Raw genomic sequence first — 144179 nt, forward strand, 5'->3', positions numbered from 1 at the left:
GTCTTCTTTTATATAAATACTATGACTATGGTTGATTTCAAGCTATCAACATGATATTTACTGAATGCCAACTTTAAGAGAGATGGTCACAGTCAGCTCTGGAAAGCTGGTTACAAAATCTGGTTCCAGCTCACGCTCAGAAAGATGACCATACAAAAGGAAAGATAAGATATTGACAAAAATAGACCCTGCCAAAACCTCACAAGGCAGTATATAATGTATATAAGAGAGTTGTGGAAAACAGTTTAAACATTTCAAAATGGAAACGCTTGAACTCTTGGTCTGACATGGTAACTTTGAAACAGTGAAGAGTATCCTACTATTCTTTGCTTTAATTACTTTTTCTCTTCTAATTTCTAGCATGTTGCTGACTTGCCACAACTTAGGGTTGTTGTTTTTTTTCTTTTTCACTTGGACAATCTTTTCACTTTAAAATTGCTTTTTCCCATGAAGTAGCTTTTTTTATTTTTATTTCCATTTAACCATAGAGAGTTATAAATTGGCACTTTACTGTTTGTCAATAAGAGCTCTATAAGCCAGTCCGCTGCTAGGAAAGATATGGGACTGAGGTCTGAGATTGATTTTAGTTAGTATTTATTTAGAATGACCACCGAGAACATTTCTTGACAAAAAGCACATTTCAAACCCTTAAGAAAAAGTGAAAAACTTCATCTTTCCTGCCTAAAGGTAGCTGCCGATTTTCAAAACGCATCAGCATTGTAACTCTATGGTTTTCCTATTTTCTGTGGCAGAAGAGGAGCCATAATATTTATCCTGTCTAACATGCCCCATTGTGATCCATCTGCTTTCCTGCCTATATCTCTTTCAAAAATCTCTGTAGAATTTACTGCTACCTTGGAGTCACATTGAATTATACATAAGAACATTTCTCCTCTACACGTCTGCTCTAAGTGGTGAAATGCAAAAAAAAAAAAAAAAAAAAGTTTTCTGCAGTATATATGTAATTTAATATTTGGCCAATTTTATTTTAAATCTTCTAAATATTTTTATTGGATGCACTTAAATATGGGGCATTGTTTGAGTTCTTTTTCATGGCTTCTTTGATTGCTACTATTTTAAATAAATATTTGTGCAACTCAAACTCAAAAGAACAGAAACAAACTTTTTTCTACATTGCAATCTGTTCTGGCTTGAAAAACATGCAATATATTTTTAAATTTGGTGCCTGCCACTATACATTATCAGAGATGAATGTGCATAACCAAGTTTTCATGTTCTACTTAGTATGCTAATAATTCAGGTTGGCTGTTTTATCATCACTTTAACTTGTCTAGGCCACCAAAGATCAATGAGAACTTGAAATTAACTGCAGGTAGCTATTCAAAAAGCATATTGTTGCAGATGTAAAAAAGTGCGTGTGGTTATGAAAAAGAAAAGTCAATTCCATTGTATTATATCATGCATACATCCCTTAAAATTGCTTCATCAATATATAATGTGTGGCAGAAATAAGTAAAATAAACAAGAAGCATTCTCCTTTTCTCTATTTTCTGTCATTTCATATTAGTTTTAATGAAAATACTTCAATTCAGTACATCCTGTGGAGACTAGGAAAAATATTTCCCTATAGGTTTTGTTGTTCAGTGGTTATTAAACAGACACTGCATAGCTGCATTTTTTTCTAAGACATTGATTTCACTATTATTATACTTCAGTAAAGTGGGATTTATAGAGCCATATTTTCATCTGTATAATTCCAGGAAGAGGAAAGCTTGATGAAAGATTTATGTATTTATTGAGAATGACTAAGGAGATATTTTGTAGTTTGTTAAGAAAAATCGTATATTAATAAAATAAAATACTGTTTATTTCCGAGATGCCAATGAAGGTGGAAAACATTACAGAGTATAATATCTTAATCTTTTAAAAATATTTTGTTACATTTCTTATATAAATCAGAACAGTTTGTTACTTGATCGTATTTTATCTATTTGAGATTTTAAAAAGTATAAAATCAACAATCAAATTTAAGTGCCATGTAAATTTAGAATTGTACCAAAAAGTAAGTAACAATAAATGAATATAGAGCGCAAGTGCAAACAAATATTATAATAGAGCAGTGTGAAAGAGAAATGCATTTGATTTGAATATAAGAAAGAGCCAAAAAGGCAATATCTGGCACCTACTCCACAAATGCCTAGAGCCATACTTTCCAAAGTCTCCATTACTGAACTTGGTAGCTTATATATCACTAGTAATAGCAATAATCATTTAATTTGTGAAAAATACTAGATGCTTAGTAAATGAAGAATATATAATGGGTTTTATCTCTTAACAATCAAGTAAAGCCTTTGTAATAATCAAGAGGAAGAACATAATTTAAACAATCTTTAGACCAAATTAATAAAATGCTCAGAAATGTTATAGGGAAATTAACTGACTTCAAACTTCAGTTATCTTTAAACTGTTTTAGAAGCAAGTAAATATAAATAGACAAGCAAAAATATTATCCCAAATCCTTTATGGAATTATATGGGTTAAAGGAAGACAAAAATAAACATAAGAGTAGAAAGTTCTGGTTCTATTCTTTAAGCTAAGAACATTTCCTTCAACCCTAACCCTTGTTCTTTCAGAAGAAATTGGAGTACTTTACAGATTGAACAAATGTTCAAATTTTAGGACACTATTTACTACTGGAAGTAGTCTCTGTACATTAAAAGGTCGTGTGTGTGTGCATGTGTGTGTGTGTGTGTGTGTATGTGTGTGCGTTATATACAGAGTCTCTCTTTGTAGATAGGCCCTAATGTGCTTCTCACAACTTTGGATGTCAGCCTATTCATTTACCCAAATAAGGGCTAGCTTCCAAGAACAGGATTTGAGATCATGTGTCATCACCACTTAGACAAAGAGGTCAAATTGTGTTCTCCAACCAATATTTACCAGAACTTTGATAGAAGGATATTAGAAAATAGATAGTAACAAAGCAGCGCTTCATTCCTTTTTTGTTATAGCTCCCTTAACAAATTTACAGATGTGAAAGCATTCACACCATAGGTTTAAGGCATCCTTAGATCAACTAGCCAGCACCCGAAATTACAGCAAAATTTTTCCTTTTCTACTTCAGGCATTAATTTATAAATGTGTCAGCAAAGACAGCTTATTCATTAGCACATACATGCCTCAAGATTCAGTTATACCAAAGGGTCACCAGGGACTAGATTTCAGAAAATTGTCCAAGAGTAAGGAGGTATTTACTTCCTCATCTTATCATCTCTGAAATTTTACATTGAAAGCAGATGCCGATTGAATTGCTGAAACCCGACACCTCATTAAGATGAAAATAAGGACAAGTGTGAATAGTGAGTGGTAGAATAGTGACCTAGCTGTTGGAATTCAGTTGATAACTTGTTAGCATCTCATCTTGAAGCCCAAAGCCCTGGTGATGTTTAACATTTTGGGTAGCCTAAAAATCATTTGTGGCTAATGTTACACATGAAAACAAAATGTGTGGGTAAAATGCATCTCATGTATTCATTTTCAGGAAAGCAATAGAAAAGGATAGAGTCACATATGGCATAGTCACATATGGTAGATGGTTACCACTTTGATTCTGCCTCCTGTGAAAACATATGCAACTGATTGACACAACAGAGTGTACACAAGGGGTGGCCAAGAGGAAAACAGGGATCACGCGTATGTAAATAGCATTGCACATTAGCAGCTGCAGGGTTGGGATATTGGCTCCCATGGCCAGACTAAGGTACATAGATTTCTGACTTTCTGTCTGCCAGAGGTCAGGAGAGATACAAAGCAAACAAGTCAGTCCTGTTTTGGCAGGTGAGACCAGAGATATAAATAAAAAATAGTCAATGAGCTTCTGAAGGGAAAATGGTCTTTAACTTTCTTAGAATTATGCAGAATAAAACGAACAGTTTATTAGAGTCTCATAACTCAACATTTTATTAGATTTGTACTAAATTATTTCACTGTGATAAGAACAGAATATACATACAGCACCTAGATGCTATATACACTAGTCCTCCCTTATTTGGGGGGAATATGTTCCAAGACCCCCGGTGGATGCCTGAAACTTCAGATAGTATTGAACCCTACATATTCTATGTTTTTTTCTATATATACATATGGTGAAGTTTAATTTATAAATTAGATACAGTAAGAGATCAACCATGATAACAAAAGATGACAATTGTAACAATATTTGAGCATCACTACTCTTGTGCTTTGGGATGATTATTAGGTAAAATAATGATCACACTGACACTGAGATACTGCCATGATCTATCTGAAGAATGAGATGGCTCATAAATGACTAACAGGTGAGTAGGGTATGCAGCATGGATACACTAGACAAAGGGATGATTCATGTCCCCAGCGAGGCAGAGCAAGACAGTAGGAGATTTCCTCAAGCTACTCAGAGCAGTGCACAATCTAAAACTTTTACATTGCTTATTTCTGGAATTTTCCATTTAATATTTTTGGACTGCTGTTGACCACTGGTAACAGAGACTGTAGAAAGCAAAACCTGTGAGAAGGGGGAACTATTGTACACATAGAAAACGTGAGCTATTGAGGAGAAATATTTAGAATTTATTAGTAATCAAAACTAAAAAATAGTTTTTCCTCCATTTTCATTCTGAAAGTTTTTTGAATTGTACTAACAGTTTCAACTTTTTCTTTACAAGCTAGTAAACAATGGAGTCAATATATGTTTTCTATTGGCAAAAAAAAAAACACCAAAAACCAAAAATTGACATACCAGGTAGAATACAATGACTGCAAGTAATATTTTTACCATTTTGAGATTTATTTTTAGTCTAATTTACTTTAAACATGACAGCCATCCATTTCTATTCCTTATGTCTTAACTTCATCTGCATTAATATAATCTTCATTATTATCCATAAAATCAGAAAAGAGTAATGAAGTCAGTATATCGTATATTGTAGCATAGTGATGTCACTGTCTTTATGTATTTTTTTAGTGGAGTATTATTTATACGTAGAATACAGTCTTATACAAAACCTGAATACATGAACGTGTAAAAATGAGGCTTTTTAAATAGAGCAAGTCCAGAAATACATGTGCTCATTCTACCTGTCTCCATGAAACTATTGGTTGGAAAATTACATACTGCTATCTTAGAAAGATTGGAAGTCACAGATACTAGTACGCTCTCAGCCACTGAAAAATATGTCGCGCTCTGTGTAACCTCAGTCTCCTCATCAGTAAACTGGTGCTAGAGGTTGGAGGAGGGAAATTTATCAAGAAAAGCAAATCAGATGATTTGAAGAAAGCCTGTTGTAAAACTATTTAAGTATTATTTTTATTATTGCACATAAAAGTTGTGAACAACAACAAAAAATGCTTCGCTCATTTTGTGACACTGATGAGTCCTTAGAATGTAGCATAGACACGTGCACACGTGTATTTATTGCAACACTATTCACAATAGCAAAGACTTGGAACCAACCCAAATGCCCATCAATGATAGACTGGTTAAAGGAAATGTGGCCATATAAACCATGGAATATTATGCAGCCATGAAAAAGGATGAGTTCATGTCCTTTGCAGGGACATGGATGAAGCTGGAAACCATCATTCTCAGCAAACTAACTCAGGAACAGAAAACCAAACACTGCATGTTCTCACTTCTAAGTGGGAGATGAACAATGAAAACACATGGACACAGGGAGGGGAACATCTCACACAGGGGCCTGTTGTGGAGGATAGCATTGGGAGAAATACCTAATGTAGATGACAGGTTGATGGGTGCAGCCAACCACCATGGCACTTGTATATCTATGTAACAAACCTGCATTTTCTGCACATGTATCCCAGAACTTAAAGTATAATTAAAAAATAATAACAATAATAAAATATTTAAATGGCAAAAAAAGAAAAAAAAAGAATGTGGCATAGAAAGAAAATATCAGCTGGGTCAGAATAGTTCCCTCTATCTAATATAGATTTTATAGGACTTGTCCATACGGAGGTAGAGAGTGTCATTGCCCTATTAATTATTCATGAATGTGTTTGTCACAGGCTACCCTGAGAATCATAAAAACATTAAAAACAATTATGTAGAGACAGATAGTTTTAGAGTGAAATGGTATGCTGACTAAAACCAAGTATAAGGACTCTTTCTCTGTTTCGTCAGTGAATTGTTTCCTCAAAGAAAATACGGGAAAACTGTTAAACATTTTACGTAGTTATATTGTCCTAATAATAAGATAAAAACTAAAAGTTTTGGCTATTATAATTGATATTGCCTTAAATGTTTATTCCTGTAGATGAGGAAGAGTTTCATTGTGAATAAGTTTTCCAGTGTCATGTGTCACGTATAACAAACATATTTAGTAAGGAGACGTGATACACCCACATAGCACAAATTGATATAATGTGTATCAGGTGTTTGTGAGGGAATGAAATATAGTTCAAGCATTCAACTTTATCATAAGTGAATCTTCTGAAAAAATATATCAGAGACTTGTATAATGATTGCTAAAACAAATGATACAACAATGTGTCCCATATTGATGAAAACATAGTATTCTTGGCTCACATTCTCTGCCCGATCTCATTTGTATATGAAGCAGGTTGAATTTTTTTATCCTCAACAAGGAGTTGTTGTGAGTGGTTAGGAAGTAACTACCTTAAGATAATTTGATTTCTGGGTTTCACATCAATTGGGTATGGTACTTTTCACTTTCTTTACTCTTGCACTTTTGGTGGCATTAGGGATGTCTAAAAAATGTTCTGTGTCAACCTCATAATAATGTTTTCTCATAATTTATGAAATTGACTCTTTTGGAGCCCACTTATTCTATCTTGTCCTTATTGTATTCACAATTCCTGCTGAAAATGCATACCACAGTAACTGTCATCTTTCCCTGAATCTTAGGAATATGCCACATAATCATGTGAGCATTGTGGAATCAGGAGATATTCAATTGTAATAAATTTAAACTTCATTTCCATGAATACTGACTGACATTAGTTGTTTGGGATGTTAACTCTGTATCCTTAAATTTATGAGAAAAATATCGGTACAACTCCTGGCAGGCCAAACAAGGGTTGGTAGATGTAAACAGGTAAGCAAATATTCTGGAGAAGGTATTATCTGATTTTGCTGACCTTGTTAGAAAACACTTGCTTACTTTATGCAATGAGCAACATATTATATTTCTTCTTTTATTTTTCTGTCAGAGGTGGCTGACATACTTTCACTGTCGAGCATCTTTTCTTGGCCATTATTAAAGTCGTATTTTCTTTGGCCAAAAGATGTGCGTGCTGAACTTTACAAAAAAAATGCGATAACCTTTATGAAATCACCCAAGCCTTAATGGTGACACCAATCATGCTACTCATTGTCAGTATTCTCATTGTGCTGTATTAGAAAAAAAAAAATGGCAGATGAGGTTGACCAGAAGTATACTTCCACTAAGGCTATGCTTTATCAAGTGTTTTGGTCTTTAGGAATAAGTTTGTTAAGACAAAGTTATTGGCCCCACGAACAATTATGAAGACAGCACATTTCGATTAGTTCCCTCTGTTTATTTTGCTTGAAGATAGAATAGCAGCATCTTTATACATAATGAGGAAAGCAGAGTAATTGATCAGTATCTTCAGATATGAAGTAGCAGTCATTTTACTTCAAACTGTGTGTCAGTTAATTTTTACTGTGTGACAAACTATTCCAAAACTCAGTATTATGATATGAAAACAGTTTATTTGCTTACAATTCTGTGGATCAGCAACTTTGGCTTGGCTTAACTGGTTTGGCTTATCTGTGTCGCATGCAGTGTTGGCTGGGTTTGCTTTCACATTTGTGATCAGCTAGCAACTGAAAATAGTAATAGGTTTTTCTATTGCTTTTATGTCTGATGGTGCAGTGGTTGTTACCAGTGATAACGGAGTTAAGTAGGCATATCCCACTCATCATCTGGCAGGCTAATCCAAGCTTGCTCACGTTGTTGTAGTCACAGTATTTTCATGTGCAGTCAAAAGAGGGCAGTTCCCAATGTATAAGCACTGATTGAGCTTCTTTTTGCATCACACCTGATAATGTCTCATTGGCCAAAGCGAGTCACATGGTCAAATCCTGATTCATAGGGTGGAGAAATTAACTCTATGAGATGGAGTTACTTCTCCATCTCATGGAGCATACTTCAAGTCACAGGAGCAGCTCCAAGTTACATTACACAAAGGCATTCATATAGGGAAGTGAAAAATTAGTGACTATTTTTGCAGAGGATCACCACTCAAGTTCTGGATTATGAACTACAGTGATGAGTCAGACTGTGGATTTGGATCCTAGTGTCAGCATGTACTACGTATTTTAATTTGGACAAGTTCCTAAACCTCTCTGTGCTGAAATTCCCTCATATATTAAAAGATATAATGTTATAGGATCTTCTCATAGAGAAGATTAAATGAGTTGCTTCTTGTGGTTGTTTGAAGGGTGCTTGTGCATAGTAAAAGCTCGGTAAATGGTAGTTATTATTCTCTTAGCAATACAAATAACTAATATGTGTTATCTTTCAAGTCTGGGATGCACATTCCCATCCACATAATCTCTTCCTTTCTATATCCACACATTGCTTTTTCTTATCTGCATCTGGGATCTTGCCCATCACCCCTTTATTTTTCATATTCAGGTTTATTTTGTTAATAGCCAACTGTAGTCTTCACCAAGTGTTAAACATGGAGTTTTTTTAAAAAAGGAGACCCTATATTTAAGACCCTGGTCGACCTTTTTGTCGTTTGAGCCCGCCAAACCTGTTTCTAACTCAGGGCCTTCAAACTTGTTCTTCTCTGTCTGGAGCACTTTTACCCTGTTCTCCTGATGGTTGGTGCCATCTCATTATTCAGACAGCATTTCAAATATCATTTCCTCACAGAGGACTTCTCTGCTCGCCGTACCTAAAAGAGTCTCTCCTCATGAATTACATTACCTCACTGTCGCATGACCAGTTTTATATACTACATTGCACACCTTACTCTCTAAAACGTTTATTGTCATCTTCTCCCACTTGAACGTAAGCTCCATTCGTACAAGAATCATCAGTGTAGGTATCTCTAACCCCCACAAGAATGCCCTGTCTGTAATAGGTTTTCAATACATATTTGACAAACTTATTGAAAGCACACCGTATTCCTATGTGCCCTAAAGTCTCTGACATTATACACCCTGAGTGGGTTCTTGGTAAATGTCTGTTTAATAAAGGAGGCAAAATTTATTCAGTTTGTCAGTTTATTGGCATATTATGGAGGTCACTACTTACATAGGGGATTTTTAAATTAAAAAACAAAGAGCTAAAACATCAAGCTAGAAATGATATTAAGGACCAAAGGAAACTTGTATAGTACAGAACAAAAGTAATGGATGTGCTTGAAAGCAATAATTCAGTTAGGTCTCTATTATCTGTGCTAATGAAGAGGAGCAATGAAGCAGATGATCCATAACAACAGATAATGAAAAACTATTTGCATTTAGCTCTGGGATGCATTATTCAGAGTCCCTAACTTGTAAACAGGTTCTGTTCTAAAGGTCATTTGTAAATAGGTTATTTTGGACTCAGACTACATTTCCTAGAAAATAATATAGCTGATTTATAGTACTAAAAATATTTAGGAACTAAAGAGCAGCTAGAACACCATTATACCATTTTAGTAAGAAAAAAGCCTTTCAGTTTCCAAGTAGATAAGTCTGGAAGCTGTTCTCACTAGCCACAGGTCTGCTTTCCCCCATCCATCTCGAAGAAGCAAAAACTTCTCTTCTGCTTCCACTACTTTCAGCTCCAAATTAAAGTCTCTGGTAACTATACACCAAAGACGGTTGTGGTAGGTGGTGGGGGTAGATTCTGGGATAGTATACTGGGGCTCTATAGTAAAGGTCTGCAGGTAGTAGACAGACATTATCAGAGCTGCTCCAGTAGCTTTGTGAAGACTCTTTTGGAATGGGAACCCATGGGAGGTAGACAGACCCCTTTAAGTCAGGTGTCTGACATGAGGAGATAAAAAGATCTGTGACAACTAGCTTGATACTGCTCAATGCATCAAATTTCAGATCAATTCTAGAAGGTGTAGCCATAAGAATAGGAGATAATAAAGTTGGAATTTTGTGAAAAGGTAGCATACAAAGTGACAGACAATGATATTTTAGCAATATAACCATACGTGAAAATAAGTCTGAAATTACATGCATTATTACACTGTGTATAAAGTTATTGTTATTTTTTTTTTCTTGAGACAGAGTCTCCCTCTGTCGCCCAGGTTCGAGTGCAGTGGCACGATTTCAGCTCACTGCAACCTCCACCTCTTGAGTTCAAGTGATTCTCCTGCCTCGGCCTCTGGAGTAGCTGGGCCTACAGACGTGCAGCACCACACCCAGGGAATTTTTGCATTTTTTAGTAGAGATAGGGTTTTGCCATGTTGGCCAGGTTGGTGTCGAACTTCTGACTTCAAGTGATCCACCCACCTTGGCCTCCCAAAGTGCTGGGATGACAGGCGTGAGCCACTGTTCCTGGCTGACAACTATGTATAAAGTTAAATACAACTAAAATAACTAAAACTTTTAGGATATATAGATGGAATAAAATTATATAAAAGAAATCAAAGGAATGACAGATCTGCAGATCACTGTGACAGCTATCAGGGTTGGAGGAGAATGGAATTTGAGGACCATATGGTTAAGTGCAGATTTTTGTCAAAGACCTAATTTAGTCCTGGATGCTTTTTTCTATCCTCATAATACTTATTCCCTTATAGACATTCTCTTATTTTATTTTTATATTCTTTAGCTCTCCTCTATAGTGTACATCTCTAAACACATTGTTTTTATTTTCCAGATTTATTATGATGCTCCAAGCACAGACAATTAATTTTAAGTGTAGTGGCAAGAATAGGTGTCATTGATTAGGTGATATTTGGTCAAAGTTTGAAAAAGGTTAAATAATTAGTCATGATCATATATGAAGAAAGAGCATCCTAGGAAGTAGGAACAGCTATCGCCAAGGTCCCAAGGTGGAGCTTTCCTGAATTTTTTAAGGAAAGGCAAGGAAGCCAGTGTGGCTTGAGTGAAGTCTGCAAAGGAGTGAGTACTAGGAGATCAAGATAGAGAAAAAACAAAGAAGCCAGAGCATCTGAGACCTTGCAGGCCATTGTAAAGCTTTGTCTTTTACTGTGTGCACAACGTGTGTGTGTGTGTGAATGTGTAGGTATGTGAGACAATCAAGGTTTTGAGCAGATGAGTGTTATGATGTAACTTACGTAGTAAAAGACTTACTCTGGACATTGTGTTAAGGAGAGACAGTGTTGGGGTGAGAGGCAAAGCTGGAAGTAGCCCAAGTAGAATCCATTAGGAATCTGTTATAAAATTTGAGAAATAAAGATGGGCTGGAAAGCGGTAGTAGTGATGGAGGTGTTGAAAAGTGGCCAAATTCTGTAGGATGTGAGAAAAATAGAAGAATCGCAATGTTGGTAAGGTTTTTGGCCTCAGCAACTGGAAGACTGGAGATGCCATCTACTGAGATGGGGAAGACTATGAGAGGCATAAATTTTTAGAGAGACAATCAGGAGTTCTGTTCGAACACACTAAATTTAAGATTTTTATCACATATTAAATAAAATTTAAGTTGGGTAACATAATATGTGAGGCTGGATTTCAAGAGAGAAAGAAACCTAGGCCAAAGAAATAAAATTGAGATTTTTTTGGCATTTTGGATAATATTTACAGTGTTGGGCTTGGATGAGATCATCATATGTTATCAACCATTGTGTAAATTATCATTGGAAATTGAAAAACCAAATTTAGCTTTTATATTCATTCTTCAGGTTTGAGAAAATCTTTTCAAAATGAATTTTATTTCCAATAACCCTTTTCTACTATCTCCCATTATACCTACTTCATTCGGGTTTGTTTTTCGTTTATATTGTTTATTTATTTGTTCCTATGAGGTATATTACTTCTCAAATCTAAGTTTCATTGCCTATGGCCTTTTGAATGCTGTCAGTGATTCACCCTGGTAAAATAAAACTTTATATTTAGAACACAGTCCTGTTATCTGTTATTTTATTGTCTAATTCAAATTCTTTCTTCACTGGGAAGTGAATTGCTTCATCTCTATTTAGAGTTGTAATTTGAACTCTAGAAAGAAACAAATCCTTCAAAGCCATTAGGAGGTTGACACATAATCTTACCAGTAAAGGGAAAGGCTGCACAGCCAATTGACTGTCTTCTATTTACTTAGTTTATCGACACTGTGTTAGTCTCAGAAAACTTGCATATCATTTTAAGAGGAGGCTTTGTTTCCTTAATCTTATATCCTACACAAGATTCCCAGGGTAGTAAACACTGTGTAGTACCCCTAGATGGAGAATTTTAAAAAATAAAACAAGATATTGTTCTAACAAACATTCGAATTTCTAGTAGGTAAATATCTGTTAAGGTTTATTTTTTTAATCACATATGTGAATTTTCTAAAGATCCCTTCTGCTGAATAATATTATTTTTATATTCATCACTTTCTTTAACCACGTGCTCAAATTTCTTTCACCAATAATGCTGCTCCTTGACCAGTTTTACTCCTAGAGTATTTTACATGTATTTAGGATATTTTTCAGTGTACTTTTTAATATTGATGACAATATCAGATCTTTGATCTGCTAATACATCTTGATACATATGCTTTTGAACTTATTTGTAAAATTGATGTCAGTGTATTAGAGTTTATAATGGGAATTGGCTCATATCATTATGAGGCTGCAAAGTCTCACTATCTGTTGTCTGCAAGGGGGAGAATCAGGAGAGTGGGTGGTGTATTTTGGGAGGTGATGATGGTGTAAGTGAGTCCAAAGGTCCAATAACCAGGAGTGCTGATGCTATGCCCTAGGGCAGGAAAAGATAGATGTCCTAGCTCAAACAGAGAGTATTCAACCTTACTCTACCTTCTTGTTCTATTTGGGCCCTCAATATGTTGAATGAGACCCTCCACATTGTTGAGGGCAATCTCCTTGACTCAGTCAAATGATTCAAACTCTAATCTCTTCCTGAAACACTCTCACAGGAACATCTGAAGGTAATGTTTTGCTGCCTTTCTGGACATCCCTTAACACAGTTAAGTTGACAAATAAAATTAACCCTCACAGTTGGTAAATAATTTTTAAAGAAATTTGCCTAGAATTAAAAGTACATTGTTAGGGTGTGTTTGTTATCCACATATTTAAAAAATAGTCACTGTAATACTAAAGGATGTACCATTGATTTTATTGTTATCAGATCACTACATAATAAAAATTGACTACTTAGACTGTAATCATTTCTGCTTAGCTTTTCGAAATGTGGATTCCATATTCATTTCTTTATTTCATTGTGCCTTCTATATTTCCTTCAAAGCAATGAATTTAAAACAACTGAGTTGCTACTATTGCCATGTATTGGAAATTTGCAGAAAAGTCGAGGATGAAATTCGGAAGAAATGAATGCACAGATACAACTGGGGAAGATTTAGCCTTATAGACGTGGTTTTAGTAGTAGTGTTGTAGATAGACTCTGAGTCTATAGATTGCAATTTTTAATTTATTTTCTATGTCACCTTGAGCAAGTACCTCACCTCTCCCCTCTTGGAGTCTTTTTAATAGATGTAGATTTTAGATATGAATATATAAGTATACGTATGTTAAGAAGTGAATATATATATATACATATGATAGGAAGTTAAAATGCACAGTTGAATATAGTAAGGTCTGGTTAGACAGAAGAGTACAAGTGGGAAAGCCAGTGTTAAATGTAGAGTTAGACATGTTGAACTTAGTGGAGACAGCTGTGAGGGCACATTGGCAGATGATGACTATCTTGGTCCATTCTCACACTGCTAATAAAGACATACCTGAGACTGGATAATTTATAAAAGAAAGAAGTTTAATTGACTCAGTTCAGCAGGGCTGAGGAGGCCTCAGGAAACTTACAATCATAGCAGAAGGGGAAGTAAACACATCCTTCTTCACATGGTGGCAGGAAGGAGAAGTGCCAAGTGAAAGAAGAAAAGCCCCTTATAAAACCATCATATCTCCTGAGAACTCACTCACTATCACGAGAACAGCATGAGTGTAACTGTCCCCATGATTCAATTACCTCCCACCAGGTCCCTCCCATGACACATGGGGATTATGGGAACTATAATTCGAGATGAGATTTGGGTGGGGACACAGCCAAACCATATCAGTGACCCTAACTGATTTCCATTCTGATCTAGGTGTTTTAGATAAGAACTGCCAGCAGGAAGTCAAGCATATTGGAAAGTGGTCATCCTAAGCCAAGACTCTTGCAGAAGAACAGAAGGCCAAAGTCTTGAATGGACAGTGCAATTTTGACCTCCCAGATGTTTTTAATAATGATTTGCTACACACTTGACTCTGAACATAATGATGAGAACACACTATCCAAGCTACTGGAGCAGGCTATGAGTTATCCTGAAGATGTAGTTTTGTTTTGGTGCTCTTTAGTACTCGATAGTCAACAAGCCCAAGACATGTCTCATCTTAGTGTTGTTGTTGACACTCATTCAGAGATCAGGTTTTAAGGAAAGACCTCATTAGCCTTTTGTGGGAGAGACTTTGGGCTAATTATAGCATAATACTCTATTTTTAGAAAATCTCTCTTTGAAAGTTTCTGTCTGCAGTACCAGATTTTGCCATATTTGTGTACTTACTTTTCCTCTTTTCAAATGTTTAAGTTACATAATTCTACCTGGCATATAAAATATATGTAATTTACAAAATGGATGTAGTAGTTTATATTATCAAAAAATGATATGATTCTTAGCTCAAAAAATGTCTTCTGCACTTTTGCGTCTCTCTGCCTGTATCATTCTTCTCCAGATATTTTCAATACTGGTATTTTATCAGGCAATTTCTTGAAGATTCCCTTCTTCAAGGCCTCCATTGAACACCTATTTAAAATTGCAACATCCAGCCCCCCGAAACTCCCCAATTATGTGATTTATTGCCATTCTCGACTTATTTTATCTCTGTATAACTTATCACCATCAAATATAATATGTTAATTTGTTTTGTTGTCTATCCTTTACCTTACAGAAATGAAAGTTCCATGAGGCTATTTTATGTGGTTCTTTGACTGTTATAGCCTCAGGACCTAGAATAGTGCCTAACGGGCAGTAGTCACTTAAAATAAATGTGGTAGGCGACCAAAATATGTGTGCAAACAACCTATATAAGACCTTTCATTGACCCATAGAGCTACTTCCAATGTGGTCCAGGTGCCAGAAGCATCAGCATCACTTAGGAACTTTGCTTGTTTTCCTAATACAGCCTTGTTTGGATATATAATTGTTCATATACCAAACAATTCATTAAAGTGTATGATTAAATGATCCAGAGTTGTACAACTATCACCATCATTTTAGAATATGCTTGTCACTCCCCAAAAAACCCATACCCATTAAGTCACCTCTACTTTTCCTCAACTTTTTTAGTTCTAGGCAACCACCAATCTACTTTCTGTCTCTATGGATATTTCATATAAATGGAATCATACAACATGTGGTCCTTTCTTGTGGCTTCTTTCACCTAGCATAATGTTTTTGAGTTTTGTCCTTGTTTTAGCATGGATTAGTAAATCACTCCTTTTCACTGTGAGATAATTGCCCATTGTATGGCTACACCACATTTTATTTATCCATTCATCAATTGATGAAAATATGAATTGTTTCCACTTTTTTGTCTATTATGAATAATGCTACATTCATGTATACATTTTTGTATGGACACCTACATATATTCAATATCTTTGAAAGCACTTAATCGCAAAATTTTTATTCAGTTTCTCAAGTATCATTTGACATTACTATTTTTACTAGCTTTATTGAGGTATGATTGACAAAATTATATACATGTAAGGTGAATTATGTGATGTTTTGATATGCATATACATTGTGAAGTGATGACCACAAGCTAACATCCATCACCTCAACTAGTTACCATTTGTGTGTGTTTGTGTGTGTGTGTTTAGTGAGAACATTTGAGATTTGCTCTCAGCAAATTTCAAGGCTACATTATTAGTAACCATCATCATCATGCTGTATATTGGATTTCCAGAATATATTCATCTTGCAATTAAAATTTTGTACCCTGTGACCAACATCCCTCCTTTTCCTCCACTTTTCAGCCCCTGGTAACTACCATTCTACTCTCTGTTACTGTGAATTCAACTTTTTTTTTCAGATTCCACATATAAGTGAGATTATGCAGTATTTGTCTTTTTCTGTTTGGCTTATGTTACTTGGCATAATGTCTGCCAGGTTTATTCATGTTATCACAAGTGGCAGAATTTTTTTATCTGTTCATCTCTCTGTGGACACTTAGATTAATTCCTTCTCTTGGCTACTGTGAATAGTGCTGCAATGAACATGAGAGTGTAGATATCCTTTTGAGATGCTGACTTCATTTCCTCTGGATATGTACCCAGAAGTGGGGTTAATAGTTCAAATTGCAGTTCTATCTGTAATTTTTTGAGGAACTTTCACACTGTTTCCCATAATAACCATACCAATTTACATTTCCACTAATAGTAATGCAGACTTAACAGTCCAATCCAGGAGGTACTGAATCAGAGGCTGCATTTTAACAAAACCCTAGGGTGAGTTGCTCATTAAAGTTTTGGAAAGCAGGTATGGAGTAGGTACTCAATGAATGTTTCCCAAACCTAAATGCTGTATACTAACAGCTGTGGGCTAGCAAAATGTACATAATTATGGTCTTTTAAAATTAATGCAGTTTAGATTAATGAACAAAGAGAACCAATAACAGAAGGGAGCACTGGGCTTTAAATGTTTAATGTTCTAGTGTGTATCATTTTGATTCTCCTGGAATTCCGCATTCAGGTTTAATCATTTGTTAGGCATAATCTTGTGATGGAAACACTAAAGGAGATATGAAGAGGAAAGGACATTTTAATAAAAAATATCAGATGTTATTTTCCATAATTAGTGGAGATAATCACTCATTAGTCAGTCAATAAACTTAACAGGAAGTATTTTTTAAATAATTAAGATGATTAAATACAGGATTAAAAAGTTGTGAGAGTGAATGCTGTATGTTTTTATTGTTTCAACTCTTAGTGTTTTTTCAGTTATTTCTAAATCCTGTAAATGTAAAAGTACAACAATAGAGGCACTTTTAGAAAGTAAATGTTTTTTTCTGTCTTACTTGGACTGGTACCTATTATTTTCTACTTTGGGCTGGTACCTTGAAACACTGAAGGCAGTGAAAAATGGGAATAATTATAGTACCAAAAATGTTTTGAATGAATAAACACATCATTATATCAATCAATCAATATGAGGCCTTAGATACTAAGGTGAGAGCATTGAATATTATGATTAGCATTAAGTCTTCCTGGGAAATAAGACCATGGTGAGTTTTCAACCTAAATCGTCCTAGGAAATGAGGAGTAGCTACCCTGTAGGCTAGAGGGAGAAACTGCCAATGAGAAAGTGGGTACAACAGAGAAAACCTCTTTCCGGTTGTACACATGCTGGCCTCTCTCTCTACATCCAAGAATACTCTGAATATTGCTTAAAGGACCATAAATACTTTAAAAACTGAGCCATATATAAGCCTACTCCTATATATTTTCATATTAAAAAATTTACGTGTGTACATTTTCATTTTCTTTTTTCCTCATAGTATTTTAAGAACATTTCATGAACTTGAAAAAATACAAATATGATTTTGTAAATGAACATCATGTTAATTTATGTTAAATTCAATGCTGATTTAATTTCAGTTATAAAATGGGCTAGAATGAAAAAGAACAAATGAATTAGTAAAGTCTAGGGCCTCTTTTTACTTGTGTCATTGGGGCTAATTTTCATGTTCTATCTTTGTGTTATTCTTAAGTTAAATAGGTCTTTCCCTTAAAAAATGTCTAGTTTGTATAAATGACACAGTTACACAAATGATCCATGTATCTACCGTAAGAGGGTAGGAATGTGCAAGAAATAAATTACACAGTGTGTACACAAATCTAGAATTTTCTGATCTTTCTGGTGAGAAAACTGTTGATTAAATGACTTTTTACTAGTTCATAATAAATGTAATTTTCCAAAATAAGAAATCTGAGCTAAATTTTTGCTGTGATAAAATTATGATCACCTATAAGAATAAATAATTACTCTTTTCACAAATATTTTACTCATTTGCAGTTGTCACTTTTTACATTAAATGATTTGTTGATGCCTTTTTTTCTCTATTACTCTGGGGCATATTTCTGGAAGAAGGATATTAAATATGGACATGGCCAAATTTTGCAGCTAAGACATTCTGCATTTTGTAATTTCCATATGCTGTATCCAAACAGTCCAGAGGTTTTCTTCCAGTAACATAGCTACTCTCATAGTAGACCTCATTGTGTCTTGTTTTTTTAAAAAATTTAAACAATAGAAGTAACATTACTTATGTTTTGGTAGAACTGAATTTTCAACATTTAAGTGTGTTTTCTCCATGACAAACTGTTACATTTCTTAATTAAATATTAAAAAGTAGTTGGAAATAATCAGCGAAGTTACTACTACGGAGATGACATTTCAGAAAACCTGTATATCCCACTCTGTTGCTGCTACTTGCTCTCCCTTTACCCTTATCAGAGAAACTCTAAAGTTGATAGTGAACGCTTTCGTTTTTCTACCCACAATTACTTTCCCCACTTTTTCCTTACTAAATAAACCTCTGTTTCATTGAGATATTGCCACTTCCTGTATGACTATGTACAGGGTAGGTTTATCCCAACCACAGACTCAGTATTTGAGTCCTAATTGACCTCAGCCAATCATTAAAGATCCCACCTTCATTGCCATTGATTGATTTGGGTATAGTTGAAATGCAGTTGTTGCCACTGAAATGTGATTATGTCTGCTGGGAGATTTCTGATAAAGATTTCCTCCCCTTTTAGAAAGATACAAAGGAAGAGACAATCTCTATTTCCCAAGAATAGGCATCCAATATCAATTCTCTCCCCCAACCCCCAGGATTATGGAATTATCCTTCCTTGGAAAACCAGAACAGAACATGAATCACCAAAGAATCGGTATTTTCTGTGGACTTCATAGGGCCAGTTTTCAACTGTAGCACTGGGAGTAGCATGGAGCAGAGCTTCACACATTCCTTAGAGCTCAGTACTCTTCCCACTGATATTTGAAAGTCTGATCCTCTTCCTAGTATTCTATCAGAACAGCTCATGCAAAGGAGCAGTCTGAAGACAGACATGGAAAGCTTTCTGTCAAGATAGTAAGTGGGTACTTATGTGATTCCTTGGAAGGAAAAAGAAAAAGAGAGACCTGAGTATATTTGCATCCCAAGTGTGCAGGGCAAGCCATCTTGTTACACCTATCATCTATTTCAGGTCAAACCTGATCCTCTTATCTTGAGAATATTAACATCTTTTAAGCTGGAAGGCAGTGTGGGATAGTAGAAAGAGCATGGATTTCAAAGCAAGACAGATTTGGAACTGGCTCCCAGCTCTCCCATTTAAAAGATCATTGACCTGGCGTATGCTTTATCTCTGAGCCTCGGTTTCTACATTTATGAAAAGGAGAGAGCAATACTTAACGTATCAAATTGTTAGGATTAAGAGATAATTTATAAAGTGACTGGCACCTCAATTGACATATAGGAAGTGGTTAACAAATGCTAGTTATTATAATATGTTAAACCTAGTGATGTCTCTGTAAAATCAGCTGTAAAGAGAGAGATTTCTATGCTGTTATTTATTGTCAAGGAGGATTTTTAACCAAATTTTCTTAGTGACCGATGTGTTTCACCATCGAATAATTCACATAGTAAATATCCCATATTTAATAAATTTTAAAACAAAAAATAGCAATAATAACTACCATAATAAAAACACATAATCCATTACTCATTTGGAGATCTAAAGAATCCAGAGAAATGGGGAAGGAGACAGAGCACATTACTAAACCATGTGAACAATTTGGATGGAGAACTGAAAAAAAAGCCTCTCTCTTCCTTGCCTGAGTCTCTGGATGGTGTAGACATTTACTACAAGAGTCAATCTGAGATTGCCCCATATTTGTGGGGGTTCTAATGCTCTTCGTTTGGTTCCACTCAGCTCTCTAGTATGCTTTAAAGTGGAAATGAGCACCAACTTTCAGTGGCTGCTTTCATTTAAGGGAATCAGCACTGTATCTGCAGAAATTCTTCCGGGAGGATGGTTTTGTGTTTGGGCCCACTGTTGATGCAAACGTGTCTCTATTTACATGATATGCTGATCATTTCAGTTGGAAGTTGCTAGTTAGAGAAGATGTACTATCACTTTCTTCCTGGAACAGCCTTTCCCTCACAGTTTACCTAATTAACTCACTTATCCTTCAGGCTTAGTTCAAACATCACTTTCTCTAGGAAGACTTCCATGACCTCCAGATTAGATTAGGTCTCATAGCACATTTTCATAGCTTTCTGAACCCTACAGCATTTATCCCACTATGTAATTTTGTGTATGTGCCATTGTTTATTTAAGATATATGTTTCCTACTTGAGGGAAAGATGTGCGAGGGCCAGGGCAGGGTCTGTTTGTATATCACCTCAACTGAACGGCCAAGTACCATGCCTAGAAGAGAGTGGGTACTGAATACATATTTTAAATTAATGAAGTAAAGAGGTAATGTTAAAAAAAAAACCTGAATAAAATGAATGAATCAATGAATATCATAATTCAATTCACAGAATAGCCAAATCCAGGAGCACCCCTTTATGTGAGCATAACGGTCAAAACCTGGAGCCTATGAGGTTAAATCCTGGCCCCATAACTTGCCAGCTGAGTGTCAAGAGGCAAACTATTCAATCTCTTAGTGTCTCATTTTCCTTATCTAAACAAGGGAGATAATGATATTGCTTCCGCCCAGGGTTGGTGTGAGAATTAAAAGAGTGTGTGGCACATAAAAAGCACTAAATACATGCACACCATACATACCACCCCTCTTTCTCTCATGTGGAATTCTCAGTGCCAGTGCATTCAATCACTGGTATTTAAATGCACTTATCCTTGGTTTGCATTAGTGTAAATACTTTATGTAATCTGTTACATATGAGCACAAAGCTTAGAACTGCTACAGAACTCTTGCAAACATGAAGGAAATTGGCTAGAGCCGGAAGCACAGGTGAAAAGGCCCAGAAGCACAGGTGAAAAGGATGAAACAAACCTGGAACTTAAATGACAAAATTGGGTCAGTGACTTAACCAACTCTGGATTTATTATCTTTTGCAACTTCTTGACACGTGATGTGATAAATGTTCCCACATACAAGCCACTTGGTATTAGAACTTCTGTAACATTAAGTGAGAAGCTTTCTATATGATATGATTAGACCAATCTAGTCATCTACTTTCTGATAATATCCAAGTAGTTGAAATCTTGTGGAGATAATCTTAACTTCTAAAGTGGTTATCACCTAATTTGTTGGATCTAATCCCTTTTGGACTCTGTGCTTCTTTGCAATCTTTTTAGGTTTTCCTGGTTCTCCTTCTTCTGGCCTCCTACCTGGTTGTTGTAATTGTCTGTAATTATCTGCTTACTTAAGATTCCTGAGTCTCCTACATTAGAACATAGGCTACCTGAGAGCAGAGACCACACTGCTTTGTTTCTTACTTGATATCCAAGTAATAGCAACACACCAACAATACCAAAAGGCACGCTATATGAATGAATAGGTTCAGTCTATAAATCAGAAAAAATCCACAGCCTACATTTATGGATAATTAAACTCATTCAGTTAGGGTAAAATTACGGAGGATAAGTTTCTTATCAGGTCCTATCCAGACTCCATAACATGTAATTTATGGACTTAAAAAATGATTTTTTAAAGAATGGTTTAAAGATACAGTAAAGCTTGAAGAAGTAAGTTATAATTTTGAGAGGAATAATTGCCCTATTCCTTATTCTCTAGATAATGAGAGTGCCCATCTCATGTAGTTATGGTGAGGATTAGGCAGAATTGTACAAGTAAAGCACTTACAGGTACAGTAAGCACTCAAGTTTGGTTAGCACTAATTATTACCATGTATAGTTAAATATATATTAGATTACCTTTACTTAATTCAATAATACCACAAGGAAGTTAGCCTTATTTCTTTTTTCTTCTTCTTCTTCTTCTTTTTTTTTTTTTTGAGATGGAATTTTGCTCTTGTTGCCCAGGCTGGAGTGCAATGGTACGATCTCGGCTCACTGCAACCTCTGCCTCCCGGGTTCAATCGATTCTCCTGCCTCCGCCTCCCTAGTAGCTGGGATTACAGGCATGCACCACCACATCCGGTTAATTTTGTATTTTTAGTAGAGACTGGGTTTCTCCATGTTGGTCAGGCTGGTCTCATACTCCCAACCTCTGGTAATCCACTCGCCTTAGCCTCTCAAAGTGCTGGGATTACAGGTGTGAGCCACTATGCCCGGCCGCAGTTAGCCTTATTTCTATGGTACTGGTGAGAAAATTGAGGCTCAGAAAAATCAGCAACTGGCTCAAGGATGCAATCAAAGTTACTAGTGCAATAAATATCATGCAACTCTAAAGTGGCTTCTGATTCTACCATGCCACTCTGGATAAACAAGCTATAGCCAATATGATACAGATAGTACAAGTGCTACTTCATCTCTAATGAAGTAAATGTCTCCTGAAAATTGAAAATTGAATGAGTGAAACTATAGGTTACCCAGACAAAGTGTATGTAACAAAGGTAAAGATATACATTTTCAAGGAATTAAAACAATCCTGGAAGTTGGCAAAATGTTTTATTACTCTTCTCCTCTTATTGGATTATCTTGACTTAAGCTTACAGCTATTTCTTAGAGACATACCACCAACTTAATAATTTACTGGGAGCTGTTGTAATTTACATGTCAGTGTCTCTAATTTAAACAGCAGTGATATGTACCTTTTTATGCATGAAGATAAGCTCTTCGTTCTTAGCTGGGAGTTTGTGTCAGCAATCGTTTAGATTGCTCAAATATAAGATTTGCTGATGTGAGAAAATTCCAAGCTGGTTAATTGCATCAAATGTTTAAGTGAAAAGTATCTTCTTTACAACCCTCAACTATCATCAAGGAGGGGGCTAAGTACAATCTGAACTCTCTTTTTGCAATTCTGTAGTGACAAAACTGCTGACCTGGTTGTTCTTTCATCAGCTCATGCTGAACCCAAAATGAAGAAAATAAAATACAAATTTTGAATCTTTATGTAAACATCCAGATGACATATTCTGCAAGTAAGGCAGTTTTGAATAATAAAAGCTTTTGTACAGAATTTTACATTTTGTCATGTACAAAAGCTTACTTCAAACATTATGCAAAAGGAGATTGAATGTTCTTTCCCAGATGTAGCACATTGTTTTGGATGACCCAGCCCTGAAATCTGCTATGATTAGTAAATAGAAAATGACTTTTTATTACTTTTCTAGTTTTTTTCCCAGGAACACAAGTCTACAAATGTAGTTATTAATTATTATGCTCTCTTTATATTTTCTCTGACCACCCTAAAATAAGATACTGAAGTATTTTCCTCCATAAATGAGAAAAGGAAACTAATGAATCCATTTAAAGTAGTAGTCATAGGCTTTAGAAAACATCAGAACTTATACATTACATGAAATTCAATTATCCCTCCTTCAAACAGAAGATAAACACCATTGAATTTAAATTCCTTCTAGAGCCCTTCTTCTGTAACCCAAAACTTAACACTTCTCTCATTCTTGAAGTTAGTAATATTAAGACTATCTCTTTCACAAGCTAAATATGCTCTCTGTTTTTGGGTGTCACTCTCAATTTTTTTGAAACAATACATTTTTCTGTCTTACTTTAATTCATCCCTTCTCATCCATTTCTCATGCATTACCTTCTAGCATTCATATCTATCCCTTCCCCACTGAAATCGATCTCACTAAGTCACTGATGTTCCCAAGTTTTTAATACAAGTTTCTGTCTTTGGCTTTCAGCCTAATTTTTAAAATATTACTACCAATAGAATTGTCTCCTGGATTTCCTCAATATCTTTGCTATTTCTTATCTTTCAATTCATTAAAAAACACATTGATTAAATGGCTACTCTAGTAGTCATTCGTCTAGACACAAAAGACAAATAGAGTAAAGAATGGCCCTAACAGTTTGGATATGTGTCCCTGCTCAAATCTCATGTTGAATTGTAATCCCCAATGTGGGAGGTATGGCCCCATGGGAGATGTTTGGATCATGGGGGTGGATCCCTCATGGCTTGGTGCTTTCTTCAGGATAGTGACTGAGTTCTGGAGAGATCTGGTTGTTTTAAAGGGTGTGGCATCTCTCCCACCTCCCCTCTCTTTCTCACTTGTTCCTGCTTTTGCCATCTGACATCCTTGCTCTCTCTTTGCATTCAGTCATGACTGTAAGCTTCCTGAGACCTCCCTAGAAGCTAAGCAGATGCCAGCACCATTCTTCCTGTAAAGCCTGCAGAACCATAAGCCAATTAAGCTTCTTTTCTTTAAATTACCCAGCCTCAGGTATTTCTTTATAGTAATGCAAGAACAGCCTAACATAGGCCCCAACTATTTTGGCATGCAAGCATAAATTTTACAATAAATACTTACAATATAATGTCATAGTGTTATAAAGGCAGTATGTACATGGGTCAGTGGGGGTAAGAAATAATCAGCCTCTGATTTTTTATTGGAAAAGTTTCTCCTCATGATTTATTCACTTGCACATCTTCAATATATACTCATATTAAAAAGCTTACTAATTTTTTTGTCTTCTGCTTGGAACACCCTCTTGACCAAAAAATGCATATTTATAACTAGTATTTAATACTATCACTTGAATATGTTGTAATCATCTTAAAACGAACATGGAATTCCTGATTTTTTAAAAAAATAAATAAATTAAGAAGGAAAAAAGTCTTCTACTGTATAAAAATCAATTCTACAAGAAATGTTAAATTTAATGGAGAAACATTTCCATTAACATAAAGAACCAAAGATATGGCCAGGTGCAGTGGCTCACGCCTGTAATCCCAGCACTTTGGGAGACTAAGGTGGGAAGATCACAAGGTCAGGAGATCAAGACCATCCTGGCCAACATGGTGAAACCCCATCACTACTAAAAATACAAAAAATTTGCCAGATGTGGTGGCACTTGCCTGTAGTCCCAGCTGCTGGGGAGGCTGAGGCAGGAGAATGGCGTGAACCTGGAAGGCGGAGCTCGTAGTGAGCAGAGATCATGCCACTGCACTCCAGCCTGGGCTATAGAGCGAAAAAAAACAAGAGCAATTGGTCAATTACCAATTCAAGACCAACATATAAACATTTGAGCTCTCATATCCCAAAAATGTCCTGAAAGATTGTAACAAAACAAAAAAACCCAATAAGATGTCAAAGAACAATCCTGAAAAAAAGAGAACACTCATGCTAATATTATTTTTCAATTTTATTTAGCATGTAAAATAATACACAAGTTGTTTTATAGAAATACACTGTATTCTTGGAATATAATACTCAATATTGTAACAATGTCAGCTCTCTGTAAATTAAGCTATAAATTAAATGAAATGATAATTAACATCCTAATTGAGACCTGGCACAATGGTTCATGCCTGTAATCCCAACACTTTAGGAGGCCAAGGCAGCAGGATCACTTGAGGCCAGGAGTTTGAGACCTGAGCAACATAGCAAGACCTTATCTCTGCAAAAAACAAAATAAAATAAAAAATTAGCTGGGCATGGTGGTGCACACTTGTAGTGCTAACTACTCACGAGGCTAAGGTGGAAAAATTGAGTACAGTGAGCTAGGATTGAACCACTGCACTCCATCCTGGATGATAGAGTGAGACCTTGTCTCTAGAAAATTCATTAATTAATACTAATTGAATTTTAAAAATTATGACAATAAAATGAATCTAAGGTTTTGTATTGGAAGACAAATACAATTGAATAGCCAATATTTAAAAAATTATAAATGGTATATTCATCCAAGTATAAAAATATATAATTATTTACCAATCTAAACATTGTGATATTGACATGACAATACAGATACAAGTAAATAAAAATGGAAGGTCCAGAAAAGAGCCAGTGTTAACACAGAGGGAGAGAGAAAGCCCTTAGAATGGAATTTTGAATCAATGAATAAATTATAAAATATTTAGTAAGTAATGTTTTAACAATTGTCTACTGATTTGAGAGAAAAAATAGATTAATTTGGATATCACACCACAAATAAAAACTTTAGATGGATATGAAGTAGAGTATCAAAAATAACAGCAAAATCAAATTTAGTAGAAGATTTTTCTTTTTAATATGATGTGAATGAGGAAAGATTTTTGGAAGACAGAATAAAATGCAAAATAATAAATAATAGTTTAAGAAAATTTAGGGCCGGGGGCGGTGCCTCACGCCTGTAATCCCAACATTTTGGGAGGCCGAGGTGGGTTGATCATCTGAGGTAAGGAGTTCGAGATCAGCCTGGCCAAGATGGTGAAACCCCATCTCTACTAAATATACAAAAAATTAGTCAGGCGTGGTGGCGTGCACCTGTAATCCCAGCTGCTCAGGGGGCTGAGGCAGGAGAATTGCTTGAACCCGGGAGGCAGAGATTGCAGTGAGCCAAGATCACACCAATGTACTCCAGCCTGAGCGACAGAGAGAAACTCCATCTAAAAAAAAAAGAAAAGAAAAGAAAAGAAAATTTAGAATTTGTATAGATTAAGATACCACAAACAAAGTTAAAAAATTAGTGACAAATAGCCATAAGGTACATATAAGCATGTGTTTAATAATACATGAAGACCTGCTCTAAGCCACTGTGAAAATAGAAAACAAAACATGAAATCAGTGGCATAAAATAATAAAGATGTGAGTGGGTAATTCAGCTAAAAAGAAAACTAACAACAAAACTCGTGGAAATGGTCAATGAATATTCAAAAAGATACCCAAACTCACTGGTAATTCAAGAAATTAAAACCACAAAAATTAGGCAAGAAAAAGAAATAAAAGGCATCCAGGTAAGAAAGAAGTTAAATTGCAGAAGACATGAGTTTATATATATAGAAAACCCTGAAGACTCAACCAAAAAGTATCAGAACTGATAAACAAGTTTAGTAAAGTTGCAGGATATAAATTCAACATACAAAAACAAGTTGTATTTCTATACACTAAAGATGAACTGTCAAAAAATAAATTAATAAAGCAATCTCACTTGTAGTAGCATCAAAAAGAACAAAATACTTAAAAATAAGTTTAACCAAGGGAGTAAAAGATCTGTACACTAAACACTATAAAACACTGATGAAAGAAATTAAAGAAGGCTCAAATCAATGTAAAGATACTCTGTGTTCATGGATTGGAAAAACTTACTGTTGTTAAAATGGCCATATTACTCAAAGTGATCAACAAATTCAATATACTCCCTATAAAAACTCCAATGGCATTTTTCACATAAATAGAAAAAACAATCCTAAAATTGGTATAAAACCATAAAACACTCCAAAAAGCTAAATAAATCTTGAGAAAGAACAAAGCTGAAGGCGTCACACTTTCTGACTCCAAGCTATATTAAAAAGCCATAGTAATCAAAACACTGGTACTGGCACTAAAAAAAAAAAAAAAAAAAAAAAAAAAAAACAGGCATATAGACCAATGGAACAGAATAGAGAGATCAGAAATAAATGCATACATATATGGTATACTATTGTGTGACAAGGGCATCAATAATATACAATGGGGAGAGTCGCTTCAATAAATAGTGTTCGGAAAAATGAATACCCACATGTAGAAGAATGAAATTGAACCTCCATTTTACACCATGCACAAAAATTAACTCAACATGGATTAAAGACTTAAATGTAAGACCTGAAACTGTAAAACTCTTAAAGAAAAAACAGAAAAAAACTGCCTTGAAATTGGTGTTGGCAATGATTTTTTAAATATGACACCAAAAACACAGACAACAAAAGTAAAATTAAACAAATAGGACTGTATAAAACTAAGAAGCTTCTGTATGCAAAGGAAACAATACAAAAAACCAGCCTACTGAATGGGAGAAATGCAAACCATATATCTGATAAGAGGTTACTGTCCTAAATATATAAGGAACTCATACAACTCAATAGCAAAAAATCAAAAACAAAAACAACCATGAATACTGCAATTAAAAATGGGCAAAGGATCTGAAAAAAACATTTTTCTAAAGTAGACATACAAATGGCTATCAGGTACTTGAAAAGGTGCAAATACTGCAAAATGCTAAAAAATGAACATACATATATAAACATATATATATCACACTGAATTTCAGTGAAATAGAAAAAAGCTAAAGGTTGATCAAAAAGAAAATGGCTACATAAATGATTCTGTCTAGCCGAGTATAAAAAACAAAACAAAGCAAAAGGGACCTTTTTACATAGAGATGTGCAATAATTTCCATACATTTAGTTGAACTGTCTAACTGTGATATTCATGGAAAGCAAACCCTGAAGCAAAAATTACATGCTACTGTGCTATTAGAGAGTGCAATTCCAGCAAAGTAGGAAGGACCAACACCAGGATGCAGGGTGGCACTTGGTGTCCATCCCCAATAATTGCTTGATCTCCAAGGACGGTATTCCCAGAGAAACAACAACTTGTCAGAATATGATGGCTCATTCTGGGAAAGAAGGCAGAAGATTTTAGTCATGAGCTCTCATCTCCCATATCTCAAATATTTGCCTCACAAGTGTCAGTCCCACTGCACTCCTGTGGTATGCGTGTGGACACCTAGAGAGATCTGCTTCAATGACAGCTTTAACAAGGATGCCAAGAGCCAAGGGGTGAGAGCTGTGGAGCAGGCAGGAGACAGCTGCTACTGGGTTGTACCTGCATGGAGTTGGTGGTCATCCACACATTGCTGGTTGCCTCAGTAAAGTCTCAGTCAGGAGATCACAAGACAATGGCCTAAGGGAAAAAGTGAGACTGAGAGGACCGTAGGGGGAAATAAGATTAATGTAATATGTATGCTGGGGGTCACTTAACTTTCAGATGCATGGTCACAGAACTTTTAACAGTGCTTACTTCTGAGGAGATTAGATTTAAAAGGAGAAAGTAAAATACATTTTGTTTTATATTCTTGTCAAATGACTTTGGAAGATGTTTATATACTATTTCAACACAGTTATATTTTTAAAAGAATAATGTATACAGTTTTGCATACTCAGATGCCTAACTGCAGGAACAATTAGGCCAGCTCTAATTATAAATTTGGTTTATCTAAAACTTAATTTGCCATATCACCCACCACTCTGTTTTCTAGGTTACTAGCATCGTCATAGATCCAACAACCAAAAATAAAAATCTTAGTGAAATTCTAAGTTCTCCTCTCTCTGTCCCTCAATCCACATGTAGCCAATAACCGTGAACGTTGAACTTCAACCAAACACATGATGGGTCAAAGCAGATATTTGCAAAGTCATGTAGATGAGCCAGACCAGTTTCCAGTTGCAGCAGGCTGTCATTGAATCATATGTGTTTACATATCTAAAGAAATAATGAGTCATGCAGAAAGCAGTGGCACAGGTCAAGAAACATTCATAGGTTTATTTACCTTTCTGCCTTACTTTCTCCATCTGTAAAATAAAGGTCAATAGTAGTATCTGCCCTATAGAAACCACAGTAACAGAGGTTAATAGTGCCAGTGCATTGCCTACAGTGTTCAGGAGAAAATCTATCTCGACAAGCACTTAATGTCAGGTGTATTGAATTACAGCTGCAACAACTATTACCATTACAACCCTGATCATGGATTCTTACTAAGATCCAGGCATTTTTCCAATTGCTTTACACATATCATAAACACTCTTAAGCATCACAAGAATCCAGTATGTTAGCAATATTTTCATTTTACAGATAGGAGAAGTGATTCCCTGAGATACTATGTAACTTGGTCAAGGACAAGCAGTGACTAAGTGGTGAAGCCAAAGTTCAATTCTCATTGAGTCAGGCTTCAAACTCTGCTCTTCAATGGTCATGGCTGCTCCAGTCGAATTATTGTAGTATGACTGAGTAGCAATAATCTCTATGCCAAATTGCCTCGATATGGACTAATGATGTTGAATTTTCAAGCACAGAGAGCTAAAGAGCCACATCCTCAAACCTGTTGATCCCTCAAAAGTGTTCGCACTACACTGTGGTGTGGGGCATAGCAGGTGCTCTCATGTGTACAATAGCATCTTGTTTTTACCTCTTGCAAAAATGTTCACTTTAACGATACAAAACTAGTGGTTAAGAACATGGGCTTTGGAGTCAGCTCCCTGTAATCAAATCCTGTCTTCATCATTTATACCGTTTGTATGACCTTGGGGAAGTTCCTTTACTACTTTGTGCCTCAGTTTTCATAATTGTCAATAGAGCCCATTGTATGTATATACATAAACTAGATAATGAGCTCCTCGAAAGCAAGGACATAATGCTTATTGTGCTCTGTACTTCCAGAACTCAAGACAATTGCTAGAATATACTAGGTCCATCATAAATACCGGTGGGCTATTGAGTAAATGAAATGGAATAGGCTGTTTCTCTCATTCTATCCAAACTACTTATACTTTAGAATCAGCTCAAGTTTTCCTCCTGATTATTCCAACTTTCATCACTAGATTGCTTCGCCATCTGGTCTTCATTTATACACAGTCATGCAATTCTACATTTTCAAATGATTGGAGGTAGGTAATTCATAAGGCTTTCTTCAGAACTATGTGCAATCTATACTATAAAAGTCAGTCTTAATTTAGTGCTAGCTGATTTGACCACTCTATCTGGTCAGTTCCACTCCCTTCCACTCCAACTCAGGTTAAATGTTCATTTCTCAGGAAAGGTTTCAATACCCACAGACTAGTGTGCAGTCCATATGTTGCCTTCTCATAGCATGCTGTGCTTATTACAATTGTCATTAAATAACAATTTGTATAATTGTTTGTTTAACGTTCATCTCATCTCATCTCCTGCATTGTGGGCTTCCTGAGAGCAGGGGAATTGTATGCCTTACTATTTTCTGTATCCCCAGAGTCAAGTACAGAATCTGTACTTGGGGATGCACAATATATCATCCGTGAATATATTCTCCTAGGCAATGCTTTGGCAAATGACAACTTTCAAGTTTTGGGTTTTTTGTTTGTTTGTTTGTTTTTTCCTCAGAATCTTCAGTGTAGGAGAAGTCTGGATTGGTTATAACCTTTAAGAACTCTGTGTTATCACTACACATTATTTTAAAACAAGTCTTCCAATAAAGAAAAGCATACTCCGAAAAATATGGCTTCTCCCTTGGGAAAGTCTGGGTGGCCATTTAGACCAGCAATAAAATGATGCACATGGTAATCTAAAATCTTGATATATTTCGTAGAAAACTCAATATTTTTTCTAGACTGCTAGATAGAGCTTCAGCAATTAACACATAAAGAATATTAAGTCATAATTTCTTTCATAATCACAAGAATAATGTTGTCTTCTTTATACACTATTTTTAAATTGAGCATTTAATCAGTTGCATAGGAAGGTTTATGCAGGAACAATGCATGGGCAACTCTGTTTGTCTATCCATCTATCTATGGAGCTGTTGAGCAATCTATCTAAATTCTATTACAAAGAATGGTTGGGGAAAAGATTCATAAATAGACTTAAGATTAGTTTAATTCACTCAATTCATTCATCAATTTATAAATGGTCTATTATTACATGAACAGTAATTCAATTGCATCGGCAGTTTGGTTTAGCATTTAGAAACTGAATATTCCAACCAAAGTATATCTACAGTTTTCAAAATCAAGTATCAAAATGATTTTAAAAGATAATCAATATAATGAATAAATAAAGCTTAACTGGAGGAAAAGTTTCCCAGACATCCATTAATCTCAGAAAAATAACAGAAATGGCGCATTAAATGTACATAATCAAGTTCCACAAAGAAAAATGAAGAGAGGACTAAAATGTTTCCATTAAAGACTTTCTTTCAATGACTATTTTAGGCCAAATAACAAATTGTTATTCTGAGATATGGCTATCTTGATTTAGAAATAAAATCAATCATCTCTATCTATTGATAACAGGGTTGACATACTGAATTTTCTCATCGTGTTTGTCTTATTTTTACATATGGTAATTACAAATTAATACTAATAAAATAGTACTATGCATAACATCCTGTCTCATCTTCTGTTTGTAAACTGAAACACTGCTTTTTCTCTCATTAAAATTTGAGTATGTCATTTCCTTTGAACACATGTGCCTCCTTTCTGCCTAGGCTTCACAGGACTAAAAATACTCCAGGGCCCAGAATATTAAAGGAATTTAGTAGACCAGTGATCTTATTTTATTTATTTATTTTTTTGAGACAGGGTCTCACTCTGTCACCTAGGCTGAAGTGCAGTGGCAGGATCTTGGCACACTACAGCCTTTGTCTCCCAGGCTCAAGCAATTCTCCTGCCTCAGCCTCCTGAGTAGCTAGGATCACAGGCACCCGCCACCATGACCAGCTAATTTTTGTATTTTTTACTAGAGATGGGATTTCACCATGTTGGCCAGGCTGATCTCGAACTCTTGACCTCAAGTGATCCACCTTCCTTCGTCTCCCAAAGTGCTGGGATTACAGGTTTGAGCCATTGCATTCGGCCTGATCTGATTTTTTTAAAAAATGAATTATTATGGGAAATGCTTCTGAGAGGAAAAAAATATAACAACTCAGACTGGAGGAAGAATAGACTAGTTAATTCTTAAAATGATTGTAGTGAACAAAAGAAAATAGGAGCCAGGTGTTTAGTTGATATGACACCAAGTAGATCTCTTTTGTGATCCTGGTTACTTCATACAGCTCCATTGTATGATCTAGTTTCATAATTTCTGGAAAACTGTGCTGGAAGATAGGGATGACTGGGGAGATCTGGGAGAGAATGGGGTTAATGGAGGACACTCACACCATCTCTGGCCATTTAGTCACTGGTCAGCCAAACACATGAAACAGAATCTTTTTTAGTCATTAAAAGCTGAGATGAGCTATTGGCTATCCGGGCAATCTAGAACTGCCCTTATTACTCGCTTATAGACTTCATAAGAAGTAGTAACACACCTAATCCAAGTGCTGGAGTGGTCAGGAGACAACTGCATCACTGCATTTTATCTTTGGCTGTGTCCTCACCCAAATCTCATCTTGAATTGTAGCTCCCATAATTCCCATGTGTTGTGGGAGGGATCCGTGGCAGAGACCCCCCCCCCTTACTATGCTCATGGTGGTGAATAAATCTCATGAGATCTGATGATTTTAAAGGGGTTTCCCTTTCACTTGACTCTCATTCTCTCTTGTCCGCTGCCGTGTGAGACATGCCTTTCTCCTTCCACCATGATTGTGAGGCCTCCCCAGCCACATGGAACTGTAAGTTCATTAAACCTCTTTTTCTTTATAAATTACCCAGTCTCAGGTATGTCTTTATCAGCAGCATGAAAATGAACTAATACACCCTCCCATTATTGTCTTGGCTGGAACTAAGGTAATTCCTTTGATGACTAAGGCTCAATACATGGTAGGCACACCGTTGCATCTGTTCAAAAGGCATATCCTGGACTTTTTATTAGTTGTATTAAACAGGTATGAGGAAAATTTTAGCGACTTTGTAATATATTATTCTCATGTGTTTACTGGCTATTTTCTCTATTTGCTTTGTGTGTTACCTATTTTCTTCCTACATCAGATATTCAATTTGATCATATATGTCTTAATTTTGATTTTTAATAACCTCTATCTTAATGTTAGTGGATTATGTTAAATTTACATTTTATCAATATTTCATTGTTTTTATTTATTCAGTTTTGTGCATTAAAAAGCAGTAGCATTCAAAGTTCACAGATTCTTTTTATTTAATGCAACAAAGACCACTTATTGACCATCACTTGTCATGAGTTTGGTTTTATAAGGAACACAGTAAACATAAATTCTATGATTTTCAGGAAATCTTTCACTCTGAGATTGAAACATGTTCCATGAAAACGAGAAACAGATGTGCAATTGAAATATAAAACTAAATAAATTTAGAACTGCAATTTAAATCCCTTTATAAACCCAGATCAATATATAGAATATATATATTTTTAAATTTTACATTGGTTTTTTCTTTGCTCTTTTCTCTTGAATGCTGTTACATTTTTGCTCAATTAACTGAAATTATACATAATATTTTAAATTACTTAATTGCAATAAATCTCCTCCTACACAGTCTTAATTGGTACAGGCTAAATGGAGAAAGTAATATGGCTTTTTTTATTCATGCTCACCAAAACATTTCCTTGGTATTTGCAGCTTTGACCACAGATGACTTTTTGATGCTGGGCTTTTTGTTTGATTATCAAGACGATAAGCCTCCTACACAAAAATATGTGTTAGATCAAAAAAGGTGATGGGTAAGACTATGAGGCACTGATGATTTCTTTCTGGACTTGTAAGGCCTCAACCTCAAAGACAGAACTCAGCAGTATTAGAGGGGAAGCAGTATAGGGCAGTGTTCATCCTGGATCAGCCCAAATTAGATGTCCAAAAGGAAGCCATCTATGCAGAACCTAAAGCTGTAGGAAAGTGAGCCTGCTAAGTCAGTTCATATGAATGAAGAGAATGACCAGGATATGTTGACAAGCAAAGACAAAGGAACTAGATGGGTAGAAAGTTAAAGAGGAAGAATATAAGGAAAATGGATGGATGATGAATATGATACTTGTGTTGCTAAAAATGATTTTACAACCAAGAGAGTATTGAAAGATAAGCCAGGCAGAGTGTGTGCTTGCAAGAAGTTTGGGGAAGCAATAGCATCAACTGACCTCAGTAACATTACAAGAATTTTCACAGGTAAAGATAAAAGGGTTTCTGACTGAGGGAACAGCAGGATCAAATTTGTGGATGCCTAGATGTGCCTAATCTCTTCATAAAATACAAAAAGTCTAAACTACCAAAGTCTAAAGGGGAAAGAGACTAGCAAAAACTCATGTTGAGAAGGATCCTGAATTCCATTCTGCAGGCCAGTTTCTGTCTGCAACCTGGAATCATCTAAAATTACTGGAAGAATCAAGTGGACATCACTGATACTTATTTTAGGAAATAAGCTTTGGAAACTGCACAAAGAGTAAATGGGGGAGGTGAGAATCTGGGTGCAGAATCATAGTAAGACTATACTGCAGTAGACAAGAGAGAAGCTAAGTGCCAGTGGCAAACAAAATGGAAAAGGAACAGTAAATATGATGATGATAATAGTAATAAGTACTTATTATTATTCAGTTATTTAATAATGACTTAAATAGCATTGAATAATGTGCCAGGCTTTACCACAGAAACTTTAGATGTATTAACTCTTTGAGAAATCATAATAGCTCTATGTTTTAGGTACTATTATTATTCCCATTAATACATAAAAAATTGTGGGACAATGAAGGTAAGTAATTTGTCCAATTTCACACAGCTGTTTAGAAATGAGGAACAGAAGATGCAGCAGGTACGATAAGTATAGGGAGAATATTCTTTACATGTTTCTTGTATTCCCACATGTTTTAGAACAGAGATACTTATTCCCTTTGTCCCTATCTTTCAAAAATGTTTGCATCTTCTATCTCCTTAGAGACAGAGATAGCGTCTCCTGTCAGGGCAAAGACTTGGTGCTTTTGGTTGCATCCTTATAAAAGATTTGGGTTTCCTAAGATCAGAATTCTTTGACTGTGAAACAAACTCACTGTGTGTCCAGCATCCACCTGAGTTTTCTCTGCACCACTCCAATGTGACTGAGGAGTCAAAGGAAACTGGTGTGAACATGAAGCTCGTGCTGCCTGCTGTGCCATGAGTAGCAAAGTTCTTTGTATCTGATCCTGGAGTCCTGTGTCTTCTGCAGAATCTGCGAAATTGTAGCCAGCTAACCTGTTAGCTTGTAAGATGATAAAATCTCAGATCCTTCACAATTCTCTATGATATGGTGATTTACTTCTTGACTACAGGGATGAAAAATATAAGAAATTGTGACTAACACTGACATTTTCTTCCAGGGTTCTTTAGAGGTATCCTCCAACAACAATGGTAGTAAATATTCAAATAGGAACATGTTTGTGGAGAAGACAAATATTTTTGTACATGTTTAGTTTGGGGTGCTATTGATATATCTTTGAAAATAATGTCAATGAACTAGATATGTTCTGAAAAATATGAGGGGTATCACATCTAGAAGTATGTATTTGTTAAAATATATGCATAGAAATAAAAGATAAAGTCACAAAAATGTCTAAGGTAATTATTAAGTAGAACTTAGAGAGAAATGATAGCTAAGGACAGAACTTTTAAAAAGGGGGCATCAATTGAAGCATGGGCAGATGAGGACAATTTAAAGCGGAAAATATTAGGGAAACAGAGGCAGACCCCAGAGAGTACAGTGATCTAGAGGTCAAGAGAGAAGAGCATTTAACACGGAAAGATAAGATACTCAGGTCAAATAAGGTATAAAGACAGAGGAGGACTTGGATAGAAGAGAAAATTGGCAATGGTGTTCTCTCTTTTATTGGGTGCTATCCATTCAGGGATTATGAATGTTGCAGACAGATTGTCTTCAAGGTGTATCTTGGTTGAAATAAACAGCACCAAGGATTAAAGCAACAGTATTGAACTTCCTGGTACAGATTAAGAGTATACTTTTAGTGAATCCAGAAGGGTAATAGTCTGAATTCCAGACAGATTGCAGGCACCTGAAAAAAAAATATCTGCAGGTTAGAGCTCCAAACATATTGTATTCTTAGATGATACTACTATTTCCACTGAGCCTTGCAGAAAATAAGATTCAAGGAAAATATTTGATTATTTCTACATATACTGAACGAGCAACTATTATTTCTCAGACCATTACAGGTCCTTAGAATGCAAAACTGAATAAGACATCATTCCCTCAAGTTGATGTAAACCACCATTCATCATGCAATGGAAAGTGATATATTACTGACGAAAACAGGATACTGTGAAATCATAGGGAAAAGGATCTAACTTTTGGAAATCTGAATAGAATACTCCAGGTAGTCAATGCTTGCATTAGATCCTTGCTTCCAGGATGAATATGGCAAGTAAAGCATTTCAAGCAACAACTGCAACTCATGAAAGTGCCACAAGTTATGAGAGAACTAACATTCAGAAAATTAAATTAGTTCATCAAAGTTGGAACTTTCATTGAAAGTGTGAGAAACGACAAAGGTAAAACTTGATGGCTGGTTGCACCAAAACATGGCAGATCCAGCCTGTTGTGTTTGAAATCAGAAATTTATTCAGTAGGTTCTGAGAAACCACTGAATTTTTTAAAATAAGGAATAAAGTAAGATTTCTATTTTAGAAAGATTGTTCTGACAGTAACTTGGGAAGGGAGTAAGAAAAAATGACAGAAAAGAATTAAGGTGATTGTTATCTAATTGAGTGATAATAAAAGGCAAAACTAGGCCGGGTGCAGTGGCTCATGCCTTTAATCCCAGCACTTTGGGAGACCGAGGCGGGTGGATCACGAGGTCAGGAGTTTGAGACCAGCCTGGGCAGCATGGTGAAACTCCGTCTCTGCTGAAAACACAAAAATTAGCCAGGCGTGGTGGTGTGTGCCTGTAATCCTAGCTACTTAGGAGGCTGAGGCAGGAGAATCGCTTGAACCAACCCGGGAGGCGGAGGTTGCAGTGAGGCGAGACTGCACCACTGCACTCCAGCCTGGGCAACAGAGCGAGACTCCGTCTCAAAAAAAGAAACGAAACTAAGCAGCAGCAGTGGAGATGGACGGGTTTGGGAGGGTTTCAGTAGTTAGTCCCCACAGGATGTGCAACTGATGGAATATAGTCAAGAAGTTGTTTCCACGGAGGGAAAGATCTAACTGTTGGCTTGTCAAGTTAAAGAAATGTCTTTTTAGTTCTATTTAACCAACGTTTTTTAAAAAATAAGGAATGGATGTTGAAATTTACAAAATCCATTTCCAATTTACAAGTGGTTTGATGGGTTTTCTTCTTGATTTTAGAGATGTGATTAATTGCATTAATAAAGGAACTAAATATGAATTATACCTAGCATTACTGGAATTGGCCTCACATACTCATGGCTAACTTTAATTTGTCACATACTCATTGTCAGAACCATCATTTAAGCTAAGCATCTTTAATGAGACCTGTAATGTAACGTTTCCCTCACATATTATAGAGATTTATGTTCTTGAAAATTTGTCAATTTCATATAAAAATGTTATTTATTTTTCAAGTATGTTTAAAAATGTTTTAAGAATCTGCATTTTATTACTATATTAAAGAATGATATAAAATAGCATGAAGAAATTTATATATTCAAATGTTACACACTGAATTAGCAAAACCAATTTCTAACTGACTGTAAAAGGATAGAATATTCAGTAATGTCTTTGTTATATTGTCCTTTATTATTTCTAAATATTTTGACTACTGTAGTTTTCCAACTCTCAGAAAACATTATATATGTGCCTATACACACACACACACATAAAGTGACATATATATACACCAATATGCATGTGTGTGTGCATGTGTGTATTTATATAATATACAGAGTGACAGATATACATACACCTATATGTATCATGCATGTGTGTGTCTATATGCATAATATATACAAAGAGTGACATCTATGTGTGTGAATATACATACATCTATGTGTTTGAATGTGTATATATATATATAGTAGAGAGGTAGAGAATGCTGTCAGACTTCTTCCTTAAACAACATAAAGAGAATGTGGATAGACACAGGTTTGCCTATTTGAATTTGAAAAGCTAAGAAGTTTGAAAAGTTACAATACAAAGTAGCGAACTTTGTCCATTTCTGACTAGTTATAAAAATTTTCAAGGGCCTTTACTCATTACAAATTTGTTGAATCTTCTTCACATGTAGAAATTTTGACTTGACAACAGGGGTTGAATACAAAACTATTGCTCTAAATAAATTGGAAAGAAAATCAGCTGTCTACAGGATTTGGGACACCATCACGATGCTCATTCCTAAAGTGGCCATTCACAAAATGACTTTGGCAGAAAACAGAATCTTTTAGAAAACAGCTTCGGGAAGTTATTTAATTTGAAGGAAAATAATCGCCTCTCAATCTGCAATTGCACCGTGATACAAGAAGGAATGCCGGTTAAGACAGCAGCACATCTCTGAAAAGCTCAGATTTTGTTTCAACCTTTGAAAATGAAATTATGTGTCATGCTGAAGTTTTATATTCATCAATTACTTCACTAATTCCAAGCCTGTGGTCTGCTTCGGAATACACATAGAGCACAGCATAATCTCCACTGGGCAGTTTCACATGATGTTCTTGTGGCTTAAAGTACAAAAGATCATTCAGATGGAAAATCCCCAATGGATTGTCTTATCATTCAGAACACAGACTCCATTCAAGCAATGAAATAGGTTTCAAATTCATTTCTTAGCATTTCCAGGCGTACTTCCATTGCAATATTATACAATTTTTGTCTAGTTTTTCTGCCATCACCTCTCACACATAACTTTATTGATTCTATGACAAATAAGTCACTCAGCTTGTAACTACCATGTTATCTGAAATTTCTATTCAAGGTTTTCTGGACCATTCTCCTTTACAAATAGGGTCACTTTCTTATTATTTATTCTACTGAATATAACAAAAGCAGATACAGAGGAAGTGATATTAGCTTTCCCAAGTGAGGAATAAAACTGAATTATGTTCTATCCCTGGTTCAGTTATGGAAGGAAGATTTTGCACATTCCAGATTTGTGTATCTTCCTGCCTTTTCCTATTTAAAATGTAAAATTACAGCATATCATAGTTATAAATATGGTAAAATTATTAAGTTTTACTACTTTGAACGAGAAAGCAATATGGATCTCTGGATAACTAAGGGCAAATTTTATAAAAGCTTGGTCACAAAGTAATTTAAGATGTAATTTTCTAACATCATCTTGCAGTGATAAAATGTTGAGTCATATTACTGATCATGTCTACAAACTGTCTAAACATCTGTTTATAAGCAATGAAAAGAATTGGTTGAAAGTAAGTGAATGGAATTAGAGGAGTATGTGGGTAAATTAAATAGAAAAGAGCCGTGAAAAAGGAATATCCAGGGAAACAAGATAAAGGAAAGATCAGAGCATTGAATGAGAGTTATCTATTTATCTGTGGAATATGTACTCTGCACCTTGATGGACCAGGAACTACAGAAGGCAGAAGGCTGACTAGGGGACTATTTCTGACCTCAAGGAACTTACAGAGAAGTGCTTGTGTTTGCCCTCAGAGTTGGGGGTAGAACTGATTCTAGTAAAAATACTTTAGAATGTAATATGATTTAAGCTGCCCAGATTTCAGAAGAGTGAATGGACCTATTAACACTTACGGAATGCATACTTGCAGCAACAGAGACAGATCCCAGAAGTTATGGAACAGGTGCAGAAACCTCAGCTGTGGAACCAGCAAAGAAGGGAGTACGGTCAGAACGGTAACGAAAAATATGCTTTTATTGAAAAGAGTACACACAAAGTTAGAGATTGAAATAGGGAAATGCTGTATTCCAGGACGAAGTCTTCTGTGACCAAGCTGGAACCATGTTGGGCACAGTGGGCATGGCGAAGAGAGGAGGAGAGCAGGAAACTGCTTCTGAGAAATATTTGCTCCCAGTTGGCTGGAACACTTTACCAATCAGCACAAAGCGGCAGGCTGTGTCTATACTCTAGACATCTCTGTTCTATTTTATAGCTGTAACCTCACATTGCTTGGCTTGGTTGCTGTCTTCAAAATTGATGATTCTGGTTGCAAGTATGTCTGAAAAAGGCCAGCTTAATACATCAGTTTAATTCTATCATAAAAATAAATGTAAATAATTAGACATTGGTGTTCTCTACATAAAAAGACAGACTATAAATACATATAGGTTCTCCCAACTAAAGAAGACCTTAAGAATTATGCAGCCCAACTCCTTTATTTTTCCAAATGGAAATGTGAATTAGTGAATTAGTATTCACAGTAGTGAAATGACTTGTCCACTTTCCCACAACATTTGTAGCAAAGTTATGAATTTACTCCCATAGTAACTTAAATGTTTTAAAAAAAATTAGTCAATCAATCAATCTATCAAATTGGTCATTTGGTATATCTGATCCAACGTTCTTCAAGACTCCTTCACCCTCGGCCCCAACCAAAACAATTTTAAATTTTCTCCAGTTGGAGAAAAAATTAAAAACAGACTCATTTGATTTAAAACAATTTGGACACTTAAGTCTTTCCCAGTGTCTTTAAGAGAATTGTTTCAATGTTTCAGATTTCTGCAAACTTCCTCCTCTTACCCATGGTAAGAATATCCTTTTGCCCATGGATTGAAATACTTCTGAGATTAAGTGTGCTCTCACTTCTTTAGCCCTCACTCACTACTTTGACCTCTTGATCATCACTGACATGCTAGCAATGTGGCTTAATTTGGAGAAAGGTTTAATCCACTGGGTTGTCTTCTCTAACTTGGTCAGGGTCTAGCAGTAATCAGTGGCTGAGTTGACCTCATTTTTTTTTTTTTTTTTTTTGAGACAGGGTTTTGCTCTGTCACTCAGGCTGGAGTGCAGTGATGCAATCATGGCTCACTGCAGCCTTGTCCTTCCAGGCTCAAGCACTCCTCCCACTTCAGCCTCCCAAGTAGCTGGATCTACAGGTGCTCGCCACCACACTCACATAATTTTTCTATTTTTTGTAGAGATGGTTTGGCTATGTTGCCCAGGCTGGTCTCAAACTCCTGAGCTCAAGCAATCCTCCCACCTCAAACTCCCAAAATTCTGGGATTACAGGCCCGAGTCACCACGCCAGGCTCAGAGTTGACCCATTTTAACTCCTACTTGTATTGTAGACCTCTCTGCATTTCTGTAACATCCTCCCTCAGACTCCTGGTGCAGGTAGTTCATCTGCAGAATCACCAACAAAATTGGCCACATGGCAGACTATCCAACTCTCCATTTAGCCACCTCCAAACTCCCTCCTTAGAACATATAGCTCTATTCATGCCACGCAGGAAGAATGACTCAGATACTGAACATCAGCCCTCTGTCACCACACTGTGCCACTGTGTTTCCCCTGATGTGGCCACCCTGAAGCTGTGCAGGGCAGTCATCCAAGGCAAATCCCTTTCAGAGTCACAAACATTATTCTAGTCGAAAGCCCACATCCTTGGCTTTTCCAGACTGCCTATCTGTTTGGAGAGAAAACATGAAAACTCATGTGTCATCTACCTCTCTTATTTCCTTTCTCATATTTCTGAAAGTCTCCCAGCTCCACAGCCCCATAAGAAGAGTTTCAGAGTTTTTCTTTCTCTACTCTATCCTCATTTCTTAGAATATATCTGTCCCAAGGCTTACCCTCATTGATGGGCAGTATAAAATCTGTATGTTAAAGAAGAAACACCTTCAGCTGAGACTTCTGGATTTGACTTGATATTCTTTAGATAATCTTTAACATCTTACTGACTGCAAAATTCTGCTTGGAATAGTAATTCCCTTTGCACTTCATTTATAACAGTCCTAATCTCCTGACCACACTCGTGGAAAGATGGATGTTTCGGGCCCACTGGGAGGAAAATCAGGGGCAGCATGATACAAAAAAGTGATGGCACAACCTCTGTGGGGTGCTGAGAAAATTAATTAATTAATTAATTTAATTCAGAATTGGTACATTTCAGGGACTGCAATCCTACCCTGTATTCTAAAATGCCATGAAAAGTATAAAGAAGCAGTTATTTCATATGAGAAGAATCAATCTTTGTTAGAAACTTTGTGTCCTAAGACAAACTTATGCTTTTCACCATTCGATAATGTTCCATCTGAGCTTACCTGTTTTGTAGGAAAAACAAATAGGGGTATGATGACCTGAAAAAACAATTTATTTAGGGGAGTTGGAGAGGGTAGAAAGTGGAATAAAAGTAGAATGATAAAATATGAAACCAAGAGAAAACTGGGTCAAGATTAACAAGTGGAAATGAGTAGAAAAGCAAGAATGATTTTTTAAGGGGCTTGAGAAAATTGAACATTCTAAGACAGATATATAAAGAAATTGGAAAGACTCTTGGGAACAACAGGAAAACAGCTAGAAATTATTTTCCTATAAAGTAATAATACATTCCACATAGGAAGTTGGATTTAAGAAACTCTATTTTTCATAGAGAGTCTATATACCTTTCTTAAGGGGAATCAGTGGTAGTCCAGTTAGGGAATTATGTAAATCTATCAAAGAACTGGAACACATTTACTACTATGTGATTTGAAACACAGCACATGTGGCTTATCTAACAAACTTAGTAGAGCATATTCTTTAGAGTGTAGTGTCATTGAAATGCAAATGGTATTTGCAATGCAGAGGAGAAAGGTTTGACGTTATTGTTTTGCCCTTTGAGATACAGTGTGTTCCTAGCAGGCTGTTCTTTACCTTGTTTGGAAACCAGTTAGCACAGCTTCTGACTACCTAAATGCTCTGTATCATTTATTTTTGGTCTGTCCGAGATTTTAATTTTATTGCTTCTTTCATTTTTCCTGGTTTTCTTTTTCTGATAAATATTAGCTGGAGTTTTCTTGAAGTCTAATGAAAAAGGATATGTTAGCCTTGCATGTTTTACTAGATATATAACCACGTAAAATATTTTGTGCTCATACATTTACTCAAAAATATTCATATAGTACCCAGTCCTTGCCAAGACCTATCCTAATCTATGATTTATGTAATTGGAATAGAATGAATGGCCCCTGACATCATGTGGTGTAAACTCCACACAGGAGACAGCTATTACTCAAATGTCATGTGACTTTGTGCCAGAAGTACACCAATGTGAGAGACCCGAGTAAGCACAGTGGCATGGAACATTATTGTCTTGCATTTTAATTCTGCCTGAGCTAACAGATGAGAGATACATATCATGGAGCAAATATCATAAATATGTTTAATTTTGAATGATCAATTTAGAAACTGTGTCTTTTCTCTGTATAGTCCTGAGCCAGAGCACATGGATTAGTCAGAAGCTTTTGTACAGGACTCAATTATCTGATGGTCCTGGGCATAGACTCATCTGGAAAAGAAGACAATTACAATAAATGATTCTCTAAGATATGTACATATTGGAAATAACAGTTTGCGTAGCAAAATCTTAAGATTCCAGTGGTAATTAAATATACTACAAATATATTTAAAGACTAGTGTTATTAATAAAAACCACAGTCTACTGCCACCAAGTGGACGTTAATTTAGAGACCCCATTACTTTATACTTAGCCACACCTTTGGTCTTGGAATATCTCTATGGTTCCTGTGGAAATCAAAGTGATAGACATCAAACAACATTCGCATCAAGTAGGCAGCCCTCACAAGCCAAGTTCTCTCTGGACATAAATTGTACTATTTCTGCAGACTCTATTCCTAATGGAGTGTCTTTCTCTTCTTCATAAATGTTCTCTTTGTTACCCCAAATAGCAAAAATGAAAAACAAAAACAAACAACTTTTCACTTGTGCTATAAAATTTAAAATAGAAATAATCTAATATTCTGCCTGTACCTGACACTCAATGTGTTTAGTAGATTTCATTACAGTTTTGCTGCTTCATCTGATATTTTTCTCCTCCATTATGGTTCAACAAATTTTCCCTTCTGATTTCATATACCATTGTCTAAAAATCCTCATTGCTATGTCATATTAACCTCTAATTCCCTTTTCCTCTGAATGATTTTCTAAATGAAACGACATTTTCTACCCGTGTCTCTGAGATATCATTCTCATGACCCCCAGAAAGTATGCACTGATAATATCTAAACAACCTCATTGCTTCTGTTAGATCTCACCATCTCTCAGAATTGCTGCATGATCAAGCTCTTCAATTCAGAAATTCTTCTTTCTGACCACAGCCTTCTATGATTCGATTTCTTAAGCTCCCATTTTACTTAATGGTGCCCTTTTTACAAAGAACACACTCTTGGGTGACTGGGGAGGTGGGGAGTGACTCATTATTTTTAGGTGGCTAATTTTGTTTAGATGAGTATAGGACTTAAAACTGGGACCTGAAAGATGTCAGTAACCAAGTCAGAATACCTGATTTCAAGTGTAGCTTACAGAATTGAGGCCACACAGTCAGAGCTTCTTGAATAGGAATGAAGATCCCCTCTCCATTTGTTTCTGATTTTGACTTTTGTTTCTCTTTCCGCGGGGCAGATCTCTTTCTCTCCTGCTGCACACAGGCTACTCCAGTGACTAGGGAAGATTACTATTACTACCAGCATCTCAGTCTAGCAATCCTCAGGGGTAAAAGTATTTCCTCCTATCAATGACCAAATAACAACCCCAGGGGACAAAATCTGATTGGTCCTGCTTGGGTCACAGGCTTATGCCTTGGACCAATCATTGTTGCTAGGCAAATGAAGTAATATATTTGGTGAGGCTTGGGTCATATGTTTAGTTTCTGTGGCAAGGGCTCAGAAGGAAGGGAACAGAAGAGTTTACCAAAATGATTAGTCAACCCACTTCACCAAGATCACTAATTTCTTTTTCTAAAACAACTTCAGGGGCTGCTTGATCTGTCACTCATGGAATTTCTGCCCTATCCTCTTCTCTTTTCCTGAAGGAATCCTTTGTTTAGCCATAATTTATGCTGTTTTATACTTTATCTCTCTTTCAAATTTTCCTTTAGTTTCTAATCATAGAAAACTCAGCAATGTGACTTCCCAATCCTAAATTATCAAGAAAATATTTGAATTGCCAGCTCTTCTTTTGAAGCTAGGCATGGGTCAACTTGAGAGCCACCTTTCCCCTATCCCACCCTAGTCAAAGGAGAAAGAATTAATTGATAAAGCACACATTTATTGAGGATGGCAGAGATTTCAGATGAAGTAGCCATCATTGGCTTAATCATGATCTTCAGGATTCACTCTCATTCTACTTAACTGTGCTTTCTTCCCCAACTTTGATCTGATAGGCATTTCTTTGCGGCTGTTGTGAGAATTTGTAATTTCATACTCATTTAGGGGCTCTTTAATTTTCTCCCAATGATGAGCTTTTGAGAAATTGAAATTGAAATGGTTTGAATCAACGTAAAGTTGCAGAAAACTTTAGTTTTATTAGCTTCCTCTGTGCCATACTTATGCAAAAAAAAGAAAAAGAAAGTCTCTACAATACATCTATTAGAGAACAATTAGATGACCAGCGAGTTCACATCAATTTATTAAAATTAAATCACTAGGACATATTAGGAAACAATATTGTTGACCTCCAGTATTCTCCTCTCTGGGTCCTAAATTTATCACCTTTTAGGGCAAATTGACTGCTCCATTTTGGATTCTGCCCAAGGCTCTCTTGATATGTAGACATTTCATTTGCATACAAAAAGGCACACTGCATGGCTGGATAAACCAACCATCTGGCCTAAGCAATTTATCTGGATTATTACTGAACTGTACAAAACTATGTAAATATATATTCCTAAAATTCCAATTGCTCCCTTATCCATCTGCCTTACTGCCTTTCCCTTCAGCAACCCTGATTGTAGAAAGGATCATTTGCTTCCTCAACCCCTGACACACAGACACATGGATACATATGCACATATCTTCCTGCTCTATTGACTGTTGCTCGTGAAAGTCCAGTCATAAAGCCAGGCCGGTTGGTCCACTGCCAACGTATGCTGGTCAGACTCAGTCAGACTTCGTAGCTGATTAACATGCCTTTTACTAATCTCTAGTTAAATCCCCATCACATTGTCTCATTTTTCTAAATGCTCATTCCAAAATGTTTGCATTCTCTTCCAGTCCTGGATTTCTTATTCTCGAAGGTAATTTATTTTATAAACTCAGCGCTAGGTTTGAATAAATAGTTTAATGCACCTGTGTGTTATTTTTGACATTATAGATAACTTGATATAAGAACTCATTATATGACGTGAGTTTAATTTTTTATAATTAAACTATGGTTGTGTGTCTAAAGTTCTTTTTTTTTTTTTGAGATAGAGTCTTGCTCTGTCGCCCAGGCTGGAGTGCAGTGGCACAATCTAGGCTCACTGCAACCTCTGCCTCCTGGGTTCAAGCCATTCTCCTGCCTCAGCCTCCTGAGTAGAGTAGCTGGGATTACAGGCGTGCTCGACTACACCCAGCTAATTTTTGCGTTTTTAGTAGAGATGAGGTTTCACCATGTTAGCCAGGCTGGTCTTGAACTCCTGACCTCAAGTGATCCTCCCACCTTGGCCTCCCAAAGTACTGGGATTACAGGCATGAGACATCGCACCTGGCCTAAAGTTCTGAATTAAAAGACCTCTTTAATTATTATTAAGCAAAACTGGATTTAGGAGATTCCAAGTGATACCTTTAATTCACTACTCTACGTCCTTATTAATAAATATATATTAAAAAAAACCTATACAATATAGTGTATTTACAGCATGGAAGAGCAGAGACTCTGAAGCCAGACTGCCTGAGTTCAAATCCTGACACTTCTACTCAAATATGTGTGAGTGACTTTGGGCAATTTACTTACTCTTTCTGTGTTTCTATTTACTCATCTACAACAATAATTTCTACCTCATCAAATTAAGTTAAAAAAAACGCTTAGTTAACATTTGTAAATAGCTTAGAAAACACTACATTTGAAAAATAAACATTCCTAACCTACCTTCCACAAAAAGAAAGCCCACCTGCTTGCTCTTAATCTGTTGATATATAACTTTATTCCACACTTGGACTTAATGTGTTGATATATGACTTTATTCCACACTTATTCTTTCATCACAGGTGCAATTCCTGAAGTTAATACCCACTTTCTCACCACAATTCACTGGCCCAACTCTTTTTACAGGCAGGTCTGCGTTTGAGGAGTTGCATCATCAATTTGGTTTATTTCAGTAGATGAATACATTGGAGTTTGGGGTAAAAGTTTTAGCCAATAATAATGAGTAACCATTTGGCTGTTTTTTTATGTATCTCACTACAACATTGGCTATGGCCAATGGCAAGCTGAGGATCCAGGACATCCAGTGTCCAGGCTATGTGCTCTCAGGGACACAACTATCAATACTGCATCTCCATGTCTTCAACTCCCAATTCTATCCACTACACTACCCACAGAAATTTGTATTCTACCCATAGTATTCCACCGAAACTGTTTTTCCAAAGTTATTGATGGGTAATCTAATAGTTAAAGCTATCTTTCTTATTTTTACCACATCATTAGAACTTTGTTAGTTCCTTGTTCCTTAGATTTTTATAACACTCTCTTAATTGTTGGAGTGTTTTTCTCATCATTTTTTTTTTGTCATCTTTATGGGCTCTTCCTTCTGTGCCCCCTACTTAAACCCTTACTTCACTGTATGTTGAAATCCCCCTGTTTATTCTGCCTTTAATCTCTATGCTTTTGAAACTGCAAATTTAGGCTAAATTTTCTTATTTCACTCCCAAATTATGGCCATAGCCCAGTGGTAATTATGTCTGTATCGTTTTTTCCCCAGATTACATCATCACGATACTAAATATTTCCTCTGCACCTCTAGTCTCATCCCTTTCAAAGCCCTAAAGTAATTTACCTAAACAAATAGTGCTCTCATAGGTCTATATAATCTATAGAATAAATTCTAAATTGTATAATAGAGTCCACATGACCCTCCACATTCTAGAATCTTTCTATCCCCGATCTTGCTCCGCAACATTTCTTGCCTTGCACATTGCTCTCCAACATCAAAAAATATGTGGTATGGTTCACGAATAATACATACGGTTTTGTTTTGCTTTGTTTTTAAACCTCTTGCATTTGTATGTCATCTTCTCTGCCTGGAATAACTTTTCAGTGGCTTTATCTGCATCCTTTAACAAGATACAGTTTTCACATGTCAATTCCTCCAACAGCTTCTGATCAGCCTGTCTCCCAAGCCTGGGTTAAATGCCTTCTTTCATTGCTCCCATGGTATCCATTTTATGTATTTCGTGGGATATTAATTGAATCTTAGTTAAACTATACTCTTTAATACTTTAGGTGTTCTTTGATGGCAGAAACAATCTATATATACATATCCCCAGTTCTTCCAAAGCACTTGTCCTTTAAAAGGCACTCCATGATATTCATTGAATGGATGAATAAATGATTCAATGAATGAATAGTTGCATAGGGGCAGCAAAATCTCAAGAAATTGACCCTTGAAATATACTCAGTGATCTCCTTTGTGAAATTCTAAAACCTTATTCAGTCCAAAGACACAACGCTAGTTATGCTGCCCTCGTGTTTCTTTCATACAGAGATAATGAATCATGCCGCATTACAGCTCTTAAGACCTTACAGCAAATGCACAATGCCCTGTAGGACATTCATCTTTCATACTGCATTGTATTTTTAAATGATAATTGTTGTCATAAATGTTCTTACTCACATTTCAGCTAGTTAAAAATTTTGCCTGCCTCAATAAAATGAAAGATGCCAGATTGTTTACAGATGAATTAATCATGACATTATCTCTGAAACTTTTAAATTACATCAATTACATTGCATTTAGCATCACAAATAACCTGCATATTAAACAAATAGAATCTTTTCTCCTATTAATAAAGATTAAATCATTAACTACCACTACTTGAATAGCAATGTGACTGCAGTCAATGGCTCCCAAGACAGAAAAGAAATCTTACTCTGTCACAAAGTATATGCCATCCTTTCAGAGACATCATCAATCTTTATGGAATTTGGGAACATTTGCTTTCTTTAAGAGTGTTCATCTATGGATTGATTATACCATTTCGACGTGGTAGGCTGCCTAATGTTGAGAGCTCAGGAGAGCTATGTAGAATAATTCCACATTCAAAAATCCAATTCTTAGGCAATTTTGTGAAGCATAAGACAAGCATGTCTTTTCAGTTTCCAATTTAACTTTTTAGATACTTAAAATATTTGGATTTAATTGATCCATGTCTTTCAAGCGGTGGTTTTCAGATGTCTAAATCAGGTCAGGTAGAGCCTTCAAACATTGTGTCCTGTCCTTTTTGTGAATTCTGCATGACTATACAAGAAAGACAGAAATCATTAAATAAAAATGTTGTTAAAATATACTGGTCTCAAAATATTGGCAGAAGTAGCCTTTAATTTATCTTATCAAGTTAATTTTTGTTACTCTTGTGAACCTGAATATCTGAGACAGGTCTCAGTTAATTTAGAAAGTTGATTTTGCCAAGGTTGAGGACATGTGCCCGTGACACAGCCTCAGGAGGTCCTGATGACATGTGCCCAAGGTGGTTGGGCACAGCTTGGTTTTATACATTTTAGGCAGACATGAGACATCAGTCAATAAATATAAGATTTACATTGGTTCCGTCCAAAAAGGTGGGACTACTCAAAGCAGAGTTGAAGGAGAGAGTAACCATTTCGTGCCTTTTAAAAGGGGAGAGAAAACTGAAAATGGTAAGATGCAATAAAAGTTAAACTTTGGGTTAAAAAAATTAAAATATCTTATGATTTATTAAGAGTCGATCAACCTTTTAAGAAAATTTCATTGTTCTAAACAATTCTTAGGAAAACAAAACAAAAAAACCCATGAAAGCCTTTTAAATACACATATGTGCCCATGCGCGTGTGCGCACACACACACACTCTCTCTCACACACACACACACACACTCTCACACACACACACTCACACACACACACACACACACTCACATATCTTGGATGTTAGCTTTTAATTAAGCTGACTTTTAACCATTGAGGTCCTTTAAAAAAAACTTTTTAAATCTCATTACCATATTTCAGCTAGGACGAATTGCTGCTATTTCAGAAGTACCAAGTATCAAACCAGAAAGGGCTTGATTTAGGAACCAAACCCAGGCTGTTGTGGTGAAAAAAAGAAAGCAGAACCTTAGCTATGGAACTGCAGCATGGGCGACAGCCATTGCTCTTTCAGTTTGGCCTGGCTACCAAATATGTGGCCTTGTTATGTAAATAAAGCCCCTTAAGTAGTCAAAATCAAAAATCTTTCCTTTTTTTTTCCTTTTGTTGGCTGTTTTTCTCCCCCCACCACCCTACCTTTTCTTTTGTGTGTGTGGGAGTTTAGCCACTTCAGAGGACTTGTTCCCCATAATTGGAAGCTTTCCTTCGGATTTGATCAAGTCGGGTATAGAGTTGGTCAAACCCAATGGAAAAAACACTGAAACAGTAACAAAAACAGAAACAAACCAAAGTTAAGCAAAACAATTGCACAACTTAGACAATTATGGAGTGCTCTAATGGTAAGGAGAAATTAAGACCAGCTGGTTGTTAAGCTTAACTTTAGCAAGACAAACCCCAATTCAGTTACTTACCTAGGGATGGGGAAGCAGGAAAAAACTCAAGCTCATTTTCCCTGCTGAACGCTAGCTCAAACTCCTTAAAGGAGTTACCTGCCTTCCAACGTCATGGAAGCAGGAAAAACTTGCCTTCTTTGTATTGAAAAAAACTAAAACTCCCCAAAAAAGGAGTTGTACAGCAAAATAAACTTTAGATCACAATCACATTTTGGGAGATGATGAATTCTCTGGAGGTGGTGCTTCCAGGACTCAGCAAATTGTTCTATTGGTTTGAGCCATAAAGATATCTCAGGCTGGTACCAAACACTGATAGGAGATTTGCCAAAGGTCAGGGGCACCTCCACTCAGAATCCCTTCATAGTTACCAAAATATGAACTTCGAATATCCAAGACAGCTCTCAGTTAATTTAGAAAGTCTATTTTGCCAAGGTTGCCGACACGTACCCATGACACAGCCTCGGGAGGTCCTGACGACATGTTTCCAAGGTGGTCAGAGCACAGCTTGGTTTTATACTTTTTAGGAAGATGTGAGACATCAATCAAAATATGTAAGATGTACATTGGTTCTCTCCAGAAAGGTGGGACAACTCGAAGCAGGGAGGGGGCTTCCAGGTGAGAGACAAATGGTTGCATTCTTTTGAGTTTCTGTTTAGCTTTTCCAAAGGAGGCAATCAGATATGCATTTATCTCAGTGATCAGAGGGATAACTTTAGAATGGGAGGCAGGAGGCCAGGTGCGGAGGCCCACAAGTGTAATCCCAGCACTCTGGGAGGCCGAGGTGGGCAGATCACGAGGTCAGGAGTTTGAGACCATCCTGGCCAACATGGTGAAACGCCGTCTCTACTAAAAATACAAAAAATTAGCTGGGCATTGTGGCGGGCACCTGTAATCCTGGCTACTTGGGAGGTTGAGGCAGGAGAATTGCCTGAACCCAGGAAGTAGAGGTTGCAGTGAGTTGAGATCGTGCCACTGCACTCCAGCCTGGGTGACAGAGCAAGACTCCATCTCAAAAAAAGAAAAAAAAAGGAAAAGAAAAAAATGGGAGGCAGGTTTGCCCTAAGCACTTCCCAGCTTGCCTTCTTCCTTTAGCTTAGTGATTTGGGGAACCAAAGATTTTTCTTTTCACACCCTTAATATATCATAAAATGTTAATAAAATCAAAGGCCCTCCAAAATCAAATTCCTCCTATGATCCCTAAATATAAAACTAAACCATAAAAAAGACAATTACAACATATAGCTAAAGCTATAAAGGAAAGGTCTGGCACCACACCTTCCCTTAAGTGTGGGATTTCTTTGACAAAACATGAAAGAAGCTTCAATCTCAGGCCCTTGGAAGCTGCTCCTTTGGCTATTCTTTGCAGCCTCCAGTTTCACCTTACACAAACTTAATGGGCTTCTTAGTAGACAAGAGAAAGGAAATTTAGAACAACTGGCAACCCCAAACGCCATAGAACTGTAATTAAGACTCTGGCAAGAGTGAAAATAAACACTAATTCCCAACCACTCAGCGTGTACCATAGGTGTTCAGGTTTTGTATCAATTAAAATATGGCTTGGATGGATTTGGCCTTGATAGTATCCTATTTTCTCCCCATTCACTCAGATGAACTTCTTCTGAGGTCTTCAGGAAAGCAGGCTGTAAGAAATCAAGGAAATAAAATCTAATGAATCTAATGTTGGTGCACAGAAAGCGCCTGCTACAATTAAGTTGACCATAGGTGCCAGCTTGCTCAGTTGATACCTGTTTGCCCAGTATGAACATTGATAATATCGACTTTGGCTCAAAGGTGTGTCATTTCAAATGATGTTCCATGGTCACTTAAGATATAGTCCTTGCTAGTGTAACTGCCTTTGCAAAAATTACAATAATGGCAGTGAAGATCTGATCTGGCTAAATCCCATCTTTCCTTTGGCCTTCAAGCTGCCTTTAATTATTCCTGGGCTTAGGCCAAGATAACTTTGGGAGCCATTTAGTTTATAGTTTAAATGATAATAACCCTTCCCCAAAACTCAACCACCTTTGTAAAGTTAATGAGACACCACCAGACTAGGTGGATGGATAAGCCTGAATTCTGCTAAGTGTGGACATAAACAGTTGCCAGCCATTATATACAAGTGTTCACAAGATATGCAACTTCCCCAAGTATTCCTGCAGATAACATCACCATTGTGGAACCTAAAATTAGCCTTTTGAGATATCTTTTCAGGTTTTTTTATATGTTGGACACCAATGGCTCCGCCTGGACCCACCAACTCCTCCTGTGGCCCCACAGAGAAGTGACTCAGCATGCAAGAGGACCATTTCCCACATGTTTATGCCTCCAACCAATCAGCAGCAAGCACACATTGCCTAACCGCCCAAACCACCTCCCCCAAACTACCTTGGAAAAATACTAGTCCTCAAATTCTCTGGGAGACTAATCTGATTGATAATAAAACTCTGGTCTCCTGTTCAGTTGCCTCTGTGCAAATTAAACACTTTATTGCAATTCCCCTGCCTTGATAAATTGACTCTATCTGGACAGCAGACAAGAAGAACCCATTGGGCGGTTACACTAGAGCAGCAACACCAGCCACTAGAATACCCATGGTAACAGGCATGATGCTGATGTAACAGCTAAAACCAAGGTCTCCTCAAGGTTACCCTTTAGCAATGTTACCTATAGCAACAAGGGCAATAGTAGGAGCATTAAAGTATAGAGTTGAGATCAACACTAGTGGCTCCTGAAGGCAATCTTTCCAGGATCCTGATTTAGGAAAGCCTGGATCATGCCACAGGAGGAGGAATAAGGGTGAGAGATGTTGCCAACTCACTTGTGCACTGGTGAGGGCTGAAGACTAGAGACTAATTTAAATAGCATGTAGGTCATGGCTGGTATCTGAGAGGGAGAGAGCCTTTCCAAGGTTTATCCTTATGAATCTTTTAGATTTTGAGCATGTGAATCTAGATGTATTCAGGAATGAGAATGACATTCAAATGATGTTAAAAACAGCATGCAGAAAATCTAGATGGAAAGAAGAAAAAATGGTTAAGTATGTTATAGTATATTTTATTCCAAATATTATACAAAGTAAAATTATTTTGTAAACATTGTGACATGAGGTTCTAGTTCAAGAAGGCTGACTAGAGACCAGACACCAGTTGTCATAAGAGGAACCAAGATTACTTACTTGTAATCATAACTCAAATAGAATATCAAGGGGAAAGTGTTGGAACCTAGTGCAGAACTCACATGAAGAAGCTGGGGCACAGAAAAAGAGAAAAGCAAGAGGCTGACAGAAATTAGCTGAGAACCCCAGGCAACTGGTATTTCATCAGAAAGATAGGTGGGAGTGTTTGGGCTCCCCTAATCCCTGTGGCTGACTTCTGATATCTGAACTGTCAGACAGCTCCTCTACCTTTGTGAACCCAAACACTGGTATAGGCTGGTATAGACAGCAAATTGGTGATTTTTTGAGGGCATTATCAGACTACCAACTCACTACAGGTTATTCACCCTCCTTCTAACTTGAGCAGTGGTGACCAGGCACCATACTTTTGGTGAAGCTATCAGATAACTGTGTCTTACCCAGGGAATCTCAGCCCTTGTGTCTCCATATCACGGGAACCCCTGCAGACATTCCCTAGTGCCTGCTCAGATTATGTCAGCTGCAAAGGACTGGCTGGACCTAAGGAAGCTGCAGAATTTCCAGGGGTCTATCCCCTGGGGAGGGCGTCTGTCCCTGGGGAGGCAGTGCTGCTCCTAAAAGAAGGGAGAGTGCAGCTCGCAAAGGGAGTACCTCTTGGGACAAAGAAAACCAGATCATGTGCTTTTCAGTGCCCAAGTGTTCCCCATTTGTGATCTGTAAATGATGGTCCTGCTTCCAGAAGAGATATAGGTGCTGTGGTTGGCTCTGCAAGGGAGGACTGTAGTTCCATTCCAGTGGCCAAGCAGCCTCTGTGCTCAGGCCCAGGCATAGAGAGGGGTATTCTCCCTCTGCTCACTGCTATAAACACAGGTGTGGCCACTCCCATAGGAAGTTGGCACAAGTATGCTGGAGGACAGCCTTTCTGAGGTAACTAGGGGTGGCTGCATCCCCACTGGCAGTGTTCACACTAGGCCCAGAGTTATGTGAAAGGTGGGGCCCTGTCCCCTCTCTACACAAAGCATCAGCATTCCTGTAGTGGAGAGCTAGAGGGTTTTGTGTCTGGGGCTGAGTGGGGAGGTTCTGTACCACAGCCATTTTGACAATGAGCTTACAAGGCAGGTGTCTTTTATCGCCCTTGGCAACATTGCAGCCTGGATATGGACAGGCGTGTCTGACAGAACTGTGTGTGCTGAGTACCAGGATAAGGGTGTGACAGGCAGGTGTTCCTGCCTGTCCAGGCAATAGAGCTGGAGCAATCCCACCCCCGTACTCTGAGGATATCTCAACACATTTCACCATGAGCTTCCCAAGCACCTCTGTCAGGGCTGGTGCTTGTGCTTGCCAGTGGGGGATCCAAGATGAGCTTGTGCAGTCCAGCTCCAACTAGCCTCATACCCTTCTGTGGAGCTGAGTGGGAGCCCAGGCCACTGAGCATTCCGCAGACCAACCCATTGCCTGATCCAACAAAGAGCTTCTCCATGTAAACAAAGAACGAGCATCAATCCTTCCAACGAGCATCAGTCCTTCCACTACCACCACACTTGGTTCTTACATGAAAGAACCACCTACTGGCTTGGAGGTTAAACTATACAACCCAATACTAAATCTGCTGACACAAGTGCACAGCGCATGGGAACAAGATAAGAAGCTTCTGGAGACCTCCACCATTCTGACCCTGCAGGAGGCCATGAGCCTGCTCACATGCCCCAGTACATTGCTGCTACAATCAGCATTTGAGAAAGTCACCACATTAAGGATATATACACCAAGGCTCTACATACAGAGTCTTTACCACAGAAACCACTCAGAACCAAAGCCAAGTGACCCTATGGAACATACATTATAGTCATATCCTCAAGGGAAGAAAAAAGTTCCATCCAAATAAAAAATTCAAAAATAAGAAGAGAAAATAATTTCTCCCTATGAGAAGGAACCAGTGAAACAATTCTGGAAGCAAGAAAAAACAGAGTGTTATGACACCCCTGAAGGATCACACTAACTCTTTAGCAAAAAATCCTAATGAAAATCAAATCTTTGAAATATCAGATAAATAATTCAAAATACTGATTTTAAAGAAGCTCAATGAGATCCAAGAGTAAGCTAATAAAAAAAAATACAAAGATATCAGAAAATCAATTCAGGAAAATGATCAAAAACTTGCCAAAGCGATAGATATTTTTTAAAAAGACAACTTCTAGAAATAAAAAGTTCATTGAGGGAATTAAAAAATACAGTAAAAAGCTTTAACAATTCACTAGGCGAAACAGAAGTAAGAATCTCAGAGCCACCATGGAATACGACTCAGCCATAAAAAATTTGAAATGATGCTACAATTATGTCTTTTGCAGGAACATGGATGGAACTAGAGGCCATTATCTTAAGCAAAATAACTGACAAACAGAAAATCAAATACCAAGTTCTCACTTATAAGTGGGAGCTAAATAGCATACACATGGACAGAGAGAGTGGAATAGGCATTGAATACTTGGGAAGGTGGGAAGGTGAGAGGAGGGTAAGAAATCAGAAATTACCTAATGGGTACAATGTACACTATCAGGGTGATGGTTACATTAAAAGCACAGACTTCACCACTATGCAAAATATCCATGTCACAAAACTGTGCTTGTGCTCTCTAAATCAATTTTTTAAAAATATTGTGAAATTATATAGAAAAGTAGTTATAATGTTAAGTGAATAAAATATTTTACATATGCATATGAATAATATCATTATGGCTATATTAAAATGTATGCATGGAAAAACTGGAAGAACATTAAAGAAAATGTAACTAATGATTATCTTTTAGTAGTAAAAGTATGGGTGGAATTTCCCTAAATTTTACTTTTTTGCATTTTCTTAATTTTCTTGAATAATCCATACAGTTTCCACAATGTAAGCTTCCAAAATGAATCTTCTACTTTGGTTGTTGTGCATCTATTGAACAAAACTCAAAGAAACAATAAGCAGACTTCTGTCCAGGTTCTGTCTTCTTAAAACTCTAAAAGGATTTTTTTTTAAATAAAGGACATTTCTCTATTGCATTAATTTTTTTCCACTATCTTCCTTCACAGAAAAAACTCTCCAAAGAATCATCTACACCTACACCATGTCTGTATTTTATCATCTTGCTTCCAGCTTCCTGACGTGCTTAAATCTGACTTCTCACTTCTTCTACCCTTGTATGGTCATGAGTTACTTCAGTGTCACTAAATCCAATGAACACTTTTTCAGTACTATCACTTCATCTCTCTCTTCTCCTTGAAACATAGATTTCATTAAGTTTCCATGATACTACGCTTATGATTTTTCTCATTACTTTGGTGTTTGGCACTTTTTAGTCTTATGTGTCAGCTTAATCTTTTTTGTCTAAACTTCAAATAGGCAAAAGTTAAATGGTCAGTCACAGACTCTTCTCTCACTCTATACTGTTGTGGAGATTACAGTATCTATCTCCATCACTTTAATTATCAAAATTAGGTTGGAAATTCACATATTTATTTTCCTGACATTGTTCTCTAGCCTCATTTGCAAATACCCAACTGTCTACTCAACATGTACACTAAGATGCTATCTATGTACTGCACCACAATCTTCAAACTGAAATAATGTCATTGGCCCCCTTCTAATAAGCTCCATCCCTGGTGTCCTTTATATTGCTGAATGATACAGTCATCCACCCAGTTGCTTAATCAAAAAATCAGCAGGTTATATTTGTTGTCTCCATCTCATCTTCAAACTTATTCTAGCACCAAGTCCTCTTGATGCTATGTCACAAATAAATCTTCAATTTGGCCACCTGTCTGCATCTGCCTTGTTGAAACCAAACATAGCTTTTATGCTCACAACCAAAACCATCTCCTAATCCTCATGATGTGTCACAACATCAATTTCATGGATCGGCATTTTGAAAATAAAATAAAGTAGAATGGAATAATATAGAAGAGAAGAATAGCAAAGAGGAGAGGATATTGTATAAATTGTTAAGCATTTTTATAAAAATTTTGTTTCAGCCGCAAGTGTGCTAGGTCCTACATGTGGTTTGTTGTAAAAACTATTGTTATTTATGTGGGTAGCATTAACAACAGACTAGAAAAACACTGTCCTAACTAACTACTATGCTTTTCTTTTGCACTTTCTAACCTGTTCTCTAAATTTCCAAAAATGCTACAAGAATAATCTTTAACAACTGCATATCTGATTATGCCATTACCCCATATAAACAGTCCCTGTGCTTTCCTAGTGCCTTTTGAATAAAATCCAAAGCCCTAACCATGTCAATTTAAATTCTGCACTATCAGGCATCTTCCTCTCTCTGAAACTTGCAGGACACTGTTCCTCACTTTCAGTAATCAAAGAACATTGATCATCTTTGTGTTCAAAAACATTCTGCATTCTCTGGCCTCTGGTCTTATATTCTGTACTCTCCTTGAGATCTGAACCTGTTTATCCTTCAACTCTCAAGATCTTCCAGTTATGCAGATCTCAGCTTCCGCATTGCTTTCTCCTGAAAGTTTTGCCAAATTTATCCAGATTCTTTTTCCTGTTTTGTGTTCTAGTAGCCTGTTGCTCTTAATGTTGTTAAACTTAATATGTAATCAGCCTGCACCCTGTACACAGCAGCTGACTTCCTTGAGGACTGTGAGTTTTCCCTGGAGAGTGGTTACTATCTTGTTTGCTAGACCAAGTGCTCAGCATAGTCTCTGCCTTGTAGTGAGCACTCAGTAAGTGTACACTAAATAAATAAATGAACTTCATGAAAAATATAAAACCCACCAAAAGAAACTCTTTGTATTTCCCATCATAAAATCTACAAAAAATGCACTTATCCACACCCATTTTTTTTTCCTCTCTGAGTATGTGTATTTGTGTATCCCTTTTCTCATCTAAGGTAATCATGCAGTGTTGTGAATCCCATCACTATCTACCTCTGAGATAACTCACTCTATTGATTATACCCTTTATCTCATTTGTATTCATTCTTTCCATTACTCCTGGATCTTTCTGGTTAGATTTTATACATGTTTATAATACTTCCGTCTTAAAACAATCAAATAAATGAACAAAGCTCTTGAAACTCTAAATCTCCCTTCAACTACCAATCAATACTAATTTTAAGAGTTCTGCTGAAAGGAGAGACTTGCACAATTGCAGAAAGTTTATTTGGGAGGTGATTTCAGAAAGCTGCAATGAATGAACAGAAAAGGAAAAAAGGTCAACATAGGAGCACTGTATCCTGGTCATCAAGACGGGACCTTCTAAGAGAAAAGAGAATACCTTTCAGAACTGTGTGCCTGAAGGATGGCATTTGTCCACTAGCTCCTCTAACCCAGAGATTAAGAGTCCTTTAATCTCTGGGTTAACACCACTGAACTGCAGAGCCATGCCCATTCACTCAGCAGCAGAGTAGGCTCTCAAACAAAAGCAGAACAACTCGCAGCATGCCATTTGGGACTCTGCTATTTGTCCTCCCAATGTGTTTCAATCTGAACTCACGACGTATCACTCTACTGGCATTGCTCTCAACACTGGCAACTTGTAGGAGATAAACAGAGAGATATCAATGCACCAGCACCAAACATCACAGTTCAATCAATGGCAGCACATGGTGCAGAAAAGCAGTAGTTTAGGAGATGATATGGTGGTCCAGTCTTGATTTTCTCTGACCTTCAGCAGTATTTGGCTCAGTTGCCCACGTACTTCTTCTCAAAACACCGTCTTTCCTTTTTTTTTTATTTCCATGACATGATTTTCCTTGTTTTCCTGAAATTCCCTTGTGGCTTTCTCAGTCTCCTATGCAGATTTCTGTTACTTTAAACATTGAGGTTTCTTAGGATTAGGACCTAGACTCTGCTCTTCACATTTCATTCTTTCATTTTTAATGCCGCCTCATTGTTCTATAGCTTTATTTTCTTTTTTACAATTACTTGTTTAATGTCTGCCTATTTCACAAGATTGTTATTTCCAAAGCACCATATTTTTCTCAACCACATCATAAAGCACAAAAGAGAAATACATTACATCTACTTAATCAGGAGTCCATGGTTTTTGGCCCTACCACCCTCTGGACCTGCCCAATTGCTCTCCCATTCACAGTTGCCTGTCCTTGTAGAAACTAACCACAGGGAAAATAGGGCAAGCCTATGATTATTCAGCAACATATATCACTAGTCTCAGTAGAGTGCCAAAAGCCATTTAAAGCCCACCTTCAGAATCATTTTCAAACACTATTTGGCTCTTCACAGTGATATTTACTTATAAAATAACCCCATCTTCAATCATCAGCAAGTAGTGAAGTGTGATTAAAGCATCATTGGCTGGATTTTTGGTTATGGAAAAGATGGAACAACTCCACTTTTTAAAAAAGTGCAAACAATATAATAAAAGTATTAGATGGTTTCTGAGGGGAAAAAAAATTTTTTTCCTGTTCAGTTTTTATACATTATAAACAGGTAAGGAAAGCCCATCTAGGACTTGGAAATGCTGATGAAGCAAAAATTGCTGGTCAATTAGGAGACAAACAGTTCCTTCAAAAGAAAAACAACACTTGTGACACTTCCTTTGTTGTGATAAAAGGTTTGCGGTGGTTATAGGGGAAGTGATGCTTACTAGGTAAAAAAATTAATTATATTCAAATGTGCATGTGTCATGGGTGAGTGGACTGAAGATTTTTCTGGACCAATGTAATATTTTGATGAGCATACAGGAAGACATATGTACGTATACATTTTGAATATTTACTGAGGGAGTTTATTATCTCTAACTAACTTAGAATATTACACTTAATTATCTAGGTAAAGCAATGAACTCAAAGCCACTAATAGATTATTGGTGTATATAAATGCAGAGTCTAAAAATAGCTAAGCCATCATAAATACTGTTGTCATGATTTATTAATTTAAAGTACTAATGAGTCATTAAAACTCTTCTAACTAGCCTCTGTCATCAATCAACAAATATTCACTGAACAGTTATTAGGTATCTTCATGCTCCCACTTTGCTATAGAATAGCACAGAAAGGAAAAGACAACAAGAACCAATTAATTCTAGATAGGAGACTAATCTAAAATTTTGAATTATTTGCCTTGGGTATGGACATTGATCTTAGAAAGGAAAATTTAAAAGACCAAATTGCTTTACAATTTACTGCAGATATTCACAAACAAACAAAGCTGCTAATTAATGCAGTAGCCATGCAACAAATAAAAGGGATTGGGCATGGTATGAAAAACAGAATAAACAAGTATTCTGTGCTTCTGAAGAAAAATCTGTTTCTAGGGGAATCTACCATTGTTTTGGTGCTACCTTTGCTCTGACAAAAATGATGAGACTTTTCTCTCCTAATTTACACTTCTTTTTTATTCTTTTTATTCTTCTTGTGTGTGTGTGTGTGTGTGTGTGTGTGTGTGTGTGAGACAAGTTCTTTCTCTGTCACCCAGGCTGGCATGCAGTGGCATGATCATGGCTCACCACAGCCTCAACCACCTGGGTTCAAGCCACCCTCCCATCTCAGCCTCCCAAGTAGCTGGAGCTACCAGTATGTGCTACCACACCCAACTATTTGTTTTTACTTTTCATAGAGACAGGGTCTCGCTATGTTGCCCAGGCTGGTCTCAAACTTCCAGTCTCAAGTGATCCCCCTGCCTCAGCCTCCCAAAGTGCTAGAATTACAGATGGAAGCCATTGTGCCCAGCCAAGTTTCATTTTTTAACTAGGCTAATTCAAACTGACTTTTGTTTCAAGTGACATGAGGACAAGCATTTTAATATATAGTGATCCCAAGCATGTGGTTAAAGTGTCAGTGTCCCACTACAAAATTTTTATACTAAATTTTTCCCAAAAAATACCTTTTCATCAAAACATTTATTTCCTTTATAGATAGACTATTTCCTTATATTCAAAAGTAAAGGATATTATGATTTGACAGAATATTTGGTGAAAACAGTAGTTAATTAACTTCTACCCTATCCATGTAAAAGTGTTATAATAAATATAAATATACTCGGAAAAAGCACACATTTTATAATATAAAAATGTTTTATAAATAAATAGTTCATCTCTGTGTTAGTTCATTTTCATACTGCTATAAAAAACTGTCTGAGATTGGGTGATATATAAAGGATAGAGGTTCAATTGACTCACAGTTCAGCATGGCTGGAGAGGCCACAGGAGACTTACAATCATAGCAGAAGGCAAAGGGGAAGCAAGACATCTTCTTCCCAAGGCGGCAGGAAGAAGTGCTTAGTGAAGGGGAAGAGGCCCTTATAAAACCTTCAGATCTCATGAGAATTCACTCACTATCAAGAGGACAGGATGGGGAAAACTGCCCCCATGGTTAAATGACCTCCACCTTGTCTCTCCGTTGACATGTGGGGATTATGGGGGTTACAATTCAAGATGAGATTTCAGGTGGAGACACATCCAAACTATATCAATCTCCTTAATAATTGCTACATAGATTATAAAACATCCCAATCCCCAAACTGTATTTCAATCAACACAATTACCAAATTAACAATAAAATCGAAAAGTAAAATTTCCTGTATGACTCTTTATGTACCCGTGCCAGGAGTTTTAGCATGCTTCTTGTAATTGTGAATAAGTGGAATTGGTGGAATTGTAATTAGGGTTGCATGGTAAGACAATGCTCATGGTAAGACAACTAACATGGGAAAAAACATAAGGCATGAGGTTTTTCTCAGTCTCTTGACAGATCATTTGCCTTTCAGCGCCCCAAGTGAGAAAGGAAAAGCTATAATGGTGTATCATATTGTGATGTGATGATCTTTGGATGTGTAAATATAGCTAAGCTATAGACTGCAGTAATCAATCAAATACATACAAATCCAGTTGTTGCAGTAAGGTTTTCTTGTAGCTGTGATTAAAGTTCGTAATCAATTGACTTTAACTAAGGGAGACCATTCTTGATAATGTGAATGGGCCTTACTCAATCAGGTGCAAGGCCTTAAAAGCATTGCTAAGGTTTTCCCAAAGAAGACGAAATGTGAGCAGGACTTTCCCCACCCATACCACCATGGCCAAGTGTTCTAGCCTGCCCTCTGAATTTCAAACTTGCATCTCCAACTCCCACAAATGTTTAAGCCAATTCTTTGCAAAAATATTTTAATGTATATCTCCTACTGATTCTGCTTCTCTGGTTGAACCCCTGACAACTCCCCATCATCTTGGTTGTAGAGGAGGAGGCCAGACACTTCAATGTAAAGAAGCCACAATCAGGTGGTTTCTGTGTGCCTTGACATAATTAATAAGCCATATTCTACCTCCTCAAATGGTGCTTCAAGCTTAGCTTTAATCTTTGAAACTATTCAAAGAGAAAGAACACTAGAAAAAAGCTGAAAAAATAGCCTAGGTAATGTATAATCATTTTTTAATGTTATCTTGAGTAGAAAACTACAGAACTTTTTGAAAAATCTTTCTGACTGATGTCTCTATAGAGTTCTGTACATTTTACTCACTCGTTGATTAAAAAAAATAACCTATTGGGCACTGGGAAGGAGAAAGATAATTCTCCTGAACCTAGGTCAATAAATTCCTAAACACCTTTTCATTTTATAAAGCATAGGTGAACTCCCATATTAAAAGGGATTATTTGTATTCAATAATCAAATTCTTTTAAAAAAAACTATTTCTCTATCACAGTCTTCATTTATACTTAAATTGATTTTTTACATGCACATATATATCTATATGAATATACATATGGTACAAAGGACATGGCTGTGCTTTGGTCAAGGATAGGCTGAGGTAGGATATTTACATCAGCAACTTTGGAGCATAGGCATACAACTCCACTTGTTATCACAGCCATGTAGCCATAACATGGGAAGGCCATCACTTGGCTCTATACCAGTATTATCTGTAAAAGGTATAATTGCCCTGTTAACACTGTGTAGGTGTGCTGGCGCTTAGAGAAAGAGAGTCAGAGGTGTCTGTCTTTGCAGACAGACAGAAGGGAGCCACGACACAGCTTGGCTCACTCGTGCCCAGAGAGAGAAAGAGCTAAGCTGCTGACCCTGAAGGCAAGGGAGAGCTGGACACGCAGCTGTGTATGGGGGCTGCCGGACTACACAGTCAAGACAGGGTGAACAATGTGAGAAAAAGCTGTTATGAGAGCTGCTGCTGAATAAAATCATCTTTCACTGCCTACGGCCCCTAGAGTGTTCTTTCTGCTCATTCACCCACTCCCTCCAGACCTCAGGATGGGCTGGAACCCAACCCCAAGCATAATAATCGGCATAGTCGTGAACCTGACATACGTTTATGCAATTTGGCAAATATATGGGTTTGAGAAATTATGCTAGGGTTAAGGATTGTGTGCTCCATCATGATTATGTGTTCCATCATAAAACCCTTGACCAAAAAATAGATAATAAACTGATTTATACGTATGAAAATATTTGAAGTCTCATTGCACCTGTCTTATAATATCCCTTTCTCAGGACTAATGATACGAAAATTCAGGATTAAAGATCAAAACCCATAAATCATAAAGAAAATGACACCTGTTTTTCTTCTTATAAATCATTTTCCAGTATAACAGTGCACTGGATCAATCCATCATGCCTGAAGCTAAATACAACGTTAGTTTCCAAAGATATGCACAGTTGTAGTACTCCGCAAAAGCTCATTAATTTTCTTCACAGGTATTTGAGAATACAGCCATCAATGGTGTAATGAGTGAAAGGAATTTACTAGAACATCTTGATTTTTATTTTAATGAGGAGAAAGGGTAAAACATATAGGTATTCCACTGATCTGTTTCACAAACACCTCCAAATTAGGAATGTTGTTGTATTTGTTATAAAAAGACAAGTTTTGTAACTAAGCAACATTTTCTAAAGAAACTATTATGATTAGGGTCTGAAGTCCCTGAAGTATGTAAGTGTAACATATTTGAAGTATAGAATACGTAATTTTAGCCTGAGTTTGTAGCCTGGGGAATAAGGATCTCAATTTTCAAACAGGGGAAACAGGAGGAGGAGAAAAAGAAAAGTTGAGAGGGAAAAGAAAGGAGATAAAGAATGGGTGGAGGAGAAATGCATTGCCTATTTCTAAATGTCATCTTTATCCTCTTTTCTAATCCCTCGGTCCATTTTCTCAAATATCTAAGTAACTCACCTGCTCTAATTAGCACTATCCAAGGCCCACTCCAAGTTTTCCTCCTAAATCCTAAGTTCATGCAACTTTAAAAGATAAGGCCTACTAATTCGTAAAATCAGTGACTTTAAAACGATCGCAGTGACTTTAAAATGATTGGAAGTTTAAGAAAATACAATAAAACAGTTTTTTTGGACAGAAGAAAATATCCAGATATTAAGTTGGTGCAGCCCATAAGCCATTTATTTATTCATTCACTTCATTTATTCAATAAACATCTAAGTGCTTCTTGCCTTGAAAGACATTACCTAATGTTAGTTTCGTCTAACATATACCTTCTCTTTTCAGGGTCTTGCCTTCTCTTGCTGTGGAACTTCACAGACTCTCTTGAAATGTCTCAGTTTTAATGTTTAGTTTTTTGCTTGTTTCCATCACGGCCCATATGTCAGTAAAAGCAGAGGCGCCTTCTGGTAGAAGTAGATGAGGTGCAGCGATTTGTGCAGAGGGTCAGGAAGAACCTCATCTGTTACCCTCCATTAACGTATACTCCTGACAAATTGACTAGGTCAGAAGACTTACATAAAAATTTAATTTACTGGTTAATCAAGTGGACAAAAGAGCATGCTGGATATTTAAAACCCTGAAGAAAAAGCACATTAATTACCTAAGAGAACTCTCTGTCAAAGAACTAATCATTCCTAAACCATATTGAGTTCATTGTGCCCCAATATTTTTGTCACCCAAGAGACAGAGACCTCTGCTCCTCATGAGTCCTGTATTTGAAAGAGAAATTTTCTGTGAAATAAATGACATTTATTAACTAATGATGACTTTATCACTTATTAATCAAAGACATGTACAACTGCTAATCAGAATTTCTGATAGGGTATTTGCAATCAGATTCTGCATAGCCAAAATTATAAGAAATTACACTAGTCCCTGATACAGGTTTTTCTTACAAGAAACAGTTGTATTGATTGTAAAAGTCTAATATTAGAGGTGTATTTATTCAAAAAATTCAAATTACACTCAATTTCAAAAAATTATTTAGAGAGATAAAGTCGTACTTTATAATAAATGATTATATTATTTCAAGCATTAAATTCACAAATTCACCGTGAAAATATTTTTTCCAGTTATGTGGAGTAAGAATGAACAAAAATCATTTAAAAAACAGATATGGCTTAGCAAATGTTCTTCCAGGCTTTCTAATTATGTGTTATTCTTTCTTTATAGTAGTGCAGAAAATTCAACTATAGTAAAAAGTACCTCATCAGTTGCTTGATTGGAAGAACTAATTTAGACTGAACAGGAATGTGCTTGCAGAAAAGGAGAAATGACCTTGTACAGCATGATGTGTACCTACTTATTTACTTTGAAGAGTTTCTAAGTAATTTTTAATTATAATATGATCAATCCTATATAAATATCTGTTTCTGTTTTATCCAATCATATTCATTCACAGAACCTATATTATTGAGGATGATGAAATTATACAAACTTTCAAAATGTAATAATGTGTTACACAATGTTTAATAACATGAAAATGAGCAACTTCATCCATTAACATATATTCATTCTACAAATAACTTTAAGTGTCTACCAGATGTCAGACACCGAGAAAATTATACCAACTAAAATAGACACATCTCCATCCTACTTGAGCTTAGAGAATTGGCTTCATTACAAAAGCTGGCATTGACATTTTAAGTGTTGTGTTTCAGACACTGTCTACACAATCAAATGTACTAACTATAATGAATTTACTTTTTCAGCAAATTACCCAATAACACTGGCTGACTCTACCTCAACATTGTTTAAATTCTATCATCTGTGGCAACATGGGTGAATTTGAAAGACACTATGTTACAGGAAGTAAACCAGGCACAGAAATACAAACATTGCATGATCTCATTTATATGTGGAATCTAAAAGAATGAGTTCATAGAAATAGAGAGTAGAACAGTGGTTATTGGAGACTCGGGAGGATAGGGATGATGGAAGATTGAGAGATGTTGGTCAACGGGTACAAATTTAGACAGACAGGAAGAATATATTCTGCTGTTCTATAACATAGGAGGGTGACTATGCAAATACCAATGTAGTGTATATTTCAAGATAGCTAGAAGAGGTTTTGAATGTTGTCACCACAAAGAAATAATAAGTGTTTAAAGTGATGGATGTGGTGATTACCCCGATTTGATTATTACACAATGTATACATCCATTGAAACATCATACTGTATATAAATATGAGCAATTATTATGTGTCAATTATAAATGTAAACAATTATTAATAAAAAGCATTTAAGAAGATGCTGTAATTTAACAAAAAATATTTTTAAAAAAGAAAGAGCAGTAAATATTATTAATTTAGAGATATAATACTTATACATAAACAGCAGCAACTGAACCAAATTTCTACAATCAGGACTTAAAATTAAGTTGTTGAATGTTTTTAACATAGAGTTAATGATCAAATAGAATGACATTAAGAAAGTTTCATAAGAACTTCAAGGCAGAAAATGTATTGCTTTTTCTGCTTACCTGTCAATCAGCTTGGAATTAATAGAGTCCTATCATTCACTACCTCTTGCTGGAACTGTTTACATAAACCAGTCTATTTATTTAAATATTTTTCTTCTGAATCGCAATATTTTTATCTTTAATTTTATCTTGAGCTACTAGCATTTTATCTTCCTTTAAAAATTAAATCCTCTTTCCTGCTAAGATATATTTGTAAAATTTTTTAAATCTTTAAGAGTAATGACAAAAATTATTATCCTAAAATGTAAGATTGATAACAGTCTGACCACAACCTAACTTTCTCTTGATCTCAGAATTTCCCCTCCTCAGAGATCATGTAGAAGACTAGGACAGCCTCGTCTCAAAGACAGAGGATCTTTGTTCTATTTCTGATTGTGCCACTGAATTTTTGAATGAACTTTGTCCTCCTCCTCCTCCCACTCCTGTCCTTCCTTTCTTCTTCATCCTTTTATCACCATTACTATTTCAAATGAAATCTATTATTTAACTCTTCACAGTGAAGAGGTATTAGCTGAGTTTTTCTGGATGTTTGCTAAGAAATTAGAGTCTAGAGTCCTGCTTACTTTTCTGTCCGCTTCCTTCCTGGTCCTCTCTGACATATCTCCAGGAAAATCTTAGGGCCTGCTGAAGAAAACTCTAGGACTAGACGAATCTCTTCTATCCCATCTAGCAAAATTTCTCCACTTCTTTTCTAAAACAAGTTTATTAATGATTCTGCTAGTTTCCTACTTCCTTTATTAAATCTATCTCAGAAGCTGTAATCCAAAGATATTTTTCTTTATTAAATCAACACACTCTGTTATATTTACTATGCAGCATTTTTCAAAGTGTCTTTAGGAAGCTGTTAGATATTGATAGTTGTTAGGAAAAAATTAAATGAGAGAGAAATAAAGAGAGACAGAGAAAGTGTGACCAATCTATGTCAAATTAGTATGGGAACAAATGGTATGAACAAGATTTACCTGGGATCTTTACTTCAGAGACTCTCAAATAGTTTATATTGTGCTTAAGATGCTATATGATGAAGATTTATATGGACTTCTTTATGTACCCCATCATGTCTCATTGTTCATTTGGCTGCTTTTCATGATCTGAATGCCCTGGACACAGTCTTCTTGATAGGACGCCATTCTTTTTTCAGTAACAAAGTGGTGAATGTGAGACAAGCTATGCTTCCTTTAAATACTTTCGCCCTTAATTATCCACAACTTTTATATATGTGTGTGTGGCAACCTAAGGAAAATTCTGGGAGTTAGAGGTAACTTAGCACATCACAGCAAGGTTAGCAATCTGAAATATAATATTAGAAATCCCTGTTCTTACAGCTTGTCAATGCTGCTCATCTCTGGGAATTATTTAAATGGCTTCCATAAGAGATTAAAGCACATTTTCAAAAATTCCTTCCACTAAAAGGTGGAGTCTTATTTACCTCTCCTGGAATCTGGGTTGGCCTTATTTGCCTACAGCTTACTTTGTCTATAGCAAAATAAAACTATTCTAGTTATGGACTAGCCTTTTATAAGAGGCCTGGATCCTTCCACCTTTATCTTTGAGCCCTAGGACCCCATGTAAGAACTCCAACTACTGTGATGCGAGGATTCCCTCATCACACAGAGCGAGATAACACACAGGGGCTCAATTGGCAACTCCAGCTAGGCAATGAGCAAACAGGGAGTGTCCATGGTCAGCCCAGCCCATCCTTCAGATGACTTCAGTCCCAGCTGGTATCTGTCTACAAACACTTGAGAGATCCCAGGTGAAACTACCTAGCTAAAAGCAGGCATACCACAAAACCATAAGAGATAATGAGTTGTGGTTTCAAGCTACTCAGTTTTGGGATGGCTTGTTTAACACCAATAATATATAAATGGAATAGATAAATGGATAAATGGAATAGCTACTAATACTTCTCTCCACTCTAATAGCACCTCACTATTGTATAATTATACATTAACCAACGCCTTTTATAACTCCTGCATTTTTATTCCCATTTTTTCAGTAGGTATATTTTTGTACAATCACGTAGCTCAAAGGAAGGAATAGCCATCTTGTATGGAGTAGTTCTTTCAAATAAGGAATTCAAGAAATCCAAACATATAGGAGGCAAAGTAGAGCAATCACAGTGTCTATAAATTAAAGAGCTACAAACTCATACACATGTATGTTCTCACAAGGACTGCTATTGCATTTTTAGTCTCACATGCATAGACTACCGTTGCCCTCAATCATGTCCATTTTAAAAACAAAGGATCTTAACAATACTTTCAGAATGTGAAAAACATTAAAGGTGAAATGTAAAAATGGTTCTCTTGGTACAAAGTATTAAGTGCATTTCAGAAGTCAGCATTATTTCTAACACAAAATTTTTACCAGAGTTTTTATAAGCAGATAAATGAATAATAGTATAAAATATATAAAACTACAGAATACTACACATGGATTAAAGTTGTAGATCCTTAACACTTTAGGAGAATGAGAGGCATTATATATAAACTAAATCATAAAAGAATAATTGATTTCAGGTAGAAATCTTCTAGTTTATTATCAGCATTAGATGAAATAGTAAATTTCTTTTTTCTTACATTGAAAAATTATAGGGGTTTTTAACATATGTTTTATGAATCATTTACAAACTCTTTGGATAGGCATTATACATAAATATCTAAAATTCTGTGCTTATTTGTAACCTAAGGAAAACGTGTGCATTATCTGTGTAGAAGACCCATGTCTTTCATCAGATTTTCAGAGAAAAGAAACAGCCTAGATGGTTTCAAATTATAACTAGAATTTCATTAAAAAGAATTCACCACAGCGTAAAAGCTACCTGAAAGAACACCAGAATAAAATAGACACGATATTAGAATAGATTATGGAACACTTTAGTTTCTATGTAAACCTTATCTCTCAATGTTATAGAAGCCTCTCCTCTGGGACTGACCATACCACCCTGGTTTATTGCACTACATAATTTTACTTCCCACCCTCTGGCAGCCTATAGTATTTATTGCCCATCTAGCTCGGGTTTGTGTAATAGATGAGACTCAGGAGAGAAAGTTTCATCTTTTCTATTATCTTTTGTAAACTGCAATGTTGATCACTTGTAAGAGTAATAATTCAGTTAAAGTGTCATAAATATATACGTGACATAGAATGGTCTACATGGTACATTCAGACAGAAATAGCTTAGATGTACGATGCTTATGTTGTGAGTTTGAAGTTAGAGACTTTGGATCTAGAGGTCCTAATAAGCAAGGAATGAATAACCACTAACTATTACTATTTTAACTCTACACATCCTGATGGATCCTTCGCTGACCCAGAATAACAACTTCCACCTTAGTTAGAGAAAATATTGACAAATGAAGGTAAGGGCAATTAAATCCAGGTGTATTTGGGTGCTCTGCCATGTTGATAGGAAAAGTACCTGAGATACTAATTGGGTATACACTGTAACTAACCCAGAGGAGGAAGTTGACTTTGTTCATCAGCACATGCACATCATTCTAGAGAATATGCTAATACATTGAGGGAAAGAAGAAAATAATCGATAACACTGGCCCTCTAGTCTCTTATGAATGTAAATTTAGGAAGTGGAAAAGGGATTTTTGTCTTTTACTTATTTATTCAATTTATTTGCTCTGATACCAAGGATACCAATATGGGGGGACCTGAAGGCATCGTTCATGGAAGACAACATAAAGGATACTATGTTATTCCGGAAGAAAAAATGGATTAAAATTATCCCAAAAATTTAACTGTAAAGAACTTTCTGACTAAAATAATTTTTATACAAAACTGTGGCTAAGTGATTATAAACATTGTTACTGAAAGTATATTCCTGAAATGAAGACTGATATCCATCTGTTGGGAATTATATAGACATTATTACATACACATTCAGCAATCAACAGACATTTCCTTGGACTCTCTATTAATCCTGGGAGTGTGTGTGTTATGTGTGCGTCCTCACATATATACTCAACTATATTTAACTTCTCCATAAAGAACATGAACACATTAAGTAATTAATGCTTGTCAGTTACTTTGAGTGAATGTCATTTGAAGCAAGTGCTAGATCTGTGTTAAGCAATAATAATAATCAAGATAATGGGCTGTCCAATTATGTAGGTTATTTGTTAGCAGTTTTAAAACATATGTTTTAATACACCATATGTTTGCTAGGATGTAGATATTTATTTATTTTTTCTTAAGAAGGAAGACAAGCATTCATCAATGTAAAAGAAAATTTTTTTTAATGTGAGAGGCATGCTGATTTATGTAATGATTCTAAACTTGTCTAATACCTACAGCACAGTCAATCAAGCTGTAGTCAATATGCTAAAGAGTAAGAGAAGGGCCAATTCCTTGGCATTCCTTCTATTGTTTATTTCAGGATTGGAAAAACTTGCACTTCATTCTCATCCAGGAAAGCCATCTTATTTCCCAGGTCACTTGGTCTTTCACAGACTTTTTCCATACTTATTATCAGATTGCTGTAACTATAAAATTCATTTTAGTCCATTTATTCAACATACTTCTGAAATACTATTGAAAGAAAGGAGGCTGGGTGCAGTGGCTCATGTCTAAAATCCCAGCAATTTGGGAGGTTGAGGTGGGCAGATAACCTGAGGTCAGCAGTTCCAGACCAGCCTGGCCAACATGGTGAAACCTCGTCGCTACTAAAAATAAAAAATTAGCTGGGTATGGTGGTGGGCGCCTGTAATCCCAGTTACCCAGCTACTTGCGAGGCTGAGGCAGGAGCATCGCTTGAACTCAGGAGGCGTGGGTTTCAGTGAGCTGAGATCGTGCCACTGTACTCCAGCGTGGGTGACAGAACGAAACTCCATCTCAAAAAAAGAAAAAAAAAGTAAGGAGTTAAAGCAACAGGTGGCCAGAAATCCATTTGCTCCCCTATGGAAGATGTCAGTGAAACTGGGAAGAGGGGAGGCAGGTGACAGTAATTTCCTTTTCAAATGGACTTTCTCAAATAAGTAAACTAATGACATTTGCTAAGCATATTCCTTATCTCTAAAAGGCCCGTAGGAAGATTTCTGTGGCTAAGAATTACCTAGAGTGAATAAAACCTGGGGTCAATTATACAAGGCTCTCTGAGGAGTGTCACCTGAACTATACAACTCTGGTCTATAAAGTACCTCTTTAAGATTCCTCATAGTATAAGAAATCCCATAAACCTCACCTACAGACCTCATCTACTGAGGGCCAAAAGTGCATGTCCAATATGGGAAGCAAGACCTAGTCAGCTGTCCTTGACATCCCAGATCTCTGCTTCATGTGCACTTTTCGATGGCTTATAATTTTGACATTATTTAATAAAGCCTGATATTGGGTAACATCCTTGACTTAACAATTCCATGTAATTGTTATATTTTTCTTTCCAATTTTCTTCTGCAAAAGCCTCTATCAAACTATTTGTATATAAGTTATCTTTTATCTCCCATTTTAATAAGCATATGTAACTGTTATGTTCATACTTTTTGTTTTCTACTGTCTTTTAAATAAATTAAATGAAATTAAAAAAAAGAAGCAAACCTCTGGGAGATAAATAATTTGAGACCAACATATTTTTCTCTAAAAACTCCTCTGTAAAAACTTCTTTGTTCTAGACAAGAGCCAAGGCCTAAAACCCTGAGCAAGATGCATGTCAGACAAACACTACTGGTGGTATTGACAACGCTAGCAAACCAAGGTGGATGTTTCAACACTGTCCCCCATAACCCAGGCCTTTAACAATACTTACCAGCTCAGTTTCTCCTGTTTTCATTTTATATTCCTTACTCTATGAATCATAGCTCTGATTATACAACTTGCATCTTAAAATCTTTAGTGGTGGCTGGGCGCAGTGGCTCACGTCTGTAATCTCAGCACTTTGGGAGGCTGAGGTGGGTGGATCACGTGAGGTCAGGAGTTCAAGACCAGCCTGGCCAGCACCCCGTCTCTACTAAAAATATAAAAACTAGCCGGGCGTGGTGGTGAGCACCTGCAATCCCAGCTACTCAGGAGGCTGAGGCAGGAGAATTGCTTGAACCTAGGCGACAGAGGTTGTAGTGAGCTGACACGGTGCCACTGCACTCCAGCCTCAGTGACAGAGTGAGACTCTGTCTCTTTAGTGGCCCAACACTGCTTACAGTGTAAAGTCTAACCTTCTGATTACAGCCACAAGATGTTCAACACCATCATCTCAGTTATCTGGAAAAGAGGATGTTACAAGCTTTTCTATGTAATTTACCTCTGTTGCACCAAACTATTTAGTGTTCTCAGAACACTATGCTTCAATCCAGGGCAATTTCTCAATTTTGGTGTTCCTGTGGCTCCTTAATGCTATATATTACAACCACTGTCATAGTGTTTAATTATAAAGATTGTGCACTACACAAGGACACCATATTACCTTATAAACATCATAGTAAATGTCTTGTTCTAACAAAATGATCAGAACAGACCATATCCCTTTGTCTCTATTTAGAAATGTCAAACCGTCTTGATTAACAAGCTTATTGAAATCATATGAAGCAGAAGAGACACTTTTTCTGAAAATAAATGGTGGAGGGCAGAGTGAAAAAAAAAATTGTACATGCTTTTGGGCTGGGTGCGGTGGCTCATGCCTAAAATTCTAGTATTTCAGGAGGCCAAACTGAGCACATCTCTTGAGGCCAGAAGTTCGAGGCCAGCCTGGCCAACATGGCGAAAACCCCGTCTCTATTAAAAATACAAAAATTATGCAGGTGTGGTGATGAGTGCCTGTAGTCCCAGCTACTCAGGAGGCTGAGGCAGGAGAATTGCTTGAACCCAGGAGGCAGAGGTTGGAGTGAGCTGAGATCGCACCACTGCACTCCATCCTGGGCAACACAGAGAGACTCTGTCTTAAAAAAAAAAAAAAAAAGCAAATGCTTTCAGTAATTCTATCTTTTCACCTTCTGTTAGTCATAAATGCCCTTTCTGCAATTCATAAAATTTCAAAAATTTCAGCCCAGCAATATGCAAGTGTCCCATTCATAAGCAAAATCTCACTTATCCTTTCCTCCACAGGGTGACTAGCTGAATCTTACTTAATACATTGTTCTCTAAGTCAAGGTTTTCTGGGCAGTCTGCAGACTGGTCTGTTTAGATATGACCTCAAGGTGCAAAAGACCCTAGCTAAATAACATATTTAACCACCTCCGCACACTGAATATATACTAATGAAGTTAAAACAAGAAAATTATCACTAAAACTCCGATTTAGAAAGGGGAAGAAGGAGAAACAATTTATAAGGTATCTGTCATACTTCTGAGACATGGTTTGCAAGGATTCCCTGCCAAGGAAGTGAAATGTTTCTTGGTCAACCAAAGTGAATTCTACTGATTCTCTTCACTGGAAAATTTACCCTTCCATCGCTTTTCCTACTCTTAAGTGGAAGAGAAATTGAGCAGCTATGTTGCTTTACCAACTCACTTCCTGTGTGGGTAGTTTCAAGTTTCAAACCTTAGGAGTAAATAATCATACGAATCCTTTCTTACTTACCTAGCTTGGGATTTTTCCAATAATAAAGTACTTCTTAAAACCACAGTAGGATGCTGGCAAATTTGCAATCTCTCAACTCTCCAACCAAGTAACTAAAGATAGCAATCTTGTTATGTTAGAGCTGATTAATCTGGATCCTGCATCCTTGTGTTTTAGCTACAGACTTTGGTGTTCTTCCCCACTTTGGTCTTTAATAGCCTCCTTCTAGGCCTCTGCTTCCAAATTAATGGGCTTAGATAATGATGTAAGTATATTTTGCATTTTGCTACAAGACTAAATCATAGTGGGTGACTAAAGAGTGAGTGCCAATTCATTTGGTCAGGAAGATAACATAGTGTAGGAAGCTTTCACACAGAGCTAGGGAAACAAGCTTCCTCTGTTCCCAATGGCATCTATGATTGTGGTTCTTGCTCCTCAACCTGCCAGAGGCAAAACATCTAGCTAGTATAGCCATAGAGAAGAATGAAATCATGTTCTCTGAAGCATCATAGCCAGAACTGAGGGCCATTATCCTAAGTCAAATGACTCAGAAACAGAAAATCAAAACTGCACATACTCACTTGCAATTGGGAGCTACACAATGGGTACACATGAATATAGAAATAGAAATAACAGATATTTGGGACTTCAAAATGGGGGAAGTTGGAGGGGGTGAGGGCTGAAAAATTACCTATTACGTACAATGTTCACTATTTGAGTGACTGGGTCACTAGAAGCCTAAATCTCGCCATTACAAAATCTATTCATGTAACAAATATGCACAAGTATCCTCTGAATATAAAATAAAATAAAACAACAAAGAGAAAGAAAGAAAGAGAGAGAGAAGAAAGAAAGAGGGAAAGAAAGAAAGAAAGAAGGAAAAAGAGAAAGAAAAAGAAAGAAAAAGAGAAAAGAGAAAGAAAAAAGAGAAAAGAAAAAAGAGAAAGAAAAAAGAGAAGAGAAAAGAGAAAAAGAGAAAGAAAAAGAAAGAAAGAAAAAGAGAAAAAGAGAAAAGAAAGAAAGAAAGAGAAAGAAAGAAAGCAAGAAAGAAAGAAAGAGAAAAGAAAGTGGGAAAGAGAGGGAGGAAGGGAAAGAATAACTTAAAAAATTCATCTAGTACAACCTCCCACTATGCACGATTGTCTAATTCTCGCTCATCATGGATTGATGGCCATAGCAAACTACCATTCTCTTCCCTGTCTTCTTTTAGTCAGGATGGTTGAAACCAAAGCTTAGATCTTCTTTCCTCTAATACCATATTATAAGATTTAAGCATTAGAAAACGCATCCTGCTTCCTACTATTATTACTCAATCAAGTATCTGTTTTTTAAACCCAATAGTCATTGGTCTGATCAACACTTTGCTCCTTACAAAAAGATTGTCAAGAATTCCCAATTTGCGGGAATTCTTTCCCTGTCGCCCACCCTATCTTGAATCAATTGATTCCACATTTTGGGTCTTCAAATTCCAAACATTCCCTCTTACTACCAATTATTCTGCTTTCCAGCACACTTTATTTTCAGATGTTAAAAAGCCAACTCAAGCCAATTTTAGCAAATATAGCCAATTCATTAACTCATACAACTAAAATGATAAAGAAAGGAATCTGGCTTCAGGCCCACTAGTCACACTAACCCAGAGGCTGCCTGTGTCCCTCTGGTTCAGCGCTGCTTTCACGTTCATTCTCTCTCCACAACTTGGCCTTGCCCTCCTTTGTGCAGGCTTTATTTTCAGGCAGTCGCTCTTATTGCAGGATAATGAAAACTCTGCATTGTATTTAGATTTACACATTGCCAGAAGCATGTTTCTAACAAACTACTGCAGTAGGGGAGAGATGGTTGAACCTAATTATCAAAAACAGTTTTTTTTGGTTTTGTTTTGTTTTGTTTTTACAGGGCTGGTAACAATGAACTTACAGTGAGGCAGAGAAGAAGAAAAGGAAAATAACCTGTGGGTTCTTTTACATCTTAACCCAGTAACAACCCAAGCTTTTTCAGAATTGCCAATAATTCTCACAACACTCATTTTATGACATGATTTTGAATATGTTGAAACTTACTCTAACGTAATTTCAGGATGTACATGTTTAAAAATAAAAGGCAAGTCTCCAGGGCACATCTGAGTGTTCTTTCTTCTCCACGTTTCATGATATTTGGGCAGAAACATCAGCAACAAGCAGCACTAAAAGGAAACGAATAAGAAAAAGTGAGATTATGTAATAAAATGCCATATGTCAAAGAGGTACAAATTTAGCGCATTAGAGCGGTTGTCTTTTTAGAGGGAAGTGGAAGGACTAAAAGAAGATAAAAGGGGATCTAGCCATTCATGAAGGGGTTGACTTTACAAAGAGGAAAATAACCCCCTTCTCTGAGAAAGGATGAAAAGGGCAAGTGTGAAAACTTTTGAAGAAATGAGAGTCATGTAAGGTGTGTATTTCAGTACCTGGGTGTTTGAGGAAAATGAAACATGTTTCAAATGATTTCTGTAGCAAACTAACACTGGAGATGAATAATGTAAATACTGAGTACTACTGAGGAAATCAGCCACAATAGGAAAGAATACAGTTGAAATGCAGTAGGCAAATAATAATAATCACAGTATAGACATCTTTTAGAGAATAATACATTATCACAGAAACAAAATCCAAAAACATAGTTAATGATTCAGTAGATTAATTAGTTCTTTTTTTCCAACAGATTTTTTTCCAGGCTAAAAACAAGAACATAAAATGTCAACAGTGGGATTTACTCAGAATTGAAGATTGGCAACCTTTCAAAAAGAGAAGAGTAAAATTATTTGTGAGAATGTGATACCACAAATTACGTTAGGAAGAAATGGTTCTTTCCCAATCCTAATGTCTCCTTCCATATAGGGAGAGTTTTCTTAGCAAATATTTCTTGGCTTCCTTTGCTCAATTGCTCCTCTTCAGAGAGAGACGACTAAATTCATATGATTCTCATCTAGCCCCATTCTCTCTTTTTCAGTGAGACACGTGACTACCTGCCTACAGGGATTGCATGCTTTCTGTTTGCTCTTTCATGCTGTGAAACTTACGAAGACATTATTTCCGCCTTTGGAAAAGTGAAGAGAGGAGGAAAGAGGTTCTAAAGTTTGTGAGAGTAGTAGTTTACATTTTAAAAAGTGTTCAGATTTGGCACACTGAAAATGGAAATTGTAAGATGGATATTTGGGGAGTGATATAATGAGAAGAAGAGATCTGGCAGAGCCTTTATCAAAAGGCTTTAAATGCTGGAGATACTTTATCAATGCAGGCTACGTGGGAAGTTTGCATATGCCTGTAATTCTATGATGTGACTGTATTTTTATAGTTGTGAACTCAACAGCTGGGTCTTCATTGAATTTTCAGGCCTCTTGGAACATCACTGTATTAGTCTGGTCTCGTACTACTATAAAGAAATACCTGAAACTGGGTAATTTACCCAGAAAAGGGGCTTCATTGGCTTATGGTTCTGTAGACTATACAGGAAGCATGATTCTAGCATCTTGGCTTTTAGGGAGGCCTCAGGAAGTTCACAATTGTGGCAGAACGTGAGGGGGGGAGTTGGCAAGTGTTGTATGGTAGGAGCAGAAACAAGAGAGTTAGAGAGGAGGTGCCACACGCTTTTAAACAAAGAGATCTTGTGGGAACTCACTCACTATACAGGACTGAGGGTGGGTGGTGCTAAAACATTCATGAGAACTTCACCCCCATGATCCAATCACCTCCCACCAGGCCCCACCTTCAACACTGGTGATTACAATTCGACATGAGATTTGGATGGGGACACAGATCCAAACCATATCAGTCACTTTGACTTAAGGTAATTGTCCTTTGGCATATTTAGCCAATTCTTGAGCTAATGAGTAGGCATTTCAGAAAACACTACCCCTTCTCTGTAAAGGCTGAGAACTTCCGAGTTGAACACAGGCTTCAGGAAACACACAGGCCTTACATCTAAGGGCTGATACAGTTTGACCTTGATCTTCATGAGACAGCGTAGCCTGGCATTATAAATGAGTTTACATGAGAATGGATCTTCATATGCTTTGGTAGGAAGAATATAATTTGCTACTTTTCAACCCAAGACAGCTGAGTTTTAAGTATACTAGAGTATCCCAGTAAGTCTGGATATAAATTGTTAGTATCAGGCCTAAGTAAATAGTAATGGGTCAGCTGCTCCAAATTTTGTTTTGCAAATCAAGGAGAAAACAATTTTGTGGGTTGGCCCCATGCCCAAAAAATAATCACTGGATGAGTTTCAAGGTGATACAATTTTTACAGATGAGCCTACAGGTGTCCTGTGTGTTGATATTAGAAGACTGCAAATACTGTATACTTAGGACTCCAGGGTAAAACATAACCAACAGTAGAAATATTAAAAGGGGGGCCATCAGAACAGTAGTAGACTGAATACAAGCAGGCCTTATTGGATATTGGCCTGAGAAAAGAATATCTCCTGCATGAAGATGAATAAGAATTATTTGAACAACGAATGGATGCTATTGGCAGATACAGACATAATGATTTTATTATTATCCTACAGGAGAGCCTCATAAGATAAAATCTAAATGAGGATTTAGTAAGACAAGCAAAAATACAGATTGCCAAAATCAGGAACAAAAGAGAAGTCTTCACAATAATCCCTACAGAAGTTAAAAGTAGTATAAGTGAACATTCTGAAAAACTTTATGCTGAGAATTTGAATAGTTAGACAAAAAAGACAAACTTCAGGAATGAAAGAAATAACAAAATTGACTCAAGCAACAAAAATGAGATAAATCTATAATAAGCAAAGTAATTAATCCTTAAAAATCTTTCTGCAAAGAAAGTTCAGACTCAGATGGCTTCATTAGTAAATTGTAGAAAACATTTAAGAAAAAAATACCAATTTTACACAAACATTTTCAAAAAAATTCAGAAGGAAAAAATAACTTTTACGAGGTCAACTCATTTTGTGAGGTCACTTTGTTAACCTGACACCAAAGCATCACAAGAAAACTACAAGATATCACAAGACAAAGATATCACAAGAAAACTACAGTCGAATATACTTCATGAACATAAATACAAAAGCTCTTAACAAATATTAGAAAATTGAAAACAGCAACTTGTGAAAAGGATTATACCACATGGTCAAGTGAGTTTTGCCCCATGAATGCAATGTCTGTTTAATCTGAAATCTGATTAATGTTACATGTCATATTAATAGAATAAAGAATAAAGGCATGATCATCTGAATAATCTCAATAGATGCCAAAAAATTAAAAAAATAAAAACACACATCTATTCATGACAAAAAGTCAACAAATCCAAGAAACTAGAAATAGAAGGGAACTTACCCTAGCTTATAAAAAACATCTTGAAAAAAAACTAAACTATAGCACATATACAAATGGTAAATGACTAAATGCTTTCCCCATAAGAGCAGGGATAAGTCAATACTATCTCTTTCAACTTCTATTCAACACTGGTACTGCAGTTTCTAGCCAATTGAAACTCTAGGTAATTAAAGCCATTCAGATTTTAAAAAAAGGAAATAATAGTGCATTTATTCACAGTAAATGTGTTCTTACATGTAGAAAATCCCAAAGAATTTACCCCCTAACACTTCCAACAACAACAACAAAATGCTAGAGCAAAGAAGTGAGCAGCAAGGTTGTGGGTAGCAAGATAAGTATACAAAAATCAAAAGTTAAAAATCAAAATAAAATTTTACAAAATTGTGTTTGTATGTATTAGTAATGAAAAATCCAAATCTATAAAAAATTAATTTTATTTAAGAAAACATTTTCATTCACAATAGTATACAGAAAATAAAATGTAAAATGAGTTTTTGTCGTGAATAGATGTGTTTTAGTTTTTTAAATTTTTTTGGCTTCTGTTGAGATTATTGAGATGATCATATTTTTTATTCTTTATTCTATTAATATGACATGTGACATTCATTGGTTTTCAGATATTAAAACCTTCATAGCAATAAATAAACTACTTAGGAATAAATTTTAATTAAAAAGTGAATGACATTTGTATTGAAAACTACAAAGCATTGACAAGAAAACTTAAAGACCTAAATAAACAAAAAGGTATGTTGAATTAGAATACTAAATATCATTAAGAGGGTAATTATTTCCAAATATATCTTTTTTTAATAGAAATTGACCAGCTAGAAATACAAAGAACCTAGAATAGCCAAACAATTTTGAAGAAAGAAGAATAAATTTAGAAGACACATGACCTGATTCCACAGCTTCCTTGAAAGCTGTAATCAAGTGTGTGGTACTGGCATAAAGGTAGACACATAGATCAACACAACAGAACAGAAATAAACACATATATATAAGATTAATCGGTTTGCAACACAAGTGCCAAAATAATTGAATGGGGGAAAAGACAGTATAAAAAAAGGGTTCTAGAGCAATTGGAGATTCATGTTGTAGGGAAAAGGCAAGAATAAACATGGACCCTCACCTCACACCACAAAGAAAAATGACTTGTAATAGGTCATAGCCCTAAATTTAAGTGCAAAACTGTACAACTTCTTAGATAAAGCATAGAAGATAACCCTTGTGACTTTGGATTAAGAAAAAAATTCTTGGATATAAGGCAAAAAGCATAATACCTAAATAAATAAAAATAATAAACCAGATTTCATAAATATTTAAATCTCTTGTTTTTCAAAAGACATTATTGAGAAAATGAAAAGATAAGCCACAGAGAAGCAAAAAGTACCCGCAAAACATATTTCTGATGAAAGACTTCTATCCAAAATATACAATACATTCTTACAACTCAACCATAAGAGGACAATCTAGTTAGAAAATGGACAAAAATATTTGAATGAACACTTAACCAAATAAGATATACAAATGGCAAATATGCATATGAAGAGGTCCTAAACACAATTAGTCATCAGAAACAACTGTTCCAACTACAGCATGATACTACTACGTGCCTACTGCAGGGCTCAAATAGAAAATACTTTGAAATAGATGCTGAAGAAAATGTAGAAAAAGTAGAAGCTTTATACATTACAAGGATGTAACATGGTAGAGACAGTTTGGAAAAGCAGTTTTTCAACTTTTTAAAAGTCGTGAGATCCAGTAGTTTTACTCTTTGGTGGGTTAGGAAAACACATCCACACAAAGATTTGTACTTAAATATTCAGTGCAGTGTTATTAATAATAGCCCAAAATTGAAAACAATCCAAATATCTATCAACTGGTAAATGGATAAACAATATTTGCTATATCCATATGATGGAATAGTTTTCAACAAGAAAAAGGAACAAAGTAATGGTATATGCACCCACATGAATAAACCTCAAAAACATTATGCCGACCAAAGAAGCATAACTAAAAGAAACCTGTGAAATTCCATCCTAGCATGCACTGGCTATACCTATGTGCTACACTACAGAAAAATACTGAGTCCCAAAGTATTATTTTGTGAAGGCTATGTCACTTGATAGATTCCATGTCCCAGTCCTGTAGTTCGTCACAGAAATCTATGGAGAAAGATAAATTACAAGATTTTAGATACTGGGGTGGTCAAGAAACATGCCTGTTGACAATAGCAGTGACCACACCGAATATCTGGGCTTTGCAAGAAGACAACAGTATTTTAGTGCTACTATCTGACAGAATGATGAGCTATGTTGTTTGCTGCCCCTACCCATGTATAATTAATTTCCCCCAGGCAGAGTCAAATTTAACTGTGTATGGAGATTTCTACTAATTGATTTCAGATTTACATGTTGTGATCTCTGTATATCTGACTATCATCTGATACCAGGGACATCTCAGTCCTCTTTCTTTCTCAACTACCGTTGCATTTCTGCCATGACCATTGGTGAAACTATGTAGGAGGCTTTTGAATATAATTTTCATTGGGAATTTTCTCCAGGAACTAAGAATCAGTCCCCAGAAAGTTTGTTGCCTACATTTGTTGAGCGGTCAGGCTTGTGACTATTTTCATATTCCTGTATGTCCTTCTAATTCTTTGGCTGTTCTTGGAAATGAAACACATCAAAGATTCCACATTGATCTATACCTTCTGAGGTCTTGAAGGAACTGTGGTTATTTCCATGAAAGACAGCCCAGGTACAAAGTTGCTAAAGGAACCGTCATCTCTATGTAAATATTCAGAACCTCTTTAGCTATGATTGCAAATAATAAGACAAGATAATGTTTAGTTTCATCAGGCTCTAAAAGATAAAAATAATTTAATTTTGAATTTGTAATACTTTTTATTTTGAAGCCTATGAACTTCTATAAATTGACAAGAAATATAGTTTTTAGGTTTATATTTTTTCCTGGTTCTTTCATAATAGAAAATTTATATTCAAATTTCAGAAATGTCTATGTTGGCCTCTACTAGTGAATTTCAATGTTGTCATTTGATTTCTTTGCAGAATCTTTGATTGGCTGTATTGGGTGATGTGTTTGGATATAAGGGATGATAGGAAACAGAACAGTTAGTAAACTTTTGGATTTGGATACAAAGTAGCCTTTAATTATTATCCTGTTTTTAACCATTTCAAATCTTTGGGGCAATATTTAAATGAGAACTACTGGTCACAGGAGAATCATCAAAAGAATAGCGGTTGGTTTTAGGGAAGTGACCTCATGAAGATTACACCAGTAATTTGCCAAGAGGTGGATTAAATAAACAAAAAATCTAAAAATGTTAAAGACAAAATGGTGGCAAAAACACGAAAAGAAGAGAAGCATGCCTTAGGTTTTTTGTTTGTTTTTTGGTTTGGTGTTTTGCTTGTGGCAGAGCGGGTGGAAGTTTGAAAAGGCATTTCAATTAAGGGGAGTATTAACGGGTTATAACGTGGAAAGAGAAACAAGAGATAAGGCTTGTTAATGTTGTCCTTACAGACTAGGGGAGCATTTCCAAACTGTTTCACTTGAGACACAAGAGGTCAGCAAGGTGTAACTAGGAAAAAAAAAATTTTAAGGCATTTCAAATACTTCTAAAACATGCCGGATTACACAAAATTTATTTTTATTTTTGTAATTCAAATTGAGACAGATTTTTAAATTTGAATCTCAAAATTTAAGACAGAATTTTCTCAAATTGAGACAGAATTTCTCAATCTCAAATTGAGACAGAATTTTCATTTTGAATCTCAAAAACAGGCATATAATATTGCATATTTTTCTTAATATCAATTAAGATTACCCAGAATATATCAGTGTTCTGTGGCACATGGTTTAGGAAATATTTCTGAGCTAAGAAAGAAAGAGGAAGGGCCTAAATATTGTATCACACACAGAGAGATCTCAATGTATGTGACAGACAACAAAAAGAGTATAAGAATCAGACATTGTGTCGAAGGGGGATTTCAGAGTTTGTTTTATGCAACTACAGTTAGACAAGCTAAATGTTTCCTAATACAAATTCCAAATGTCTCTGTTTCAGCAGCCTCTGACTTCACAAGCACAACCTTTAATATGGGCACCAAAATTATATTACCTCTAACCTGCACATGCCCATACAGAATTTTCTTTTGCCTTGTGGATCATTCTCCCCAAATACCTCCCCTTAAAATGACCTTTTCCAAGAAATGTTTCATAGCTCTCAACATAGCAGCCCAGGTAATTGCTTGCTATGGCTAGTAAACATGAACCTTCCAGATGCTGGCTCTGCAATGGAGACAAGCAACTCTACTTGGGTCTATGAGCAGCAATTCAGAAGAGACAGAACTCTTCTCAGATGGCAATATATGAATACACCTATAAGAAAAGGGTTGTGTGTTTGAAATTGTCAAAAGCTGACTCCCTAAATATCACTAACAACTTACCGAAAAGGCAAAGCTGAATTTATTGCTTATTGCAGAAAGAAAAGCAAAGCATTGCCAGTGCATCAGAAAAGAGACAGCAAGATCACAAATTTGAAAATTGGAAATTTGATTTAAGGCAGGTCTTTCCAAAATGGGGCTTGATTAGGATTAGGTAAGAATCAAGATACAATCATTCAGAAATTGGTGGAGGCATTCAAATAATTTTAGGGCTCAAACTGAAATGGTAATTTTAAATTAACTTGTCTTTTTTTTTTTTAGGGACAATGTAACAAAAGTAATTTTACAGAAAACTGACCTTTGATGCTTTGATGTCTGGTGATACTTTCTATTAGTATTAGGGTAGATGGGTATTTGAGAAGTTTCTGTAATGAACAAATCTCTTGTCTGGGCAGGAGGGTCCCTCAAAAGTAAAGTGATGCTAACGAAGACGGTAAAATGGCAAAGTCCTGCTATCACACACAGAAAGGTACGGTTTCCATCCTCGGAGTTCAGGTAGACAATCTTGGTTCTAAAATTAGTAAACTGTGTCGTCGAACAATACACCACAGTGCAGACCAAGTAATTCTGCTGCTGGCTGGAGGGATTTCATGCATCCTTACTAGCTTCAGAAGAAATGCTAGGTGACAGGCTGAGAATCTTGCCCAGGCAGTAGCAAAGCCAGCACACAGGCATACCTGGCTACCCAGGACAGTAGGAGTGACCTGGGAGAAAATGTCTCTGAAGGGCATGGGGCCAAGAGCACACGTATAGAGTCTGACAGATCTAATTATAAGTCTTTCCGAGAATTCCATTTACTATTTTTGTGATTTGAGTAAATTAAACTTCCCTGAACTTCTGTTTCTATTCTGATAACTGAGACAACATATATATAAGGCATCAGTATATAATATAACCCACAAATATTCTCCTCTCCATGAAAATCTATTATTAATATGGAGAAAATGATCTAATATGAGATATCACAGAAAAATGTATTTAAAGGCAAATTCTTTAGTAAAATAAGATGTAAACTTCTACTGAGCAATCAACAAGAATATTGTTTCCGTTGTAAATATAATTGTCTGCCTAACAAAAATAATATGTTTCATGAAATAAATCTACATAATAAAAATAGAAATCAAAATATTCTTACTGAATTTGTAATTTGCCACTAAAATCAGTTATTTATAATTACAGCTATTTCAAAAGTATTACATCTTAATTTCAGATAAACAAGCTCCTATTGCATACTTACTTAAAAGACAGCCTTAAAGACATTTAACTTAATTTCACTTGTTCGAAATTTTAACTTAAAAAAACCTCCTTGTTATTTCTAATCCAGATATATTTGGTGCAAAGATGTAATTGCAATTTTAAATTAACCTGTATTTTACCTTCTTGGACAACATAACGAAAGTAATTTGGCAGAAAACTGACCTTTTCTCTATAATCTCCAGCAAGATTGCCCCACTATAAATGAATCGATACCCTAGAATCTATTTTCAGAGGGAAAAAAGATACATTTTATATTCATAAAAATTCCTTAGCATTTTTCTTGAGTCTATATCTAATCTTAATTCAAATATGTTTTCTTTATTTTTATCAAAAGAATAAATTAAGAACCAAAAATGGTAACAATGCTGTTTCATAAATAGAGCATTGATCTTTTGAAAAGACTTGAATGAAAGTATAATCCTGTGACCCTTTAATTAATAGTGAAAATAGGTTCTGTTGCTTTAGATGCTATTTATGGAAGAGTCTTTTGATTTTATAATTTTGTTTTCCTGAGTTTAATATTATGAATGATTAGAATTTAGTAGGATGATAATGTTACAGGTAAAGATAGGGTATTTTGGTTGTCAGAGTAAATAGACATCTGAACAGGGCAGGTGCCCTCCTCAACCCTTTTTTCCCATTAGAGTGGCCTTGTCTGCTTCACCCCCTTCTAATTTCCGATTAATCATCCTACAGGATGTTTCAGTCAACACTCTAGTCCTGAGGAGCAGAAAACTTAATTGGTCATTGATACTATGTTCAGCTTTTTGCATGTCCTTTTTTTTAGCTTTGTAAGTATATACTACAGTCACAGGCCTATAATTGCCTGTAATATTATCTTTGTTCAGATTCTCTGTCACTGTGCTCCATTAACTAGGGAGGCCCTCTCAGTATTGATACATACCTAAATCATGTCTAAGCTCAATAATATTTGTATTGGACATTAGACTTCTTGGCTGCATCTGGTGAGACCAGGCTTTGCAACGCTGTTGTTTGATCCCAGCTCCTGCTCCTTGGCCCAGGGAGGTTACCATTTGGCCCAGTTTTCTTCTTGTTCCACAGCTGATTCAGTGGTACCAATACCCCAACATGCTCCAGTAAAGTCACCGTATACAAGAGCCCACCACAGAGTTTGTTAAGTTAGATTGAAAACTGAGTAAGGAGTCAAACCTGTCTGCATTATGACAGTTTTCTCAATTTATTTTTACCCATTTAAAACTTTTATCATAGGGTAAAGAAGCTATGGACAGTGAGTCATCTAACCTAGATGATGTCCATCCTAGAGTTCTGAAAGAGTTTTAGAAAACGTACAAATGTCGATGAGACTCTCATCCAACACTGGGACTCCAGATGACAAACGCATTTCACTTCATGGGAAATTTATATAAACTTTGGTATGGTTTAAGATTACTTAACATTTCAGCAAACATAACCTTCCTTGGAGAGCAATATGTAGTCTGTAGCAGGAAGTAGCATCTGCAGAATAAAAAATACTAGAGGTCTATAAAAGTAAGTATTGAGGCCAGGCGCAGTGGCTCATGTCTGTAATCCCAGCACTTTGGTAGGCCGAGAAGGGCAGATCACGAGGTCAGGAGATCGAGACCATCCTGGCTAACACGGTGAAACCCCGTATCTACTAAAAACACAAAATAATTAGCCAGGCATGGTGGTGGCGCCTGTAGTCCCAGCTACTTGGGAGGCTGAGGCAGGAGAATGGCGTGAATCTGGGAGGTGGAGCTTGCAGTGAGTCAAGATCATGCCACTGCACTCCAGCCTGGGCTACAGAGCAAGACTCTGTCTCCAAAAAAATAAAAAAATAAAAAAAAAAAGGTATTGAATAAGAGGAGAATAGGTGATTCCGTATATTTTCACAAAATTTCACATAAATTCTATTTACTGTTTATTACGGAAATTGTCAATCGTTAGAAAATATCCAAAACATTTCAAAAATTATTAGCATTTTTGTCACTTTTTCATATGAAAAAATTTACATAAATTATTTTTAACTGGTTTATCATAGGGGTTAAAAGCATAGACTCTGAAACCAGAGTACTGGAATTCAAATGCAAGCTCCATCAATCAGAAACTGAAAACATTTTTCTATTTTCTGTATATCAGACTCACCTACGAAATGGGGATAATAATAGTAATGACCTTAAAGGACTTATGAAAGTTGAATTAACATACGTAAAGTGCTTAGAACAGTTCCTCAACCATAAAAAGTGCCATATAAGTGTGAACTATGATTATTATTATTGAAGATACTAGTGATATTATTATTTTTATAGCAATAACACCTTGAAATGAAAAAAGTAAAAATAAAAATATAGCAGCATTTTCCTGGTTGAATAGAAAGTAATGACAATAAAATAAGACAATTTTTTTGAAAAGGTAGATTAATGTAAAGAACAACCTTTTGACTTCTCAGCCTTTGCCATTATTTAATATATTAAGCAGAATTCACAATTTGTAAACACTACATTTGAGTGACCTTGTTAACAAAGAAAAAAAAATTGACAAGACAGTGCAATATGTTTTGCATTTGGCAACAGAGCATCATATCAAGAATCTAAATAAAGAAGCAGCGGACTTTGGAAGCAAGCTGGCTCCTTTTATGCATCACCTAAATTGTTGCAGCACATAACAGTAATAAATGCTTAATCATATGGCATTGCATCAATATAGCATGTCACCAAAATTAAAAACATGCATCATTTTCTGGATAAAATACACACATTCTGGAAAAAGCTAAAGGAAAAATTAAGCTAATATCTCAGCAAAATGTAAAATGTGCTATCTGTATCCAATGTACATCTCTGCTCACTACAAAAATTGCTGTAAGTTTATTTAGGTTTTTTTAGCATAATCCTCTACGTGATGTAAAAGCTACCTTTTGCTCATAATGTAATAATTACAGATGACAGTAATTTAACACACGGAACAGTCTTATCAATACAGCATTTAGTTTGTGAAGGAATTGGAAACATTTCCCCTTAAACCTTGTGTGTGTGTGTGTGTGTGTGTGTATACTGTGTGTGTATTTCTGTGTGTCAATTTCATAACTCATGATACTTTTAGGTTAATTTTGTTTTTATAGTAGAGCTTTTACTGCTCTGATAAGAACATTTTACAGCAGACTTGTAGAAATCAGACACAAATTTTTGACATGCATTGATTCTTATTATTTGCACATTTTACTAGTAGATCAAATATTTGAACTACATTCAAAATATAAGTTCTGGTATTTTTATTCATCTGCATAGATAGTCTTTTCAGAACTAAGATCAGAGATAATTTTTTAAAAAGAATTATCTGGAAAGCATAAACCAAAAGTCTAACATTCATTTTGGAAGAAATGGTATCCCTATATTGACAAGTCCAAGGTTACAGGCTTGAATTTGATGATATCAGCCACACAAAAATGAATGTGCTATTCTGTGCAATAAAATGGATTTCAGACAATATTCTCACCTTTTTCCTGTTATACCTTTGAAATAAAATGAAACTATTTTAGAAACTTAGGTGGATTAGTGTCAAGTAGGCAAGAAAAGGATTCCTAGGCATGTAGGAAACACTGTCTGTATCTGCGAGAGGGTTGAGGTGCTTCTCAGCCTTCATTTCTGATCCAAGTGGAACTGACAGTGGCTAAAGATGCCATGAGAATGTTTCTTTAAAGAATGTTAGACACTGCTATGTGCCTACACTGCTCCTTCCTGTATTGTTGTGGAGTGGAAGGTCCTGGATACTGGCAGCATCAATTTTGTCTTTCTAAATAGTTTATTTCTACTAACTACCAATGAAATAATAGGGGCAATTATAGAAAGAAAAAATAAAAAACAAGAAGAAATGAAAAATTGGTACTGAATTTACTAGGTAGCCTTTATTTGTCCATCTCATGTTGAGGAAAAAAAGCCTCAAGTATTAACCAATAATGCTTAAGGTAAAGGTTGGAATCAGCAGTCTGAGATGATGGGTGGAAGAGTTTTATAACTGCTGGGAAAATCTAAAAGATGTGTGACTCTGTCACTGATAACATAATATTCTTCATTTAATGAAAAGAACAATGCTGTTAGTAAAGAAAACATAGATACTACTGAAAAAAGAGAGGTGTTTACATCTCACAAAGTTTTGAAGGACTGATGAAATATACAAAAACACTTTTTTACTTAGAATATCACAAGCTTTCTGCAACACACATCAGTATAGCACAACTTGATTAAATGAATCTCTTGACAATAAGAGAACTCACCCAAACTAGGAGAGAAATCAGAAAGGCAGTCTTTTTTTTTTTTTAATAAAACAATACTTTTGTATTCCTTTTCCATTGCTGCTGTAACAAATCACCACACCTTTAATGGTCTAAACACAAATGTATTATCTTATAGTTAATGATCTAAACAAAATGTATCATTTACAGTTCTGTAGGTTGGAAGTCATATGTGGGTCTCCTAGAGCTAAAATCAGGGTGTGAGCAGGGCTCTAAACAAGAATCAGTTTCCTTGCTTCTACCAGCTTTTAGAGGCCACCACATTCCTTGGCTTGTGGTCCTTTTCTTTCACCTTCAAAAGCACAATGCTGCATCTCTCTAATTCTTCTTTCATCTTTACATCTTTCTATCTGACCCAAACTGGAAGGGTTCTCTACTTTAAAGGATTCACATGATTAGATTGGATCCACCAGTATAATCCAGAATAATCTTCCTATTTGAAGGTCCGTACTCAATCATGTAACTCAACACAGGTCTGGCTACTTGCTGCTTGCAGAGCCCAATAACAGGAGTGAGGTGTGGTAGAAATAAAGTGACATTATTTACCAAAACTAGTAGTGAAGAAGTGGCCAAATTCACAACCAAAGTAACCACTTGAAGCCTTACACTGGAGAGAGGGACTTTAAAAGGGTAACCTGGAATGGAAGACATTAGGGAGGGCTGGGGAGTACAAGGTCTGTGTGTCTTGTTCCAGTGGCTATCTCAAGCCATGGCCCACTGAGAGCATGGTCTGTTATCACCTCAATAATAGCTGAGTTGTTGATGAGCTGCCTTAAGGTAATCTCTGGGATTTTGGAGTTGAGTCTCCATGCTTGATCTGTCTCAGGATTAGCCTCTGGAACTTCTAAATAAGAACAAAATTAGATACAAGCACACGGTTAGAAAAATGTGCATGGTATAAGGGGGGGTGAGAAAGGGAGGGATGTGGTGTTTCAAGGAAAGTACATCTCAAGGCTATATTTTAAGACTAAGGAGAAGGAAATAATGTTTCTGCAGTAAGTTCCAAGGTAATATCTTGAGACTATGGAAAAAAGAGAAAAAGGAAACAAAATTGTAAAATGCATTTCCAGGCTAGACTGTTCAGCTACAATTACATCTGCAAAGTTCCTTTTGCCATGAAGGTCGTTTATTCACAGATGTGGACATTTGGGAGGGAGCCGTTATTTCGCCTACCACACTTTATTTCAAAGAAGTCAATATGTTTTCTCTAGTGTATTTAATTATCTTCAGAAGAATAAAAAACACCCTTCTCAGTTGCTGTCTTCCACATACCTGCATATATACATGGCCTTACTTTACTCACACTTAAAAATAAGCTGAATAATAAAATATAGGTTCTTTTGTATTACAAGTTGTGATGTACGAAATATGTATTTGGTCTTTATCCTTGTTTCCTGGCTCAGAGTTCCTAAAACTCTTATAATTTCCTGTGTGATAGGCATGCTGGGAGCATCCTTTTTTTAAAATAATATTTTTTCTTTGGATCCTGGCACAAAAATTCTAAGTATTTTGTAATTTTCTAGGTGATAGGAGTGCCTTTTCTAGTGAGGTGACTATTGATGAACTTCTGGATAGCTTCAGATGGGGTCTGGTCACCTGAAAGACCACAGCATGATTAGAAGCTTGGCAATTTCAGCGCTACTCTCCATCCTTCATGAAAGGAAGAAGAATTGAAGATTGAGTTGATAATATGCTATTCCTATGTGATGAAGCCTCCATAAAAATCCTCAAAGTATGGATTTTCAAGAAACTCTGGGTTGGCAAGAACATCCATGTGCTGGGAGGGTGGTGCACCCTGTATTAGTCCATTCTCACACTGCTATTAAGGACATACCCAAGACTGAGTAATTTTTAAAGGAAAGAGGTTTAATGGGCTCACAGTTTCACATGGCTGTGAAGGCCTCACAATCATGGTGGAAAGCGAAGGAGGAGCAAAGGCACATCTTACATGGTGGCAGGCAAGAGAGTGTGTGCAGAAGAACTGCCCTTTAAAAAACCATCAGATCTGGTGAGACTTATTCACTATCACAAGAGCAGCATGGGAAAAACCTACCCCCATGATTCAATTACCTCTACCAGGTCCCTCCCACAACACGTCAGGATTATGGGAGCTACAATTTAAGATGAGATTTGGGTGGGGACACAGCTAAATCATATCACACCTCAACTCCATAGGGACAGAAGCTCCTGTGCTTGGAACCCTTCCAGACCTTGCTTATGTACCTCTTCATTTGGCTGTTCATCTGTATCCATATCATTTATAATAAAGCAGCCAAATTTAAATTTTTCCCTGTGTTCTTTGAGCTATCAGAGCAAATTACTGAACCTGAAGAAGGAGTCATAGGAATCCCGTTTGTTGCCAACTCAGGCAGAAGTATGGAAACTCACTATCTGCAATTGGTGTCTGAAGTAGGTGGCAGTCTTGTGGGGCTGAGACCTTAACCTGTGGTGTCTGTACTAACACCAGGTAGTTAGTGCCAGAATTGGACGGGTAAAACATCCTGTGAGTGTCTGAAAGGTTGAGGAGCTGGTTGGTGTAGAAAAAACCCAAATACTTGGTGTCAGAAGTGTTCTTTGAATTAAGGAATAAAAAACAGAGTTTTTCCCTTTATTTTTGACTTAATAATAACTATATTATATCGAATGTTGAATTTCTAATCATGACTAGTTTTATAAAAATCAATTAACGGATAATCAGTTTACTTCTGAAAAAATAAGAAGCCAGATTTTCTATGGGAAAGCAAATTGGAAATTACTAAATAAGGGATCAAATTCGATGACAATTACTATTTTTTCCATCTACTTTAATGTGAAATTCTCTTCTGAAATAAAGCAAAAGCATAAAACTAATATAATTGGCTAATGGCAAAAAAATAACAGAAAGGCATCTCGATGTAGCTAGTCCAATATTTTCAATAAAAAGGACACTTACATATAGTTAATTCCTAGAAAAAGTATTCTGAAATCAAGGGCATAGAGTCCTGCCATTACCATTGTTCTCATGCAATGTCTTTGGGGCACACTGTATCATTTCAGTAGAGAATCACTTCTGAGTTCTAGAAAATAAGGAAGAATTCTTTCTTAAAACAGTACCAGGTCATTGCCTGGGGTTAGTTCTTATATTTGTTCTGTGTTTACATAGACTCTGAGTAGAAAGCAAAGATTTAACTTATTCCATTCATGACCCAGCAGGAGCCTCCTATATCTGAGTTAGAATCACATATATAATCTTAATCCACTCTAAAATGACCTTCAAACCTAATAAATTCCTAGTTACTAGGAAATTCAGGATTAATGCTGTATTCAAAGGTCCAGATTGATGATATTGTTTATAATTTTAATAGTTAATAAATAACATAAGCAAAATCTTGTGGTAGGAAAAATTTAAACTCACTACACATTATGTTGCTTGGGAGGGACAATTTAACTTTCAGAAATTGGGGAAAATTAAAAACTATTCTAGTCTTCAAAGTGGTTACTGTGTAATTAAAACTTGGGTTTGACAATGCAGACACTTTCTATAAGTCAACACTATTCCCAAACTACCTAATCAATAAAAACATTTTCAACAGAAATACAGTGTAGTTTTCACTTTGGCTTTTTAAACTGTGGTCAGACAGTACACTGATGTGGAAGAAATGCTCGTTCTGAAAAGCAAATGAAGAAAAGCAGATGGCATTTCAAGTGGAATAAATGGAAATGAATGAATCTTATCTTCAGCATTGTTTCCTGCAATGGCTAATCTTAAGTATGTATCTTTGGAGATAGAGTTGTTAACACTTCGTATTATTTAATTCATTTTATCCCCTAAAGTTAGGCAGTTAGAATCCTTACAACTCTTCATCTTATTGCAAAGTAAATAATTCAAACCTATAGGGAAAGGTTTGGAGGTCTGGGGTAACATTTCTTAGGAATAGAGTCCAGGGACTCCTGGTACTTTATTTCTTTTCATAGAAATTACTCTTAATTTTCTGATGGCTATCATCTAAACCACATACCTAAACATCTGCTATTTTATGTAAAATGGATTGATCCTCAGAATAAATAATATTGTATTGTTCTCCATGGTCAAATTAAGCTTGAGTAAACCATCAAAAATCAACAGTGGAAAACTAAACCTGAAGTTAGAAAATATTACACCTAACTATGATCATATCTATCTGTGTACTAAATTATATCACAGGAATTATTGGCTACTTCTAAGACTGAATCTCCCGAAACAGAACTTCCTTGTAAGAATGGGCACTAAACTTAGCGCAGTGGCTCACACCTATAATCCCAGCACTTTGGGAGGCCAAGGAGGGCTAATCACTTGAGGTCAAGAGTTCAAGGCCAGCCTGGCCAGCCGACATGGTGAAACTCTGTTTATACTAAAAATACAAGAATTAGCCAAGCCTGGTGGTACACGCCTGTAATTCCAGCTACTTGGGAGGCTGAGGCACGAGAATCCCTTGAACCTGGGACGGGGAAGTTGCAGTGACACGAGATCGTGACACTGTACTCCAACCTGGGCAATAGAGTGAGACACTGTCTCAAAAAAAAAAAAAAAAATAGGCATTAAAGTGAGTTTGATAGTCACTACACCCCTCTATGTATCCTTTTCAGTTTGGTTTTAAAGATAATTCCCAGTTCTATGTCTGCCTTCAAAATGTATTTTAGGAAACATACATACATATCTGGATTGGTATATACAGATAGCTATAATTCTTTTTATCCAAGACTTACGAACTCTATTTAACAAGAATTTTATTACAGACTTGAGAAACGCCACACAAAAATTTCATTCATAAAGAAAAATAGGTATGAAAATATAGAGAATGATCCAATAATAGAAAAGGAGTCTTTAACACGTTGAAACACTGAACTAATACCATCTATAAACATGTTGTATGCTCGTGCGTGTATATGCACTTTTCAGTAGTTAACCGATCAGTTATATTTGTCAGTACTGAGATATAAAAGTAGAGACACTTTTCAGTAAAAATTTTTGTAGTGCGTTATTAGTTTCAGGTAGTTTTTAACCAGTGATGTATAGAACAATCTCTATAATAATTTTACTTTGATTTTGAAATGAAAAAAATGAGATTTTACTCTTTTGAATGGTAGGCACAATTACCCTTCCCTATACACACACACACACACACACACACGTATAATATGCAAAGCTTCATAACACATTGTATTTATGCTGCCAACACTGTGTCCTCAGGATTTATAGCATGTATTGTCAGAGTCACATCGCTGTTGCTAGCATACTCCTTCATAGAAAGAATTTTCTTCACCTTGATGTTCTTAAATTATGACTTTCATTTTCTTATAGTCTTTTAGAAACATAATTTGACTTAAACTTTCTCTTCAGTATCGCATCTTTAATTTCCACCTCTCTGAAATGTGACTTTTTAAGAAAAGAATTGCTTTTGTTCATTTCTTATGTCTAATGAGAGTAGAAGTAACCCTTCCATTTACTGAAAACAAGTCATCAATTGATTTAAAATTTTTTGGGATGTATTTTTTCACACTTGCCACATCTGACACTATTTTATTTATACTTTCCTTATCTAAAATATTAGTTACACATGAAGAAATATAAATATTAGGTTGGTGCAAAAGTGACTGCAGTTTTTGCCATGACTTTTGCACCATTTTAATACATGGTGATAACGTGTCATGTCAACACGTTATGGTTAAAGTTGCCATTGACACAAAAGGTCTATTGTGCATACTCTTAAAATCAGTAATGTTCATGTTTATATTCCAGTTAGATTGATAGCTTTATTAAAAGCACTGTGTCTAGATATAGTCATCCAAGATAGTAGTCAAAAGATTTCAGCCACAAAAGGAATATGAGTGATTTAAAGTTGAAATAATCTATTGTACATACTCTACCTAAACTCATATTGCCTTTATTTCAATTGATACCCGTAAATCAAGTTAGAATCAGTAATTTAAAAAAATACTTTTAAAAGTTTTAAAAATACTTTTGCTTCATTGATTGGTTGGTTGGTTGTTAGATTTTCCTATTCTGAGAAGCTAGGTATGACCACGCATCCATTTTCAGATTGCTTGCATATTAATCAAATAATATTGAGAGAAGCTTATATTATAGCATTTGCAAATTTCATATAAGGTATGCTAATTAATATAATCCCATTCCCTCATTGAAAAAATTAAAGGAGGAATGTGTTGAATTAAAAAGAAAAACTAATTAATTAAAACAAAAATTTCTACATTTTGAAAGTAAAACACTTCTTTCTTCAGAATCAATGCTACTGAAATACATGAATGCTACTGAGATACACGATCCCCTGGGCCTTTAACCAATCTGGTCACTAAATTTCTGTTTTATTGTCCTCTTAAAAAAAGCACTTTTCTGTAAGAGAAACATGTTTTAATGAAAACATAAAGATACTGGCTAAAACTTGGCCCTGGTGCCTGAAGACTCGTGGAAGTCAATACATTACTTGTGTCTTAACACACTACACTAGACATAAACAACTAAATTTGCGTGGCAAGACATCTTCATTTTGCTTTGTTCTCTAATACATATCTACAGTATTAACAGTGCAATATTTTGCTCTGAAAAGTGTCTTAATGATGTATTAATCAGTTAAACATTTAGATACCGTTTTTCCACAGATGGATCATTTCCCATTTTATAAATTTGATTTTAAAAGGCTTAGAAAATCTGTAACTTTTTAAAGCAACTGAATATAACTGAAAAAGACAAAGATAATAAAATAAAGAGTATGGATTTCCCAACCCTATACCACCCAACTGCCACCTAAACATCGTCATGGAAATTAATTAGAACAGTAATGGGAATGGAATATTTACTACAATAATAGCTCATCAACTCATGAGTGTTTAAGTGCTGAGTGATACTATTGGAACAAACTTGTTGACCCATGAGAATTCCCAAACAACTCACTAAATTGTTTGAGAATACAGTAAAGCCTAATGTAAATCCTGTAACTGTTTGCATATCAGAGAATATGCAACAAATAATAGAGAAAGAAGGAATGGTGAATATTAATATCAATCAATCTGATTGCAACTATAAAAATAATAGAAATTGAATTCCTAAATATTTTAACCCATGCCTGGGTTGCAATGAGACGTCAAAAAGATTAACTAGAGCATTAAAATATATTTATTTTATATTATATTAGCAAAACTGCTAATTTAGAATGACAGATAAGCATAATCTTCACTCTCATAAAGCACACAGTTTTTGTGTAGACAAAGAAGTAATCAATGGAGCATAGTAGGAGACAGAATAAAAATAATTATGTAAGTTTCTTATGTTTCTTCTAATGTATCTTTTTCATAAGCCTAAATGAATTAAAAAGAAATTCTTTTCTTGCACATCATAAATATTGTTAATATTTTATTATCAAACTCAAATATAAGGAAAATTATATAATATTTTAATATCACATAAGAAACAAAAATACATAATTGATTCCAATTTTTTTCTTAGGTAATCAATATCAGACTTCAACTGAAATTTATACTTTAAAGTGTATTTAAAGTATATGATATGAGTAAAATTGTATCATAGCTCTCCCTGACCACAAATCAAAGGTTTTGACTTGGAATAGACATTGCTAATCAGGCCCACAGAACCCAATTGAATACAATATTTCTGAAATTTTAAGAAAGTTTTTGTCTTGGAAGATGTTATGCAAATGCTTGTAGAATAAAATATCAATCCTAGGCCCCTACCTAGATTAAATTTTCAAAACATTGGAACAAACTAGAAAATAATTTTTCACAAGGCTTTTAGGTTTCCTTAATTCACTTTTAAATTTAAATGTTTGTTTACAAATCATTAACCACTTAATAAAGAGGCTGAAGGACTGCAGGACTTAACACTGAATATACATTACTTCTGAAGAAATATCAGAAATGAATGCAAAATAGCTCTAGTATACACATGAAAAATAAAATTTAGAGCACAAAACTTCAATTCGTGCAGAATTTGTTGAGAAGTGATATGGTTTGGCTGTGTCCCCACCCAAATCTCATCTTGATTTGTAATCCATAATACCCATGTATCATGGGAGGGACCTTGTGGGAAGTAATTGAATCCTGGGTATGGTTTCCTTCATGCTGTTCTCACGATAGAAAGTCACTCCATATTCATATGTGTGACTTCTCATGAGATCTGATGATTCTATAAGCGTTGGGCATTTCCCCCGCTAGCACTCATTCTCTCTCCTGCTGCCCTGTGAAAAAGTGCCTTCCAGCAGATTGTAAGTTTCCTGAGGCCTCCCCACCAGCCATGAGGAACTGTGAGTCAATTAAACCCCTTTTCTTTATAAATTACCTAGTCTCGGGTATTTCTTCACAGCAGCGTGAGAACAGACTAATACAAGAAGCAAACACAAAGTAAATTATACCAATATTAAAGAAAAAATATTAAATCTGATTTTTGTTTATTTAAAAATATCTCTCTTCTCCCAATCATGAAATGAAGTACATATAGTGTTTTAATTAAACTTTTATAATATCTATTAAGCAAGCAAAATGCTAACAGACTTGTAATTTTTTGTAGTGTGTGTGTGCGTTTTTTTCTGTGTAGGTTGCTATAACAAAATACCAAAGACTGGGTAACTTATAAGCAACAGAAATTTATTTCTCACAGTTCCAGAGGTGAAGAAGTAGACGATCTAGAGGCTGGCACTTTGGGTGTCTGGTGAGCACTCTCTTCCTCATAGACAGCCTTCTTCTAATTGAAACCTCACATGGTAAAAGGGATGAGAAGTCTATCTTTCTCTGGCTTCTTTTCTAAGAACATTAATACTATTTAAGAGGGCTCGGCCCCCACCCAATTCACCTTCCAAAGGCTCCACCTCCTAATATTATCGCCTTGGGAAAGAGAAGTTCAATATGTACATTTGGGGAGTGGGCAGGGACACAAATATTCAGATCTCAGCAGGACTTCTATTTTGTGTTTGTTCTTGTTTTTCTCCTCCATATAATTTCTTGTCTTAAAAGAAGTGCAGAATAGGCTGGGTGCGGTGGCTCACATCTGTAATCCCAGCACTTTGGGAGGCCATGGCAGATGGATCACAAGGTCAGGAGTTCGAGATCAGTCTTGCCAACATGGTGAAACCCTATCACTACTAAAGACACAAAAAATTAGCCGGGCATGGTGGCACATGCCTGTAATCCTAGCTACTCAGGAGGCTGAGGAAGGAGAATTGCTTGAACCTGGAAGGCGGAGGTTGCAGTGAGCTGAGATTGTGTCATTACGTTTCAGCCTGGGCGACAGGGCAAGATTCAGTCTCAAAAAAAAAAGAAGTGCAGAATAACTGTTGGTCCAACAAAGTCCCAAATGATTAAATAATTCCATCATGATGCAACTATGTAATAATTCTTCAGATAATAACACACGTGTAACATACTCATGGACACGCTTTTCCTTTTTCGAGGAAATATTTTAGCAATGTTTCTTCCAAGAATTTATGAATCCAGGTGATAAGAAAGTAAGCATATTATTATTTACAATAAAATTCTGACTTTATGAATCTTTAAAAACCTTTGTCTATTCCAACCTTGTATCTTTGGTTCCCATTTCAGAGATCAAAACATTTCAGAGATCAAAACGTTTCTCTCTCTCTCTCTTTTTTTTTTTTTTTTTTTGAGAAAGAGTCTCACCCTGTCACCCAGACTGGAGTGCAGTGGCACGATCTTAGTACACTGCAACCTCCACCTCCTGGTTTCAATAGATTCTCCTGCCTCAGCCTCCCAAGCAGCTGGGACTACACACATGCACCACCACGCCCAGCTAATTTTTGTATTTTTAGTAAAGATGGGGTTTTGCCATATTGGCTGGGCTGGTCTCGAACCTCTATCTTGACAAAAAGAAAATGAAGGAAGAAAAAAAGGAAGAAAGAGAGAGGAGGGAGAAAAACAAACAAATAAAAAAGATAAATCTGATAACATTAGCTTACTACTAGGGAAAGAAAATCTTATTCAAAAGCATATTATTTAATCCTTAGCCAGAAGAAAACCATGCCACATTTATATTATGTAAACTATTTGATCTAAATGCAGTAATACCTCATTGTTATCTTGTAATTGTTCTTAATGCATTCATTAATGTACAATTACTGTGTTGTAATTCTATTAAAGGTTTGGATGAAATTTACCCTGCTGACCATGTCCTTTACCTAAAAATGCTAATGCAAACCTCAAGTTGAGGATTTTAATATATTGATCTATCAGTTGGCAAATTACAGGTTAACAAAATTGCACATGCCGCAAATCAAATAATTCACTGTATTACAAAGGCATATTCATTTGTACACAACTACTCTAAACATAAAGTGTCATCCTGTGGCTTCATTCATTCCATAAGTATTTATTGAGTATTCTCTGTGTTGCAGGGATTGCTCTGAACGCTGGGGACATGGTAGTAAACAAGGCACAGCTTTTGCAGGTAGAACATTCTACATTTCTTCATTCAAAAAAATGGTTTGCTTTCTGAAGAAAGAGTGATTCCTTAATGGCACAAATACATTCATGTTAGAGTTAACAATCAAACGTTTTTCTAATAGTTTCTCATAGCATTTTGTTCCTCGCAATTAAGGCTTACAATAAATAATAACCTTGACTGATTTATTATCTAATCCCTCTGCCTATAATTACTGATGGTTAGTTTGGAACACGTTAAAGGAAAAAATAAATATTAAAGTCTCCTAACACTCTATTAAGAACTTTAAAAATACAATATATAATATATAGTTTAGTAAGGAATAAAGAGAAATTACACTACCTAATTTAATCCTTTTTCTGAACTCTCATAAACTTGAATCCCCGTTGAATTTACCATTTCCTAATACAATAAAACCCTGTGTCTATAACATTCCCTGACTCAGTAAATGGCAGCTCAATTTTTTCAGTAGCTCAGAGCAAAAACCTTGAAGTTATCCTTAATTCTTCTTTTTCTCTTATACCTGATCTCTGACTACTCAGGAGAATCTGTTGACTTCGCTTTAAGAATAATTAATGTTTATTGTGTGCCAGCAATTGTTAGGAAACCTGTACGTTCATACTAACTATTTTAATTCCTGCATAATCCTATGGATTGGGCACTTCATCATCCCCATTTTACAGATGAGAAAATTAAGATACAAAGATGTTAAGTAACTGTTCCAAGGTCACAAGTTACCAAATAGAGGAGCCAGAATTCAATCTGGGCAGTTTTAGGACAAGTCACTGTGACCGTGGCCAAAATGAACAAAACGTTCTCCTCAGCTTGACTAAACCTCAAGGAGGTTTTTGCTTGATTATAGCCTCCTGGTCTTCTTTTTCTTAGAATATTCACTTTATAAAACTTGTCATTGCTAATTTTTTATCTGCCCCTTTGAAATGTTGGTAAATCTTCTCCCAGACAATTGCTAATTTTACAACCCAGGAATATCTTTCTCAGGGAATTGGGAGCCATCCTTTTGAAATGTAACCATCAAAGGAGATAGCGCCCCTGTTCCCCAGACTGTAGTGGAGGGCAGGAGCTGAATTAGCAAATACAGATGATCTAGTCACATTGACCAATCTCTCCCCATAACACCCTCCAGCACTTTTCCACTAGCTAATTCCAGGGCTTAAAAATTATCTCACCTTTTGTTTCAGTGGAATTAAGTTCAATCTTTTTTCCCTATTGCAATAGTTTTGAATAAAGTCTTCCTTGCCTGTTTAATTTATTTGGCGAAATTTTTTCTTTGATAACTGGTATGCTGTAATTTCAAAAGATAATCTGAATGTAAATATTCCTTGCCATTTTAGGAACCAAGGCCCTTGGGCCCCCAAAGTTTCACTTAAGTATTAAGTTGTAAAAGGCTGATTAACTGGAGAAAAGTCTAAAAATACACGTAACATATATACATGGAAAACTCCAGAATGAAGACACAACTCCCCAATGAGGTATACAAGTTAATATGCCATCCTGAGTTTGGAGAAAGAATGGGGGCTTGTATCCTGACTAAACAGGTTGTGGGAGGTGGGGAGAAGAGAAATTCTGTTAATGAGCAATAAATGATTAGTAGGGAGAATGAATGAATGGAGAACATCGCTTAACTGGTAAATAGTTCTCTCTGGAATTTGAATGAGTCTGAGAGACAGACATTATCTTGTAAAAGGGTCTTTTCAGGTATGGTTACCTTCTTGGTCTTTTCTGCAATAGATAAGAAGATAAGATTGAGAGAAATAAAAAGAATTGTTCTCCTTGGTGGTCCAGACTTCAGGCAGAAAAAGGAACTTCAGAGAACAACTTTGTCCTAGGCTTTGGGAGAGATGGTGGGAGGTGGGGAAGGACAGAGGGTCCATGAGGTTTCCTCAGCTCAGGATGTCAAAATGTCATATTTTGGGATATCAGTTCCTGAGCCCCAAACACCATCTGCACTGCTACCAACCTGATCTGAGCCACCATCATCAATCTTGGATAGATATTCCTTCAAATCTTCCTTCTTCTCTTCAGTCTATTTTCAACAGCTGCCAGAATTATCCTGATAAAATGAAAGTTGGTCATGTAATTCCTCTGCTCGAATATCTGTGATAGATTGAATTACAGTCTACAATAGTCAAGTCAGTCTCAGTATCCATACTCTTTGATGTATAACTTCATACCTCTCCCACTAGACATACACTGTTTGTTCCTGGTCCTTGACTTTGAACTAGGCCATGTGACTTGCATTAGCCAATGGGATGTTAGTGGATGCAACACTAGTTAGAAGCTTTAACTACCTTTGTAAATTTGCACTTGCTGCTATCTACATCTAGCATTGCTATGAAAAGAACATTGTCTAAGTAGCCCATGTGTCCAAGAAGTAGAAAAGATACATAGAATAAATCGGGACCCAATCTTTATCTTGAAAGAAGCTCATCTGGGCCTAGCTTAATTCCGCTGACAACCAGCCAGACAAAGATGCATGAGTAAGAACCAACAATTGTTGCTTAGAGCAATCAGTTTTAGGGATGATTTATTACACTGAATTATTATGACAGTAGGTGACTGATAAACTCAACAATGCCCCATTCCTGTTTTTTCCCAGAGTGAGACGGTCTCTAATGTTTTACATCTTGTCCTGCTACCTCTCTAACCTTATCTCCTATTTATGTCTCTTTTACTTGCTTCATCTATCAACACTGATAACTGTGCTTCTACTCAAACAGCTGCTTCTGTCTTGGGGCTTTGCATTTGTTATTCTCTGTGCTTGGAATTCTCTTCTTCTAGGTATCTGCGCAAGTCTCTCCCTCAAATTCTTTTGATTTTTATTCTAGTGTTAATTATCACTGCATCCTCGCCTGCCCAGACTATATAAGAATTTACATCTCCACGAAACATTTGTTTCCCCTTTCTTACTTCTTTCATTCTTCATTATTTATTACTATCTAGCACACTTGCTGCTTTGATTCTTGACTTTCCCTCCTGCCCTGTTAGAAGGTAAGATATACCTCCAGTACCTAGAGCAGTAGCTGGTCAATAAGTATTAGTTATATATGGGAATGTTTTTCCTTTCTGAATGGACCCAAGACTAAACACAAAATTTATTTATATTTCATATAGTCCTTATATAAATAGTTTGAAGGTAATTTTATACAATATTTTAAATAATTTTGCACATGAAACAAAGTTTTTTTATTATTATTTTTTTCTTTTTATCATTATTATTATTATTATTATTATTATTATTATACTTTAGGCTCTATGGTACATGTGCGCAATGTGCAGGTAAGTTACATATGTATACATGTGCCATGCTGGTGCACTGCACCCACCAACTCGTCATCTAGCATTAGGTATATCTCCCAATGCTATCCCTCCCCCCTCCCCCCACCCCACAACAGTCCCCGAAGTGTGATGTTCCCCTTCCTGTGTCCATGTGTTCTCATTGTTCAATTCCCACCTATGAGTGAGAATATGCGGTGTTTGGTTTTTTGTTCTTGCGATAGTTTACTGAGAATGATGATTTCCAATTTCATCCATGTCCCTACAAAGGACATGAACTCATCATTTTTTATGGCTGCATAGTATTCCATGGTGTATATGTGCCACATTTTCTTAATCCAGTCTATCATTGTTGGACATTTGGGTTGGTTCCAAGTCTTTGCTATTGTGAATAATGCCGCAATAAACATACGTGTGCATGTGTCTTTATAGCAGCATGATTTCTAGTCCTTTGGGTATATACCCAGTAATGGGATGGCTGGGTCAAATGGAATTTCTACTCCTAGATCCCTGAGGAATCGCCACACTGACTTCCACAATGGTTGAACTAGTTTACAGTCCCACCAACAGTGTAAAAGTGTTCCTATTTCTCCACATCCTCTCCAGCACCTGTTGTTTCCTGACTTTTTAATGATTGCCATTCTAACTGGTGTGAGATGGTATCTCATTGTGATTTTGATTTGCATTTCTCTGATGGCCAGTGATGGTGAGCATTTTTTCATGTGTTTTTTGGCTGCATAAATGTCTTCTTTTGATAAGTGTCTGTTCATGTCCTTCGCCCACTTTTTGATGGGGTTGTTTGTTTTTTTCTTGTAAATTTGTTGGAGTTCATTGTAGATTCTGGATATTAGCCCTTTGGCATCATCCTGATACCAAAGCCTGGCAGTGACACAACAAAAAAAGAGAATTTTAGACCAATATCCTTGATGAACATTGATGCAAAAATCCTCAATAAAATACTGGCAAACAGAATCCAGCAGCACATCAAAAAGCTTATCCACCATGATCAAGTGGGCTTCATCCCTGGGATGCAAGGCTGGTTCAATATACGCAAATCAATAAATGTAATCCAGCATATAAACAGAACCAAAGTCAAAAACCACATGATTATCTCAATAGATGCAGAAAAGGCCTTTGACAAAATTCAACAACCCTTCATGCTAAAAACTCTCAATAAATTAGGTATTGATGGGTCATATCTCAAAATAATAAGAGCTATTTATGACAAACGCACAGCCAATATCATACTGAATGGGCAAAAACTGGAAGCATTCCGTTTGAAAACTGGCACAAGACAGGGATGCCCTCTCTCACCACTTCTATTCAACATAGTGTTGGAAGTTCTGGCCAGGGCAATTAGGCAAGAGAAGGAAATCAAGGATATTCAATTAGGAAAAGAGGAAGTCAAATTGTCCCTGTTTGCAGATGACATGATAGTATATCTAGAAAACCCCATTGTCTCAGCCCAAAATCTCCTTAAGCTGATAAGCAACTTCAGCAAAGTCTCAGGATACAAAATCAATGTACAAAAATCACAAGCATTCTTATACATCAATAACAGACAAACAGAGAGCCAAATCATGAGTGAACTCCCATTCACAATTGCTTCAAAGAGAATAAAATACCTAGGAATCCAACTTACAAGGGATGTGAAAGACCTCTTCAAGGAGAACTACAAACCACTGCTCAAGGAAATAAAAGAGGATACAAACAAATGGAAGAACATTCCATGCTCATGGGTAGGAAGAATCAATATCATGAAAATGGCCATCCTTCCCAAGGTAATTTACAGATTCAATGCCATCCCCATCAAGTTACCAATGACTTTCTCCACAGAATTGGAAAAAACTACTTTAAAGTTCATATGGAACCAAAAAAGAGCCCGCATTGCCAAGTCAATCCTAAGCCAAAAGAACAAAGCTGGAGGCATCACGCTACCTGACTTCAAACTATACTACAAGGCTACAGTAACCAAAACAGCATGGTACTGGTACCAAAACAGAGATATAGATCAATGGAACAGAACAGAGCCCTCAGAAATAATGCCACATATCTACACCTATCTAATCTTTGACAAACCTGACAAAAACAAGAAATGGGGAAAGGATTCCCTATTTAATAAATGGTGCTGGGAAAACTGGCTAGCCATATGTAGAAAGCTGAAACTGGATCCCTTCCTTACACCTTATACAAAAATCAATTCAAGATGGATTAAAGACTTAAATGTTAGACCTAAAACCATAAAAACCCTAGAAGAAAACCTAGGCAATACCATTCAGGACATAGGCATGGGCAAGGACTTCATGTCTAAAACACCAAAAGCAATGGCAACAAAAGCCAAAATTGACAAATGGGATCTAATTAAACTAAAGAGCTTCTGCACAGCAAAGGAAACTACCATCAGAGTGAACAGGCAGCCTACAAAATGGGAGAAACAAAGTTTTGACTATGTTTTAACTGCAACCTGTCACATGAGTTCAGGTGTAGATTTTTCCACTGGTGGTATCATATCAATGTTACTTGATACTTGTGATATCATGTCAATGTTATACTTTTTGATTTTGGAGCATTTCAGATTTTCAGATAAGGAATGCTCAATCTGTATAAGTGAATTTGCATACATTTCTTATTAATCTTCATAATGACACAATGAAAGGTAGCTTTATTTTTATTTTATTGATGAGATAGACTCGGAGAGATTAAGAAAAAGCACGAAGATTGCAGGACTAAGATGTTGAGCAGATATTTGAACCTGAAACGGCCTCATTGTCTGGAACGACACCCAAGGTTTGTAGTCCCATGACCACGGAGAACAAGGACACATACACACAAAGAGTGAGGTTGAGAGCAGAAGTTTAATAAGCTAAAGAAAGAGAATAGCTCTCTGCTGCAGAAAGGGGTCCTGGAAAAATGGGTCGCTGGATCTGTGGTGAAATGCAGGGGCTTTTATAGATGAGCTGGTGGGGAGGCAGTGTCTGATTTACATAGCACACGAAAGACTGGTTAGACCAGTTGTGCCATTTGCGTAGGGTGCAAATCTCTGGTAGCCCCCAACCTAATCTTTTATTATGCAGGTGGGTTTTCTGTTTGAGCTGTGCTATGTTGCTCATTCCTTTATTACTGTATACATGGTAACAAAAAAAGAGAAGGTAGAGCCTCCACGTTGGACATGCCTGGCCCCAAGGTAGCCCTTTTCTATTGGCACAACTACCGACATTCCTCTATACAAGCTTCCAGCTTGCTTATCTATGTTTGCAGCTCAATTTTCAGGCTGCTCTTTGTTAGAAAAGAAATTATTTGGGGGGATGCTTTTTGTTAGAAGGGAAATTCTGCCAAGAACTCTGTTGCCCTCACTCTCTGCCTAAATAATTTATTTCTACCTCCTGTATCAAACCCAGAGAATTATGATTTCAGTCTGTGTGTTTGTGTGTGTGTGTGTGTGTGTTTCCCCACTAAGCCACAATTGTTCTAATCAGGTCACATTCAACAATTGGCTTTTCTCTTCCTCTGTCATGCAATTGTATTATTTGGTTGGACCTTTGTATGATTTGGTTTCTTCCGTCAGACTATAAACACCCTTGAGGACATGAAATGCGTCTTTTTTATCTCTCCATTTCTCTTTACTACTCTCAAAGGAGCGAGCATGATGTTTCATAAACACATTCGGTTATCATTTATCCAGGAATAAATGTATTTTATGGCATATAGGTAAATATTTTGAAGATATAACAGGTTATATACCTTTTGATTTGTCTTAATGGGAATTATTGTTCTGAAGACTTCAGGAATTAAAATTAGTAGCAAACACAGCATTTTTCTTGCACACTGGCCAAGAGTCACCACAAATAAACATTTTTTTCTTTGCTCTTGTTTTATTACTCTGGTATTTTGTTTTGTTTTGCTTTAACTTTCCAGGAGTGTTGAGTCAGTAGGCTGGTGGCTCTATGCTGTAGTGCAGTCCCTTGGTAAGTAAGCAACTGAATAAATTTATCACTAGGTATTAAAGTAGTCCTCCAGACACAGAAACTTAATAAATACAAAGTGCACCAATAAGCACATATTCCTATTTATCATGAACTCAATATTATTGGTTAGATCATTATTAATAGGTGACCCTAATTATCAAATTTCTTGACATTTTGAACTTTGGAAAAAATATTGCATTGCATTTAGATTGTTGAATCTATGAACTAGACCCGGAAATGTATTCTCATTGCTCCGACTTTTCTTCTTTTATTCCCTCCAAACATCCAAATTTACTTTGGCATCTTCAGAATGTCTGGCAAGACTATAGCACTTACAAATGAATGCTTCATCTTGGATAATTCATTTTGGATGTTGGACTTTGCTTGCTGCAAAGAAGCTTTTTAAAGTGTCTTACATATCTATCTTGTACAATTTGATCTGCAGATAACTGTAATATGGGAAAGTATTGAAAGTGAATGTTTTAAAGAAATAATACCTTTTTTTGAACAAGTCAAATTGTCTGTCCTTGAGGCTTTTTATCCATATGGCATGTCAAAACACTTCAATATCTATTGACCTTTCAAAGTTCATAGTTATGCTCTTTTAGGAAGCTTTTGAAATTATGTAATACCCTGTACTACATTTTACCTTTTGTGCTTGCAAATTATGTGTTTATTGCACTTTATTTTTCCTTTTATCTGTTTCAAATTATATAGTGAGATATTTTAAAAATTCAACCACTTGAAGAAAAAAATTCAAAAGATGTCAGTTATTTGGAAGGAAAAGTAAAGAGGTATGTTTTTTAAAATTTTTTTCTGGTAAATTTTCTCTAACTTCTTATTTGTCTATTTAAGGGAGGATTAGAGTCTTTATTGAGAAAGGTAATATCTGGACATCCAAGCAATAATATTCTCTACAAAATGTTTTATTTCTGTAGATGAATTCAGGTGGAGGATTCTCTGCTGTGTTTGAGATATGTTAAATTAATTGCACACCAATTAATCTGCGATTTGGAGAAATCATTATTAGTTACAACACATTGCTTCTTCGATGAGAAGAATATGTGTGTGACATTTGCTGTCTGTATATCTCAGTAAGGACATGCATCATTGTACATTTGGCAGAACCTGGAAGAAATGATACATTTTAAAGCACTTCTATAATGGGACACTATAAATGTCTTCAGGTGCCTGTCTTTAGAAATTCTACCTGCTTACTCGAGCTGATTTCTTTGCATATAGCACCCCCTGCTTTCAGTAAATGAAAAATACGTACAAAAGAACTTCAATGAAGCTTTGTTTATGTAATAACTCTGATTTTTATTCCATATCTCCTGTGTGAAACATAAGCTGAAAGAAAAGGAGAGTTAAAGTGCTGACAATAAAGGTGATACACAGAGAACTCCCAGAGATTAAAACAAACAGGGGAAAAGGAAGAGGCATACAACGAGGTTATGCATGCTTTGTGTGTCTTCATTGAACTAAACTAGTTTGCATGTAGCTGGTTAGGTAAATCTAAAATGTGATCCCTGGAAAAATTGGCTGAATGCAGAATTTAATCATGGTGCCTCTTTGCAGCCTTGCATGTCATCAAATTCACTGACTGAAATGATAGCCTTTGTTCCCCTGTCCAACCCAGAGTGACAGACAGCTGCAATTAGTAGCTGTGGGTGAAAGAATATGGGATTAAAAAATCAATGATTCCAGAAAAAAAGATTGGTGCTGACACTTTCTTTAATGTCAGGGGACCTGCCAAAGTGGAGCAATATGTGAGAAGGCTATGATCTTACTTTTGATTTTCTTTAAAGGCAGATTTTACAATGATTCTAAAAGGGAGGAAAATAAAAGTGTACAAAGAGAGAGAAAAGTTGAATAAAGGAGATAGACACTGGGGTAATTGTATATTTATCTAGGTGGCAGGCAAAGTTCTACCTCTATTCTTACCACCTTCAACAATTTGAGTGATATTGATTGTTCTCTTTTTGTCCTTAGCCCAAGTTAAGGGACACTAGAGAGCTAGGACAGCACAGTTGGGGGATGTGGTTGGACATAGCAGACGGACACAGTATATGGCCTCCTGTTCATTGCCCATCTTGTGTAATTATCTTACTAGGCTTCTCCTGAGCAGGACACATAGAGGATAATACGTCAAATATGGAGGCAAGAAACAGGTGGTAAATAGGTAACAAGTGTAGCAAAGAAAAAGACAGAATGAAGAAAAAAATAGGGCTAGAGATGTAAGAAGGAACAGAGAAAAGATGAAGTAAGTATTTGAGACACAAAGGAACTGCAGGTTTGGAGAAAGTGCGGTGCTTTAAGAGCAAAGCTTTTGGGATGAATGCTTTCACAATCAGCGTGGCTTTCTCAGTGATATTCAGTCATTAGCTCTGCTTGGCAGTACCAAACAGCCATATGTAAAACAATGAGTCCAGATAGAAATTACGTTTTTGTTGAACATCATTGCTAGCAAGAAATTGTCAAAGGGAAACCAAGAAAAGTGCATGTAATCATCAGTCTTGAATTCTTTTCTGCAGTGCTGGTTGCTTAACAGTTTCAAAGCAGTTCACAATGATAATTCTTCAAACATGTGCTTTCCTCCCTCTTCCATTTTAACATATCTTTCCACTAAGTTAGTTTATTCAGTTGCCTTATTAAATGCTGTTCTTCAGAATCCTTATGAAAGCCCACATGAATACTTCATGGAAAGCTCCCTTTTTGTTCTACAATATACCTGAAACTCAGGTACAATGAGTTCTTGCACCTATCATTCTGAATCACAATCATTCATTTTACTAAATAGTGAGTTCTCAAGGATGTCTAAGTCTTATTCTGCTTTTTGTCCTCATGACTGGGATACAGTAAACATTTAATCTATACAGTTTCCTTTCTCAATATTAGGCAACACTCTCAATTACTAAACTCCTAAAAACAACCTAAGAAAAGATTCCGTTTAATGTTTTAGGTTGCCCCCATGTTTCTCAGGCTTTTTTCCTCTCTACTTCTCTACTGTGACTTGCCATCTTATAGGCCATTATCTTATATTTTCACCATGGCCAGGTAAGAAATGAATTAAATTTTAACTGTGATGAACTGCTAGTGATAGAATAAAAGGTCATTTTAAAGTTAAATGCTAACATTAACTTTTCTTATGATTGGGCACATTGAGTTGGCTAAATTTTTATCTAAGATGTTTATCACTATTAGTTATTTGGAAACAATGCATAGCTATTTGTTCTGCAATTGATGAGACAGTAAATCTTTTAATGAAAAGGCTTCAAGCCTGACCATTAAAAAGATACTTAGCTTGAACTCCATCAGCAGTAATGAATGTGTTATTTGACACATGCAACTTTCAAAAACATACTCATATTTCACAAACCAAAGAGTTCTACACATTGGTCACAGAGAATGAAATGTATTGCCTGCCAGTTTAACCTATGGAGACAAAATAAAAATTACCTTTACTTTTTAGTCTGTTGAAAGAACGTGGATCCTATTTATTTACTTTTAAAATATTATATTATAATTATTTATCATTTATATTAGCATTTCTAAATGTTAATTTTAGCTACTATTAATTATCTGCCTGTGTTCGCTAGATGAAGAGCTATGTGTTTTGAAACTGAGTTTTAGGAATAGGAAGGGATCTGTTCAAGGACATATACCAGTCATACTTGATCACACTTCCTTTCTTGGCAGAATTTAAAGCTTGATTTCAAAGCCAATACTTTCCTCTACTCTATTTGTGGGCATAGTTTCTTCTGTGTGGGGTATAAAATGTGCTTATAAAGTTCTAAGGCAAGAACTCAAATGCTAGTGCAGAATCTGAAGGGGCATTAGACAAGAGAGTGGGTCACGGTGAGAGAGTGTGAGAGATGTGAATCTACCTCAGTGGTGATAGAAACTGAAAGAGGGGAGGAGGTTGCTCACAATCTGTGTGGAGAGAAATAAGAGGGTTATAACATTCTGAGTTCTCACATGTTTTGGAGCATGCAAAGGAACAATGGACTTTGACTAGATCCAGATGAATAGGCTGAGGAAATTAATGACTAAAAACTAAAATTACTATTTGTATTTGTCTGTGCGGCATTGCTACAAAGGAAATACCTGAGACAGGGTAATTTATAAAGAAAAGAGCCTTATTTAGCTTATGGTTCTGCGGGCTGTACAAGAAGCATGGCGCCAGCATCTGCTTCTGGTGAGGGCTTCAGGAAGCTTTCAGTCATGGTAGAAGGGGAGGGGAAGCCAGCTTGTCACATGGAAAGAGAAAGAGAGAGCAGGAGAGAAAGGATGTGCCAGGCTTTTTAAAACAACCATCTCTCACAAGAATTAATAGAGCAAGAACTCACCCATTGACTCAGAGAAGGTGCTAAGCCATTCATGAGAGATTCACCCCCATAACCCAAGCATCTTTCATTAGGTCTCACCTCCAATATTGGGGGTCAAATTTCAACATGAGATTTGGAGGGGACAAATATTCAAACAATATCACTGTTCTATCGGATTGCAGCTAACATAGACATGACCACAAAATGGAAATTACAGTTTCACTCTCTTATTCCCTACACAGAAAATAATTGGTATATAAAAAACAACCTATCTATGGTATAATATAGTTTATTTTCATTAGGGAGAATAGAGAAGTTAAGGACAGTTTTTTTTCCCAGTTTTATTGTGGTATAATTAAGTGACAAATAAAAATTATACATATTCAAGGTTCACAATGTTATAATTTGATATACATATACACATACATTGTGAAATGAGTACCAAAATGAAGTTAGTTAACACATCTGTAAACTCACATAGTTACCATTGTGTTTTTGTGGGTCAGGATCACTTAAGGTCTACTCTGCTAGCAATTTTCAAGTATACGATACTGTATTAACTATAGTCTTTCTTATCTGTGTGGCTGTGGGGATGTCTTAGGCAAGCCCTCTGGGAAAGTTTCCTTATCTGTGCCTGCAACTAATGCTGTACATTAGATGCCCAGAACTTGTAACTGAAAGTTTGTACCATTTGACCAATATGTTCCCATTTCCCCCACATCTCAGTCCCGGCTACCAGCATTTTCCCTTCTGTTTTGAGAACTTTGTCATTTTAGAGTCCACATATAATGAGGTCCTATTAAGATGCTCTTGAGAGTTGACCAGCAGGTGCTCCCAGTCCAAGGCTAGGCAAAGTTTCACTGGGCATCCCGGTTCACCCAAGTGACAAGGGTATAGGTTACAGAAGTGTTGGGTGAGGGGAAATGTTATTCAGATTTTTTTAATGTTTAGGAATTATTTTTCTCTCCTAAGGCACCAGAAAATAATGCTGTGTACATTTCCTAATGTCTGCAGAATTAGGAAAGGATTTCCTTTTCACCTCAAGTATAATTTGGATAGAAGCAGATCCATATATCTTTATAACTCTTTGCATACATACTGCTCAGTTCTCTACAGTGAGAAGCATCTTTTGAGATTAAGTCCCAAAGAAAACTACTAGCCAGCATTAACACCAGCAAAGTTGTTGTTGGTTGTGGGAGGTTCTTAACCTCTCTGTAATCAGCAGAAATTACTGTGTTCCGTTCCCTCATATCTTCCATGAATCACCACTGTCTTCTCTTCTGAAACAAGCCTTTTCCCAGAAAACGAGGCATATTTTGCACAAAGATGCTGTGACTCCTTCTCTTTTATCTCTCTGAAGTTTGAGTAAGTAATGAGGGGAACTGTTACCATAGCTACAATACAAGTAAACACAGAGAACAGACTCAGTGAGGTAGAAATGACAAGAACTCTGGGATGTGATGAACATGCACTCTTAGAGACTGTGTCATCAGGTGGGAGACCTGGGTCTCACCAGAATGTGTTCTGTGCTTTAGAAAAGCAGATTTCAAAAATTCAGAGAGAGGACTTCAGAATACAGGTGGCAGATTAAAAATGCACCTAATCTCTTCCTTCTACAAACCCCACTGAAGCTACTATAAATGGATTGTTTTTAACTAGACATAAACCTGCAAGAATGGAGGGAACAGAGAGGAAGCAACAGCATCAAACGTTTAGATTCTGAGAAGCAGACATACAAGTTCGAACTGACCTATCAGGAAAGAACAAAACAAAGCAAAACAAAAGCAAAAAGCCAAATCCTAAATCAGCAATGACAAAAGCCAAGAGACAACACAATCCATACACATAATTTCCAGGTGGTTCAGGAACGGGGGACATCAAGCATCACAGAATAACTGGAAGGAAGAATTAAACTACAGAGAGTCAGTCAGAAGTTATTTAAGAAACTAGATGCCTAGAATTCTTTCCAACACCTCGAATAACTGACCACCTGATTTTATCTCAGCAGACATTTGCACTTCATTCTCTGGAGAGGCAAAAACTGAGGTTTTGTGGGCTATGAAAACCCTTAGTGACTGAGGGTGGGAATACCATCCCCAAACAGAAAAATAAACATGCAGACTGGATGCTGAATGCTGAGACCTCTTCCACCTCCTTTCTGACTTGCCTATTCCCTTATAGGGCTCAAAAAACATTGGCTGGCCATTACCCTTGTGACCTTGAAAATCAAAGACAGGTTTCAGTTAATTTAGAAAGTTTATTTTGCCAAGGTTGAGTATGTGTGCCCATGACATAGCCTCAGGAGGTTCTGATGACATGTGCCCAAGATGGTTAGAGTGAGACAGGAGAAAGGAAGAAACGGGTTAGGCAGATTCTTAAGGTGAGTCCTTGGTTAAATTCTTTCAAACAAAAGAACAGCCTGAAAAATCAAGTTGCAGGCACAGATAAGGGAACTTTCCCAGGGTGCTTGCCTAAGACATCCCCACAGCCACACAGATAAGAAAGACTACATAAGAGACTTGCCCAGGCATGCCTGCAAGGGAAAATTCCACCCCTTGACACATGCCCAGTAAGGATAACAAAACAGCATGGAATAACTCAAGCTAAGAGCCCGTGCATGAGGAGGATGCGGTGGAACTACTAGAAATGCATGCCTTTTGCAAATGAGATGCCCAGCCACCTATTGATTTCTTATAAAAGCCTCTATATCCAAACTGTGAATCGGCAACCCATTTTTCTGGGACCCCTCTCTGTAGCAGAGAGCTATTCACTTTCTTTCACCTATTAAATTTCTGCTCTAAACCTCACCCTTTTGTGTCCATGTTCTTTATCTTTATGACCGTGAGACAACGAACCTCGGGTGTCACCCCAGACAATGAAGCTGCTTCAAGAGCACAGCTTGGTTTTATACATTTTAGAGAGACATGAGACATCAATCAATATATGTAAGATAAACACTGGTTCTGTCCAGAAAAGGCTGGACAACTTGAAGCAAAGGTGGGACAACTTGAAGCGGGGAGAGGGCTTCCAAGTCATAGGTAGATAAGAGATGAATAGTTGCATTCTTTTGAGTTTCTGATTGGCCTCTCCGAAGGAGGCAATCAGATATGCATTTATCTCTGAGCAGAGGGGTGACTTTGAATAGAATGGGAGGCAGGTTTGCTGTAAGCAGCTCCTAGCTTGACTCTTCCCTTTAACTTAGTGATTTTGGAGCCCCAAGATTTATTTTTCTTTCATAATCTGCAAGCAAGAGAAAAGAATATTTTCTGTGAGAATCTAACAAGTTCAAGAAGAAATATTTAACCATACTTATTTTAACTTTTCTTCAACAAATGGCCCACCCATGTCAACAAATGGCCCCCAGTGATGTCTTTAGATATAAGCACAACCTACAGACTCAAAGTTGCCAATCAGCTTTTTAGTTCCTCATTGTTTAACAGGAGTCAATACTTAAGGATCACTGGATTTCTGACCAACATTTTTTTAACATGTGATACAGAAACCAAGGTAAATGAAGAGACAAAGAATCTTAGAGGAAACAGACACGATGCAGGGAGAAAAAAAAATTTAATACGTTATTACTTACCTCAGATATATAAAGATACTTTATCCAAGAAAGAAAAAATTGATGAAATAGAGAATCATTCAGAGAAAAGAAAAAAAGATAAGCTCTTGCAATTAAAAAAATGAGAATAGAAATTGAAAATTGAAGAGCTACATGACAAAATTTGAGAAAGTCTCCTAGAACTTAGTGAAAAGGCAGAAAAGAAGAAAAGAAAATTCTCAAAGAAATAACTTGGGAAATTTCCCTCATCTTAAGGATATAATCTGATACATTACAATAATCCATGGAGGTCCCAGCATAAAGAAAGAAAGGCAATTCATATTAAGGCACATCATTTTGATAATTCAGAGCAATGGTGTAGCATGGGGTATGTTACAAACACCCGGTGGTACAAGGTCAAAAACAAAAAGAAAGGAATTAAAATGGTTTCAAACTTTTTGAAACCAAAGGTGAGTGAGAGAAGACAATTGAAAAGTACCTCCAAAATATTGATAGAAAATGATTTTTGGTATAGAGCTCTATGCCTAAGCCATCAAATAAATTAGAGAGTAGAATAAAGACATTTTCATGTATATATATAATTTCAAAATATTTATCTCCTTTTGTCACAAAACTGTTAGAAGATATGCTCCACAAAAAGATGGAGTAAACCAATATCGAGAAAAATACTGGATAATCAGAAAACAGGAGCACAGAACCTGGGAAGAAATTAAAGTATCCTCCTCAAGGGTGATGTCAAGGCAATTGAAGAATGACAAGTGGGAACTTGGCAAAGAGAGCTTGGTGTTAAGCGGTTTGACTCAAGGTAAATATATTAAGGTCATCAACACCATGTCTCTGCTGTTTCTCTGCTTTATTCTTTGGATGAAGCCATAAGTGAATGTGGTCCAATGACAGGGAGTGAGAAAGAAAGAGATCTAATAAAGACGTACACATAAGATCTATCAAATGGCAGAAATATATACACCAACTAAGAGAAAAACAAAGAGGTTTTACAATTACAGCAAGGAGAGTCCCAGAAAGAGAGTTGTTCAGTAAGCATAGAGAACAGACAGTCCAAATAGAAGAAAAAGACTCCAGGAGAAATGGCTCCAAAAATACTTTGAAACTGTCAGATTACAGATCATAATATTTGAGAAGTTATGCTGAGAAGCTATTGGAAGTTGTGGAAAAAATTAGCAATAGGTACAAAACTATACACATTTATTTTAAAAAAGGTAATCATTAACTTCAGAAAAAAAGTGAAAAATAAGTAATAATAGTACACAATATTCAGTGTGATTTAATATTCATAACATAGTAAATTAAAACTTAGTATTGATTCAAATAAAAGCTGCCACTCAGCAACACTAAAAAGAAGGCAGAAGGAAATAAAAAAGGGATGGCAGCATTAGAGAATTAAATCCTTCTGTACCAAAATAAGAAGTCAACGTTTAATGTCTAAAATAGATAAATAAAGAATAGTTGTCAATTCTTATTAATAAAAATTATTTAATGCTGCCTAAATGCTGAATTGAACAGCTAACAGGGTCCAGAGTTGTCACTTCTGCAGAGAGGACTCTAAGGACTAAGAAGGTACTGGGCATGAAACCACTGTTGTTGAAGTGAATGGAAGTGCATGCTGGTGCCAGCTCATACCAGCTCCCCTGGACCAATTGTTCTCATCTCTTTCCTATGCCCGGTTCAGTGATGTCGTGCTGGCCATCTGAGCTTGATCATAGTGGGAGTATTTATGTCAAGGAATTTAAGAAATGCTACCCTGCTGTATTTTTCCCCACCCTTGGAGAACTGGTTATAATAAACATCTGCTACTACTAATGCTGCTACTGTTCATTGGCTATATGTCTACTTTGCTTTTTTTCATAACTTCATATAATATGTGTAGCTCAATCAATAATAAAAAGTAAATAATTTTATAATAATAAATCATTAAAACATTCCAGGAAATATGTTTATGATCCTATGTTCTATGAGTCTTAAGAATATTGATAAGTCAGGAATACCTGAAGGCTGTAAAAGTTATGCTAATATAATCACAAATTATTCCAGCGAAGAAGAAAAAAGAAGGCACTTAAATTAATGCAAATGAGAGAGAGCTTTATGATAAACTCAGAATGTTTAATTGTCTATACAAATGTTGGAAAGAGGGCTGTAAGATCAAGTGTGATTACACAAAAGGGCCACAATGTCAAGAGAAATAAACATGCTTAAAATCAACCCAGACTTATTTAAAAATTTAAGGATAACACAAATCTTTTTAAAGCTATTTATGAACTAGGAAAGTAAATAAACAAAAGAAGAGTAGGATGTCTTTTATGAAAAGTTAATTAGTGTGAACATATGATAGAGAAAAGAGCAAAACTATTCAGCTCCTCCTTTACTACGGTATAATCTTAATCAAGGAAAAGGTCAGAATCCCACGCTGGGACTGTTGAGCTAGTCTTGCAGAAGCTAAGGAGATGTGACACTGTTATGTCCAGTCTGGCAACCTGAGAGCTAGGCGTAGATGCTCCTATCCAAACTCGAAAATTAGTGTGTTGACTAAGATATATGTCAGAGAAAATTTCCTCCTACCTTTCCACTGACCTTTCCTCCTTGCTCAATTCCCTTTCTATAAATCCCAGATCATCTAGACTTTATTAGATGATCTGTTACATGGGTAATCCCCCTAAGCCAGCATCAACATTTTGGCAAGCATCCCATATTATGGGGATTCAGTAAGAAACCAAGAAAAAGATGAAATAATCAAAGAGTAAATAAGTATAATTCTGTTCCTAATTAACAAATAGGAGATATAAGAGCCTGAGGCAACAGTAAAGATGAATTATTGAAAACAGCTCTTTTGATTCCAGAAAGCCAATGCTTAAATTAATGAATCTCCAATATATCCCTAATTCTGATTGCATGACTTTAACATTTAACACTTTAACAATATTTAATTCACGTTTATCTGTTTTCTCTTTGAGAATCCATGTTTAGAGAGAATTTCAGTATAATAATCAATGTTGGTGGAAAATTACCTGATAGTGATGATATTCTGTTTTTTTCCAAAAATAGTATTTGAAACTATTGTCTTCCTATGTAATGAACTAAATAAAGAAACATGCCAAAAGACATGGAATAGAGAAAATGATCTCTTGTCTTTACAGTTTAAGTCAATTACATATGAATTCCAAAGGTGTTCTTGTGAAACTAGGAAGAAGTCTTACTTTTCTGTCTCCTGCAGTTCTATGAAGACATTTTACAATTAGGAAACATCAGTGCTAAAACAGATAAGACACATTCCCATTTTAAAAAAAAACATTTTTGTGTATATTGCTTTTTGTCACTGAACCATTTAAAATTTTTGTTGATTCGCCTACAAATAATTTATACAGTAATTCAAAACTTTTCACCACATTTTTCCTTACCATAACTCCATGCTATAAAGAGGTAATTTACATTTCTAGCCACTTTGCTTGCCTTGGGACTTCTGAAAGACAGCTGGTGAAGGATGGAGAATAGGCTCAAAGAAAGCTGAAGGAAGCTCTGGATACTAGTCACTATAATTCTTTGTCATAACTATATTAAGATATTTGTTATAAAAACAAAGGTCTTCATGAGAAGAGGGAAGTAACAAGCCTGTTAAAGTCCTCTAAAATGCATCTGTTAAGTGTTTACCCCAAGCATAATACTACTATAATCCCATGTCAAGCAACATGAGAATAAAACAGAAACATAAATCAATCTTTCTTTCTTTCTTTCTTTCTTTTTTGATGGATTCTCACTTTGTTGCCCAGGGTGGAGTGCAGTGGCACTATCTCGGCTCACAGCAACCTTTGCCTTCCGGGTTCAAGCAATTCTCCTGCCTCATCCTCCTAAGTGGCTGGGATTACAGGTGCATGCCACCACACCTGACTAGTTTTTGTATTTTTAGTAGAGACAGGGTTCCACCATGCTGGCCAGCTGGTCTCAAACTCCTGACCCCAAGTGATCCACCAGCATTGACCTCCCAAAGTGCTGGGATTACAGGCATGAGCCACCACGTCCAGCCCAGACTTTTTTTTCAAGGAGCTCAAAATCTAGATCAAATTTCTTCAAGTATTGGGAAATTGTTATGATTACACAATATGAATAAGTGTAAGGGAGAGGAAATAAAAGGAAAAAGAATCTTAAGTACTTGTTTGTGCTTAAAGAGAACCAATTGTCAAGTTTGACCAACCTGAATTTAATCACTCCTATGGGTCACTCCCCACTAATTCCAGTCTTTTAGGATAGTAAGAATATTTTCTGTAGTTGAAGTGACTTTATCTTTCTTAGCAACACAGGTACCTTATTTCATGTTTTTGGAAACATTCAGTTCATTAAGGAGGAGACAAAGACAAATATCACTGGCCTGAAATTGTTAGTTCAAAATCATATGGTATGAAATTAAAAACATGCATTGACTGAAAATTGTAAATATGCCAACTATTGAATGGAAAATATTATTTGTCTTTAAAATAGCAGTTTCTGCTAACTTAATGGGGCATTAGAAAATGATGTCACAACTGTCTAAAATGTCATATTATAGGTCTGTGTTTCTGTTATACATGTTATAGGTTATATGGAGACTAAGCAATGTTTTATGAGAAATCTCATGGTACAGATGGGAAACCAATACAGTATAAGCTGTAGTTTAGAGAGGAAGCAGACTGCAGGGAGAAAACAAAGACTTTTGAGTGAGAAATGGGTGGTCAATATGCTAGTCTCATATAGTACTAGCTGTATAAATTTTATCAATGTGGTCAACTTTTCTAAATCTCAGGTTTCTTATCCATAAAACAGGACAATTACTTCTGAACCACATGTGACTTTTGGTGAGAATGAAGCCACCAGTGGAGCACCTGACATTATGTCCAGAACACAGTAGAGACTTGTGTTAGCTCCCCTTCCTAACTTAATAACAGGGACTTTTTGATCTTGAATATAACAATACAGATATGCATATTATACTTCTCTATGAACCCCAATAATTTTTATCTATTTCTGATTATTTGTGTTTGCAATGGAATGGGGCTAAAATTGGACAGAAAGCAAATGCACTTGACAATTTTTCAATTAAAACGGTACTCCTCCAAGATAAATACAAATCACTTTGTATCCAGTCTAGTCATATATAATATGTGGCAATTTTATATCATTCACTTTTTATTATTCATTTTAATGTATACATTTTTTTGAGACAGTCTCACTCTGTCACTCCAGCTTGAGTGCAGTGGTGCAATCACAGCTCACTGCAATCTTGACCTCCCAGACTCAAGTGATCCTCCCACTTCAACCTCCCAAGTAGCTAGGACTACAAGCAGGCACCACCACACCTGGCTAATTTTTTGATTTTAGTAAAGACAAGGTCTCACTATGTTGCCCAGGCTGCTGTTGAATTCCTGGGATCAAGGAATGCTCCCTCCTTGGCTTCCCAAAGTGCTGGGATTACAGGCATGAGCCACCATGTCTGGCCTGACGTTATTTTCTAACTTACGTTCTTCATTTCTACAAATAATAATTTATTTATCTTTCTGGTTATTGTTTGAGTTTCTTAAAACCATGAACCTTTACAGAAAAAAATCCATACATTTGCATTTTCAAAAATGTTACAATAGTTAACATTTTAAAATTCTTGCTGTATATCTTGCTGTGTTGGGCAGAATAATGTCCCCAACAAAAATGCCCAAGTCCTAATCTCTGTCACTTGTTGTGTTGCATGGCAATAGGAAATTAATGTTGCCAATTACCTGACCTTAACATAGGAAGATTTCCCTGGATGATCTGGGTGGACACAACATAATCATTACAAGTGTCTTTTATTATTATTATTATTATTATTATTATTATTATTATACTTTAAGTTTTGGATAAATGTACAGAACGTGCAAGTTTTTTACATAGGTATACACGTGCCATGGTGGTTTGCTGCACCCATCAACCCATCATCTACATTAGATATTTCTCCTAATGCTATCCCTCCTCTAGCCCCCCACCACCCAGCAGGCCCCGGTGTGTGATGTTCCCCTCCCTGTGTCCATGTGTTCTCATTATTCAGCTCCCACTTATGCGTGAGAACATGCGGTGTTTCGTTTTCTGTTATTGTGCTAGTTTGCTGAGAATGATGGTTTCCATTTTCATCCATGTCCCTGCAAAGGACATGAACTCACCCTTTTTTATGGCTGCATAGTATTCCATGGTGTATATGTGCCACATTTTCTTTATCCAGTCTATCATTGATAGGCATTTGGATTGATTTCAAGTCATTGCTACTGTGAACAGTGCCACAATAAACATATGCGTGCATGTGTCTTTATAGTAGAATTATCTATAATCCTTTGGGTATATACTCAGTAATGGGATTGCTGGGTCAAATGGTATTTCTAATTCTAGATCCTTGAGGAGTCGCCACACTGTATTCCACAATGGTTGAACTGATTTACACTCCCACCAACAGTGTAAAATCTTTCCTACTTTTCCACATCCTCTCCAGCATATGTTATTTCCTGACTTTTTAATGATCACCATTCTAACTGCCATGAGATGGTATCTCATTGTGGTATTGATTTGCATTTCTCTAATGACCAGGGATGATGATGATGTTTGTTGGCTGCATAAATGTCTTCTTTGGAGAAGTGTCTGTTCACATCCTTCACCCACTTTTTGATGGATTGTTTGTTTTTTCTTGTAAATTTGTTTAAGTTCTTTGTAGATTCTGCATATTAGCCCTTTGTCAGATGGATAGATTGCAAACATTTTCTCCCATTTTGTAGGTTGGCTGTTCACTCTGATGATAGTTTCTTTTGCTATGCAGAAGCTCTTTAGTTTAATTAGATCCCATTTGTCTATTTTGGCTTTTGTTGCCATTGCTTTTGGTGTTTTAGTCATGAAGACTTTGCCCATGCCTATGTCCTGAATGGTATTGCCTAGGTTTTCTTCTAGGATTTTTATGGTTTCAGATCTTGCATTTAAGTCTTTAATACATCTTGAGTTAACTTTTGTATAAGGTGTAAGGAAAGGATCCAGTTTCAGCTTTCTGCATATGGCTAGCCAGTTTTCCCAACACCATTTATTAAATAGGGAATCATTTCCCCATTGCTTGTCTTTATCAGGTTTGTCAAAGAGCAGATGGTTGTAGATGTGTGGTGTTATTTCTGAAGCCTCTTTTCTGTTTCATTGGTCTATATCTCTGTTTTGGTACCAGTATCATGCTGTTTTTGTTGCTGTAGCCTTGTAGTGTAGTTTGAAGTCAGGCAGCGTGATGCCTCCAGCTTTGTTCTTTTTGCTTAGAATTGTGTTGGCTATGTGGGCTCTTTTTTGGTTCCATAAGAAGTTTAAAGTAGTTTTTTCCAATTCTGTGAAGAAAGTCATTGTAACCTTGATGGGGATCACATTGAATCTATAAATTACTTTGGGCAGTATGGCCATTTTCATGATATTGATTCTTCCTATCCATGAGCATGGAATGTTTTTCCCTGTGTGTCCTGTTTTATTTCCTTGAGCAGTGGTTTGTAGTTCTCTTTGAAGAGGTCCTTCACTTCCCATGTAAGTTGTATTGCTAGATATTTTATTCTCTTAGTAGCAATTGTGAATGGGAGTTCACTCATGATTTGGCTCTCTGTCTGTTACTGGTGTATAGGAATGCTTGTGATTTTTGCACATTGATTTTGTACCCTGAGACTTTGCTGAAGTTGCTTATCAGCTTAAGGAGATTTGCAGCTGAGATGATGGAATTTTCTAAATATACAATCATGTCATCTGCAAACAGAGACAATTTGACTTCCTCTTTTCCTATTCGAATACCTTTTATTTTTTTCTCCTGCCTGATTGCCCTGGCCAGAACTTCCAATACTATGTTGAGTAGTAGTGGTGAGAGACGGCATCCTTGTCTTCTGCCAGTTTTCAAAGGGAATGCTTCCAGTTTTTGCCCATTCAGTATGATATTGGCTGTGGGCTTGTCATAAATAGCTCTTATTATTTTGAGATATGTTCCGTCAATACCTAGTTTATTGGCAGTTTTTAGCACGAAGGGGTGTTGAATTTTCTTGAAGGCCTTTTCTGTATGTATTGAGATAATCATATGGTTTTTGGCATTGGTTCTGTTTATGTGATGGAGTATGTTTATTGATTTGCATATGTCGAACCAGCCTTGCATCCCAGGGATGACTCTGACTTGATCGTAGTGGATAAGCTTTTTGATGTGCTGCTAGATTCGGTTTGCAAGTATTTTATTGAGGATTTTCACATCAATGTTCATCAGGAATATTGGCCTGAAATTTTCTTTTTTTGTTGTGTCTCTGCCAGGTTTTGGTATTAGAGTGATGCTTGCCACATAAAATGAGTTAGGGAGGACTCCCTCTTTTTCTATTGTTTGGAATACTTTCAGAAGAAATGGTACCAGCTCCTCTTTGTGCCTCTAGTAGAATTTGGCTGTGAATCCGTCTGGTCCTGGACTTTGTTTAGTTGGTAGGCTATGAATTGCTGCCTCAATTTCAGAACTTGTTATTGGTCTATTCAGGGATTCGACTTCTTCCTGGTTTAGTCTTGTGGGGGTGTATGTGTCCAGGAATTTATCCAATTCTTCTAGATTTTCTAGTTTACTTGCATAGACGTGTTTATAGTATTCTCTGATGGTAGTTTGTATTTCTGTGGGATTGGTGGTGATATCCTCTTATCATTTTTTATTGCATCTATTTGATTCTTCTCTTTTCTTCTTTATTAGTCTGGCTAGTGGTCTATCTATTTTGTTGATCTTTTCAAAAAACCAGCTCCTGAATTCACTGATTTCTTGAAGGGTTTTTAATGTCTCTATCTCCTTCAGTTCTGTTCTGATCTGAGTTATTTCTTGCCTTCTGCTAGCTTTTGAATTTGTTTGCTCCTGCTTCTCTACTTCTTTTAAATGTGATGTTAGGGTGTTGATTTTAGATCTTTCCTGCTTTCTCTTATGGGTATTTAGTGCTATATACTTCCTTCTACACACTGCTTTAAATGTGTCCCAGAGATTCTGGTACACAGTGTCTTTATTCTCATTGGTTTCAAAGAACATCTTTATTTCTGCCTTTATTTTGTTATGTGCCCAGTAGTCATTCAGGAGCAGGTTGTTCAGTTTCCATGTAGTGTGAGGTTTTGAGTGAGTTTCTTAATCCTGAGTTCTAATTTGATTGCACTGTGGTCTGAGAGACTGTCATTTATGTTCTTCTCTGAACTGGTTATTCTAGTTAGCAATTCATCTAATCTTTTTTCAAGGTTCTTAGCTTCCTTGCATTGGGTTAGAACATGCTCCTTTAGCTCAGAGGAGTTTGTTATTACTCACCTTCTGAAGCCTACTTCTGTCAATTCGTGAAACTCATTCTCCATTCAGTTTTGTTCCTTTGCTGGCAAGGAATTGTGATCCTTTGGAGGAGAAGGGGCATTCTGGTTTTTGGAAGTTTCAGCCTTTTTGCGCTGGTTTCTCCCCATCTTTGTGGATTTATCTACCTCTGGCCTTTGAAGTCGATGACCTTCAGATGGGGTCTCTATGTGGACGTCCTTTTTGTTGATGTTGATGCTATTCCTTTCTGTTTGTCAGTTTTCCTTCTAACATTCAGGCCCCTCTGCTGCAGGTATGGAGTTTGCTGGAGGTCCACTCCAGACCCTGTCTGCCTGGGTATCACCGACGGAGGCTGAAGAACAACAAAGATTGCTGCCTGTTCCTTCCTCAGGAAGCTTCGTCCCAGAGGGGCACCTGCCAAATGGCAGCCAGAGCTCTCCTGTATGAGGTGTCTGTCGGCCCCTACTGCAAGTCTTCTCCCAGTCAGGATACACGGGGGTCAGGGACCCACTTTAAGAGGCAGTCTATCCCTTATCAGAGCTCAAACACTGTGCTAGGGGATCTGCTGCTCTCTTCAGAGCTGCCAGGCAGGGACGTTTAAGTTTGCTGAAGCTGCGTCCCCAATCACCCCTTCCCCCAGCTGCTCTGTCCCAGGGAGGTGGGGGTTGTATTTCTAAGTCCCTGACTGGGGTTGCTGCCTTATTTTCAGAGATGCCCTGCCCAGAGAGGAGGGAATCTGGAGAGGCAGTCTGGACGTGGTGACCTTGCTGAGCTGCGGTGGTCTCTGCCCAGTTTAAACTTCCTGGCGGCTTTATTTACACTGTGAGGGTAAAACCGCCTGTTCAAGCCTCGGCAGTGGCGGACGCCCCTCCCTCCATCAAGCTGGAGTGTCCCAGGTCGAGCTCAGACTGCTGTGCTAGCAGCAAGGATTTCAAGCCAGTGGATCTTAGCTTTCTGGGCTCCATAAGGGTGGGAACTGCCGAGCCAGACCACTTGGCTCCCTGGCTTCAGTCCCCTTTCCAGGAGAGTGAACAGTTCTGTCTTGCTGGCATTCCTGCAGCCACTGGGGTATGAAAAAAACCTTTTGTGTCTAGCTTGGTGTCTGCCCAAAGGGCCACCAAGTTTTGTGCTGGAAACCCAGGGCCCTCGTGCCATGGGCACTGGAGTGAGTGTCCTGGTCTGTGGGTTGCAAAGACCGTGGGAAAAGGGCAGTGTCTGGGCTGGAGTGCACAGTACAGTCCCTAATGGCTTCCCTTCGCTAGGAGGAGGAGTTCCCCGACCCCTTGCATTTCCTGGGTGAGGCAACGTCCCACCCTGCTTTGGCTTGCCGTCCTTGGGCTGCACCCACTGTCCAACCAGTCCCAATGAGATGAACCGGGTATCTCAGTTGGAAGTGCAGAAATCACTCACCTTCTGTGTCAATCTTGCTGGGAGCTGCAGACCAGAGCTATTCCTATTCAGCCATCTTGCCAGCAATCCCCCGACAAGGATCTTTTAAATGTGGAGGAAGGAGGCAGAAGAGTCAGGTATCAGAGAGACCAGACTACATACTGGTGGCTTTGAAGATGGAAGGGGGCCAAGAGTTAGGGAATGCTGCCACCTCTAGAAGTTGAAAAAGACAAGAAAACAGATTCTTCCAAGAGCTTCCAGCAAGGAACACAGACCTGCTGACCCCTTGATTTTAGCCTAGTGAGACACATTTCAGGCTTCTGAAATACAGCACTGTAAAATATTAAGTTTATGTTGTTTAGGCCTCTACATTTGTGGTAATTTGTTATAGTACTAATAGCAAACTAATATACAGGCAGTCTTCTAAATATTTTACATGTATTGTCATTTAATTCATCATAATCTTATAATTTAGGTTATTGTGATTATACTTTTTTCCTTTGTGTGGTTAGAAAAAACAAGGTAGATGCACAGGGAAGTCAAGTAACTTGCTAAAGATGGCAAGGATTTGATCATAGGGCATTTAATTTTGGCATTCTGGCCAGAGAGCCTTAAACACTACAAATATTATCACTCTTAAATAAATACATTTTTGGATGCTCCATGGAGCCCATTGATATTTATCCATAAATGCTAGCAATCTTAAAAATGTTACTTCCAATCATTAAAAGAAATATTTTATTCCTCACCTTAAACTTCCTTTTTGTGATTGAAGCACATCATGGGCATATTAGGATGGGTTAGTGTAAAATAGTTTAAGAATAAATTAATTTCTCAGTAGAATAGCAATGTATCAGCAATATTGGTGAAAATCCCAGAATTAGAGGAAAACAAATGTGTCTCTTTTGCTCTTCTTTTCCTTGCTTCTGTCTCTCTTTTTGGTCTTCTGTCTTTCTCTCTCTCTCTCTCTCTCACACACACACACAGAACACACATATGCATGCACATATATTATTTCGGGAGCAATTACTATGTAATCAAAACAAAGCAATGGCTTCCCCAAGTGAACAGGCCAGAGAGAAGCATAACATGAAAAGGCAGAGGGGAGTTCAGTTTGTGTCCATGGTGTCTGAGGTGGTTGGCCAGCAAGGTGTATTGAATATACTTTCTGCCATTTTTCTCATCTCTCACCTAGCAGAATCTGCTTCTATCATCAGGCATTTGAATATTTTTGCTTCACTATGGACAATCTAAAGAAAACTAGGTAAAAAGAAATTATAAATGTTTATAAGAGCCTTTTAAAATAGTCATTTCTATTACAGGCATACTACTAAAATAAGAAAAAGTGTGAAGCAGAGACCATTTATTTTGTGCTCTCTCTCTTGCCTTAGTGATGACTGACTTCTTACCTCTCTACTCTTTTGTTTTGTTTGTTTGAGACAGAGTATTGCTCTGTCGCCCAGGCTGGAGTGCAGTGGCGCAATCTTGGCTCACTGCAATCTCCATCTCCCAGGTTCAAGTGATTCTCCTGCCTCAGCCTTCTGAGTAGCTGGGATTAAACGTGTGTGCACCATGCTTGGCTAATTTTTTTTTTTTGTATTTTTTAGTAGAGACGGAGTTTCGCCATGTTGACCATGCTGGTCTTGAACTCCTGACCTCAAGCGATCCTGCCCCCCTTGGCCTCCCACAGTGCTGGAATTACAGGCATGAGCCACTGTGCCCAGCCTGAAAATCTTCTTTCTTATTGCATGAAGTTTCAGAATTGCTTAAATAAAATCTAAAAAATTACTTCATCTATCTAAACTTTATTGTAGTAATGAAAGAATGCATGCATTGTATTTGGCAATTATGCCGAAATAAAGAAATAAGAAATGGTTAATTGTAACAAAAATTAATGTTAAGTTATATGCCAGGCATTTGAATTCCCAAGTGATGGCAGAAATATCTTGCTGCTAGTAAGCAAACCCAATTATTAATTCAATGACATCGCATGCTAAATGGAAACAATCACCCTGTACCCATGAACTGCAATGCCACCATCCCTCACTAGACAGAGACAATGCACTTCTCCTTTGCCTGGAAAAGTGTTTTCTTAAAATCATTTCTCCACACTGCAAATCAGTGACAGGTATTAACCAAGTCAGTTGGCAAACATCATTATTTTTTTACATAGGATGCTTCTAAATAACAGTTTCATAATAACCTAAAAGGGCACATAATACCCAGTGCAAGCCCTACATTAAATTATTAAGTAGTGTATGTAGCATGATTGTAATGTTCTCCAGACTACTCATTCTTTTTGGCAGATCTTTCCTAAACCTGCACTTTCTTGTCATTCGTGCGCGCGCGCGCGCGCACACACACACACACACACACACACACACAGACACACCAACACACACATGCATATGCTCATGAGCGATGTCTATTTTAAATGTTTTTCAACTTCTAGCCTATGGAAAATTGCTCTCAGAAAAAAAAATCTAAATAACTAACACAGACTGCATTATTTATAATATTTATAGCATGATTAAATTTGTTATTTCTATTGGTGTTTGTATTTTGCCTTAAAAAAGAAAAAGTAGCTGGGAGGTCCCAAGGGAATACATGTATCTTGGTGAGGTTTCAGAAATCAATTGGCAGGTGAGCACCTTTTTCTGTTAGGATCCTTCTTCCCTATAACTCACGTCAAAACATTCTCTGTTTTTAAAGTAAACATACCTAAGCTGCATATGTAATATGAGTTCCATTGTTAGGCTCAAGATTCCAAATTTGTAGATTCTGAGCAAGACCAATGATCTGTAAACATGTTTAAAATATACCATATAATTACCAGATCACCAAGATTTTATAAAGATAACTCAAAGTCAACTAATATTATCTGTAAGGCAGGATCGGAGGGTATTGAATTGGCAATAACTATAACAAGGGTCAATTCCAGGCCAAGAATGCTTCCTGGATCATATCACAATACAAAGAGCATATCTAGATCAAATAGTAACATTTTATACGCATTTACATTTAAAAATCACTTTTCTTAACACAAAATATAATTATTTATTTACTGTAAAACGTTGGAAGATGGAAGATAAATCAAAATGATATACTTTTGCAATGTTTATTGTTTACTGATATTTTGAGGCCAAGATAAAGTAATCTTTTAGAGTAAATGCTATTTTAATTGTAAGCAGCAATTCTCATTTTCATGTGACAAAGAGTGTCCATATTAATTGGCTAGAGAATAATAAGTAGAAAAAATGCAGATCTACTTCTTTATTTTACATTTTTTAAGAAAAAATAAATTCTTATTAGACTATAGCTTATTAGGCTATAGCTATTTCTTTAAGGCTTAATTTTTTTCACGCCAATGTTTTATGAGAGTTTACCAATGTACACTTATCTTTGTAAAAATAGAAATTGATTTTCTAATATCAGTTGCTTACTCTAGAGAATAAATACATTCTAGATGGAAAGTACCTGGAAATGCGTTTTTGTAATTCTTGGATTTTATTTTCCCCTTCACATATATTATAAATTTAAGGAACATATTGCAAAATGAGACTACAGCAAAAAGCCAACTCAAACTTACTCTTTGGAAATAATTTTTTTCTGAGAAAAATAATAATTATACGTATAATTATAAATTAGATGTATGAGATTCTTCATTTAACATACTACGTTAAAGGCTTTAAATTAAACAAAACTGAGAGATAAAATTAAATGTAGAAAATGACTAGTAGTCCTTAAGTGCTTCTATGTGCCAATCGATTTGCTATGTACAAATTTAGCCCAACTACACTCTCTTAAAGATCACCAACTCCAACTATAAGCCTTCCTCAATATTCTTTATTAAAAATTGTATAGCACTCTGGATTATTCCTGTCCTTTTTCAAGAATTTAAGAGAAACTATTGTTTTAAAATATAAGATGGATAGAGAAGAATCTGGAAACACAATTTAAAAATAATAAAAGAAATTATCCAAAAATTAGAGATGAATAATTCAAGAAGAATTTATAGAAATATAGCATTTCATTATCCTAATATTAATTATCATTCAAGCAGATACAATCATTCCAAAACATGTAGACTAGCAGAGCCCATATTATTTTTTATAATAATTATTCTAAATGCCAATTTATAATAAAGAAACAATAATAATTTATTTATTGAACTACTACTAAAGGCATTCCAAATACCTTTTTAAGAATAAAAGGTCATTTTTTTATGAACATAAACTAGTCATTCAGGTAAGCCAACTGAGCTAAAAATTGATCCAGTATTAGGTACTAACTTGCTGACAGATAGCAAATGGAAGTAAATCTGTATAACTGAAAATAAGGTTATTTGGATGGATAGATAGATAGATATGATAGCTGTGTGCATGTGCGTGTGTGTGTTTGTGTGTGTGTATTTGTGTGTGTGTGTTTACTTATATGAGCTTAAATCAGATTTAAATTAATTTTACCATCAGTGGTCTTGGGTACTCTATTACCATTAAAAGTAGCTTTAAAGGTCGGGTGCCATGGCTCACGCCTGTAATCTCCCAGCTCTTCGGGAGACCGAAGTGGGTGGATAACCTGAGGTCAGGGGTTTGAGACCAGCCTGGCCAACATGGTGAAACCCTGTTTCTACTAAAAATACAAAAATTAGCCAGGCATGGTGGTGTGTGCCTATAATCCCAGCTACTTGGGAGGCTGAGGCAGGAGAATTGCTTGAACCCGGGAGGCGGAGGTTGCAGTGAGCTGAGATAGCGCCACTGCACTCCAGCCTGGGCATCAGAGTGATATTCCATCTCAAAAAAAAAAAAGCAGCTTTAAAATATCACCCTCCCCTCCCTTAACTCCCATCACAAACCCACAAGGGTAAGTTAAATAATATTTATCAAATTTCTTTGAGCCAAGCAATTAGTTACTTCATTTATTCCTTGAAGTCACCATAGTGTTTTTTACTATACTTTAGTAGCACTTATGGCAATTTTGCATGCAGATTACTTGTTTCAGATTAATGTTTTACTATATTGCAAAGCAGAAAGAAGACTAGCTTGAGTTTACCAACATATTTCAGTGCATTGCAGTGTTCTATTCAAATAGAGCATTGAAAGAACAAAGAATAAAAACAGTACATATTAGCGTTGTAAAATGTCAGTAGCTAGAGGCGTATTTTATTCCTATCCATAGACAATATTTAAACGTGTCCTTAAATCCTGGATTATTTCTATTGTGCATGTAACTACATTGAAGAGTAAATATGTAAAGTGCAGATAATAAACATCTAAAGATGAGAGAGCAAATGGGGAAGGAAGTTTTGAACACGGTTAATACTCTAACTAAACTAACTAGAACATGATAAAAGCCCACCATGAAAATATATACAAATTTTTCTAAAATTATGATCCTTGAATTAATTTGCATAATGATCACCTGAAAGGTAGGGGCCAAGGCTGACCCCAAGCCTACTGAATGAGAATCAAAATCTCTGAGGGATGAGGCTGGAGTAAAGCAGTGATCTACGTTGTAGGAGGTTCCCCTTTCTAGGTAAAAGCACTCATAAAGTAAGTTAACAAAAAATATACCATCTACATAATTTACAGTCCTAATGTTTAATTTCTTAAATATCTGCATATGAATTTCTGTTCACGTGGTTTAACTGCAGAATTTGGACCTGTTGAGCAGGTCATACATATGCTATAGTACTGACTGGGATACTGAACCTTTAGCTTGTCATCTTCTTAACTCTTAACTCAAAGGCAAGAATTGTTTGGCCGGGGACAAAAGAGCAGCTGTAATATTTGGATCTGCCTAACTGTATTTTCCCATGTCTTTCAAATGTATGGATCCTCCTGGGCTGTAACCCCAAAGCATATTACAACCATGATTTTGAAAAGTCATTTAATGAAAACACTTTGATAAGCCATCAAAGCCTGATATTGTCTTTTACTAACATTCAGTGGAACACATTGCTACATACTAAGAAGTGATAGCTCAAAAGCCAATTGATGTCACAGACAGTGCTAAGGTGGTTCATAAATTTGAAATGACAACAGATGCTTTGAAAAGGAAAGCCTGCTGGATTTTGATTGAACATGCTAATTTTCAAAAGAATCATTCCCTAGCTTGATTTTATACAGTGCAACCTGTTAAGGCTATTTGGAAAGCACAGAGGCGGCTGATAAAATAATGTTGAGCTCAATTATCCATTATCAGAGGAAGAGATGCCAGCATCCCTTTAGTCCCTTTGAAGGCTTATTTGAATACACAATACAAGAGGGGAGTGGTGAGATGACTCAGAGGACAAGCAGCTGTGTGCTCAGGGAACTATCAGGGTGAATAAGTGACAAAATTTGGGGATCTATTCCTGCTAATTTGGTTTTGCTTTGAGATTAAAGCTTTAATTTCTACCACTCGAGAAAAGAGAGTTAAACAAACAGCCTCTGTCCTTAAGGCAAGATTAAATTGAATCCTTTATCATGAGAATCCATAGAGGCTGAGATTAAAAATTCTCATCAGTCAGTTAACTTTAGAAAATATTTAAGTGTAGGATTTCATGGCAGAGAAGTTTCTTTATAGCCAAGATTTCTTTAGCTGCAGAAAACTAAATATAGACATTCATGACTTGTTGGAGTGATTAACAAATTGGTGGCAGTCCTCAACCTCCCTCTGCTTAAGAATTTTAGAATTCCTCCTAAATAAATCACTGTGAAAGGATGGCCTTGTGTACCCACAACTGTGAAGCAAGGGTTGGCCCCTAAATATTCTCTAGTTGCCTTATATTTCTCCTATTTAACCTGGTTCTTTAAGGCTTTTCTAGGGATACATACTTTGCTTAAGCTTTAGCATTAGTCAGGGATGGGATTAGGATGAGGTGAATGAGGCAGTCACCTTGGAAACAAAATTGAGAGTGTGCCAGATAAGTCAGTATTAAATATAAATTATATTTGATGCAATAATTCAAAAAACCCCACAAACTTAATGCAAAAAAAGTCACAATGAACAATGATCAAAAGTTTAAATAAATACAAAATGATGTTTATATTTTGACTCTGCATTACTCTGCAGCAGTAGTTGCTTCCATTCAGCCTGGCCACTTTTAGGCCTCAAAGCCACTGCATTCTCCTTGTCCCTCACATTCTCCATCAAGTGGACTTATAAAGATGGGCAAGGACAGGCAAGTGGAGGGTAAACCATAGCGATTAGATATCATTTCTTATTGTAAAGCTTTTTTTTTTTTAAACTGCTTTGTTCAATATAAATTTACCCATAAATTTGAATATTTTGAGACATCATAGTTCTGTGGTCGGATTGATTCTCCTTTTCCCCCACTGGTTAATTTGTATTATGTTGTTTGTTGGAAATATGATTAACCACACTTTTCACAAATCCAAAATGTGGAGTTTTGTGTTTTTAAGTGAGTAATCTTAATAGCCTGTTTGACTAGCAGTCAGAAAGTTTAGAAAAAAAATAAAAAATAAAGAATTTCATCTCTACTCTGGACCAAAAAATCCAGCTTAGACTGCTGCCTGTAGAGAAGCTAAAGAAAGATTTACTGGAAACATTTTTGGCTTTTAAAGCTCTTTTTAATGGGTAACCCAAATGCCATTTTACTATAGAGCATAGAGCATATAGACTTCTAACAGCAATAGCTGAGGTGTTCTGTCTAATTGGCTACTTAGATAACTGAGGTTACATGTATCAATCAAGGTAGCAGACATTTTGGAAGTGTATCAGTTGGAAAGTAACACTGAGAGAATTAAATAATTTTCATAGTTTTCATTCTAAAAAGTATAATCGTAGAAATATAATCTCAGATATGTCATATACTTATTCTTCTGATTAATTTTAAAAATTTAACTTGTTTCCTGAAAAATTTCACCAATGCAAGAAAAATAATCAATTTTTTTGTCCTTATTTTAATTCCTAAAGATTCTGTAATGAAAATATTTTATCTCATTCAATGTAAATATGTGAGGATATCTGCTTCTATTGGTGGTCAGTTTGAAAGCCTGTAATATTTTAGACGGCATGTATATCAAACATTTAGAGGTGACATGCATTATGAAAACAAGGAGATTAATTTAAAGATACGGTTCTAAGACCATTTTTCTTCTCCTCCTTTTCCTCTTTCTTCTTTTTTCTTTAGAATTACTTTGTTTTTATTTGGGTCCAACCTGAAAAGATGTATATCTAAGTCAGTATAACAAGAGGATGCTCTGAAGATAGAAAAACCATTGGCTGGTCTCAAAGGAGAACAAAGCCCAGTGTTGAAGGAAAAAAAATGTGAGGTAAAGTCTTAGCTTTTTTAAAAGCAAATGTAGGCAGTCTTTTTATTAATTTAGTCATGTAATGAGGACTCCTAAGGTACCCTTATGGCACACTTTGAGGAATAAAGGGATCAGCTTTAAAATGTATAATATAAAATTTGAGAACAAGATAATTTCCAACAACTTAAAGGAGCACTTTTTGAGAAGCCCTTTAGGGCTTACCTCATTGTATTATATGTTATACACACTAAATGCAAAAATATCTTTAAGGAGAATGTAGTTTCTTCCCCTTCAAGAAGCTTTGGGAGGCTGAGGCAGGAGGATTGTTTGAGCTCAGGAGTTCAAGACCAGTCTGGGAAACATAATGAGACCTCATGTCTACATAAAATAAGAAAATTTGTCTGGGTGTAGTGGCATGCACCTGTAGTCCCAGCTACTCAGGAGGCTGAGGCAGGAGGATCACTTGAGTCCAGGAGTTAAAGGCTGCAGAGAGCCGGAATCATGCCACTGCACTCCAGCCTGGGTGACAGAGCAAGACTGATAAAGTTTGGATGTGTTTCCCACCCAAATCTCATGTTGAATTGTAATCCCCAGTGTTGGAGATAGGGCCTGGTGAGAGGTGACTGGGTCATGGGAGTGGATTTCTCATAATTAGTTTAGCACCATCCTTTTGGTGCTGTCCTCACAATAGTGCATGAGTTCTGGTAAGTTTGGCTGTTCAAAAGTGCGGCACCTTGCACCCTTTCTCTCTCTTGCTCCTCCTCCAGCCATGTGACCTGCCTGCTCCCGCTTCATCTTTCGCCATAACTGTAAGTTTCCTGAGGCCTCCCCAGCAGCCAAGCAGACACCAGCATCATGGTTCCTGTACAGCTTGCAGAACCGTGAGCCAATTAAACATCATGTCTTTATAAATTACCCTGTCTCAGGTATTTCTTTATAGAAATGTGAGAATTAACTAATACAAAGACTCTTTCTTAAAAAAAAAGTTTTGTAGGCGATAAATAGAACACAGTGGACTATTTAGGGAGCATTACATGAAAAAATAAAATTGTTTTAAAATTTACTTGCCAGTATTCTATATCATGCTCTTAAAGCCATTATGGTTTTTGTTGTTGTTGTTGTTGTTATACATGTTGGTTCATGTAAAATATAAAATATATGTATATTTTTGGAAGGCGTTTTAGGTCAATTTTTTTTCTTTCTCAGCAAATAGAAGAGATGGAAATGTGGCTGAAGACAGACAAGCAAATTTTATAATGACTGGCAGTAGCAGGAGAGAAAAAGTAAGATAAATGGACTATATGAAGGAGAGAACTGACCGCACAGATTCTTTAACCCATAATTTTTTTAACTTCTCAATTTTATGTTTTTAATATACATGGTTCTTTCATATACACCGTGTTATTGAAAATGAATGGCACCAACCTAGATTAACTCAAAAGAGCAAGAAATGTGAAACTAGAGTGGAAATTTGCAAATGTATCTTTTTAAAACAAGATTCTCTTCTTTTTGTGGCAATGTCATTTGAACGCCTACTGCAGGCTAGATGTCAAGAGTCAAATCGTTCTTTTGTAAACATCTTCCTAATGTATCCCAGTGAATATATTCAAGAAAAAATAAAATATAATAAATAATGTGTATAAATTCCTCTTTCCTTATATGAAGGGAAAGTTAAGCTTTTGTTATTTTGGCAAGGAAATGTAATTTTTGTTTATACCATTAAAGGAAACTGTACCCCTACAATATCTCATTGTCTCTCTCTCCCTCATGTACACATAAAGACACACACACACGCACATGCTGCACAATTTTAATAGAGTTAACTCATTACTTTGATCTCCACGTTCATTCATATTTTTCTTACCTCATTAATAATAGGCCAATGTCTGTTATATGGTAAGGAGTGCTGAACTAGTCACTGGGGACACAGTACAGAATGAAACATTGCTATTACACTGAAAGATTTCTTAATCTCTTTAACAGCAGGGATGTAGTATGTCTGGGTGTATGTATGCCTGTTACCATTGACTACATAGGATAGTTTTTTGCACATAGAGGTTCTTCAATAACTGCTGGTGAATGAACAGTGATAAGTTTGTTTCATTGATTTAATTTCTACCTTTTTGTTTATTCAGCATAAGGATTAGTGATCATGAAACAAAATACATACGAAACATACTTATCTTCAGTAAAAATTCTCAAAATTAAATTTTACACGTTAGATGACTTTTTATTCATTTACTAAACATGCATTGAGCCTCTATTAGGTGCTAAACACTTATATTGATAGACCATGATGCACACCACAGACACAGTCCCTGCCTTCTTAGAGAAGACAATGTGTTGAGGACTCCATTTTCTTTTCTGAATACAAACTAAGAATAATGCAGTATGAAGCAATAATGGGTGATCCTGTTAGAGGACCAAAGATGATTGATGTAAAATGCTTAGATATTTTATGTAGTTGCCAAATATTTGAAAATTTACCCAGAAGTGATTGAAAACTTTTTGGAAACAAAAACAAATAAAGCCAAAAGGTAAAATGAAAAGATCCTTGCACTCTCATTATTACCTATCCATAACTTTTTCACCGTAAGCTCTCCTGCTTGTTAGTGTAGTGTGGTTATATTAAACTTTTAGTTATTATTTTTTATTCATTTTTCCACTAGAAAGTCATTATTGATTTAGCACACATGTTGATCTCATTTCATTTTTTCTTTTTATAGGCAAAATTTCATACTATGCAACAAAAATACTCAAGGCCATTATCTTTTTTCCCCCTGAAATCTGAAAATTGCAGGGGACAGAGGGAAGTTATCCCATTAAAAAATTGTAAATATATTCAGTTTATGTTTAAAAATGCACAAAACATAAGAAAATTGTGTTTACTTGAGCTGCTGATTGTAAGCAGTTTTATCTCAGGGGCAACTGCATTTGGAAACAGACAGATATCTTGGTTCTTACCAGTGACAGAGAGAATCCTTTGAGGCTGTGAGTTCATGCTGAGTGATTTCCAATTAGCCCATTTCAATAAATGAGTGTTTATCCCTTGTTCACATAAGAGCTGAGCCCTCCTGCCACGTTTTCTTTTCACAAATTTCCTGTTACTTTACTCCCTTTGTAGGTGTCTTACCTTAGCTTTCAAATCTATATGTGTTACACTTGTCATCATATATAGTCAAAAACCAATTGGCAATTAGTGACAAATAATTATCGACATATAAAATGCAAATTATAAAACCATGTCAAACAAAATTAATTTGGAAATATTTTAACATATTTTACAAAAGTTCAATTCTTTGATTTATAAATTGCTCTTATATTAGCAAGAAAAACACCAACACCCATTACAAAAAAAAAACTAATGAGCAAAGAACAGAAGTAGACAACTCACAGGAGAAGATACACAGGTTGATAACCAACAAATAATTAATTGTATTCTGAATTATCTAGAAATGCAATTTTAAAAAGCAACAAAATATATCTTACTGCCTCTATGTAAAAAACAAAAACAAAACAAACAAACAAAAATCACCATAATTCTAGTAGCTTAAAACCATGATGATTCATTTCTTGTTCTTGCTATATATCATTCATGGGTCAGGGCTCTGCTCAATATCGTCAGTACCTTTAGACCAGCCCTAGAGAAGCACAGAAACTATATAACTTTGCCAGTCATAACAGTAAGAAAAACAGAGCCCTCTGCTGTGGTTCTCACAGGGTATTCAATACTCTAGTTCGGAGATAAAACAGGTCACTTTGACTTAACACTTATTAAGTAGAACTGACTAGATGGCCCCAGTCAACCACAGCCCTTCAGGATTCATTAGAAGTCTGAGTAACAAGTATACAGTGAGCATCAATATTGACTGTTTCACTGGTATTCCCTTTTGTGCTTTATTTTTCTCCATACCATGGTACCACTTCTATGCTACATTTATTAACTACTTACTTATTCTGTTCATTGTCTTTTTATACTCTCCTCTCCTCTTTCTCACTCAAAAACTAAACTCCACGAGGGCTCAAGGGCACAGACATTGTTTACCTTGTTCACCATTATATTTCCAGCACTTAAAAATTGTCTGCTGTACAGTATTTGCTCCTTAAAGAGTCAATAAAAAATATTTAAAAAATCTATCAAGTTCTATTTTTTTAAAAATATATTATAATCCCAAATGCTAGCAAGTGTGAAATGTTATGGATATTTGTATATACTGCTAGTGAACTAAAAATCTGGATTCATATTTTCTGGAAATCAATTTGGCAATATACAACAAAATTAATTACAAATACAAGTAATTGTTTTGGAAAAACTGTTTCTTTTATAACCATTTAAAATATTAAATATTGAAAAACAATCTAAATTTCCAATGATGACGTTATGGTTAGATACATTTGATATGTCTATTAAAATATTAGGTATTCTAGTATAGAAAATGTATGTAATAAGAAAAATATTCACAATGCAATGCATATGCAGCATAAGTTATTATGTTAAACACTCATGAGCTAAAGGAGAAATTAGGACAAATGCTCCTAACCAGGTGCAGACAGAGCTTATATACTTCCCAGCTTGTCTTTCTATATGAAACACTTAGAACTGACCAGTAAATTAATGTCTGTAATAGCAATGGAACACAAGAGTAAGCAACATTATCAAACTGTAATATATAAAGAAGCTCAAAGAAGAAAAGCAGGCTTCATGGATCCCAAGCAAGTGTGAACCTAGCATGGCACATTTTATCAGATGTTAAGGCTGGAGAATAATGCTCTTCAGCTCAATGCTCTGTTCTTCAGTCTCACTAATGTCACAGCCCCACTTTCTGGTTCAACTGAGGTGGCCGCTTGACCTTGGAAGCCATGCATACATCTCTGGTATCATTTTATGTTTTTGTCCTAGTCTGTTTTTATAAGGACACCAATCACATTGGATTAAGGCCCACGCTGATAGCCTTATTTTAAGTTATTTACTTTAAAGACCTTATCTCCAAATATTGTCATGTTCTGACTTGGGGCTTAAAACTTAACATATGAATTTTGGGGGACGAAACCAGTCCATAATAGTTATAATTTGTTATCTGAAGAAAACCAGCAGACAACTTTTAAAGGATGCTCGTAGTTGTCTCAACAATGCTTTTCTTTCACTTTTATGAAGAGAGAGGCCTCTGGCTTATTCCTGGGGAGTGTGGTTAGGGAGTGTTTAAACAGTTTGCACATACGAGATCCATTCAACTATTTTTATCTCCCTGAACCTTCACATTTTTTCCTATACAGTGTGTTACCACTGTATCCAACTATTAATGCCATTTCCTGGTACTTGAACCACCATATTTAATCTTTGTTTCTAGGTGAGTTGGAGTTATATTGATAAAAGCAGCCTGACTCTGTCTTACAGCATTAGAATCTATTTGCATAAGTGTACCTCAGACTTCTGCAAATAAAAATTGGCAAGAAAGATCATGCAATTTGGGAGAGCTATATTTCTCTTGATTCATTGAAGACCTTATACTATTCTATCTAGGAAATTTTGTGATCTGCCTCTCTAAGAACATAGAGACAAAAGTTATTCCTAATTAGGCAATGCTCAGTTGAGTTCTTAAAACGTTTAATCAGGCCAGGCGTGGTGGCTCATGCCTGTAATCCCAGCACTTGGGAGGCCAAGATCGAGACCATCCTGGCTAACATGGTGAAACCCCATCTCTACTAAAAATACAAAAAATTAGCCAGGCGTGGTGGTGGGCGCCTGTAGTCCCAGCTACTCGGGAGGCTGAGGCAGGAAAATTGCTTGAACTCGGGAGGCGGAGGTTGCAGTGAGCCAAGATCACGCCACTGCTCTCCAGCCTTGTTGACAGAATGAGACTCTGTCTCACAAAAAAAAGGTTTAATCAAATGAAGTCTGGATTCATCAGAAAGGTAAAGAGGATCTCATCCCACTGCAAGATTATTTCAAGGTATTTGGAAATTCAAAGGTCAAAATCTCAGATCATCTTCTATTTGCTCTAATGTCTCCATTGTACCGTTTTTGGTTTCCTAAGTCTTTTTTTCCCTTAGTAGGCAGAACTTGGTGCAGGTGATTTTTTTTTTTTTTTTTTTGGTGTTGCAACACAGTAAGCATTACAATCTGGTTTAGGGGTCATTGCCAGCCATGGCTATAGGAGAAAAGGACTCTTGAGGCTTTTTTATTCTCCATCAATTCATTTTGAGATAGTCTAAATTCCTGATTTGACCTTTTCCTTGTGTAGGATCTTCTAAGAAAGTCAGAAGAAGTTAGCCCAGTCTACCGACTGGGTTAATTATCTAGAGAAAAAGTTATTACAATTTTGAATAAATCATGAATTTTTGATAGTTTAACTTGAGAAATTGACTGAAGGCTACTATTCTCTCCATGCAAATAAAGCCAGAAAAGACAAGAGAAACTGGTAATTACAATAAAATATCTGAAAGCAGTCACTCAGGAAACTTTTCTGGTGAACAGCTGAGAATCAGCTACTTAGCTCTATTCATGGAGACGCATCAAAGAATGGTTCATTTAAACCAAGCTAACACTTGTGGATATTTATAGTTCCTTTTTCTACAAAGGAGGATGTTGTACATTCATTAATGTTAATTGAACAAAAGATCAAGGTATATTTTGTGTCAACTTGACCAGTTAAGAGTTCAACAATGAATGATTATCAGTTAGTTAAAATAAATTTTATTTAGGGATGATAAAATAAACTTCAATATTGATTTATGAAAAGGCTTTAAAAAGGGAAATTCTCTGCAAACATGTGTACTCAATGGCCCATCAATAACTGTGGTCTTCTTGCTTCATTTATCCTGATTTTATCCTAAGCCAAGAGCCTAAAAATAAATATTAGATGCCAAGAGAAATGTAAACATGTCATTCTAATAAACCTCTTTACCGAACTCTTTTTTTAAAACTCAGAACACTTACTTGTTATTTTTGCCTCAAATATATTTATATTTGGTATGCATCTCTTAGCAAGTTTCTAAGCAATATATTTTTAAAGTGCTGACAAAAATTTCTATTTTCTATACTTAGTACAATTCAATATTCAAATAACGAAAAAAGCCAAAACATTTTACTTGAACTTTGAAAACCAAAGATGATTTATTTTATATTAATATGTTCAGTTACATTTAGAATTGTTTGACAGAAAATTAATGATTAGAATTATACTGTTTGTATTGTCTAACTTTATCAGAAAGATATAAAATTGCTCAAAGTTTTATGCATTTTGAACAAGAAATGTATGTATATGTAAATGCGTATATTTAACACTAAATATAACACTAAATTATACTCTACCATGAATAATGTTTGTGAAAATTATTGAAAAATGAGAACGAGTTTATGAAATAACATGTGAAAGATAGATAGTAATTTTGTATATGATGATTATAATGTACATTATTTCACAAATGGATAAATACTGAAATAAACTTTAATAAAAACATTTTTACTAGGTAGGTAAGATTTTTAATATTTTCAGAATAAATTATATAACATAAAATTTGAGTATAATATGTTAATCAAAAAAGTTATGAAGAAAATCTAAAATGTCAAGTTAGAGAAATGGAATTGCTTGAAACTCAAAATGAAAAATATATATAAAAAATAATAATATATTAAAGAGAATGCCAGGGTTTAGTTTGGATAAAGAACCTTTTTAAAAAAAATGTTTATAGAGATAGGGTCTCACTATGTTGCCCAGGCTGGTCTCTGAAAGTGCTGAGATTACGGGCAGGAGCCACCATGCCCACACCTGGATAAGGAATCTCAAATATTAAGGAAAATGTTGGCCATATACTACTACAAAATTGAAAAGTACACAAATACAGTTACTAAATTTACAGGAAAATAAGAGGACTATTTAAAGAAAATATAAAGAGATCACATGTGAAAATATCTGTCACAGTGCTTTCCTGAGTCAGTGTATTTTAATTTTTTTCTTTTCTTTCTGGAACTTACAGATTTGAAAAGAAGAAGAAAGGGAAAGCAAAGTGTAAAATATGTATTTGAATTTTATAAATAGGATAACTCAGTGGATACTGTTGCTATCACTTATACATATTCTACAATAAAAAAGCTGGCTTTGCTGTGAGGACAGTGAATTCCACTTTGAGTTGAAACACTGAAAGATGGCTGATTTGAGAAGTCAGGCAGGCAGATGAATAGTACTCAGGAAAAAGGCCCAAGATACAGATAAACCTGGTAGTTATCAGTCTATACAGAGGGAAGAATCATTGTAGATGTAAAGCATCTCCTATCTTACTCTAAATGTTGTCCTTTGAGCAACAGAATTTGGTTCACCCAGGAGCTTGACAGCAAGGTGGAATCTTGGGCTCTGCCTTGACATCCTGGATCAGAAATGCATTTTAAGAAGATCTACCCGTGACTTAAATCTGAGAACTACCAGCCTAGAGAATACCATGAGAAATGAGGACTATGTCTGAAGAATTCTAAATGCTAAAGAGAAGGATGAAAGGAAACACAAATATCAATTTATGGTAATATCAGGGACATAGAGAAACACAGAGAGACTGGTTTCATGAAAGGAAATGGGGGATAGTTTTAAGGAAGGGCCCACGATGCCCAGTGCTTCTAAGAAGGTCAGTAAAATAAATATTGGAAGGGGCCCCTAAAATTCGACTATCATGTA

General features: G+C 36.2%; 1 long non-coding RNA gene across 1 annotated transcript; it reads right to left on the reverse strand.

The window, feature by feature from the left end:
- Nucleotides 1–43911: 43911 nt before the first annotated feature.
- Nucleotides 43912–77811, reverse strand: LOC129041430 (uncharacterized). The gene is made up of 3 exons (XR_008503876.1): nucleotides 77713–77811; nucleotides 51079–51199; nucleotides 43912–44114 (listed from the first exon to the last, which is right to left on the reverse strand). It is a non-coding gene; the product is annotated as an uncharacterized LOC129041430 (long non-coding RNA).
- Nucleotides 77812–144179: the final 66368 nt, after the last annotated feature.

Source organism: Pongo pygmaeus, chromosome 1 (assembly GCF_028885625.2).
Source record: "Pongo pygmaeus isolate AG05252 chromosome 1, NHGRI_mPonPyg2-v2.0_pri, whole genome shotgun sequence".
NCBI lineage: Eukaryota > Metazoa > Chordata > Mammalia > Primates > Hominidae > Pongo > Pongo pygmaeus.